Source organism: Nycticebus coucang, chromosome 12, assembly GCF_027406575.1.
Source record: "Nycticebus coucang isolate mNycCou1 chromosome 12, mNycCou1.pri, whole genome shotgun sequence".
In the NCBI taxonomy this organism is placed as follows: Eukaryota; Metazoa; Chordata; class Mammalia; order Primates; family Lorisidae; genus Nycticebus; species Nycticebus coucang.
The window spans coordinates 105,611,282-105,732,591 of record NC_069791.1 but is presented as its reverse complement, the minus strand read 5'-3'; the positions used below and the strand labels follow the sequence as shown (position 1 = coordinate 105,732,591).

The following is a 121,310-nucleotide window of genomic DNA, read 5'->3' as shown; positions in this document are numbered from 1 at the left end:
TCTTCTGGGTATAAACCTAGTAAAGGAATTATAGGATCGAATGGCAGGTCTATTTTTAGATCTCTAAGTATTCTCCAAACATCCTTCCAGAAGGAACATATTAGTGTGCCTTCCCACCAGCAGTGTAGAAGTGTGCCCTTTTCTTCACATCCACACCAACATCTCTGGTTTTGGGATTTTGTTATGTGGGCTACTCTTACTGGGATTAGGTGATACCTCAAAGTAGTTTTGATTTGCATTTCTCTGATGATTAAGGATGATGAGTTTTTTTTCACGTGTTTGTAGATCGTGCGTCTGTCTTCTTTAGAGAAGTTTCTCTTCAAGTCCCTTGCCCACCCTGAGATGGGGTCACGTGTTCTTTTCTTGCTAATACGTTTGAGTTCTCTGTGGATTCTGGTTATTAGACCTTTATCGGAGGTATAACCTGCAAATATTTTCTCCCATTCTGAGAAGAAATATCTGCTTTCTTTATTTACCATGTTCTTGGCTGTGCAGAAGCTTTTTAGTTTGATCAGGTCCCAGTAGTGTATTTTTGATACTGCTTCAATTGCCTGGGGAGTCCTCCTCATAAAATACTCACCCAGGCCGATGCCTTCAAGAGTTTTCCCTGCACTTTCTTCAAGTATTTTTATAGTTTCATGTCTTAAGTTTAGATCTTTTATCCAGTGAGAGTCTATCTTAGTTAATAGTGAAAGGTGTGGGTCCAGTTTCAATCTTCTACAGGTTGCCAGCCAGTTCACCCAGCTCCATTTGTTAAATAGGGAATCTTTTCCCCACTGAATGTTTTTAGTTGGCTTGTCAAAGATCAAATAAGGGTAAGTAGCTGGATTCATCTCTTGGTTCTCTATTCTGTTCCAGACATCTACTTCTCTGTTTTTGTACCAATACCATGCTGTTTTGATCACTATCAATTTATAGTACAGTCTCAGGTCTGGTAACGTGATTCCTCCTGCTGTGTTTTTATTGCTGAGTAGTGTTTTGGCTATTCGAGGTTATTTCTGATTCCATATAAAACGAAGTATTATTTTTTCAAGATCTTTAAAATATGACAATGGAGCTTTAATAGGAATTGCATTAAAATGATATATTGCTTTGGGTAGTATAGACATTTTAACAATGTTGATTCTTCCCAGCCATGAGCATGGTGTGTTTTTCCATTTGTTAACATCTTCAGCTGTTTCTTTTCTTAAAGTTTTATAGTTCTCTTTGTAGAGAACTTTGTTAGGTATACTCCCAAATATTTCCTTTTCTTTGGCACTACTGTGAAAGGAATAGAGTCCTTGACTTTTTCGGCTTGGTTATTGTTGGTATATATAAAGGCTACAGATTTATGGGTGTTGATTTTGTAGCCTGAGACATTGCTGTATTCCTTGATCACTTCTAAAAGTTTTGTAGTAGAATCCCTAGTGTTTTCCAGATAAACGATCATATCATCTGCAAAGAGTGAAAGTTTAATCTCTTCTGGCCCTATGTGGATACCCCTGATCGCCTTTTCTTCCCTAATTGCAATGGCTAAAACTTTCATTACAATGTTAAAGAGCAATGGAGACAATGGGCAACCTTGCCTGGTTCCTGATCTAAGTGGAAATGATTTCAATTTAACTCCATTCAATATGATATTGGCTGTGGGTTTGCTGTAGAGGACCTCCATTAGTTTAAGAAATGTCCCTTCTGTACGAATTTTCTTAAGTGTTCTGATCATGAAGGGTTGCTGGATATTATCAAAAGCTTTTCTGCATCAATTGAAAGAATCATATGGTCCTTATTTTTTAGTTTGTTTATAAGATTTGTCTTTGTGGAGCTTACAGTGGAGGTCTTGGGTCAGCACAGGGAGGAAGAACAAACATTAAAGAAATAAATGCATATAATTATAGATGGTGACAAGCAGGAGGATGATCTGAAGCTGAGTGTTGGAAGAGACATGAAAGACCCTGAGGGACACATTTCAGCAGAGACCCGAGGTATAAGTAGGAGGGAGGCCAGAGCATATCTTAGGTGGGGGAAACTGTAAGCGTCTGCTTCTGTGCTGGACAAGAGCTTCATGCATTTGCTAAGAGGAGTGTGAATGTTATCCTGATCACTATGGGAAGCCTTTTAATTTTTTTTTTTTTTTTGTAGAGACAGAGTCTCACTGTACCGCCCTCGGGTAGAGTCCCGTGGCGTCCCACAGCTCACAGCAACCTCTAACGCTTTGGGCTTACGCGATTCTCCTGCCTCAGCCTCCCGAGCAGCTGGGACTACAGGCGCCCGCCACAATGCCCGGCTATTTTTTGGTTGCAGTTTGGCCGGGGCTGGGTTTGAACCCGCCACCCTCGGCATATGGGGCCAGCGCCCTACTCACTGAGCCACAGGCGCCGCCCTATGGGAAGCCTTTTAAAGTAGGAGAAAGAAAAGAGAGGTGAAAGAAAGTTTGGGAGTTTTTATGTTTTGTGGGGTTTTTGTTTTGTTTTGTTTTTTTGGCCAGGGCTGGGTTTGAACCCGCCACCTCCAGCATATGGGGCCAGCGCCCTACTCCTTGAGCCATAGGGTGCTGCCAGTTTGGGAGTTTTAAAGAGCAGGATGAAACAGCTCTTTTTACATGGTATTCTTTTTCTGTGGAAGATGTAAAGGAAAGGGCATAGGTGTACAGATTTGTTTTATCCATTTAATTGGTTAAATTCTCACTACATATTAATTCCTGCCAGCTGGAGAAGGTGGTCTAGTGAGTGCGTGTGATTGGGGCCCTCAGTTGTTTGGTCTAGCTAGGAGGTCTGTGTGTGCAGGAGCACCCTCTAGGCCTGCATTGATGGTGTAGGTGTGGCCCACAGCTTGGGGGTGGGCCTATACATGGGCCATGCCCTTTGCCTGGAAGGCTTTCTTCCTGGATATCTGCATAGAGGACTGATTCACCACCCTGTTTTAGTTTCCCCTCTGTGTCACAGTACTATGCTCAAGAAGCTGTGGTGAAGGTTCACTTATGTAGATGGGCAATTGTTGGGGCCAGGTGCAGTGTGTGGCTCATGCCTCTAATCCTAGCACTCTGAAAGGCTGAGGTGGGTGGATTGCCTGAGCTCAGGAGTTTGAGACCAGCCTGGGCAAGAGCAAGACCCTGTCTCAAAAAAAAAAAAAAAAAAGATTAGCCAGGCATTGTGGTAGGTGCCTGTAGTCTCAGCTACTCAGGCGGCTGAGGCAAGAGAATTGCTTGAGCCCAAGAGGTTGCTGTGAGCTATGATGCCAGGGCAGGGTGACTGAGTGAGACTCTATCTTAAAAAAAAAAAAATTGGGAAAGGAAGAAAAGGCACTTGTGAAGCAATTACATATGGCTGTTGGTTCCCTTCTGTACCTTTCTGGTTATCAAGGTAGACTCCCTTCCTCCCAAAGATACATGATCTATGCCTTAAAAATAAATACCTTAAGAGGTAGTAATGGGCAGCACCTGTGGCTCAAAGGAGTAGGGCGCTAGCCCCATATGCCAGAGGTGGTGGGTTCAAACCCAGCCCCGGCCAAAAACTGCAAAAAAAAAAAAAAAAAAAGAGGTAGTAATGAGGCTGGCACAGTGGCTCAGTATTGGCACATTAATCCCAATACTGTGGGAGACCAGTGAAGGAGGATCACTTGAAGCCAAGGGTTTGAGACCAACCTGGGTATAGCAAGAGCCTGTCTCTACCAAAAAGTTCACTCAAGTAGCTGCCTGTATTAGGCTAGTTATAAGCGATGACCTGAACAAGCTTCACCTCTGGCAATTCTGATTGAGCACATTTGGAGTAGGTTTCTAGAATCTGTCTTTTTGACATGCTCAAAGCTAATTTTGAGATGCAGGCAGGCTGAGAATTTCTGAAATACATTCTGAAAGACAGCAGAATAACACATGCTTCTGTGGACTTTGTATTTCTAGGCCAATCTTCTGCTTGAGGAATAGGTTCCTGGCTTCATGTCTAGAATCACCTAACGGGCATTTTAAAAGTCCGATTGCCCAGGCCCATGACCTGGGATTGGTATTTTCAGGTCTTCCCAAGTGATCTAACATACAGTCAGGGTTGGCCTGAAGTATCATCACACAGTTAAGCCTGCAAGGGGCTTGCCCTGTGTGGTGAGGGTCTGGTTCTCAGCAGTGTAGGCAGACAATGTGTGGTCTGTTCCCACAGTACCAGCAGAGGGCTCACAGAGCAGGTGCGTTTTTCCAGCCCTTTATTCAAGAGGTAAAATCCCAGGTCTCTACCATACAGGAAATGGTTAGGTGTTCTGCAAGGCACCACTAAGGCAGTACCTGGGAGCTATTGCAAAAATCTAAAATCAACCAGTCACTTGTAGTAACTAGGTATCTGTGTATTTATGCTTCCAAGGTAATTCCAAAGGACCCCATGTTTTGTGAAAAAGAAAGCTGTTTTAAGCAACTTAGAAAAATGAAAGTGGTCTTTAGATTTGGGTGGTAGATATATTGGCAATTCCCACCTTTAACAACAGTTGCAAGGTAATAATTATCTTGGTTTATTCAGGCTTATGTAACAAAAATACCATAGACTGGCTGGGCACCATAGCTTATGCCTGTAATCCTAGCATGCTGAGGCAAGGGTGATCCCTTGAGCTCAGGAGTTTGAGACCAGTCTGAGCAAGAGCAAAACCCCATCTTTACTAAAAATAGAAAAATTAGCTGGATGTTGTGGTACTCCCAGTTACTCAGGAGGCTGAGGCAGGGAGATTGCTTGAACCAAAGAGTTTGAAGTTGCTGTGAACTAGGATGATGCCATAGCACTTTAGCCTGGGCAACAGAGTAAAGACTCTGTCTCAAGAAAAACAAAACAAAAAACCCAGAACCATAGAGTGATGGCTCAAACGACAGATGTTTGTTCTTACAGTTCTGGAGGCTGGAAAGTCCAAGATCAAGATGCTGGCAGATTTGGTGTTTGATGAGAGCCCATTTCCTGGTTCACAGACTGCCATCTCCTTGCTGTGCTCTCACACTGCAGAAGGGGTGAGGGAGCTTTCTAGGATCTCTTGTAAGGGAAGTAATCCCACTCTTAAAGGGATCCCATCCTCCAGACCTCATCATCTCCCAAAGGTCCCATTTCCAAATACCATCATATTGGGAATTAGATTTTAATATATGAAATAAATCCCAGTGCTTTGGGTGGCTGAAGTGGGAAGATCACTTGAGGCCAACAGTTCAAGACCAGCCTGGGCAAAAGCAAGACCCTGCCTCTATAACAAAATTACAAAGAAAAACATCTGCAGTATAACCACATTTATCTCTTGTAGAGTGGCTTCCCTTCCTATCTGCTGAGAACTCACTGGACTTGCCTCCCCCATGCCCAGCTGTACTATGGCTCCTTATAATTTAGATGTAGGGGACACGGTGGTCTGTAGCATTTCAGCTTTCAAATGTGGTGGGGTCTGCTCTACATGGTTATGCTGTTCCTGGTGTGCATGGCATATAGCACATGGAAAGCACAGTCCAATGGGACCTGCAGTTCTTTCCACACTGGTCACCAAAAAGGAGGCTTACCCAAATAACTAGGGGTAGAGGCTTTCGTTTTGTTGCTGCTTTAAGACTCCAGGACTCATGAGTTCCTAAATGGAAAGCAACAGGGTCCCTTTGAACGTTGGCAGAGTCCAACTTTTATGGCCTTGTTTTGATCCTGTGGCATTCAACTGTATAATCTTGCTTGATTAGAGTTAATCAGGTGGGGCCAATGCCATCTGGCCATATTTGTACCAACTCAAAGAAGAAAACGTTAATTTTACTGATTAGCAGTAAAGTATACTGCTAATATACTCCCAGTTCAGTTGGGATTGTACCTGAACTGGGAAATAGATGTAATATTTACAAGTGGGAACTTAATGGTAACTTAATATAATGTTTGGAAGCTTATATAAGATACACTCACTTTTATTCATGGAGAAGAAGGGGCAAAAGAAACTACCGTATGTTAATCACTTACTACATGCCTGGCAATTGCTGCATGATTTTTTTTAATCCTGCCATCAACACTTTCTCGTTGGAGAACCCCAGGAGGCAGTAGAGCATTGAGGTGAAGCATGCAGCTTCTGAAGCAAGACTTAGCCTGCTTGAAATCCCAGCCCTGCAACTTCCTAGTTCTGACTTTGGGTTTGTTATGCAACCTCTCTCTGCCTTGGTTTCTTCATCTACGCCCATCCAGTAAATGACTTACTGCATGAAAAGCACTTAAAACAGTGCTTGGTTCTAGGCAAGCACTCAGTAAATGTTAACTAACATTACCATAGTCATCCTCATTTTGCAGAATGGGGTTCAGAGAGGTGAAGTGACTGGCCCCAGGTTACCCAGCTAGAAAGCAGCAGAGGTGGCTCATCCCATTGCCACTTCCTTCCTAGAGGGAAGAGGGACAAAATATAGGAAACAATGACTCTTTAACAAAGAGTTAATTGACCTTGAAGTTCTAGGGCCTTCAACCCATCCACCTTCAGAATGTGTGTTTCGGGACTCACACTTAGCTGACAAGTTCAAGTTAGCCTTTCAAGGCTGGAGGCCAGGCTGGCAGGGAGAAAGTTTCTTGAGTATTTGATAGCCCTGTCATCAAGCCAGTCCTGAGTTGTGCCAGGCACTCTCATCTGTCAGTGCACTACTGTCATTTTCCATCTCTGTGTATCAAATCCTGGCTTCCAGGCTGGGTGATTTTGAGCAAGTTCCCTTAACCTCTGAGCACCTCTCATATCCCTTCCAGTGTCGATCCTGCCTCCAGTTATATCTATTTTGTCATCAACTCACCACCTCAACTAGTGGGTCAGAGGGGCTGATTTGATGGTTTGGGCTGGGGCCCAAGGACTAGGATTTTTAAAAAGCTCTTTGAGATGATCCATTTGTTCACCTACTGCTGAGAATCACTGTCCTGCATGTTTTGGATTCTAGGATTTTCTTTCCCTCTCCATCTCTGTTACCTTTGCCCTAGTCCAGGCCAATAGGCCACCACAACTGCAGTAGATTCCTAACTGGCTGCCCTGCCTCTCTGATCTTCGCAGGTGAAAGCTTAGGACAGTCTTCTGCCCGTCTAAGTGGCATAGAAGGCTCTGGAGGATCTGAGACCTGCCTATTTCTTTGGCCTCAAATTCAGGCTACTTTGGTCTCCCTTTCTTTTTTTTTTGTGGTTTTTTTGGCCGGGGCTGGGTTTGAACCCGCCACCTCTGGCATATGGGACTGGCGCCCTACTCCTTGAGCCACAGGCACCGCCCTGGTCTCCCTTTCTTTGTGTTCTAGTAATACTGAACTTCTCCAAGATGCCCCCCTGCCTTGGTGTTCGTGTTTTGCTCTTTTCCAGTTCTAGAATGCCCTCCATCCTACCAGAGCAGTTCCTGTTTAGCCTTGAAGATGCATCTCAAGGGCCTAATTTGTACCCTGAAGGACTCAGGGCCTGGCCTTTGTGCGTCTAGATCCTTACATTGGGTTCCTGTGAACTTGACCTCTCTAGAATGAGTTGAGGGTAAGGATCATACCTTGTCCATCCGTGTGTCCCTGTCACATGGTATGTTCTATTTTTTTTTTGAGACAGAGACTCAAGTCTGTCGCCCAGACTAGAATGCTGTATCAACATAGCTCATAGCAACCTTAAACTGTTGGGCTTAAGTGATCCCCTTGCCTCAGCCTCCAGAGTAGCTGGGACTACAGGCCCTGCTAGTTTTTCTGTTTTTAGTAGAGACGGGTCTCACTCTTGCCCAGGCTGGTCTTGAATTTCTGAGCTCAAGCCAATCCACCCACCTCGGCCTCCCAGAGTGCTGGGATTACAGGCATGAGCCATGCGCCCACGTGACGTGTTCTTGATGAACTTAGTGAGATGAGAGGCGTCATCATCATGCTTCCACAGGCTGACTTATGCAGATGGTGTTCCCACAAGACATCTCTAAGAACTGCATGAGGTGCTTCATAAGGACTTGTCAAATAATTATCCATTTCAAACCCCAAAAAGTCCACATCCACTCTGATGTTTCCATTATAAATTTTCTTTCAGAGTACTGATTAACACAGGAAACAGATTTAATTCATGGAATTGTGCATATGGTCAGTTAGATTGTGGCATGTTCGTTTGTTTCCTTATCATATATTGGCACTATCAACAGAATACCACAAACAGGATCACTTTGTAATGCTCCCTAGCTAGGGTTCTCTACCATGAGCAGATATATAGAGATACAGTTACAGATACATAGACATGTTAATGCTGTGCACAATTTTGCATGGTTACTGAGCATCAGTAAAAATCATAAAAAACCCATTTATAATAAAAGTGAGGATGTGCTAAGACTTGCTATTATTGGACTTTGTTTTCTGTAAAAGTGACAAGACTTGCTAGTCATTTACTAAACTCTATGGCACGGATATATAATGGATTCATTTCCAAACCTTTGGCCACAGAAGTGTCCTGGGCTCTGCCCTAGACAGCAGCCTGTTCACTGAGCTCCCTATGTTTTTAACCAACTTCTGAGTTTCTACAGTCCTGAGCTCTGCTGAGAATTCTGTTCTTGAAATTCTTCCGGCTAAACTCCCACCCCCGAAAAGAGGATGTTTCAGGAACACATTATGCCCTGAATCAACAAGAATTTGATAAATGGCTTAACATTTTTTTTTTTACAAGAAGTAACTTCTGGCAGCGCCTGTGGCTCAAGGAGTAGGGCGCCGGTCCCATATGCCGGAGTTGGTGGGTTCAAACCTAGTCCCAGCCAAAAACCACAAAAAAAAAAAAAAAAGAAGAAGAAGTAACTTCCCTTGGTAAGGAGTGAATGATAAATCCAGATCAAATGATCTCATTCATCTGTCAGTGCCCCACAGGGAGAGAACAAAATAGTGAGCCACTCTCTCCACTGAAGAAAGCCAACTTCCTGGCTGTGCCCTGCCTTAAAGTCTTGTGGACTCCAAGAACCTTATTGAATATTTGGACCCAATGCTAAAGTTCTCAGAAGAAAGCATACTCAAGCCAATGAATGACTTGTGGTTTGGTTTACACTTTGTGCATTTGTGAAGTAAGACCTGGAACCTTAGGCTGTCTGTGGCATCTGGTATGAGACTGAGCTGACGTGCCTTTGCACGTACTGTCCCCTTTCTGCAGCACTCGTCTTGTCAGCTTGGTGAACTCTTGGGCGTGCTACAAAACCTTATTCCAATCCATTAACACTTTCTCAGAAGCCTCCTCTGGCGCTCAGGTGGGTTCCAGTACTCCCTTTGGTTTCCCAGGGCTCCTGTACACACCTCTGATAGTTTAGCACTTGCCGCTCCACTTTGTCAGCTTAAAAGTCTATTTTCAATCACATGCAAGTCCCCAGGAGCAGGGACTGCGTTTTATCTCATCTTTGTGTTCCTAGTGCTTCGCACAGAGCCTGGGATGGTGCAGGTACTTAAGAAAGTTTGATGAATGACTGAATGATGAACAAATGAATATGTAAATGTGTGGAACCTTGCAGAGAGGAAGTCATCCATCTCTACTTGTTAGTGGAAATGACCTTGAGATTTTTTTTTTTTTTGAGACAGAGTCTCACTCTGTCACCTGGGTAGAGTGCCTTGGCATCATAGCTCACAGCAACCCCAAACTCTTGGGCTCAAGTGATCCTTTTGCCTCCCAAGTAGCTGGGACTGCAGGCACCTGCCACAATGCTCAGGTTATTTTTAGAGATGGGGTCTCACTCTTGCTCAAGCTGAAGTCCTGAGCTCAAGCAATCCACCCGCCTTGGCCTCCCAGAGTGCTAGGATTATATGTGTGAGCCACCGGGCCTGGCCTTCTTAAACTCCTTTTTAAAACCAACAGATTAGCACTAATTGAAGGAATGCAAAGTGAACCGGAATTCATGGATCTGCCTGTGACTGTTAAACATGCCATTTCCCTTCATTCTTCAACAAAAATAGGTGGATGACCAAGTCTGCTGAAAAGTGAAAGCTAAAAAAAACCTCCCACTTTGAGATCTTTGGCTGATTGGTAACTAAAAGACCAAAGTGCTGAGTTAGGAACCTTATTATGCTCATCTTCTAAAACAGCCAACCAAGGCACCAAGGAGATGAAGTGACTTCCTTTGGGGCAGAGAATACAGCCTGACTTTCTCACTCTATCCACTGAATAATACTTAATGGCTCTCAGATTATCAAGTGCTCTTTTTAGGAACATTTGAGGTCAAATCATTTCCACCAGTGTCTTGCCTCCAGCAAAGATACTGTAGCCTCAGCCACAAGCCCCATCTAAACATTTAAAGTTCCATCTGCTGGGTAATCTCTATACTCAGTCATCTCAGGAAAAGCTCTAATTTCAGGAGGGCAAGTACAAGGAAACTGCCTTACACCAGCGTGCCCCACACACGGAGCTCTGGCACTTTTAATTCATGCTGCTTCCCTTAAGAGAAGAAATCCAGTCCAGCAGGGAGTCCCTCTAACAGCCAAGCCGCTCATGTGTCTGCTCAGTGGTGAAGGGAACATGGATGAGCAAGAGCGAGGAGTCTCCCAGGACATGGGGTCCACAAGTCAGACCTCCAGATGCCCTAGGAGACAGGGTGTGTGGCTCTGGTGTCCTGGCCCTGGGTTTGTGCTCCTGGGGCAACAGCCATGTTCTCTGACACTTCAGCTTAAGCATATCCCCATGGACTCTTTAAGTTTCCTCCAACTCAGGTCTAGGCTAACATTTACCAGGGAGGATAGAGTTCGGGGCATGAAGGATGTCGAGTGAGAACCAACAGTGATAACCACCCGGAGATCCTCTGAGAGTAAGCCCCACCAAGGACAGAATTGACAGATCGAGGAACTCCCAAGTGCTCTGAGAGGAGTGGTCCTAGTCTTCAGGAGACCAGGTGGTCCTTGCCCTACTCTCATGTCCCCACTTTTCTGCCTTCTAGGATCTGTCCAGTCCCTTGCTGAAGTGTGCTGAGGGTGTGCTTAGAGCTGTGGAGTTTGGGGGTGCAGGTGAGGAGGTGTTCACTTGCATAGGGCATCCTGATTACTGAATATGGCACTTGAGATGGGCTGGAATGTGGAAGTTCCAGCCACCAGTCCCAGGAGCAGATGTAACTCCCTTGACTGGCTTTCAAAAACATTATTGGGTCAGTCAAGGGTGGGCAGAAATATGGCCACAATCCCCATGGGCCTTCCCAAGAACTATGTCCAGGGCTCAGGCAGAATTTCTGGGCATAAACCAATGTGCACCGTTAGTTCTGCAGGGAGGAAAATCAAAACTAGCCCTCCCGTCCCCTCTTCTTTCCCAAACCACCAAAAACATTCCCTTCTCACAAATAACCCTTCAGCTTATATAGTCACCTCTGACTCAATTTTAAGTGAAAACATGAATTAGGCAAACTAATCAATTTGACAACTGTTGAGATCAGGGCTTTCTCAGAGTGCAGCGGAAATGGCTTCTTTACTTGAAGTCTGCTAAGATGTCACTGAAAATATTGAGGAACAGGTGAGCATGGTGATCCCTGAAGACCAATGTGGGTCGGAAACGAATGGATTTGTCGCCGCAGCCCCCCAACACCACACCTGAAAGAAGAGACAGGAGGGAGGTTAGACTGGGCTCTCGGGCAGTGATGCCCACCGGTACACTCATCCATCCTACACCCCCCCCTTTCCCTCTGCCCTTCTAGCCTTCATTTCCTTCCCACCTACATTCTGTCAATCTCTTCCTTTTCTTTTTTTTTTTTTTTTTGTTTTGTAGAGACAGAGTCTCACTTTATGGCCCTCGGTAGAGTGCTGTGGCCTCACACAGCTCACAGCAACCTCCAACTCCTGGGCTTAAGCGATTCTCTTGCCTCAGCCTCCCGAGTAGCTGGGACTACAGGCGCCCGCCACAACACCCGGCTATTTTTTGGTTGCAGTTTGGCCGGGGCTGGGTTTGAACCTGCCACCCTCGGTATATGGGGCCAGTGCCTTACCGACTGAGCCACAGGCGCCGCCCAATCTCTTCCTTTTCTCTTCCCCTCCCTAACTTTGTCTGCTCTGATTCCCCTGAGCTAGGTGTGGTGGTAGAAAAATCCTGAGATAAATTCCTTGCCTTGCAGAAACTCATGGCAGCAGGGGGGTAAGAAAATGGGTAAACAAATCACAAAAGCACAGATTAAGTCAGAAGCAAGTGGGAGGGGCCGAGCTGTCACTGAAGAGGGTCAGTCCCTGCTTGTTTTAAAGGGTGACTTCCCCCCTTTACAGTGGGGCATTGTCCTTCTCTAGTTTATCTGGATCTCTGAGTCTAATTATCCTGTCCTTCCAGGGGCACCCCAAGGGTTCTGTAAGGTGGTACAAGAAAGAAAAAGACCTGACGCGATGCTTGACACATAATAGGTTCTGTGATCTCACAGCAGTGTCCCTCCCACTCATGATCCTTCAGTGGCTGTCCATACCTCCTAGGTATGTCTAGAGTATGGGGCACGACTCACAGCCCACCATGATGTGAGCCAGGCCTTCCCTCCCCCACCTTCAATCCCTCCCATCGGTTTGCCCCCCCCACCCTCCATTCTCTCCTTCCCTCCACCTCCATAAGCTCTACCCTGCCTCAGGTAATTGCATAAGCCCTTCCCTCTGCCCGGAATGTTCTTCACCTTTACCTGGCCAATCTCTGTTCCTTTACTTAAGCTAAAACACCACCTCCAGGCCTGGCAAGGTGGCTCACACCCATAATCCCAGCACTTGGGAGGTGGAGGCGGGAGGATTGCCTGAGCTCACAGGTTCAAGACCAGCATGAGCTAGAGCAAGGCCTTGTTTCTAAAAAATAGCCGGATGTTGTGGCAAGCACCTGAAGTCCCAGCTACTCGGGAGGCTGAGGCAAGAGAATCACTTGAGCCCAAGAGTTGGAGGTTGCTGTGAGCTGTGATGCCACAGCACTCTATCAAGGGTGACAAAGTGAGAATCTGTCTCCAAAAAAAATAAATAAATAATAAATAAATAAATAAAATAAAACGCTACTTCCCCAAGGAAGCCTTCTGTGATTTCCTGGCCTCCGAACTCTCCCCAGCTATTTGCTCTGTCTCTTCTCCTTCCTGGGACTCATGATCACAATGGATTATGGAATTCTGGACTTAATGGTGCCTCTTCCCACTAGAATTCAGACTTTCTGGAGGAAGGGGCCCATTGATCTTTTCAGCACTGTGACTCTCCCAGTGTACTTAAAACTCCGTGAATGCTTGTTGAATCATCATGGTTAAAGACATTACATGAACTTTTTCTTCTTTTGAGAAAAACCATTCAGGCTATTTTTAGGCCCATGTGCTACCTGCCCCCGACCCTGCAGGACCTGGCACTATTTTTCATGCACAGCAGGTGATGTTGGATGATAATGCGGGTCAGCATCCATTCCCAGCCCCTCACCTTTGTTTCTGGCCATTAAGATGAGCTTATTACGTATGGACTCATCTGGAGTGTCGAAGGAGCAAAAGGTGCCTCTGCCTCTCACTCTGCTGATGAACTGGGGGTACCGGGCCTGCAATGGGGGAGACAAGCTAACTGACGCACTAGGAAGAGGAAAAGGGAGAGGGTTTGGGGGGCTTCTCAAAGGAGGAATGTCTGAACTTGACACCAAAAGATAAGCAGCAGTTCAGGAACTGGGAATGAAATTGGGGTGGAGGGAGGGGAAGGCATTCTCTATAGAGGGCACAGCACATCCAGAATTGCTGGAATACCAAGTGCGATGCCACCCTGAAGGGCACAAAGCTTGCCCTGGGGGCTGTGGGGAGCCATTGTGAGGTGGGAGCCCCTGGGGTGCTGGGCCGGGGTGGTACCTGGAGGTCCAGCAGCCCTGTGAGCAGGGCCTTCCCGGGGGGAGTACCTGGAGGTCCAGCAGCCCTGTGAGCAGGGCCTTCCCAGGTGGGGAGGATACCTGGAGGTCCAGCAGCCCTGTGAGCAGGGCCTTCCCAGGTGGGGGGGTACCTGGAGGTCCAGCAGCCCTGTGAGCAGGGCCTTCCCGGCATGCGCCGCGTTACTCAGCAGGTCTTCCCTCTTGATGACATTGATGACCTCGGCCAGCAGTAGGTTCTTGGATGGGTCCCCCAGCCAGGTGTTGAAGATCCGGTATGGCTAGAATGAGGAAGGGGTGTTGGGAGGGTTCACAGGAAGGCATACCCTGAAGGGACCGCTCTTCTTGGACAGGCCTTCTCCTCTTGAAGAGGAGAGACACTAACCCAGTGAGCAGCCACCAAGGGCTAGGTAGGAGGAGGACACATCTCATGGTATTCTTCTAACAGCAACAGCCCTGTAGGAGGCATTGCTATTAGGGAGACCAAATGGTCCTGTGCTCTGTCTGGGAAATCCCTCAGTCCTGGGGAAGCTGAGACAGCTGGCCCTCTAACTACGATCTTCATTTGACACAGGATGAAGCTACCTGATCACCCGAGGGCAGACAGAGCTCTTTGGTGTTGGGACTGAATCCCTAGCAGTCTGACCATCAAAGCTCACCCACTCTGCCCTCTATGAATGATTCAGGATGGCAAGTGTGGCCAACTAAAACACCCTGCCTAGCTTCCCTCATGGGTAGGAATGGCCATGTGACGAGCGCTTAGTATTGAAAATGGAAGTGTCATGTAAGATTTGTTAGAAAGGCTGCTAATGATGAGAAGGGGTCCACTTGTCCTTTCTACAGGTAAGAAATCCTCCAGGATAAAATTGAGATGTGATAGCTGGAGCTCCAATAGCCATTTTGGACCATGGGGCCACCTTGAGGGTAGAAACTACCTGTAGAAAAGGTGGGAAGAGGGATCTTTGGCCCTTGATGGCTGTGTGTACCTGTGTATTTGTGGATCTGTGTGTAAGCAGGGCAGTTGACAGTGTAGTGGTTAAGGGCATGGGCTTGGCTTTGTCACTTGAAGGCTTCATGACCTTGAACAACTTATTTAATCTGATTCCTCATTAGTAAAATAGAGTTTGTTTTCTTTTTCCCCCCCAGTTAAGACTGTTGGGAGGATTATGAGTACTTAGAGAAGTACTTAGGCCTGGGTGAGGCAGAAAGCAAATGCCCAGTCCTTGGCACCCACAATGTTACTGTGTGTGCACAGAGACAGGAAAGGGCTGGCTGCTGCAGAGCTGGCCTTGTGGAGGGAGCTGGGGTACTTACCATGGGCTGATTAAATTGATAAGAACACGCCTTAGGAAACCTCAGTGACACATTAGGTGTGCACCCACTTCCTCATTTGTGAGAAAGGGACATGCCCTTCATGCCTTGGATGTGGAGGAAAGCCCCACAACTTACGGCGTTGGGCCTTAACTCTTCCTTGTGGAAGAAGCCGCCGGTCATCATCTTCTTGCTGAAGGTCATCACATCTGCTGGGTCGTCCAAGCCCCAGTGCTCATGAGCCCAGAACTTGCCAGTACAGCCCCCCCCAGTCTGGACCTCATCCACCAAGAAGGCACAGCCATGCTGCAGATGGAGAGAGGGGAGAAATAAACACCCGCAGGAGGCTGGCAAGCCCCATGAACCCCCAGCCCCAGCCCACCAACTGCCAAACCCCGAGTCCAGCCACATCCTGCTTGGTTTCTGAACTGCAAGCCAGCCCCAAGTTTTTGGGTTATGGCAAAACAAAACAAAACCCTTAAGCAGAGCACCTCCAGTCAGAGCTCTGAGTGTTTCCAAAAACTGGTAAGCTGGAAAAAAAAAAACCCAGAACATCAACTACTCCCTGCACTAGAGCAGAGCAGTACTTCATCTGGCCCCAGTCCTGGGTCTTGACCTTGTCAGAAAGAAATGTGCCCAACAGTGGGGCCCAGACGGTTTCCCACTTCAGCTGCCACTACCTGCTCATCACCTGGGCTAGTCCTGGCTCTGTGTTTGCAGTTAAGTCAACTCATGTTCTGCACGTTTTATCTGCAAACTTAACTAGTTTGATGTGCTAGTTATATATGCAAAATACATTAAAATAAACACATAAGATTAACATAAAATTTATTCATTTTTGTATCCCAGTTTAGTTGACTATGGATAACACTGGGCTGAAGGATGACATGGAGTTTCTATTTTTTGTGTGTGTGTGTGTGGTTTTTGGCCAGGGCTAGGTTTGAACCTGCCACCTCTGGCATATGGGACTGGCGCTCTACTCCTTGAGCCACAGGCGCCACCCGACATGGAGTTTCTAGAAAGACAAAGAGGGTGGCAGAAGGCTTCCCAAGAATCTCCCGATTGGGAAAATGCCACACTAACATGGGAGTTGGAGGATGATTTTGCCATAAGATTATATCCAAAATAATGGAAATCAGTATGTCAGAGAGAAAGCTGTACCCCGATATTTATTGCAGGGCTATTCACAATAGGCAAGATATGGCATCAACCTAAGCCCATCAACAGATGAATGAATAAAGAAAATAAAATGTATATATACATAACAGAATACTGTTTGGCTATAAAAAAGAAGAATGAAATCCTGTCATTTGCAACAATGTGGGTGGCACTGGAGGACATTATGTTAAGTGAAATAAGCCAGGCACATAAAGACAAATGTCACATGTTCTCACGCATATATAGGAGCTAAAAAAAATTGATCTTATGGAGATAGAGATTAGAATGGTGGTTACCAGAAACTGGGGACAGAAGGGGCAGAGGAGGATAGAAAGGGGTTGGTTAATGTATACAAAAATACAGCTAGATGAAAAGAATAAGATCTGATGTTTAGTAGCACAATCAGGTGACTATAGGTCCCCAAAATATATATTTCAAAATAGCTAGAAGAGTAGATTTGGAAAGTTCTCCATCACAAAGAAATGATGACTGTTTGAGGCGATGGACATCCCAGCTACCATGGCTGGATCATCACACACTGTGTGCTTGTGTCACAACACCACACGCACCCCATAAACTCGTACAGTTATTATGTACCAATAAAGGGTGGAGGAAAAAATATCGTAGGGAAGAATCCCCAACCTCCCCGCCTGTGATGCTGCGAGCCTCTGTACATCTGCAAGTGAACAAGGGCTCCAGAGCAGAAGTGGAGCTAACCCTTTGCTCAGGGACCAACCCTGAGCCCCCGTGGCCCTGTATGCCCTTGGCCCAGACCACTGACCTTCCTGGCAATGTCTCGCAGCTTGTGGAAGAAGTCGTCCGATGCGTGGTTGTCTCCTCCCTCTGACTGGATGGGCTCCACGATGATCCCGGCCACCGTCTTTTTCTTCTTCCGATACTTCACAATTAGATCTTCCACCTGCATTCCAAAGGGGAAGAGGAGATAATTGCTTGCAGATGCTCTTGACCTCTTGAAGTATCTGTAGGTGGGCATCTTGAAGTGTTACTGAAACTGTGGGGTTTTTTGTCATTTCATTTTTTTTTTTAAAGATGCTCATGCTTAATTGCCCAGGATGGAGTGCAGTGGTACAATTGTAGCTCACTGCAGCCGCAAACCCATGGGCCTGCTTAGTTTTTTAAGACTTTTTGTAGAGACCGAGCTCACCATGTTATCCAGACTGGTCTCAAACCCCTGGCCTCAAGTGATCCTCCCACCTCAGCTTCCCCAAGTGGTGATGCTGAGGTGGGCATCACTTCTGTGATGAGTGAGGCATCTGTTGGAAGCCACATGTGGATGGAAATGTATCCTAATGGCATGGACGCTAGCATCTGTGGGGATACAAACAATTCATAAAGCAGGTTATTTGGCCTCCAGAAGCCTCACTCCTCACTTTGCTGATCTGTAACATGGGCACACTGACAGATTCAACCTTACAGGGTCACAGAAGCCTCACTCCTCACTTTGCTGATCTATAACACGGGCACACTGACGGATTCTACCTTATAGGGTTGTGGAGAGGGCTGAATGAGATAATAGGCTTATAGCATAGTGTCCAGCATACGCAAGATGGTGGCTGCTACTATTACTGTTACCAGTACTGTATTATTATTATTGCTATTGTTATATGTTATTATTGGCATCAGAGTCCCTATTGGACAGAATCTTGAGATATATCCTCATCTAAAAAACAGTTAGAGGTAGGCGCAGTGGCTCGCGCCTGTAATCCCAGCCTCCTGGAAGGCTGAGGCTCAAGATTGCTTGAGCTCAGGAGATTGAGACCAGCCTGAGCAAGAGTGAGAGACCCATCTCTATAAAAAAGAGAAAAACTAGCCAGGTTTGGTGGCAGGCACCTGTAGTCTCAGCTACCGTAATCCTCCTGAGGCAGGAGGATTGCTTGAGCCCAGGAGTTTGAAGTTGCTGTGAGCAACAGGTGCGGTGGCTCCTGCCTGTAATCTTAGCCATGACACTTTACCCGGAACGACAGAGTAAGACTCTGCCTCCAAAACATAAAAACAACTGTTACAAAACTCACCTGTCGTGACAGAAATCCAATAAGTGGTGTTGCATAGAGTGGGGCTGGGGTAGGGTAGGGGTGCACTGACACCTCAGATTAGCCAGAGGCAAATTTCTGAGGTGATAAGACAACCTTGGCAGGTATGGTGTACTTATTTTTCAAAACTTACTGAACTGGATACTTAAATAGCTGCATTTGAGGGTACGTAAATTATACACTGAAGTTGATTTTTAAAGATTCAGCTATTAACAGTGACAAGGTAGTAAATTTACAAGGCATCTGGTTGTGCCTAAGTTGTTATAGTTCTTGAACTCTTGTTTTAAAGTAGGTTCCATTTTTTAGATAATGAAAGGGTAGTAATTACTATAATAGTTTACTAATTATTCATCATTAGTAATTGTGATATATCATTATTATAATAGTTTACTAATTATTCATCATTAGTAATTGTGATATATCATTATTATAAAAGTTTACTAATTATTCATTCATCTCCAGAGCATACTCCTAGGTAGCCTAACAAGTGAAATCTTTCCTTATTATGCACAACTAAGAAAAGGTCTTCTGTTTGGATGATGGTGTTTTGGCCTTGGTCTCTACCAGTCACCTCACCGCAGCTCTAAGACACATTTCTTTCAGAGCATCCTTGGTACTTAGTGGTTACTTTCTCCCCTATTTGTTCAAAGCTGTCTCTCCTAATGCCCTGTACTCCCTAATACTGCTGCCGTGAACCACACATGGCTCTGAGCACTTGGAATGCAGTGGGTCCCAATTGAGCCATGCTGGTAGTGTGAAACGCACACAGTAGTTCGGAGACTGAATACAAAAATAAAGATGTAAAAGATCTCATCAATAATTTAGAAATAGGCCAGGTGCAGTGGCTCCTGCCTGTAATCTTAGAATTCTGAGAGGTCAAGGCGGGAGGATCCCTTGAGTTCAGAAATTTGATACCAGCCAACCAAGAGTGAGACCCCCATCTCTATTAAAAACAGAAAAATTAGTAATTGTGAGTGTGCCTGTAGTCCCAGCTACTTGGGAGGCTGAGGCAGGAGAATCATTTGAGCCCAGGAGTTTGAGCTATGATGCCATGGCACTCTAAACAGGGCAACAGAGTAAGACTCTGCCTGAAAAAGAAAAAAAAATTAAAAAACAGTAATTTCGTATTTATGGAGATCATATTTTGGATATATTGGGTTCAATAAAAATGCTACTTAAATTAATTTCAGGTATTTCTTTTTATTTTTTAAAAAATTTGACTACTTGGCCAGGCACAGTGGGTCACGCCTGTAATCCTAGCGCTCTGGGAGGCTGAGGCAGGTGGACTGCCTGAGCTCATAGGTTCAAGACCAGCCTGAGCCAGAGCAAGACCTTGTCTCTAAAAATAGCTGGGCGTTCCATCTTCCATGGAACCCCAATACATGGAAAGGTGAAGGAGGGGTTGTGTGGTTGAAGTGGAACCCTGGAGTGACAGGAAGCTGCATGTCCTTAATTTTTTCCAGCACAACCCTCAGGGCAACCCAGAGAAGCCTTAGGACTTGGGAAAAGACAAAACCAGTGTGCCGGAGAATCCCGGGAACTATTTTTTTTCCTATGAGATATCTTATGTTCTTTCAATAAATCTATTTTCTCTTATTTTAGAGTTACTGAAGCTTGCCCCCAAAGGAATGTGAGTGATAGAGAAATTGATACCCGAGTGGGGTGATGAATGCTAGGTGCCAGTAACAATGTGTCTTACTACCTTTCCCAATATGGGGACTATTTGGGACACTTGTTTTCCTGTCCCTATCTCCCCCCACAGGGAGCACCACACAGGCCCTCAGATAAACCCTTCATCTGGTCCTCTTTTCCTGGGCTAAGTCTTGGGGTGGCAAGAGAAAGGGGAGGCTGTGTGTGGAGGACCTGGAAGGTCTGGTGTTACCTCTTCCAGGCAGCGGGCTTCTTCCTGTTGGTTTTCTTTCACAAACTCTTCCAGAGGATATTTCAGCCGTGGGAAGGGTGCAATGGGCCAGTCGAAGGAAGGGATGTCGATCTTGTGAATGGCTTTGGAGTGCGTGGTCGCTAGGCAACCTGAGTCCAGCAAAACAAAAAAGCAGATGCTTGGCTTGGAGGAGCAGGCTGGGCAGTGTTTGGAAAGGAGATGAAGGCATTTCAGCTCAAGGCTTACAAAGCCCAGAGAGGCCCGGAGCCTGCGGAATGCCAGTTCTTAATACCATCCTGAAGCTGAAGGGGAACCCGTGAACCCTTAATTTTCATGTGTGCTTGTATATGTGTTCGCTTGCGAGTTGTCACAGATGTAGCGTGGGCTTTGAAGACTGAGTCAAGAGCTCAAATCCCAACTCCGGCACTGAATGGCCCTAGGAAGTTCTTTTCCTTCCTGAGCCTTGACTTCCACATCTACAACGTGGGAATAATAATCTACACTCTGCCAACGCCAGATCAAAGACAGCTGTGGCTATGACGGCTGCTGTTATTATCCCTCTAAATGCCTCGGTCCCTCCTTACCCATGGTCCTGCCGTGGAATCCGCCCATGAAGGAGAGGATGCTGTAGTCAGGGCACCCAGGGGCCTGGAACCAAGAAGTACGAGTCATCAGTCACAGTGGTAGGGATGGCGGAGCCGTACTGTTGCCCTGCAAACCTAGCGGACAGAGGAGTCTGCCAGAGGAACCAGGAGTTCTTCTCAGGCAGGTGCTATGACTTGGACCCCTGTGGTTTATATTCATCTCACAAATGTTTTATTTTGCCCAATTCTTAAAAAAAAAATTTAAATAAATTGTTGGCAAACTTAAAATCAAGAGATCTGGGGCATTGCCTGTGGCTCAGTGAGTATGGCGCTGGCCCCATATACTGAGGGTGGCAGGTTCAAACCCAGCCCCAGCCAAACTACAACAAAAAAATAGCCATGCATTGTAGTGGGCACCTGTAGTCCCAGCTACTTGGGAGGCTGAGGCAAGAAAATCACCTAAACCCAAGAGCTGGAGTTTGCTGTGAGCTGTGATGCCACAGCACTCTACCAAGGGCAATAGAGTGAAACTCTGTCTCAAAAAAAAAAAAACAACAAGAGATCTCACATAAATATCTGAACTTCTGGCACTGCCTGCCTTTCTTCTTCCTGTCCTTGCCCAGCTGGCTGGGAGCTTCTGAGTTTTCTTTCCTTTTTTTTGAGACAGAGTTTCACAATTTTGCCCTGGGTAGAGTGCCGTGGGTATCACAGCTCACAACCTCAAATTCTTGGGCTTAAGCGACTTTCTTGCTTCAGCCTCCCAAGTAGCTGGGACTACAGGGCACCCGCCACAACGCCCGGCTATTTTTTTGTTGTAGTTGTCATTGTTGGTTAGACTGCCCCGGGCCAGGTTCGAACCCCGCCAACTTCAGTGTATGTGACTGGCGCCGTTCAGTGTATGTGGCTGGTGCTGTAACCACTGTGCTACAGGTGCCGAGCCAAGGCTTCTGAGTTTTCTACCCCTGTTCTATAAGCTCTTCAAGCTCCTCCCCACCCAGCTGGCTACAGTCTTGGGTGGGCCAGATACCTCCCAGGGATACCCTGAGACAAGCAAGGGGCTAAGCTGAGCAGACACCTCATAGGAAATGCCCCGGCCTTTAGAGAGGTCTGCTGTGTCAGAGAGGATGGCAGGGAAGGGCCCCATGCTGCCACTCCTTGCATTGTTTTCTGATGCTCACTCAGTAAGAGAATCCAAGTGTGTTCCTGGAATACATGTGTTCTTCACATGTTGAATAAATTTGCCATAACTAAACCAGCTCTCTAGGATATTCTCAGACCTGTCCTCCATAAAGACCAGTGTAATCCTCCACCACAAAAGTAAACTCACCCAGAAAATTTTGATCAAATTTCAACTTCCACAGTTGCAAAAGGATTAAAAATGTCCACTGGACTCTCAAAAGGCTTATCAATATTCTCAATTAATGTGAATGGTTTAAATTGTCCTCTAAAGAGGCACAGGTTGGCTGACTGGATACAAAAACTCAAGCCAGATATCTGCTGCATACAAGAATCACATCTTACATTAAAAGACAAATATAGACTCAAGGTGAAGGGATGGTCATCTATACTCCAGGCAAATGGAAAGCAGAAAAAAGCAGATGTTACAATTCTATTCACAGACGCAATAGGCTTTAAACCAACTGAAATAAGGAAGGATAAGGATGGACACTTCATATTTGTTAAAGGTAATACTCAATATGATGAGATTTCAATTATTAATATTCATTCACCCAATCAGAACGCACCTCAATTTATAAGAGAAACTCTAACAGACATGAGCAACTTGATTTCCTCCAGTTCCATAGTAGTTGGAGATTTTAATACCCCTTTAGCAGTGCTGGATAGATCCTCCAAAAAGAAGCTCAGCAAAGAAATTTTAGATTTAAACTTAACTATTCAACGTCTGGACTTAACAGACATCTACAGGACATTTCATCCCAACAAAACTGAATACACATTCTTCTCATCAGCCCACGGAACATACTCCAAAATCGACCACATCCTAGGCCACAAATTTAACCTCAGCAAATTCAAAAAAATAGATATTATTCCTTGCATCTTCTCAGACCATCATGGAATAAAAGTCGAACTCAATAACAACAGGAACCTGCATACCCGTACAAGAACATGGAAGCTAAACAACCTTATGCTGAAGGATAGATGGGTTATAGATGAGATTAAGAAGGAAATCACCAAATTTTTGGAACAAAACAACAATCAAGACATGAATTACCAGAACCTCTGGGATAATGCAAAGGCAGTCCTAAGAGGGAAATTTATAGCACTGCAAGCTTTCCTCAAGAAAACGGAAAGAGAGGAAGTTGATAACTTAATGGGACATCTCAAGCAACTGGAGAAGGAAGAACACTCCAACCCCAAACCCCGCAGAAGAAAAGAAATAACCAAAATCAGAGCAGAATTAAATGAAATTGAAAACAAAAGAATTATACAACAAATCAATAAATCCAAAAGTTGGTTTTTTTAAAAGATAAATAAAATAGATAAACCTTTGGCCAACCTAACCAGGAAAAAAAGAGTAAAATTTCTAATTTCATCAATCAGAAATGGTAACGATGAAATAACAACAGACCCCTCAGAAATCCAAAAAATCCTTAACGAATACTACAAGAAACTTTACTCTCAGAAATATGAAAATCTGAAAGAAATCGACCAATACCTGGAAGTACGCCACCTACCAAGACTTAGCCAGAACGAAGTAGAAATGTTGAACAGGCCTATATCAAGTTCTGAAATAGCATCAACTATACAAAATCTCCCTAAAAAGAAAAGCCCAGGACCAGATGGCTTTACATCAGAATTCTACCAAACCTTTAAAGAAGAACTAGTACCTATATTACTAAACCTCTTCCAATATAGAAAAAGAAGCGGGTGGCGCCTGTGGCTCAAGCAGTAGGGCGCCGGTCCCATATGCCGGAGGTGGCGGGTTCAAACCCTGCCCCGGCCAAAAAAAAAAAAAAAGAAAAAGAAGGAATATTACCCAACACATTCTATGAAGCAAACATCACCTTGATCCCCAAACCAGGGAAAGACCCAACAAGAAAAGAAAATTATAGACCAGTATCACTAGTGAATATTGATGCTGAAATACTCAATAAGATCCTAACAACAGAATCCAACAACACATCAAAAAAATTATACACCACGACCAAGTGGGATTTATCCCAGGGTCTCAAGGCTGGTTCAATATATGTAAATCTATAAATGTAATTCAGCACATAAACAAACTAAAAAATAAGGACCATATGATTCTTTCAATTGATGCAGAAAAAGCTTTTGATAATATCCAGCATCCCTTCATGATCAGAACACTTAAGAAAATTGGTATAGAAAGGACATTTCTTAAACCAATAGACTCCATCTACAGCAAACCCACAGCCAATATTGTATTGAATGGAGTTAAATTGAAATCATTTCCACTTAGATTAGGAACCAGGCAAGGTTGCCCATTGTCTCCATTGCTCTTTAACATTGTAATGGAAGTTTTAGCCATTGCAATCAGGGAAGAAAAGGTGATCAAGGGTATCCACATAGGGTCAGAAGAGATCAAACTTTCACTCTTTGCAGATGATATGATTGTATATCTGGAAAACACTAGGGATTCTATACTACAAAACTTTTAGAAGTGATCAAGGAATACAGCAATGTCTCAGGCTACAAAATCAACACCCATAAATCTGTAGCCTTTATATATACCAATAATAACCAAGCTGAAAAACAGTCAAGGATTCTATTCCTTTCACAGTAGTGCCAAAGAAAAGGAAATATTTGGGAGTATACCTAACAAAGGACGTGAAAGATTGCTACAAAGAGAACTATGAAACTTTAAGTAAAGAAATAGCTGAAGATGTTAACAAATGGAAAAACATACCATGCTCATGGCTGGGAAGAATCAACATTGTTAAAATGTCTATGCTACCCAAAGCAATATATAATTTTAAAGCAATTCCTATTAAAGCTCCATTGTCATATTTTAAAGATCTTGAAAAAATAATACTTCGTTTTATATGGAATCAGAAATAACCTCGAATAGCCAAAACACTACTCAGCAATAAAAACACAGCAGGAGGAATCACGCTACCAGACCTGAGACTGTACTATAAATCGATAGTGATCAAAACAGCATGGTATTAGCACAAACACAGAGAAGTAGATGTCTGGAACAGAATAGAGAACCAAGAGATGAATCCAGCTACTTACCGTTATTTGATCTTTGACAAGCCAATTAAAAACATTCAGTGGGGAAAAGATTCCCTATTTAACAAATGGTGCTGGGTGAACTGGCTGGCGACCTGTAGAAGATTGAAACTGGACCCACACCTTTCACCGTTAACTAAGATAGACTCTCACTGGATAAAAGATTTAAACTTAAGTTTCAAAACTATAAAAATACTTGAAGAAAGTGCAGAGAAAACTCTTGAAGGAATCAGACTGGGTGAATATTTTATGAGGAGGACTCCCCAGGCAATTGAAGCAGTATCAAAAATACACTATTGGGACCTGATCAAACTAAAAAGCTTCTGCACAGTCAAGAACATAGTAAATAAAACAAGCAGACAGCCTCAGAATGAGAGAAAATATTTGCGGGTTATACCTCTGATAAAGGTGTAATAACCAGAATCCACAGAGAACTCAAACGTATTAGCAAGAAAAGAACACATTACTCCATCTCAGGGTGGACAAGGGACTTAAAGAGAAACTTCTCTAAAGAAGACAGATGCACGATCTACAAACACATGAAAAAAAGCTCATCATCCTTAATCATCAGAGAAATGCAAATCAAAACTACTTTGAGATACCACCTAACCCCAGTAAGAGTAGACCACATAACAAAATCCCAAAACCAGAGATGTTGGTGTGGATGTGGAGAAAAGGGCACACTTCTACACTGCTGGTGGGAATGCGCACTAATACGTTCCTTCCGGAAGGATGTTTGGAGAATACACAGAGACCTAAAAATAGACCTGCCATTCGATCCTATAATTTCTTTACTAGGTTTATACCCAGAAGACCAAAAATCACAATATAACAAAGACATCTGTACCAGAATGTTTATTGTGGCCCAATTCATAATTGCTAAGTCATGGAAGAAGCCCAAGTGCCCATCAACCCACGAATGGACTAGCAAATTGTGGTACATGTATACCATGGAATATTATGCAGCCTTAAGGAAAGATGGAGACTTTACCTCTTTCGTGTTTACATGGATGGAACTGGAACATATTCTTCTTAGCAAAGTATCTCAGGAATGGAAGAAAAATTATCCAATGTACTCAGCCCTACTATGACGCTAAATTATAGCTTTCACATGAAGACTATAACCCAACTATAGCACAAGACTATGAGGAAAGGGCCAAGGAAGGGGAAAGGAGCGGGGAGGTTAGCGTGGAGGAAGGGTAATGGGTGAGGCCACACCTACGGTGCATCTTAGAATGGGGTACAGGCTAAACTTACTAAATGCAGAATACAAATATCTACATACAATAACTAAGAAAATGCCATGAAGGCTACATTGAACAGTTTGATGAGAATATTTCAGATTGTATATGAAACCAGCACATTGTACCCTTGATTGCAGTAATGTACACAGCTATGATTTAACAATAAAAGAAAAAGCCAAAAAAACAAATGTGTTCCTGGCTGACTCAGACAGAACAGAGGCAAGTGAGGCGGCCCTGAGTCTCTGCGGTGTTGGTACAGTGTTTTCTCAGACTGGCTGCTCTCCAACAAGTCCGTAAGACCCCTGCAAAAACTCCAAGACCCTCTCCCACCAACTCCTGAACACCTTTTGTCATTTTAACCTTGTTTCCTGTTTGTACATGTAATATATACACATCTTTTCATATATTTGAATTCAGACGGCAATGATGGGGAATGAAATTTTAAAATGTTGGTGGAACAGGATGTCCAGGGACATCAAGTCAGAAAAGCAATGTCAGAGAAAGAAGCGGAGTAAGATCCAGTAAAAAAAAAAAAACAGAAAGGAAAAAGGTTGGATTTAGAAAAGAAAGTGCTCTCAGTGTAAGTTTATGTAGGTTAATATAAAAACATGTTATAGTAGGCGTCCATCTATTACAATCTGAATATTTATTTAAATGGTTGAGGGCAGAGTGACCACACACTTTTTTTTTTTTTTTTTTGAGACAGAGTCTTACTTTGTCACCTTTAGTAGAGTGCCATGGCATCACAGCTCAGAGCAACCTCAAACTCTTGGGCTCTAGCAATTCTCTTGCCTCAGCCTCCCAAGTAGCTGGGACCACAGGCGCCCACCACAGCATCTGGCTATTTTTTTGTGCAGCCTTGGTGTATGTGGCTGATGCCATAACCACTGTGCTACATGTGCCGAGCCAACACACACTTTACATGCCACGGTTTTTACTAAATTATAGCACTGGCTTGGTGCTACAGTGGTTAGGCCACATATACCAGGGCTGGCAGGTTTGAACCTGGCCTGGGCCTGCTAAACAACAATGACAACAACAATAACAAAAAATAGCCAGAATCGCTTAAGCCCAAGAGTTTGAGGTTGCTGTGAGCTATGACACCATGGCACTCTACTGAGGGTGATACAGTCAGATTCTGTGTCAAAAAAAAAATTATAGCACATGTCCAGGCCAAGAGAGACCCTCTGTAATGACAGTAAAACCTCCATAGTTGACCACCTCCCTGCATTGACCACTTCCTTACATTGAGCTAATTTTCATAGACCAGACACGTACCACATTTACGTATCAGTACAGTAGGCCTACTTCCTACTGTTGACCACCTCTGTATGTGGACTTTTTTTTTTTGTTTTGAGGCAGAGTCTCATTTTGTCGCCCTTGGTAGAGTGCCGTGGCATCACACAGCTCACAGCAACCTCCAGCTCTTGGACTCAAGCGATTCTCTTGCCTCAGCCTCCCAAGTAGCTGTGACTATAGGCGCCTGCCACAATGCCTAGTTATTTTCTTTTCTTTTTTTTTTTTTAGAGACAGAGTCTCATTTTATCACCCTCGGTAGAGTGCCGTAGCGTCACAGCTCACAGCAACCTCCAGCTCTTGGGCTTAGGCGATTCTCTTGCCTCAGCCTCCCAAGTAGCTGGGACTACAAGAGCCCACCACAATACCCGGCTACCGGCTATTTTTTTGTTTCAGTTTGGCCAGGGCCGGGTTCGAACCTGCCACCTTCGGTATATGGGGCCAGCGCCTTACTCACTGAGCCATAGGTGCTGCACAGGCCTGGTTATTTTCAAAGACAAGTCTTGCTCTCACTGAGGCTGGTCTAGAACCTATGAGCTCAGGAAATCCACCCACCTAAACCTTCCAGAGTGCTAGGATTACAGGTGTGAGCCACTGTACCCAGCTGTTGACCACTTTATTATAGTCCCTGGGTGGTCAACTTATAGGAGTTCTATTGTATTTGGAACTTGTCAATAAGTGGCAGATAAATTTTGGGAATTGGATAAAACAATGAATGAAACTGGTAGTTAATTAAGTTCAGCGGCTTTTCATTATTATTTTTTTTTAAGCAGTAGACACTTCTAAATCTTTTTTTTTTTGTGGTTTTTGGCTGGGGTTGGGTTTGAACCTGCCACCTGCAGCATATGGGACCGGGCGCCCTACTCCTTGAGCCACAGGTGCCGCCCAGGCACTTCTAAATCTTAATGAATGTCACATAAAAAACAAAGAAGGACAAGCCTGCTCTGGTTGAATCTGGGAGGGGAGCTTGGAACCCCCCACCCCCCACTGTCTTTTCCCTGCTACCTCTCACCCCCAACAGCCGCCCCCTGGAGCTGCTGTGAACTGCTAGGGTGCCACATGGAGCCCTAGCTTAATCTTCCCCAACCACTGGACGTACAGGTGGCTTGCCATCTTCTCAGGTTGTGGATCTTACAAACACCCGTGGGGTGTCCCTGTGCACACATTCCTGTTGGTATCTTGGATTATTAACTGCCTCTTTAGACCTGTCAAATTGAGGCAGTTGTCCTGGGAAACCAGTGAAAGCCCATGAGGACCACTCCACTCAGCCTTGATACCCAGGGGAAAGATTCACGAGTGGGGCTGTGTGGGGACCTCTCCTAATTGAGAGGGACAGCGTCAGCGCCCCCCAAACACATACGATAGAAGCCCGGCTGCACTCACCTGGTTAATCATGCAGGTCTCCAGCTCCTCTTTGGAGAAGCCCCTTTGCCCCCTTTCCTTGCTCTGACAAAACAGAACAGAATGAAATGTCAGGGTCGCTCTAAGGTGGACAGGGCTTTGACTTCCCACCCCAGCTGACATTCCGTCTGGATGAGAGAACACTTTCTCAGGAGTCGGTATCAGGTACTGGGCATTACAAGTCTGGACTGAGGCATAGGACTGAACTGTGCTTGCAACAAAGCAAATAGTTGAATACATAGGATGAAATAATATTCTATTACCAACAACTCTGATCTTTTGGGATGGCCTACCTTATGCCAGGAAAAATAGAGTGTTCGCACTGAATAAGTTTGAGGATAACGCCTCAGCCCTCTGCCCTGTACACTACTGGGCTGTTTGGGAAGCCCCAGCTAGGAGTGGCCCTCCTTGGACTTTAACCCTGGTTACATTGAAGTCTAAAACTCCAGCCAGGGGGAAAAGAGGGTGTGTGTGTGTACATGTGTGTGTTCATGCCCCAAACCTCACCCGGTACCACATGAAGATGGTCTTGAAGGCATTTTCATTGGAGCAGGAGCCGCAGGCCATGGTGATGAGCTGGGACATCCCTTTGGGAGCCACCTACAAGGAGGGAAGCAGCTGTGAGTCCAGGCTCATCTAGATTCCTGCTTCCCCAGGAGGAGGATGTGTCTCCATGAGGGGTAAGCCCTGGGCCCTGGAGGCGGGGGATGCAGAGGAAGGGTGGGAGGTAGCCAGGAATGTCCCAGAAACATTACACAGGGAGGGTGGACTCAGGCTTTTCCAGAGGTTGAGACTCTCGGGAAGGCCCAGCTGCTGAGGCTGGCAGAGAGGAAAGAAGGGCCAGAAAGCCCCCTCTGTCCCTTGTGATACAATTCCTGCTCCCTAAGACACCCACTTTTTCCAAGCTGAGGTTCCCAGTGACTTTCATCACGGCCAAAAACTGAAACCAAAAAGCCAGTGGGGGTCAGGAAAGGAGGAATGAATAACATATACAAAGCCCCCATGATGGGACACATTAATTTCCCTTGAGTTCCCTTTGTCCTATATCCAAAGTATTGCTTCTTCAAAAGGAAAATAAAAAACACTCTTCATGGCTGGGCATGGTGGCTCATGCTTGTAATCCTAGCACTCTGGGTGGATCCATCCAAGACGGGTGGATCACTTGATCACAACCAGCCTTAGCAAGAGCGAGACCCCGTCTCTACTAAAAATAGAAAATCTAGCCAGGTGTTGTGGCAGGACCTGTGGTCCCAACTACTTGGGAGGCTGAGACAAGAGCAATTGCCTGAGCTCAAGAGTTTGAGGTATGATGCCATCACAGCATTCAACCCAAGGCAAAAGAGTGGGATTGTCTCAAAAAAGGAACATACTTTTCATGAAAGGGTAAGCACAAAGTGCAAGGTTCCTGTAGCAACACTGTGTCCTTCATCATCCTGGAACTGGGTCTTTTTCTTTCTTAGCTGGTGGTGCCCACCCCCGAGGACAGTGGCACTGCCCCAGCAGCTGGATTGTTCCCTCTGAACTCACCGATAGCAAGGACTCCCGGAGCTTCTCCACAAAGTTCTCGGGAGGCAGGATTCCGAGGGCAGGTCTGTTGATGAATGTGCTCTGCAAAAGGCCAAGAGGCAAACCATGACTTCTCAGGCTGACAGGCTCCCTGCACACCAGTGAGTCTTTGCGCAGCCCATGTATTCAAGTGGGCTCTGAGCGGCCTGCAAGCTGATGGTGTTCTGTGAGTGTGGAGAATGACAGGTTTCCCGGAATTTTAGAGAATTCCACTAGGATTACACTGGACTTTTAAGACAGTGTCAATTTTGTAGCTGTGATATTGCATTACAGTTATACAAGATGTTGTTGCCATTGGGGGAAACTGAGTGAAAAATTCACATGGGACATCTCTGTGCTATTTTGGGCAACTTCCTGTGAATCTGTAATTTTTCTTTAAAAAAATCATCAGAATGCTGGGCACAGTAGCTCACACTCTGGGAGGTCAAGTTGGGTGGATTGCTTGAGCTCAGGAATTCGAGACCAGCCTGAGCCAGAGCAAGACCCCCACCTCTAAAAACTAGCCAGGCATTGTAGCGGGCACCTGTAGTCCCAGCTACTCAGGAGGCTGAGGTGAGAGGGTCGCTTGAGCCCAAGAATTTGAGTTTGCTGTGAGCTATGATTCCTCAGCATTCTACCAACGGCGACAAAGTGAGACTGTCTCAAAAAAAAGAAAAGAAAAAAAAGCTGGGCACTTGTAGCTCAGTGGCTAGGGCGCCAGCCACATACATCAGAGCTGGTGGGTTCATAGCCTGGACCTGCCAAACTATAATGACAACTACAACCAAATAAAAAATAAAAAAATAGCTGGGGGTTGTGCTGAGTGCCTGTAGTCCCAGCTACTTGGGAGACTGAGGCAAGGGAATCGCTTAAGCCCAAGAGTTAGAGGTTGCTGTGAGCTGTGACACCACAACACTCTACCCAGGGCGACATAGTGAGACTCTGTCTCAAAAAAAAAAAAAAATCAGAATAGCTAAAAAACAAACAAAAAATGGGCAATAACATGTGTCCTCTATATTAAGAATGTGGAGCCACTAGAACTCCCTGCTGGTGAGAGGGCCCAGTGGTGCATCTCCTTTGGGAAGCAGCATGGAGACTCCTTACAGTGTTAAACGTGCCCGCTGGGTCACCCAGCGTCCACCCCTTGGCCTTTATCCAGGCGAATGAAAGCTCACGTCCATACAGACATGCACCGAAAGTCCATACTTGGTGGCTTTCGGTCTCATTTGCCAAAAAACTGGAAACAGCCCGAATATCCCGCCACCGAGGGAAGGAGAGACAAACTAGTTCATTCTGCAGTGGAGCCAACTCTCCAGAAAAGGGAACCACCCACCCACCCACGAGCCCCTGTGGAAGAATCTCACAGCGACCATTCTGAGTCAAAGGGGAATCAGTGGTTTTTGGGACTGGCTTATTTCACCTAGCATAATGCCCTCAATGTTCATCCGAGTTTGGGTATATGACAGAATTTCATTTCTCTTTAAGGCTAAATAATATTCCTCCGGACGGCTAGACCGCACCTGTATAGCCATCCATTGTCCAAGGACAAGTGGGTTGCTGCCACCTGTTGGTCCCCGTGAGTAACACTACTATGCAAATGTGTCTGGATTTCGACAGTGATCACAGGACTATGTGTTTGTGGAAACCCACAGAATTGTACACTAAAAAAGGTGACTTTGGGCAGCACCTGTGGCTCAAAGGGGTAGGGCACCAGCCCCATATGCCAGAGGTGGCGGGTTCAAACCCAGCCCTGGCCAAAAACTGCAAAAAAAAAAAAAAGTGACTTTTATTGCATGTAAACTGTACCTTAATTTTTTTCCTTTAGAAATAACATAGAAAAAAAGGCTTTATGAGGCACTGGCAGCTCTGGAATTTCTAATTAGATTGGAGGTCTGATGGGAGAGACAGCTAAATACTCAATGCAGACTAAGTAAGCAATAACCATGTTAGAAAATTACAAGATTCTCTATGTGTCAATCTTTTTTTCTTTCAAATTTTGATGGATGGAGGTCCAGAGAAATAATTCCCTCTGCAAGGAAATCAAAAGTGTGAGCGAGGGCGGCGCCTGTGGCTCAGTGAGTAGGGTGCCGGCTCCATATGCCGAGGGTGGTGGGTTCAAACCCAGCCCCGGCCAAACTGCAACATAAAATAGCCGGGCGTTGTGGCGGGCGCCTGTAGTCCCAGCTAATTGGGAGGCTGAGGCAAGAGAATCACCTAAGCCCAGAAGCTGGAGGTTGCTGCGAGCTGTGTGACGCCATAGCACTCTACTGAGGGCGATAAAGTGAGACTGTCTCAAAAAAAACCCAAAAAAACAAAAGTGTGCGCAAATGCGAAACGGACTCTCCTGTTTGACACTCAGGAAATGGGGGTGCCTGATGGTGCCAGAGATGAAGTGGCTTGTCTGAGTGTGGGCTAGTTCTGCTTTGTGGCTGCTGGGCAGGAACCCAGGCCAGAGGAGCCTGTGCCTCCAAATTTCAAAAGAAAAGAATGCATATTTTAATGAGCTTTCTTTTTTGTTTTTTTGAGACAGCACCTCAAGCTGTCGCCCTGGGTAGATTGCCTGCCGCCCTGAGTAGATTGCTATGGCATCACAGCTCACAGCAACTTCCAACTCCTGGGCTCAAGCGATTCTCCTGCCTCCACCTCCCAGGTAGCTGGGACTACAGGCGCCCGCCACAACACCCAGCTATTTTTTGGTTGCAGCCATCATTATTGTTTAGCAGGCATGGGCTGGATTCGAACCCACCAGCTCAGGTGTATGTGGCTGGCACCTTAGATGCTTGAGCCACAGGCGCTGAGCCTTTAATGAGCTTTCAAGTGTTGGCCAAAATACCCTAAAACAGCTCCTGGCCTAGGGACAGTCCCACATCCTTATAAGCTAAACCTTTCCCCTCCTAGCTCTGAAACACTGGGATGGTTGTTAGCCACTCACACAGCAGGGCTCCCCTGACAGGCTCGCTGCCATGTCCTCAAACACTTTCCCTAAAGCAAAGACAGGCAAGGAAAACAAACCACAAACATCTAACCTTGGGAGGAAAACTACCAAAACTACCAAGCGGTTGTTGATGGATGTTAAGAGCCCCACCATATTCTCACCATATTTCATACTCTGATCTGCCTATCACATCTCTTGACCTTCTCTAAATAAACTATTTTAAATGTGGACAAAGGCTATCAACTTAATTATGTAGCCGTCTTTATAACAACAAAAAGGAGCAATACTCTCAGCGCCTAATATTGATTGAACGTTAACTCAAGGTAATGTTACGCACCTAGTAAGATGGTCCTTTAAAAGTTCCAATAACAGAGAAAGGCTTAGATTATAATGGACATCTTTTTTCTTTGTATGAATAACCAGTCAGGAAGGAAGGTTTGTACTCCCACCTCCGTACTTTAACTGATTCACTGAGCGCTACTATAAAAACCATTGCACTTGGGCGGCATCTGTGGCTCAGTGGGAAGGTGTTGGCCCCATATACCGAGGGTGGCGGGTTCAAACCCCGCCCAGGTCAAACTGCAACAAAAAATAGCTGGGTGTTGTGGTAGGCGCCTGTAGTCCCACCTACTTGGGAGGCTGAAGCAAGAGAATTGCCTAAGCCCAAGAACTGGAGGTTGCTGTGAGCTGTGATGCCACAGCACTCTACCGAGGGTGAAGTGAGACTCTGTCTCAAAAGACAAAACAAACAAACAAACACCAAAAAAAAAACAAACCCCGACTGCACTCTATCTCTGCACAGGAAAGTCCATTTGCTCGTGTCAGAGTCATGTGCACCACGTAAGGACATTTTGGTGAAGTATGGACCACACACATGACGATGGTCCCATAAGATCATAATGATGGTCGTGTAATCGGATTGCCCACCGAGAACATATCCTTGTGGTTAAGCAAGGTATGACTGTATTTCATTCCAGAGACCATTTAGGAGAGTACAGAGGTGCTAGATTAGGACTTCGAACTACTATGGTTAAGTCACTTACTGTTAATAAGCCTCAACTATTTAATCTTTAAAAGGAGTAACTATGGCACTGCACTCTAGCCTGGGGGACAGAAACTGATAGAGCAAGATGCCGTCTCCAAAAAAACAAAACAATAAATAACATAACATTTCCTGCCTTTCCTAGCTCATGGGATGCTGGCCAAGAAGACCCCAGGAAGTAATGACTTTCTGTGGAGTGGCACCAGGCCTGGTCGTGGGCACACAGCTTCCTGGCCCCACAGGAGGAGGAGGTGTGCCCAGAGAGGGTGGAGCAGCGAGGCCCCAGGACGGAAAGCTTCCGTGCATCTCGGGTACCTCAGCGCAGGAACTTGACTTAGCCTCATAACCTGGTCACCTGTTACTGATCAGAAAAACAAGTTACCGTACTAGAGAAGAGAGATTCATTAGATTTAGTGGCAAAACATGTCAAGCCAGTGAATTAAGAAAAGTTCAGCTCTGCAAGAAATATAGGTGGAAGCTGAGGGGAGTTACTCTTCAGACCATAGAGAGACATGAGCCACAGGCACAGTACAGTCTGCCCAGGAGCCTAAGGCCCCGTGGGACCAGATCCACTTGGTGGTGGGTGCTCCCTGGCATACAGGCGTCTGGAGTAGAGATAAGCATTGGGATCATGAGGAAATGAATCTGGGCTACAAAAGAGATATTGCACTGAGCGCAGCATGCGTCCTGAATTATATTCTGCAATGCCAACAAATGGCATTAGTGGGCAAGCTGGTGACAGCCAAATAAAGCCTGCAGTTCGCCAGTTCCCAGCGCTAACCTGTGCTGATGGTATTGGCAGATGCACCTGGGGAAAGGTGGATGTGAACCGTCTTTACAATTCATCTGTGTATCTAAAAATTAGTCCAGAAAGGGGGAGGATAGGACTGAGATTTGGGGACATCTTGGGCACCTCTCTGTTTTAGACATAATCGCTGTAATACACTCAGTATAAATTCAAATGGTGATATCACCTTGGAAACCCAAGGACAGACATGACTCAGAGATCATTTTTCTAGTAGCTTGAGGACTTGGCTTTGGGCCACTAGAGATTGTGGCAGATTCATTCCTTTGTTATTTTTTCTGCTTAGTTATTACCCAGGTGGGTTTAGGATAAGTAGTGGGAAAATTAAACTTCCTCTTTGTAGGGTTGGGGAAACTGAGGACCAGAGAGGTCAAGCAACTTGCCCCAAGTTGCACAGCCAGGAAGGAACAGAACCACGCCTCACTGACTTCAGATGCCATTATCTGCCAGACACTCCAGGCAGCCTCCACCTGACAATATTAATGTGTGGCACCACCCGGAGACCTTGGCTTTGGCTGTAGGGGCCTGTAGGGAGTGTTTCCTTCTGTCTCTGAGCTGTTAGTGGGGCTCCTAACAGATCAGGCACATCCTGAGAATGGGGTGGAAGTAAGCTTCCATCACTGGCAGCAGGGAAGTGGCTCCCAGAGGGGGACGGCTGGGCTCACTGGCAGCTTGACTGCCTAACTGGGCCCAGGAAAGATGTGGAGGCGGTGTTCTAGCTCAACAAACCGTGACATTAAGAACAGAAGATATCTGGGACGTGGAGTCGTGGAATTAAATGAGGACAGGTTTCTAGAATCCTTGCCATGGGCTTGGCAGTCTTAAAGGGCAGTGTGTTTTGATTTAAATGGCTGGAATGCGAAAGGAATGCGTTTTGATTTAAATGGCTGTGCAACCTTGGGCAAGTCACTTCACCTCTTTGAGCTTTGGGGTCCTCATCTGCCAGGTGCTTGTTAGGAAGCAGTGAGATGGCAAAGCCTACAGAGGACACAGGAGCTAGAGAGGCCTGAGGTCGCGGACGGCACGCATCTCATCTTGCTATACTATGGGCGCGCGCTGCACTGTGGCCCTGCAGACGCAGTGCCCAGTAACCACGGTGTAGCTTGCACTCGGTGTAGTGAGCGAGAAGGCCATGGAGACATACCAATTGGAACTGGAATCCACATACCCTGTTTCCCCGAAAATAAGACAGTGTCATATTTTAAGGTGTGTTCCCAAAGATGCGCTAGGTCTTATTTTCAGGGGACGTCTTATCTTTCCTGTAAGTAGGTCTTATTTTCGGAGGATGCCGTATTTTCGGGGAAACAGGGTATTAGATCCAGGGGACATGATTTCATTACTTGCAGTCACATGAATTATGTTGGAGTTTCAAGGTGGTGCAAAATGGCTGAAGCCTTTTACCCTGAAAAGCAACAGGCCCCGCTTCAGGAGCCCCACCACCTGGCAGGAACCCACCCGACAGGTGAAATATCATAACCACCACCCGAGTGCATCTCCAGCAAGGAATTCAGACGACTCACGATGCCAGCCAATAGTTGTGGTCCCCAGCCTGCTGCCCCAGGTGTACCGTACTGAAAAGTTCCCCTTTGGTCCGTAGCAGTAGGCTGCCATCTCTCTAAGATTGTGAGGGGGCATTCCTTCACCAGGCCTCAATCCCAAGGCCTCTGCAGAACGTCTCAGCATAGACAGAGGCCGACCCCAGCCCCGAGAGCAGCCTGTCCACGTGGTGGGCATTCAGTCAGGAATCAGTGAGTGAACAAATCTATAGAAATAAGGCTGAAGAAAGCAGGAGGGCTTTGCATTTGAAGCGGAGGAGTTCAGGGTGCACCCTGAGTGCAGTGGTGCCAGGGAAGGGTCTACACAGCACAGGCAGAGAAAGTGAGAGCAGAGGTTGGAGGGATGGCTGGAGAGAGGCAGCCAGCAAGACCTCCACTGGGAGATGTAGGGGTAGGGCCATTCCCGATGTGAGAGGTAAAAGGTGAGAGCTGGGCTGGTTCCCCAGCAGGGATAGGTTGGTGCCATCACCCAAACTCAGAATCCCTGGGCTTGACGTCTCCTGCTGTTGGGGACCGTTCTGCCTCCGGGGGCGGCTGACACTGCAAATGTGTCTGACATGTTTGTTGACAGATTTTTTTCAGCACCAACTGCCAAGGCATCTGGGATCTGCATAAGGTTTTGAAACAAAGCCGTGCTTGGAATGTAAACATATCTGTGGAGCCTCCGGGCCCCATCAAACATCTTTGGGGGGGATGCCAGTTTCCTCTCCAGCAGCCCCAGAACCCATCTGCTACTTGGAGGCAACAATGTCCCCCGAGTCGCTCCCAGGCTGAGCACTCCTATTTACAAAGAGGGAAATTTGTTTTTTCCCTAATTATCTTTGACTCCATTGGTTAAATGGGAAGGAAATTTTAAAGCTACGGATTCAATTTCTGACCTGCCTTTCTTACATTTCTTTTAGAAGTCATACCTGGAGGCAATGGACAGCCTGCCAATGACAGTGTTGGTGAGGCTGTGGAGCGACTGGAACTCCCGCACACAGCAGGTGGGAGTGTCAATTAGTACAACCCATGTGGAAAACTACCTGGGGGGATCCGGGAGAGCTGACAGGGCATACACACGATGGCCAGCAAGTCCACTCCTGGCTTTGCATCCAATGGCAAAGCACAGATGTGTTCACCAAAAGACACCAGCTGAATCCTTCACGGTGGCTGCATTCATGGGAGGCCCACCCTGGAAACCACCCAACTGCTTGCTCATCAGCGGTCGAACGCACAGGCTGACAGCGGTGCATTCACACCGTGGGATACGATAAAGCCGTGACAATAGATGGTCTACAGATACATACAAAAAGGATGAATCTCACAGACAGAATTTTGAGTTAAATACACAAAAAAGATAAATGATACCCATATCTCTCTGTATTCTAACAGGGAGTAGGGTCTACCTAATTTGGTTGGGGGGAATAGTAAGAGTGTGGGGACATGTTCTGAGTGCCTGTTATAAGTCACGCATCCTCCATTGGGGGATCTTATCCCCCAATAAAGCGCAGACTTTAATGCGGTGCAGCCCTCAAGAAGATGCCGCACCCTCACCCCATCCTCGGGACTGTGAAGGGGTCGCATGGCAATAGAGACTTTGCTGATGTAATTAAGGGCCCTACTCAGTTAAGACTGGGAGATTACTCTGGATTCCCAGAGCAACCACATGAGCCATTAGCAGTGGATGTAGAAGAGGAAGGCAGAGAGATGGACTTGGACTATGAGCTTGAGGACGGAGGGGCCACAGAGACACTGAGAATGCATTTGCCAACTACCTGAATGAGCACAAAGCCCCCACCAGAGAGCCCAGGCTGGTCAACTCCTTGATTTTAGCTTTGAGAGATTCTAAGTGGAATACTTGTGTAGGCCCACCAGGCTCCCAGCCCACTAAAACTGCAAGACAATATGTGCGTGTTGTTCTAAACCAATTAAGTTGTGGCCGTTTGCTGCAGTAGCAACAGGAAGCTAATATAAGGTGGATGGAATTAAAATTTCATCATGAGCAGTACTGGGTCACAAGGGAAAATTCACCAAGTGGTGCACCCAGGATGAACGTGTGTGTGGGTCTGTATGCTCCTGTACCTTGGTGCAACTGTGCAATGGCTTCCCGCCACCCTCAGCCTGGAAACTGAAGTCTTCTAACAAAAGGGTTCTCCACTGCCGTGACCGTACCCACCAGGAGACAAGGGACCATGTCTGCAGGTGATTTTGGTTGTTATTACTGAGGAAGGGGTCCTGCTGGCATCTAGTGGGTAAAGGATGCTGCTAAAAGTCCTACAACACTTTTAAAAGGACGGGCCTTTTCAGTAAAGAATTATCTGGCCTCAAATGTCAAGGGTACCGAGACAGAATTGTAGCCTAGGTGGCATCTAAAAACCATGTCAGTCAGCTAAGCACACAGAAGGTAAAACCAACCAAACAAACCCCATGTCCCTCGGTGCTGCCCCAGGTCTCCTCAGATCCTTCCCTGCTCTCTGCTCTAGCCACGGTGCTGACCCTCCAGCTGCCCTCTCTTCTCCTATCTGGGACCACTCCTCCTGGGTCACCACTTGTTTGACCTTCCCCTCCTTTGGATCTCAGCTCAAACATCACTTCCCTGGGAAGCTTTCCTGACGCTCCATCCCCAAACAGCTCAGCTCCTATGAGTTTATTCCCAGCACCCCCACGGGGTATGCAGCCTTGGGCAAATACCCTCTGTGGCCCACTGTCCACACCTGTAAAATGGGGATAATAAGAGTACCTGCTTCGGGACTTGTCAACATTACAGCTGTGAAGTGCCGAACACAGTGTTTGGTACATATTATACTCTGCATAAATGCTAACCGCTCTTACTCTCGTTATTGGGCACCCACAAAGCAGAGCCTGCCTTGCTTTGTACAGTTTGATATGATTCCAATGCCCTATTCATGTATGTGGTTAACTGACTGCCTCCAGGGGAATGGGACCACTGTGTTTTTGCCCACCAAGGCATTCCAAGTGTCTGTCTTATAGTATGGGCTCAATAAATATGTATGGAATAAAAGAATAATTGACTAGAGTATTTCCAAAGGCTGCCCAGTGATTCTGTATGGCCGTGAACACATTTGGTCCTTGTCTGCGTGACCCTGAGACGTACCGCATTCTGAGGCTGTTGGAGGAGTTTCACCAGGGCAGGGTGGCTGTAACCTGGGGAGAGGAGGGCAGGGTTAGAGATCAGCATCACATCCAGGGGTTCCCATGCTGCTGCCCTTCCCCACTTCCTAACTCCGCAATTCTGCACCCAGCAAACAGAGAAAAAAGAGATTCCTGGGGTCTCCTCCCAAGACCTCAGACTCAGAATCTCTCAGGGTGTAGCCCAGAAATCATCAACAAGTTCTTTAGGAGATTCTGATGCTTGCTCAGATTTTAGACCTACTAGATTAGATAAATGTAAAAGGAGGTAAATGCAAGGTCAAAGCAACGTCAAGACTAGGGCCGGAAAGTGGACCAGGAGGACAGCATGAAGAGTTGCAAAGATGGTCCTTGCTTTCTCCTCCAGAGCTCCCTGGCTGAGTCAGATCTCAATAAGTGTTTGCTCAGGGAGTGGGTGATGCCACCAGCAATCTGTGGCAGCAGGCCACATCCTGCCTTTGTGCATTTGCTGTTCCCCAGGCCCATGGCATTCACTGTCGGGACTGGTCTTGACATTACAAGACGAGGCGTAGAACGCTCTGATTTGGCAATTACTCTCCTTCGAGGGTGTGTAAAGACCTTTGTACACAGGTCTGAGCTGACACCTTGCTCACACCATACTGCCTACCTCAGGTGCCTCTTCTTTGCCTTTCTTCTCCTGCCTCAAAGCCAGAGTAGGTCTACCCACTTCCAGCAAGCTTTATGCTGAGAGCTGCAGCCGACATCCCTCTCCTTGCCACTAACCCCGTGTTTCTGCCTCTTCCATGGTCCAGTGTTTACCAGGTACTGCCTGAATGCAATACATCATGGTTGGGTGCAGGGGCTCATACCTATAATTGTAGCACACTCCCGTGAGCTCAGGAGTTCAAGACCAGTATGAGTGAGAATGAGACCCTGTCTCTATTAAAAATAGAAAAATTAAGCCAGGTGAGGTGGCTCATGCCTCCTAGCACTCTGGGAGGCCGAGGTAGGTGGATTGCCTGAGCTCACGAGTTCCAGACCAGCCTGAGCAACACACCCTATCTCTAAAAATAGCCGGGCATTGAGGCAGGCGCCTATAGTCCCTGCTACTCGGGAGGCTGAGGCAAGAGAATTGCTTGAGCTCAAGAGTTGGAGGTTGCTGTGAGCTGTGACGCCATGGCAATCTACCGAGGGAGACAAAGTGAAACTCTGACTCAAAAAAAAAGAAAGAAAGAAAAATTAGCTGGGTGTTATAGTGGGCACCTATTTTCCCAGAGACTTGGGAGGCTGAGGCAGGAGGATCCCTTCAGCCCAAGACTTTGAGGTGAGACTATGATGATGCCACCAACAGAATGAAAGTCTGTCTAAAAAAGGGAAAAAAAGGCCAGGAGCTTGAGACCAACCTGAGCAAGAGCAAGACCCACCTCTAAAAAAAAATAGCTGGGTGTTATGGCTGGTGCCTGTAGTCCCAGCTACCAGGAAGGCTGAGACAAGAGGATTACTTGAGCCCACCACTTTGAGGTTGCTATGAGCTATGATACCACAGCAGTTTACCCATGGTGACAGAGTGAGACTCTCTCAAGAAAACAAAAAAACTAAAAGAAAAAAAAAGAAAAAGGCCAGGCACAATGGCTCACACCTGTAATCCTAGCACTCTGGGAGGCTGAGGCAGGTGGATTGCTTGAGCTCATGAGTTTGAGACCAGCCTGAGCAAGAGTGAGACCCCATCTCTACTAAAATGAAAAACTGAGGCAAGAGGTTAGTTTGAGCCCAAGAGTTTGAGGTTGCTGTGAGCTATGACAGCTTGAGACTCTGTCTCAAAAGAAAAAAATAAATAAAAAAGAAAGAAAGAAAAGAAAAGACCCAGTAGCACCCAGATGTCTCCTCAACACAGTCAAAATGAGTGACTGTGATATGAAAAGCATCCATGATGGGTGGGGGTGCCGAAGGGGGGTTCCAGGGGAGAGAACTATCAGCTTTCTCTCCCTGCCCCATCAGCCTCCCCCACCCACCGTGGGGCCCTGGCAGAGCTGTTAAGGGCTTTCCAGCCGATGTTTGGCCAGAGGTGTTTAAGCTCTGGCCGTTCATCACACTGCCTGTGTGTTCTTCACTGTCTAGGGAGATAAGCCCGTTCTGGGTAAATATTATTAGGCCACAGGGAGAGATGAAAGCAGAAGTGCTCCCTCTAATCAGGGGAATCCTGCCCTGGGCTTTTGATGCTGTAGGACCCCCACTTGGCCGGGCAGGACCTGGTGTCTGTGAGGCTGCTGCCATAGCAATGAGCCTGGGAGGCAGAGTCAGAGTTCACATCCTGTTTAGCCTCGGATGTCCTGCACACACCAGGCAGACCCTGGTCCCATCAGTAAACTGGAGGTGATGTTAAAAAGACCCTGCGGGCGGCACCTGTGGCTCAGTCGGTAGGGCGCTGGCCCCATATACCGAGGGTGGCGGGTTCAAACCCGGCCCCGGCTGAACTGCAACCAAAAAAATAGCCGGGCGTTGTGGCGGGCGCCTGTAGTCCCAGCTACTCGGGAGGCTGAGGCAAGAGAGTCGCTTAAGCCCAGGAGTTGGAGGTTGCTGTGAGCTGTATGATGCCACGGCACTCTACCAAGGGCCATAAAGTGAAACTCTGTCTCTACAAAAAAAAAAAAAAAAAGACCCTGCTATAGGATAGTTGTAGCCATTTAATGAGCTCAATGAGATGCTTAGCAATATGCCAGGCATATAATAAATTCTCATTAAGTATTAACTTAGAAAAAAACATGTTGGGGGTGGCACCCGTAGCTCAGTGGGTAGGGCACCGGCCACATACACCCAGGCTGGTGGGTTTGAACCCAGCCTGGGCCAGCTAAACAACAATGACAATTGCAACAACAACAACAACAAAAATAGCTGGGCATTGTGGTGGGCGCCTGTAGTCCCAGCTATTTGGGAGGCTGAGGCAAGATCATCACTGGAGCCCAAGAGTTTGAGGTTGCTGTGAGCTGTGATCCCAGGGCACTCTACTGAGGGTGACATAGTGAGACTCTGTCTCAAAAAAAAAAAAAGAAAAGAAAAAAACGTGTTGGGTGTGGTGGTTCACACCTATAATCCCAGAACTTTGGGGGGCTGAGGCAGGAGGATCGCTTGATTGTCAAGACCAGCCTGACCAAGAATCACACCTTATCTCACAAAAAACAGAAAAATTAGCCGGGCATGATGATTTTATGCCTGGAGTCCCATCTACTCAGGAGGTTAAGACTGGGGGTTCTCCCAAGCCCTGGACTTTGAGGTTGCTGTGAGCTATGATGATGCCACTGCACTCTACCTGGGATGACAGAGCAAGACTCTACCTCAAAACAAAACAAAACAAAAAACAAATAAACCCACTTTCACAATAACTACAAATAGGAGAGAAAAAGTGGACAGAGAGAACTTTCAGAACTTCGGTCTTTTAACAAATGAGATAGAGTTTTAAATGCAAAGGGAAAATACAGTTTTATTGAACCGTATTTATCTTTGAACCTAAAATGCCCTCAAAGGCAGAGGCATCCCTGAGTGATGGACTTCCCCAAAAGCATGAGTCATCTGCTAGCTGTCTGATTATACCTTCGTGGGAAATAAACAGGTTTGAGGACACGTGCTGGGGGAAGCAGAGGAGGTGTAGACACCCCGGGCTGGGTCAGGGGAAGGCCAGTGGCCGCGAGGGCGGGGGTAGGGTGAGCGTGAGGGGAGCAAGGACACCTGGTCTCCTCTGTGACAGATCTAGCCTCATCTGCAAAGGGACAGGCTACAGGCCGCTGAATGCAGTCAGGAATCTGTCAGCCAAAGAAGCATTAACCATTCAAGCTGCAAATAACAGCTCCCTGCATTTCCAAGCTAGCACTGTCTGCAGCTCTGGGCCTGTGCCCATCCACACAGCGAGTCCCGCTCTGTGTGGCTGGGAGGTGAGCCCGGGCAGGCAGATGCTGCTGGTATCCCACTGAGGTCACTTTTACAGGGTGGGTCACCCGTCTCCCAGCTGCTGTGTATGTTGGCTTGATAATGGCTCCAGCTGCCTCCTTATGGAGAAAATTGCCCTTGGTGGGCGGCGCCTGTGGCTCAGTAGGTAAGGCGCCGGCCCCATATACCGAGGGTGGCGGGTTCAAACCCGGCCCCTGCTGAACCGCAACCAAAAAATAGCCGGGCGTTGTGGCGGGCGCCTGTAGTCCCAGCTACTCAGGAGGCTGAGGCAAGAGAATCGCTTAAGCCCAGGAGTTGGAGGTTGCTGTGAGCTGTGTGAGGCCACAGCACTCTACCGAGGGCCATAAAGTGAGACCCTGTCTCTACAAAAAAAAAGAAAATTGCCTTTGGTGAATGGAAGCCGCTCTGCCTAGGAGATAACACACATCCTCCCCCCTGGAAGCTGATGGGTAATGGCTGCCTGGCACGGGGGCACAAAAAGGCTGGGCTCTTTCCCTCACTCTGTGACAAACTCTGGGTGCAATTCATACTGCAGGCCCCTGTGTGGCCAGGCTGTGCAGTCTCTGCAGACTTCATCCCTTTAATCTTCTTCCCCCTGCCCTAGACTCTTTCCTCCCTTTTCTCCTGACAGCTCTCCCCTAATAAATAACTTTCACGCATCCCTGCCTTGGGCTCTTCTTCCAGGAATGCCCACCTGAGACATCTAAATTGTTCATCCCATGGTCACACAGACCACCGTGGGTTCACATCCTAGCTGTGACTCCTCTGTAAGTTACTTAACCTCCCTAAGCACTGTTTACCTATGTGTAAAATGGGCATACTAACGCACACTATCTCTTAAGGTTTTGGGGAGGAATAAGCAAGAGAAGACATGTAATATGTATGCATCGTAATACCCCCTCCTTGCATTATGTGTTTTCTTCCTTATCCTTGAGGGAAGCGTCTGGGAGGAGCATCTAATCCTAGACAGCCACACCAGGAGGAGAGAGAGGGAGAGGGGCTATATTCAAGGGCTGAGTGTCCAGCTCTCACCTATGGGGACAGAGGAGATCTGAGAATACAGGTCCAGCATCCGGTTGCCATCCACATCAACCAGGTAGTTGCCTCTGCTCTCTTCGTAATTGCAGAAGAAATGCACAGCCTCTGCATTCTGCGGAGAGAAGAGACTGACTCAGGCTTGCTTGCTACCAATCCCTCCATTCTTAGTCTTCCAGAATTAAGCCTCAATTGGTGCTGTAAACCAGGCCCTGCCCACTCCATGGACATGTGGGGGCCCCTGTGGGTGCTGGCAATATTGTGTTTCTTGCTCTGGGGTAATTTCATGGCTGGTTTGCTTCATAACAGCCCATCAAACTGCGATTTTTGTATATTGTAAATTTTTCTGTATATGTTTAATATATCAGAACGAAAAGGGTTGAGATACAGATCTGAAGTAGACTCTGATAAGCTATATATGGTTATTAGCAACAGGGTACAATGGACACTACTTGGATGATGGGTACACCAAAAACCCAGATTCTACCACTGTATAATATATACATGTAACTGAATTCAACTTGTACCCCTTAGACCTGTTCTTTTTTTTTTTTTTTGTTAATGTAAATGTCTGGGCATGGTGGCTCATACCTGTAATCCTAGCACTCTGGGAGGCCCAGGTGGGAGAATTACCTGAGCTCAGGAGTTCAAGACCAGCCAGAGCAAGAGCAAGACCCCATCTCTACTAAAAATAGAAAAATTAGCTGGGTATTGTGATAGGCACCTGTACTCCCAGTTACTCAGGAGGCTGAGGCAGGATAATCGCCTAAGCCCAGGAGTTGGAGGTTGTTGTGAGCTGTGTGATGCCACAGCACTCTACTGAGGGCGATAAAGTGAGACTCTGTGTCTACAAAAAAAAAAAGAGGGACAAAGACACAGAAAACAATCAGATCAAAAAGTAAAATGGCAGGCTTGGTACCCGTAGCACAGTGGTTAGGGTGCTAGTCATATACACCGAGGTTGGTGGGTTCCAACCCGGCCTGGGCCAGCTAAATAACGATGACAACGGCAACAAAAAATAGCCGGGCATGGTGGCAGGTGCCTGTAGTCCCAGCTACTTGGAAGGCTGAGGCAAGAGAATCATTTAAGCCCAAGAGTTTGAGGTTGCTGTGAGCTGTGTTGTCATGGTGCTCTACCGGGGCAACATAGTGAGACTCTGTCTCAAAGAAAAAAAAGTAAAGTGGCAGATGTAAATACAACTGTATGAATAATATTAACCGTGAATAGATTCCACCCAATAGTCAGAGATGCCGGCCTGGATAAAAAGAACCAAGTACGTGCTATTTACAGCTGACATACTTTAGATTCAAGAATATAAACAGGTTGAAAGTAAAATGATGGAAAAATGTGTCTGATGCACACAGCAAGCATAGGAAAGCTGGAAGAATTATACTAATGTCAGACAAAACAGACTATAAAACAAAAACTAGAGATGAGAGATATTATATACTACAAGGGACAATCCAGCAAGGAGGTATGGCAATTATAAACATATTTGCAATGTTGCTCTCTAACAACAGAACCCCAAATCCAGCAGAATCTCCACTGTTGACCACGTCCCAACACTGACCACCTCCGTACGCTGAGCTAATTTTCACAGACTGGACACGAACCACATGTACATATCAATACAGTAGGCCCAGCTCCTTATGCTGACCACCTCTGTATGTTGACCAGTTTGTTACAGACCTTTGGGTGGTCAACTTACAGAGGTTATAGTATATAAGAAACAAAAAGGGAATAAGCGTTTAAGAGAAAAATAGTTCTGCGGTAATGGTTGGTGACTTCAAAACCTGGCATTCAATAATAGATTGGAAAACGAGGCAGCAGATTGCAAGGAAATAGAAGATTTGAACAACACTGTAAAAGCAAGTAGACTAACGAGCATCAGTCCATACACTCAACTCGCCGGCAGCAGAATCTACACCCTTCAACTGCATGTGAAACATTCTCTAGGGAAGACCATATGCCAGGCCATAAAAAGGCTCAGTACATCCAGCAGGGCTGAAATCGCACAAAATGTGTTTTCTAACCACGATGGAATGAAATCAGAAATCAATAACAGAAAGAAATTTTGGAAATGTACAAAAATGTGAAAATTAAACAACACACAAATCACCAAGGGGTCGAAGAAAAAATATTGTATGGGAGATTAGTAAACAGGTTTAGAACGGAAGTCAGCTACATTTTTTTTTTAAAGAGCCAGAAGAGATGAAGCATCTATCCCTCGGTTAAATTGTAATAAAGAAACACTAGAAGGAATGTTACCTCATCCTCACTCACCTGAATCATGTTCAGCTGCTTCATTAACTCCTGCAGGCGAGAAGAACAAAACCATTATAGCAAGTGCACGCTCTTGCCAAAATAGCTTAAAATCATTCACATATTCCAATGTCTTGGCCCTTTTTTTTTTTTTGTCTCTTGCCAATATCTTAAAAATTACTTAATATAACTGGTTGGCAGAAAACGGTTCCATTACATAGCTAAATTACCAGTACACAGACAGCCTGGAGATTTCAACACCTAGAATAGGAAACATTTAGCAAAAACAAAAATTAAGCTGATGAGGTTTCATGTCCATAAAAACATAGCTTTTCTTTGCTATTTAGAAAAATAAAAAGGATTTTAACACCCCACTAGGACTATAAAACACTGAAAATATTAATTTGCACATTGAAGGACCATTTATAATTACAATCCAAATACTCCATAAACTACTTATAAGATTCTATACAGAAAACGGGAATTAGAAAGCAGATGTTTTGATATTACAAAGATTTCAGCTCCCAAAATAAGTCAATGTAAAATAAGTGTTAGCAATTATGTTTCCACATAAAAAAGCAGGATAATATTAATGACAAATATGAAAATTTATTCCACAATTTTAGTACGATCAAATTAAAACAACAGAAATTTGCATGAACAAAGTCCTCCCTTTTGTTAGCAAAACACTATCCAAAATAATTATAATCATTTACAATAGTATAAAGATTTTTGGATTAACAAAATAGTTGCAATGACAAAAGAAGTTTCTTCTGAAAAAACAAAAAAAAAACCTGTGGATCAAATCTGCAAAACATGTGAAGAAAAAAGACAAATTTGCATTAGACCAGGTTAGATTATACTGTTTCTCCCCTGCCTAGAACAAAATGCCTTCCTTCCTGAAATTCCCCCTCCTCACCCTCCAAGGTCAATTTCAGGGGCATTTGCTATCCATTACTATGCCATATAACACCACCAAGTTCTTTCATTGTTTTATGTTCTAGCCTCACCCTTGACACTAGGCTCAAAGCAAGCTATGTAACTCACTTTGGCCAGCAGAATGGGGTGGAAGTGATGGCGGGCCAGTGTGAGCCTCAGGCCTTAGTAGTCCTAGAGCAGGCATCCTCAAACTTTTTAAACAGGGGGCCAATTCACTGTCCCTCAGACCGTTTTTTAAACCCCTCAGTTTAAAAAAAAAAAAACTATGAACAAATTCCTATGCACACTGCACATATCTTATTTTTTTTATTATTTTTTATTATTTTTTTTTGTAGAGACAGAGTCTCACTTTACTGCCCTCAGGTAGAGTGCCGTGGCGTCACACGGCTCACAGCAACCTCTAACTCTTGGGCTTACGCGATTCTCTTGCCTCAGCCTCCCGAGCAGCTGGGACTACAGGCGCCCGCCACAACGCTGGGCTATTTTTCTGTTGCAGTTTGGCTGGGGCTGGGTTTGAACCCGCCACCTCGGCATATGGGGCCGGCGCCCTACTCACTGAGCCACAGGCGCCACCCCCACATATCTTATTTTGAAGTAAAAAAACAAAACGGGAACAAATGCAATCACACCGCCTCATGTGGCCCGCGGGCCGCAGTTTGAGGACCCCTGTCCTATAGCCTATTGTCCTCTTGCTTTTGTGCACATCTGCCACTGCCATGAGAACAAGCCAGTCTAGACCTCTGGAGGATGAGGACTGCATGGCACAGAACCAAGTCACTGCAGTGACCCAAGACAAGCCTAATACAGATCAGCCAACAGCCAGCCATCTCCCAGGCACGTGGGTGAGTCCCCCAGAGCTGCCACCCAACTCCCAGTTAGCCCTAGATACATAAGCAGTCAGTATGCCATCTGCTACTGAGGTTTTGTGGGTGTTTGTTATGCAACATGATTGTGGCAACAGAAAACTGATACCTCTCTTCTGTGAAGACGTTTTGACACCTCTGACTTCTTAACGTGACCCAGTTGTTAGTACCCCAGATCTCTAGCAGTGAACTCTCGGAAGGCAGCTAGCAACACACGCTGTGTTCTTGTGTCTAAACCCATTTATCTCTTTTCCAAAACACACCACCCAGGTATCCTCCACTCACTGACCTGAGATCTAGGCCCTGGGACTTCCGTCTTCATCAGAGGACCATCATAATCAAACTCAATATCGACTTTGGCTGCAGCTTGACTGATGTGTCTGGATCCTGCAGGAAAACAGGACAATAAGAACCCCAGGTATGCGGATTCTGTCCATTGCTCCTAAGAGAGGTAGTGCCAGGACCTCGCCGAATCTGGCCAGACCACCCCAGAACACTGGTCTGGAAACACCTGGGAACTACAAGGACAAGGCAGATTTAAAAAATGGGAAAACTTGGCTCAGGGCCCATAGCTCAGTGGTTAGGGTGCCAGCCACATACACTGGGGCTGGTGGGTTCAGACCGGGCCTTGCTAAACAACAATGACAACAACAATAAAACAATAGCCAGGCATTGAGGTGGGTGCCTATAGTCATAGCTATTTGGGAGACATAGGCAAGAGAATCATTTCAGCCCAAGATTTTGAGGTTGCTGTGAGCTGTGATGCCATAGCACTCTACTGAGGGCGACATACTGAGACTCGGTCTCAAAAAAAAAAACGGGAAAATTCAGTGTCAGCAAAGTTGTAGGCAAGTATGTGTGCTCCTTTTTTACTTGTGTAAGTAAAGCTGATGCCAACTTCCTACTCCTTTTTACTGAGCAGTTTTGTTTTTCAGGATTCATACTAAGATAATAATGGATCTGGGCATGGTGGTGGGCACATGTTGTCCCATCTACTTGGGAGGCTGAGGCAGGAGAATCACTTGAGCCCAAGAGTTTGAGATTGCTGGGAGCTGTGACACCACAGCACTCTACCCAGGGCAACAGAGCGAGACTCTGTTTAAAAAAAAAAACAACAACACCGAAAGAATGGGAGCAGTGCACAAATATATAGGTCAAAAATGTTCATTGTCTAGCTCGGCGCCTGTGGCTCAAGTGGCTGAGGTGTCAGCATATACACCTGAGCTGGTGGGTTCGAATCCAGCCTGGGCCTGCCAAACAACAATGACGGCTGCAACCAAAAAAAAATAGCTGGGCATTGTGGCAGGTGCCTGTAGTCCCATCTACTTGGGAGGCAAAGGCAGGAGAATCACTTGAGCCCAGGAGTTGGAGGTTGCTGTGAGCTGTGATATCACAGCACTCTACCCAGGGCAACAGCTTGAGGCTCTGTCTAAAAAAAAAAAAAAATGTTCATTGTCATATTGCCTTTATAAGAACAAAGAGGAAACGACGTGAATGTCTGACACTGGAGGGCAGCTAGGTGCACTGCAATATAGTCAGCCATGGCACAGAGTGTCACGCAACTGTTGTTTGGAGGTTGAAATTTTGAACATTTATGGATATGAGAAGATGCCCCTGGTATTTTTTTTTAACTTCATAGTATATTTATTAGAATAAGAGATTAGATTTGTTAAATATCTGGATTAAAATGGTTAAAAGGATTTTCATACAATTTTTAGGCACTATACACATTCACAGTAGCATTGGTATTTGGATATGGGTAGCCCCTGGTATTATCATGTGAAAGACCAGATTATAAAAATTATCCCCATTTTGAAAAGATTTAATCCACATCCAGATGTGTATATAGATCCCAGCTTCTCAACCTCTACACTATTGGCACTGTGGGCTGGATGATCCTTTTCAGGGAGTGGGGGGCGGAACACGCTGTCCTATGTCTCGTGGGATGTTTAGCAGCACCTTGGCCTCTACCCACTTTTAGTGCTGCCAGGAGCATCACCCCCACCCCAGAGAGAATCAGATGCCTAAACTCAGGCCATCCCCATTTGATGGAAGTTTTCTACTTTAAAAAAAGTTTCTGTCATAAGTCATTTGTTTGGAACACCATTCACATTTTTTGCATAGGAAAAAATTTATAGAGAGAGTGTTTGAGTTTCCAGGTGAACCCCACTAGGCTTTTTAGATCAAAATGTGGCTGAACCACAAAACAAAGTGTCAAGCCCAAGCCGTGTTGATCCCCGAGTGAATCTGAGGCAAGTGTGTACCATCGGTTACCCTGAGAGAGCCCTTCAATGTCTCTGTTGGTCTCATACAAAACTTCCTGGTACCATTACTGGTTGGGAAATGTTAGTTCCTCTTATTGAGGTTGCCATAATTATATCAAACCAGGGAATCAGTATATACTTTACATAAATCTGTGGTCCCCAACCCCTGGGCCGTGACAAGCACTGCTCTGTGGCCGCACAGCAGGAGGTGAGTGGTGGGCCAGTGAACACCGCTTCCTCCGTGCACTTTACAGCCACTCCCGTCTCTCACGGCATTCTGGTGAGTTGTGTCCTTATTTCATTATATATTACAATGTAATATATAACAATAGAAATAGCCCCCTCCCCTCCCCTCTCTTCCTGTCTCTCTCGGTCTCTCCTCTCTCCCCTCTCCCTTTCCTCTCTCTTCTCCCCCCCCATTTTCTCTCTTCCTTGGTGCTGCTCTGCAGCATTCCTCCCTCGCCAATAAAAACCTTTCTTACAAAAAATAATAATAATAATAGAAATAAAGTACACAATCAATGTAATGGGCTAGCATCAGCCCGAAACAATCTGTCCACCCAACCTGGGTCCATGAAAAACTGTTTTCCAGGAAATTGGTCCCTGGTGCCAAAAAGGTTGGGTATGACTGATACAAGAATCACATGTAGGACGGAATCACGCGCAGGACGCATTTCATCTAGAATGTATCTAGAATGTTGTCTCCATTACATAAGAAAGGAAACAGGCTCAGAAGGCCATGCCAAGATCTCTCCCTCACGCGCACACACACACACACACACACACACACACACATAGCTTGTCAAATTCTACAAAGCTGAGGTATCAGGAAAACATTTAAATTCACTCTTAATTCTCCATAATTTCATTACATCAAAGAAGGTTTCTGAATTAATTTTGTAACATGATGTAGCCTTTGAACTTATGTTAAAATATAGCGCTACCCTTACTTAAGACACGAAGAAAGGCTTGGCCCCCATAGCACAGTGGTTACAGTGCCAGCCACATACGCCGAGGCTGGTGGGTTCCAACCCAGCCCGGGCCAGCTGGATAGCAATGACAACTCCAGCAAAAAATAGCCAAGTGTTGTGGTGCATGTCTGTGGTCCTAGCTAGTTGGGAGGCTGAGGCAAGAGAATCGCTTAAGCCCAAGAGTTTGAGGCTGCTGTGAGCTGTGACACCACAGCGCTCTACTGAGGGCAACATAGTAAGACTCTGTCTCCAAAAAAAAGACATGAAGAAAACAGGTTTTTATCTTTTGACCTTAAAAAGGGAATTCCTAAAGAGTTTATTTCACGAGAAGAAAGTTAAAGGTCAAAGAACATATTGATGACTTTTTTACTAAATTCTTCTTTGGACAGAACTCAGGGTTACTGAGCAACAGTGATTCCAACTACATCTGCGTAAGACAGGGATGCACATTGTGATAAAAAATACCTCTTCACTGGTGCATATCTTGCTTTGTTTCCAGCAAAGGGGGGAAAATGCAATTTTTTGAAATTAGCAAGCTGTCCCTAGGTGAGGATGCACAAATCCTCCCTTCTTTTCTCTAGAAAATTTCTTGGCATCATATTGTAGCAATCAGATTTCTTAGGAAGTGGGAAGCACCAACATGGGGAAAGCAGGCCGTTCATACGGGCACTGTGGCTGAAGGCACCTAAGAGAAGTGACTGGGAGCATGTGGAGTCGGGCGGCACTGCAGTTACGAGGCTGTTGAGACCACAAGTGAACAGCAGCAGGGGTGTAGGGAGGGAGAGCCGGCCAACTGGGAGCCAGGACCCAGCTGGCAGGAGAGGAATGCCGAGGGCCTGGTACAAGGCAGAGGGGTCTGTTCCCAGAAATGCCACAGCTTCCATCCTGTGACACATCTCTGAGTGATGGATGGAGGGGGCAAAGGACTGCTGGGCAGAGGTCCTGAGATTAGAGCCCTGAGTTTGCTGGCAACTGCATGATCAGAAAGAGGAAAATGGGGAGACTAACACATATTCAGCCTTCAATATGTGCTAGTCCGGCCCCACCTAGATAAACTCTCATCTGTTCTTTTACTTAATTTACAACCTCTCTGGCCGGGTGTGGTGGCTCATGCCTGCTATCCTAGCATTGCTGGAGTCCATGGAAGGAGAATGAGTTGAGCTCAGGAGTCCAAGACCAGTCTGAGCAAGAGGGAGACCCCATCTCTACTAAAAATTGGAATATCAGGGCAGTGCCTGTGGCTCAAGGAGAAGGGCACTGGCCCCATATACCAGAGGTGGTGGGTTCAAACCCAGCACCAGCCAAAAATTGCAAAATAAATAAATAAATAAACAAATACAAAATTGGAGTATCAGCCCTGCACTGTGGTGGACACCTGTAGTCCCAACTACTTGGGAGGCTCAGGCAGGGGGAATCACTTGAACCCGAGTTCGGGGTTACTATGAGCCAGGCTAACACCACAGCAGTCTACCCAGGGCAACAGAGTGAGACTCTGTTTCAAAAAGATAATAATAATAAAATAATTTACAACCTCCCTGTGAAATAGGTAGCGTTGTTCCCATTTTACAGATTAGGATCAGAGAGGTTAAGTGACTTTGCTAAGGTCACACAGCTTGTGAGTTGCCAAGCTAGGACTGGAACCAGGCCCATGCAACACCGATACTTCTGCTTCCTCCCCTACCAGCCGTTCTCACCTGTGGGTCGAGAAACACAGGAACTTGTCAAAGGGCTGCAGCATTAGGAAGGTTGCTCTATATCTTGGTTTTGGCTTTTTTAAAAAAGAGGAAAATAACCAAATCCCATTACAATGAATATTTTCTTGATGATGACATGCCATACGTCACATGAGAATGGACCAAAATTTACTTCCACCATGTGCCACTATGCCTGGCTCATTTTTTCTGTTTCCTTTTTTTTTTTTTTTTTTCTTTTTTGTAGAGATAGGGGTCTTACTATGTTGCTCAGTTGGATCTCAAACTCCTGGGCTCAAGCAATCCTGCCTACGGAGCCTTCCAAAGCACTGCAATTTCGGCATTAGCCATGTGCCTGGCTGATTTTCTCGGATCCCTCATATTGAGTCACACAAGATGCAAGACGTCCAGTGTGTCCAGTGTGTGTTGCACACTTAGGGTCAACATGCCAGAAATTATCTTTAAAAATTTAAATGGCTGATCTCATTTAATTCTTATTGCCTCCTCTGGGGTAAATGCTATAGGATTCTCTTGTTACAGAATGAAGACGAGGAGGCTCAGAAAGATTAATCAGTTTTCCCAAAATCACCCAGCTAGCAAGTGGTTAAAGTGGAAATTTCCCCTCTGACCTTTTTCCTAGATACTGTGAATATAACTGATGCTATCTTTGATCTCATCTAGTGTTTTTCAGCAAAACAACTTGCTTCTCCCAAAGGCAAATTATTATCGGAAGCGCATAGAGGCAAAAAAAAAAAAAAAATTGAATGATCTAGCACTTTCATTCATGAATAAAATAGCACACTCAGAGGGCTCTGGTTTCTTGATCCCTAGAAACTGTGAGATAACAAATGTATTACCTTAAGCTGCTTGGGGGCATTTGTTCTGTAGTAACACAGCTCTACAGGTGTGGGACCCACACTGTCTTCCCTCGGGCTCAGCAACTTGTTGCCTGTAGGCGAAGCTGGCAAGTCACTTAATTCCTCTGGGTCTCAGTTTTACCTACCTTAGGGTACAGACAGTGGTGAGGACTAATTGGGTTAAAATTAAGCTTTTAACCATCACTTCTAAGCCATTCCCCTATTGCTACTTATACCAAATATGCCAAATCAATGAGCGAAGAGAAAAGAAAGAAAGCTCCCTGAATTGTTGTCTAAATCTGGCAAAAGTGGGCCCAAAATGATCCAACTCCAACCAACGAAACAGAGAGGAAAGGAACTGTGGTTTAGCCATTCCTTTTTTCTTTTTGTGGGAGGTGGGGGGCATCATGCCTCCATTTCCATGCTTGTAAATAAATGAGTTAGGATACTTCCTGCCTTAGTGTAAACACATAGACTGAGTGTTTTCACATGAACCACTTCTGATGTGAGACTGTGTGAAATAGGAAGGGTACTATTAGTATCTCCATTTTCCTGCTGAGAAAACTGAGGCTGGAAACGGTGTCTGACTGCTCACGTGGCTATTAATCCAGTGCTCTTTCCTTCTTTCCTTGGGAGGGCGCAGGTGTCCTTGAGAATGACCTTTAAAGGTGGTGCCACATGTGCTACCGGGGCTCCACAAGAGCCACGTCTTTTTCCACTGGCCCATCCTCAGCACCCAGCACAACACTTGGTGTAGGGCAGGTGCTCAACATGCTATGTTATGGAATGAATGAGTCTTCCGTGCCAGGAACTCTCTCTCCTGCAGGGAACACACCATTCTTGCATCTTTCTGGTTCTAGTTTATTTTAACCTAATTAGAGTTAACCACTGATAGGCTTCTCTTGTAAACAAAACCTCCAAACTTGTTGATAACTTCTCAAAACCATCACAGTCAAGAAGAAAAGCCTGGGGCAGCGCCTGGGGCTCAGTGGGTAGGGCGCCAGCCCCATACGCAGAGGGTGGCGGGTTCAAACCCTGCCTCGGCTGAACTGCAACCAAAAAATAGCTGGGCGTTGTGGCGGGCGCCTGTAGTCCCAGCTACTCCGTAGGCTGAGGCAAGGGAATCACCTACGCCCAGGAGCTGGAGGTTGCTGTGAGCTGTGACACCACTGCACTCTACTGAGGGTAATAAAGTAAGACTCTGTCTCTTAATAAAAGAAAAAAGAAAAAAAGAATAAGAAGAGACTGAGAAACCATCACAGATCAGAGGAGAAGAGGGAAAGGTGACGACTAAAGGCAGTGAATCCTGGGACTGAAGAAGACATTAAGGGGAAAAACTAGTAAAATCTAAGCAGGAGCTAGAAGGCCAGGCCTGGTGGCTCACGCCTGTAATCCCAGCACTCGAGAGGCTGAGGCGGGAGGATTGATTGGAAGGAGTTTGAAACCAGCCTGAGCAAGAGTGAGACCTTGTTTCTACAAAACAGAGAAAAATTAGCCAGGCACAGTGCCAGGAGCCTGTAGTCCCAGCTACTCGGGAGGCTGAGGCCAGAGGATGGCTTCAGCCCAGAAGTCTGAGGTTGCCGTGATCTGTGAGGATCCCACTGCACTCTAGTATGGACAACAGAGTTTTTATCTCGGAAAAAAAAAAAAAAAATTGAAGCCAGGAGTTTGGTTAATAGTAGCACTAAACCAAGGCCAGTTTCTTAGTTGTGACAAATGCCTGCTGTAGAAGTTGAAATGGCAACAGTGACGAACACAGGTGATTGCCATGTGGGGTCTCTCTGTACCATCTTTGCAACTTCTCAACAAATCTAAAATTATTGCAAAATAAAATATTTTAAAATAAACTCTGGGAAATGGAAAACGCTCCTTCTCTTCATCCCACTCAGGACATCAACACCAGCATTCAACATGCAAACCCAGGACACGGCTAGCAGTGTACCATCAGAAGGCAGATGTTTCTGACAGCACGAAGCACTTAGGGAGCTGGGGACAGACTGGAGGCTCATTGGTCTTTCTGAGCTTATTTCACGGCCAGGCCAGAGCCAGGGATGCTTATGTCTGTGCAAGAGGCCAATCTCTGGTATCCACAGGCAGGTCCTGTCCTGCTCGCCACTCTATCCCAGAGCTGTTCAGCGGTGCACAGAGTGGGGCTAATAACTCAGCATGAGGAGCCAGGCAGGCCTGCTTTCATGGGGCTGTGTGACCTGGGGCAGATAACTTGGCTTCTCCAAGAGTCAGTTTTCTCATCTGTAAAATGGGATTCATTCAAGCCTGTCTCATGGGACCAAGACAGGGAGGTCTCACCCTAGTCATGCAATGGGAGCTCGCTTGGCTAAGCTGCCTGAGGGGGATCCTGGGAGAAAAGGGGCCAGTGGCTGTGGGGGTGAGGGAGAGAGCATTGCTGGGATGGGGACAACTCTCCAGTGGCCACAAAGCACCATTGGCCTTAGGTCAATTAGAGACTTTCTTTTCTCCTTGGCAGCAGCAACCCCCAGCTGTGTTTTTTCTCCAACAGTTCCTGTCAAGGTGACCTGCACCTTTCTGGCTGTACAGGCCACCACCTATCTTCCCTCTGCAAATCTGCTCGCCGGGGACAGGGTGTACACAGAAGGGATGGACGCTGGGAAGAGGAGCGCAATGCTGACAGTTTTATGCCGACAGTGGTACAGCCCCAGAGACACTCCTGGCTGGCTCCTTTATCCCAAGAACTCTTCCAGCCCAGGAATCTCCAGTCTGGGCTGTGTCTTCTTTCAGGATCTGTTCTTGCCAGGACCTCCCCAGGGCTTACCTGGCACCAGAAGGTGGAAGCTGTGCTGGCAGCTGCGGGCCAGCTGCCGCGCGAGCAGCATGGAGGCCATGGCCCCAACCTCCAGGAGCAGAGACCCTCCCCTCGCTGCCACCCTGAAAGAGACCAGAAACACAGACTCAGGTCCATGAAGACCATGTGGCCCTCCCCACACCACTTCCCCACCCATTGGAGAATGTTCCTTGACATTAAATCCTTGGCTTTTATGCTGAATATAAAAAGAGTATATTCAACCACAGAGCATATCGTTAACAAACTCATACTTTAAATCACAGTGCATTTTCATGTAACCTTTACCACATCCCAGGAAGGACTGTCACACCCATTTAATGGAAAAACAGAGAAGGGGACAGAGTTGGCTTGAGATGCCCCTAGAAGAGACTGGGCTCTCTAACATAGAAGGACTCAGGCGAAGCTTCAAGGCAAATTCATGGTGGCACTCAATGTGGGAAAGTGGGGCTCCCTCTGGTCTGTCCCCACATGGAATACAGTCATTAGGCTGCTTAGGACACTCAGTGGAATGTGGGTGGCCCATTCTGAGCCCGTGGAGTCCAGGTACAACCTGCATGCTCAGGACTGGGAGATTCCTGGAATATGAGACTTTCCATTTTGAAAACAGGGCAGTTCTCAGGCAAATTGGGATGGCCGCTTACACAAGCCCAGGGAGACAGGGTCCTCAGCTCCCATTTCACAGGGTGTTCATTCTCTCAAGCCTCCTCCAAATCTTACCCTCAGCTCCCTGGTCCCTGGCTCCTGGCTGCTGGCTGAAGTTTGCTTATAGGCCTGGAGCGCCCCCTGCCCGACAGTTCATTTCTTTCCACAGCCTTTCCCTGGCCCCTCTCCCCAGGGGACCATCCAGATGCTTTCTCTGTGGATCTTTCTTACCTGTGAAACTTTCTGCCAAATACCTAGTTTGTTATATGGCGCGTGTGTGTGTGTTTAGTTTAAATAAATGGCACTGTTTACACATGGACAATGACAGAATCATTCATGTCGGCAAGGTGCCTATAAAATAATGGCTCAGCACCTGTAGTCAGTGACTAGGGCGCCGGCCACATACACTGGGGCTGGCAGGTTTGAACCTAGCCCAGGCCTGCCAAACAACAGTGACAACTACAACCAAAAAACAGCCAGGCATTGTGGCGGGCACCTGTAGTCCCAGCTACTTGGGAGGCTGAGGCAAGAGAATCGCTTAAGCCCAAGAGTTTGAAGTTGCTGTGAGCTGTGATGCCACAGCACTCTACCAAGGGCAACAAAGTGAGACTCTGACAAAAAATAAAAAAAGAACTATTCATGAGTGGTGTCTGTGGCTCAAAGGAGTAGGGCGCCAGCCCCATATGCTGGGGGTGGTGGGTTCAAACCCAGCCCCGGCCAAAAACTGCAAAAAAAAAAAGAACCATTCATGTGTCACTCCCCTTTGTGGAGCCTGCCTCCGAGTCCTTTCCGTTGGCCACACGCTGTACACACAGTGCTTTTTATACTTATTACTCTCACTGTGAACACACACAACAATGCTATGTGGTCTCCTTTTTCACAGATGAGGAAACTGTAACGCAAAGGGAGATAAAGTGGTGCATCTGAAAACACAGATCTGTGGGACCCCTGGAGTCAGCCGAGTCCTCCATGATACAATTTATTCTATGAAGGTGCACCTATTATGTGCTGTACCCCTCACTGGGCACTGGAGTACACAGATAAATAAGACGCCATCCTTGCTTCCAGATCATTATCCAACACCCAGTGCTTGCTGTCTTCAGGCTCTCAGCCAGTGCAGCAGAACCATCCATTTCATCCCCAGGGTCCTAGGAATTTAGCTCCCAGGAGATGGAGACAGGTTCTCTGTACCTGCCCACCTTTTTTTACTTTTTCACTCGTGTGTGCTACCTTGAGTGGGTTTCTGTTACCTACAAACAGAAGTCTGTGCTAATAACAGAGTTGGAGCTGGAAAAATCAGCCCTAAATCTTGGGAGCACACCAGGAGTAACAATGTCTTTTCTGCTCAGCTCTGCAGATAGGTGGAAGGCCCTGTGGGGTAGCTAAGGATAAACACCTCTGGGCTGAAAAATCTTTGTGCAACCAAGTCTCCTCCGTCCTGGCAGGGGATCTAGACCCCAGGAACTGCTGAGCTATACTCTAGAGAGATGCCCTAGCGTGTTCCCCTTGAGTAGAAGTGGCTGTAGTATTAGGTTGTTGGAGCAGGCGCTCTGAGAGGTACCTTGTCCCCTCACAGTCTGCTCAACCATCTGTAGAAGTAGGGTAACTCCCTGATCAGAGGTGAGGTGGAAGCTCAGTGAGGTCATGGGATTTGGCCTCAGTCACAGGCTTGCTTGGGACTGCTGATCTCAATACCCCTGCCTTCACTCACTGCAATGAGTCAATTAAGTGGGCTAATAGCAAAACACCTCGCTGTAATAGATACGAGGCGTGGTGAATAAAAATGACATAGCTCGGAGAATAAACTGCATTGCTTTTTACTGGGAGAAATTTTTTTGACAAAGTGTCTGCTCAGAAAGTATGACCATAAGTTAACTGAGAAACCGAACTCTTTTCTAGATAACTGAATGGATTCTTTGATCTATTCCAGCATATTCCACTCAATGCAAGCCTGTTAACTTAGCAACACAATAACTAAATAGAAACCAGTTGTTGTCTCTCCCATAACAACATTTGTCTCAAGCTCAAGCACTAAGATTTCACACAATTCAATTTCCATTAACATGTTTTTGAAATGTGAGTGGGAGAACTCAATCAGTAATATTTGAATACTCTGTAAGAATGAGATCCACACCCCTGCACTTTCAATTACAAATGTCACATTGGAATGTATAGTGAGCTGGCATTTGGGTGGCCTGCAGTTACAATTGACCTTATGACAAAACCTGATCTCTTTCAAACATTAATTCTTAACACAATGTATTTCAAACAATCAGAAGAGGGAATGTCATTCATCTACTCCCTCTTGCTCTCTAATTCAATCAACAAACGTTGATTAGGTGTCGTTGGAGGCCAGGCTCTGTATCATTTAGGTATCAGTTCCCCTGAGAGAAACCAGGATGAAACACTGATCTCTTTCTGCAGCTCAGAATTTGGTGGGCGAGGACAATAAAGGGACTGGACTGCCTTCCTCACCATGTGAATAACTTCATAAAATAACCCAGCAAGATACATGTGTAGAAATACTGTGAAAAAAAAAATCATCGTTCATTGTCAACAATGAATTTTGTATAAGACAGAATGCAATTATTTCTGGAACTAGATAGTGGTGGCGGCTGCACAACATCAGTAATGTACTGAAAATTCTCCTATTTCTTTTCTTTTCTTCCTTTTTTTTTTTTTTGAGACAGAGTTTTACTTTGTTGCCCTGTGTGTCATGGTGTCACAGCTCACAGCAACCTCATACTCTTGGGCTTAAGCGATTCTCTTGCCTCACCCTCCCGAGTAGCTGGGACTACAGGCACCCGCCACAATGCCCAGCTATTTTTAGAGCTGAGGTCTCGCTTGAGCTCAGGTCATCCACCGGCCTCAGCCTCCCAGAGAATTCTCCCATTTCTTGAAATCAACTTGCCTTTTATGTTAAAAATTTTTTTTTCCTAGAATCCTTTCCAATTTTTATCCTCCCTTAATGTCTCATTTGCTACAAATAAAGGTAACTGGAAAAAGGATAGAATAAAACCAGAGCAGGTTATTCAATTAAAAGCCAGACAGAAGTGACTGCCCAATATGCAGGCCTCTGTGCGGGCCTCAAGCTGGCCTCTTCTTTTGCCAAGGAACAGGCAGCTGTCAGACAGGTGTCAAAGACAAGCTACCATCACATGGTAACTTTTTTTTTGACATGATCAAAACTGAAAGAGAAATTTATTTATTTTATTTTATTTTTTTTTTGTAGAGACAGAGTCTCACTTTATGGCCCTCAGTAGAGTGCCGTGGCATCACACAGCTCACAGCAACCTCCAACTCCTGGGCTTAAGCGATTCTCTTGCCTCAGCTTCCTGAGTAGCTGGGACTACAGGCGCCCGCCACAACGCCCGGCTATTTTTTGGTTGCAGTTCAGCCGGGGCAGGGTTTGAACCTGCCACCCTCGGTATATGGGGCCGGCGCCTTACCGACTGAGTCACAGGCACCGCCCAAAAGAGAAATTTAAATCAATCATTTAAACATAATAAGGTCAGGGTGGTGCCTGTGGCTCAGTGAGTAGAGCACTGGCCCCATATACCAGGGGTGGCGGGTTCAAACCCAGCCCTGGCCAAACGGCAACAAAAAATAGCCAGGCGTTGTGGTGGGCACCTGTAGTCCCAGCTACTCGGGAGGCTGAGGCAAGAGAACTGCTTAAGCCCAAGAGTTTGAGGTTGCTGTGAGCTGTGACCCCACAGCACTCTACTGAGGGCAACATAGTGAGACTCTGTCTCTAAAATAAAATAACATAAGGCCAGGCACAGTGGCTCATGCCCGTAATCCTAACACTCTGGTGGGCTGGGGTGGGTGTACTGCCTGGGCTCAGGAGTTCCAGACCAGCCTGAGTGAGAGTGAGACCCTGTATCTACTAAAAATTAAAAAATAAGTTGGGCGTTGTGGCGGGCACCTGTAGTCCTAGCTACTCGGGAGGCTGAGTCAAGAGAGTCGCTTGAGCCCAAGATTTTGAGGTTATGTGAGCTGTGATGATGCCATGGCACTCTACCCAGTGTGACAGAGTGAGACTCTGTCTCAAATAAGTAAATAAATAAATAAATGATAATTTAAACACAATCAAGACTGTCAGAGTGTGTGGCAAACAGGAGTAATTTTTGTTTCAGCCCAGGGGTGGAACTGCATGCAACAAGTTCTCTCCTACTATATGTCTTGGTCAAAATAAGTTGAAATCCTGGTCTTGCAAGATAGGAAACTCTTAATTAAAACGCCAGTTAATTCTCTCTCCTTGCTCTTATCTGCCTTGTGCATTGGGAAGGTGGGCTGGAATAGGCAAAGACGCTGAGTTCAATGTTTACATCAAGGTGAGGGGAATTCAGGTGAAAGGAGGAAAAATTCTTCCACTTTGCGGGGGAAGGAGAGTAAAAGTAGTGAAAGGATTGGCTGCTATTTAGTAACTGTTCACCTACTACCTGCAATGGACTTTCCCTTTGTAATTTCAGGCATTTGCCGAATTGGCCTTGTATGACTGAGTTAGCTTAATGGGCTTGTCCAAGGTTTTAGGGCTTAGAAGCTGGAGCTTCGTAGACTGGCTGTAGCTGACGCCCACCTAGAGCTTTACAGTCACACCGGGGCCCTACCCAAACCTGTAGCATCTGAGTCTAACAGGTGTGACCAGGGCATTGGGAGAGCCCAGGGGTTGGGCTGAGAGCTACCGTTAAGTTCCATAAGGGGAGGACAGTAGACCTTGCATTTGAAGTGTCGGGTTGAACTTCCCACAGATACAGAGAGAAAGAAGCCTGTGGCCTGTGGGGACCATGTGCTTCTACTCAGCATCTCCTCAGTTTTTGAATCTCCAAAAGGATCAACCCCCTGTACTAGCCATTCCTGGCTCCACACTTAATTGCTACGTGATCCCAGGCACATTAACCAACCTTTCTGGGCCTCAGTTTCCTCATCGGTAAAGTGGGAATAATATTAATTGAAACCACTTCATGGGTTAGCAGAAGGCTTGGGTCCCTGCTATATTCCCAGCTCCAGAGCAGAGCCTGGCTGTAAACAATCATTGAATAAAAAACAAACGCTCAGCAAACGTTCTGTGAAGGTGCTTTCTACCATACTGCTTCCCAGGCTCTGTGGACACATTATTGCCTAGAAATGGATCCCCAAGACCTCTCTGGGACCCCAAAGATGCTCCCTCTTATTCTCCTATCTGTCCTTGAGACCAAGACAAAAGTGCTAGCAGGAGCTCGGGACATTCCTTTCCCTTCTGCAGCCCCTGCAGTTGCCCTTTCTGTAGACTCAGTGAGACACAATGACACTCAGCCAAGTGCACCTCCATTGTCAAGGCCAGAGGCTGCCATGGCAACCCATAAAGCCAGAGCCCTGGGCCTTTGCAGATGGGGCTAACAGGGCCCCATTTATGGGATGAGAGCACAGGGACAGAGGGCTTCATCTCACATCAGCTTCCCTCTGCCAGCTCCAGGGCCTCTCTTGGCTCCCCGTTGCCCTCCCTTCCTCACTGCAGGCCATCTGTCCCATAACCTGCCTCTCAGAGGGTCATACAATCACCAGTGACTTGTATAAGGGGACAGGAATGCTGTCCTTGGAAACATGGGACTGTCAATTCCTAAAAAAGACTGGAGGGTGAAGTTGACAAAGCAACCTGTAATCCTAGCACTCTAGGAGGCCAGGGCAGTTGGATTGCCTGAGCTCAGGAGTTTGAGATGGGCCTGAACAAGAGTGAGACTCCATCTCTACTAAAAATAGAAAAAAATAGCTGAGTGTTGTGGCAAGCACCTGTAGTCTCAGCTACTCCGGAGGCTGAGGCAGGAGGATCACTTGAACTCAGGAGTTTGAGGTTGCTGTGCGCTAGGATGCCCTGGCATTCTACTGAAAGGGACAGAGTCTCAAAGAGAGAGAGAGACATGGGCCAGCAATTGGATCTAAATCATGGCTAGGCCAAAGAGTTTGATGACTCTGGGCAAACTGCTTGACTTGTGAGGGTCTCAGCTTCCTCAGCTGTAGAATGGTAAGCATGAATCCTAGCCATGAGGTCACGCTACACTAATTTAGCTTAGGGCCAACTGAAGGACGTATGCAGAATACAGAAGAGATGGCTTGTTGCAGGCCATTTTCTGTTTTGGAAGAACCCTCCAACTGTAGAGAAGGCATTTCTTCTACAGCCGGACAAGTGGGCATGGGGGCTCTTTGCCCCTGCAGTGGGTATGAGCTGGAACATCCAGGTTCCATGAGAGAGAAGTTGGTCTGCTTCAGCTTCTTCCATTCTCCTGCCCGTCTCAGAGTCCTCCCCGCCCAGGTCCCCATCAGCAAGAATTAGGCAAAGACGAATCAGGAACGCAACAAGCTTGTGTGCATCCCTGCTAGCAGACAGTCGCCCAGCCTGCACAAAAATATAGAGAGAAAAACGAACAGAGAACAATTCAAATCCAAACCCTCGGATGTGAGAGACAGAGGGCCTTTGTTTCTGGGGCAAGAAATGTTAGGAAAGAAATATCTGCAAAAGAACGAGCTAGCTTGGGATTTTTGACCCTGCAAGGAAGGAGTGACAGAATGGAATCCGGTGTAGGAAGGATGCTTGTGCCCACCTGGAAGAAGGTACCCAGGCCAAAGCCCACAGGTGCAGGCCCATGAGCACTCAGGACCATAAATGGGTGCTGAGCACCTGTGCGAAGGCCTGGAGACGCCTCAGCCACCAAGGGCATGTGCTGCTCTAGCCCGTGGGACTTTGCGCTGCAGTGCGGAGGACGAGGCAGAAACAAGCAGATAAGGTCAGCCTGACTTGAGGAGACACGCGTCCCCTTCAGAGAAAAGAAACCACTTGTAAGGACTCCAGGAACTGCTACATAGGCAACTATTTCAGATATTTCAGGGTCTGACAAATGAAACATTTAAATCTCCTTCAAGGCCTGCTCAGCTTGTGACCTGGAAACACGTTCTTGGTGACTGGAGTTGCCACGTGTGCCTGACAGAATTCCTATGTTCCCTTGCAAATATCCTTTTTTTTTTTTTTTTAAAAAGTATTCATTGTTTTCCTTTTTTTCAATTTCAGATTAATGTGAGGGTGCAAATGTTTAGGTTACATTGTTTTCAATTCTAAGGTAAAGTTCAAGTTGTAGTTGAGCCCTTCTCCCATGTTTGCACGTTAGGTGAGATCCCGCCAATCACCCTCCCTCTCCTTCCCTCTCGCCTCTCTCTTCCCCCTAGACTAGTTGTGTTTTTTCTTTCATATGGGCATGCGGTTGTTTGTATACTAGTTACATATTAGTATTGAGTACATTGGATACTTGTTTTTCCATTCTTGTGATACTTTACTAAGAAGAATGTGTTTCGGCTCCGTCCAGGTAAACATCTTTATCTTTTCTTATGGCTGAATAGTACTCCCTGGTATACACAGACCAGAGTCTGTCAACCCATTCCTGGGTTGATGGGCACTTGGGTTGCTTCTATGTCTTGGAAATTATGAATTTGAGCTCTTTGCAAATCTTTTTTTTTTTTTTTGAGAGAGAGAGTCTTTCTTTGTCACCCTAAGTAGACTGCCACAGCAGTCATCACTCACAGCAACCTCAAACCCTAGGGCTCAAGCGATCCTCTTGCCTCAGTCTCTGAAGTAGCTAGAACTACAGGTACCTGCCACAATGCCCAGCTATTTTTTTGTTTTTGCAGTTTTTGGCTGGGGCTGGGTTTGAACCCGCCACCTCCGGCATATGAAGCCAGCGCCCTACTCCTTTGAGCCACAAGCACTGCCCCATGCCCAGCTATTTTTAGAGACAGGGTCTCACTCTTGCTCAGACTGGTCTGAAACTCCTGAGCTCAGGCAATTCACTTGCCTCGGCCTCCCAAGGTGCTAGGATTATAGGTCTAAGCCACTATACCCAGCCTCCAGTAGCTCAACTCTTCTGTCAATCAAAGATCTTTCGTGTGTGTGTGTGTGTGTGTGTATTAATATTGCACTGATTTAATGAATGAATGCCCACTGTTCCATCAACTGGCCAACGCACTGGAGTGGTCACCACAAGGAACTAGGCCTCCTGTAGTGATACGTACATGTGGTGCACATCGGTCTATGAAAATTAGGTCAGTGTAAGGAGGTGATCAGTGGAGGAAGGTGGTCAGCTATGCCGGTTCTATTGTACTACTATTCCCATTTTTATTTTTTTTACATGAGGAAACAGGCTTAGCACAGCTTTGCTACGTGCACAAGTACATGCAAATGAGGCGCTGACCACTTTGTCCAGGACATGCTCTTCTACTAGTCTGAGAAACAGTTCTTTGAATGTGAAAATGAATGTCTTTATAGCTCTAGGTAATGGAGAATGTTTAGGGGATGTTTCAAAAACTAACCGTGGCATGATGAAGAGGTTGCCTCACTTTTCTAGCTTTCTATTCTTCTAGCCAATCCCCGTTTAAACATTTTGGGGCAGAAGAACTAGTGATGGGGAGGTCCAGGAATACAAGATGTCCCCAAAGTCTGCCATATACAGGGAAAATGGGAAATTGTAGCTAAATATACCTTGATTTACAAAATATTCATTACAAAATTTAACCAAGAGGTGGCCAACACAAAGAGGCAGCCAAAATATTTTGTACTTACTTTGTAAAATTCTGTAATTAATATTTTATAAATAAAGGTACATTTAGCTACCATTTCTCATTTCCATTTTCCCTGTGTATGGGACTTCCCAGGAGACTTTTGGGATACCCTGTAATGAAAGAGTCTTGATACATCATGTATTGTCTTCTGTGGAAAAATTTCAGCCAAGCAGGCAGACTCGGTCCTTGCTTCTGATGTGGCCATATGCCATCAATCATGTGACCCTGGCCAAAGGTTCAGACCTTCTGGGTGGTACTTGGGTGTTGATTTTGAAGAGCCCCACCTCCCTGGCTGGTTTTTAGGCATTATAGCCCAAGCATTTAGGGAGATCTTGGAGTCTTCCCAGGGAACCTGAGTGTGGATGGGTGGGTGGGGGGCAGTACAGCCAACAATGCGGGTGTTTTTTATTGTTTTTTAGACAGAGTCTCACTCTGTGGCCCAGGCTAGAGTGTTGTGGCCTCAGCTTCCAGAGTAGCTGGGACTACAGGCACACATCACAATGCCTGGCTAATTTTTTCTATTTTTAGTAGAGACAGGGTCTCACTCCTGCTCAGGCTAGTTTGGAACTCCTGAGCTCAAGCAAACCACCCACCTTGGCCTCCCAGAGTGCTGAGATTACAAGTGTGAGCCACCAGGCCCAGCTCCAACAATGCCTTTTCAGTAACCTCAAACTCTTGGGTTTAAGCGATTCTCTTGCCTCAGCCTCCCAAGTAGCTGGGACTACCGGTGCCCGCCACAATGCCAGGCTATTTTGGTTGTAGTTGTCATTGTTGTTTGACAGGTCTGGACTGGGTTCAAACCAGTCAGCTCTGGTGTATGTGGCTGGCACCGTAACCACTGTGCTACAGGTGCAGAGCCAACAACAATGCCTTTTCAACTTGCTTAGCTTGGGCTGGGTTCTCAAAAGGGAGTGGGCCCAGAGGACAAAATGTGGCACCAAAGAGAGGACAGGGCTATGGAGCTCTCCCTGGAGACAGGGGCTGGTCACAGCACACTCCCAAGGACTGATGTGTCTCCTCAACCCAAGAATCAATTGCCCTCCCCGACCATGTTTTGTCCACACAGTGCCAAATAGCCACAGTAAACACATCTGATGGGGTCTATCCTAGGGGGCACCCTCCATGGAGGGTGGCATCCTACCAAGGATCGACCTGGTTCCTTCCTCTCACCAGGGGGCATCCTCCACCTTCACTTTGAGGAGAAGTCTTTATTGCATGACTTCTTGGTACTCAGGGAAAAACGAACTTACTAAGTAAAAAAAGCAAATGTCCAAAATATCATTCCTTGGGAAATGTATAAAAGGCCCAGCCAATCCTCCAGGCCAAAAGAGCAGGTTGAAGGAATAGTTCAAGATCTTTAACCGAACCATTTCATTTTTTTCCAAATAGTATAACAGACATAGCCACTCTCTCTCTTGAACACTCCCTGGCTCCTAACTACCCCCAATATGAAGTCCAGCAGCCTGGTGGGACACACAGCACCCCCACCCTCTTCAGCTGCATCTGCTCTGCCCTCTCGTCATTCTCGTAGAACCAGCTGTTGGATCGTCTTTTCTGCCTTGGCCTCCAGTTGACACCCCGGGAACTCTTGCACATGTTCTCATGGTAGACCTCCAGTTACCTCCTCCGGGAAGCCTTCCTGACCCTCATTTCCTGACTTCTCTAGTCACCTATCTTTTTTTTTTTTTTTATCTTTTGTGTTTTATTTATTTATTATTTTTCTTGTGTGTGTGTGATTTTTGGCCGGGGCTGGGTTTGAACCTGCCACCTCCGGCATATGGGACTGGCGCCCTACTCCTTGAGCCACAGGCGCCGCCCTCTTTTTTTTAATTATGTTAATTTCAAACACGTAGGATAGCTGCATGAACTTGACTAGCCCTCCATCCAGTTTCAGCTGTCGTCAACATTTGCTCCCCTGTCTCCCCTTTTAGCGTGTGAACGATATCAATTCATTCATTCACTCATTGTTAGACTCTAGTATTTGCTGGTCACCTGTTGCCTGAAGACACAATCAAAATCCTATGGACCCAGGGGAGGACAGCAAATGAGAAAACATAGAAGGTAATTTCACAGCCTGATCCATCTCGGCACTCCCAGGACCATGCCACACCCAGAAAGAGCCTGACAAATGTTTGCTGACCTCCACGGAACTGAGCGCTCCAACCACGAGTCCCACTGCCCCTGCCTGGGTCGCAGGGTTACTCTGGTAACAATCCTGTCCTTCCTGCGCCCTCAGAAGGGAAATGGGGTCAGGTGACCAGATGAGTGATGAGGTCCCACCCCACCTGCCCACCTGCCCACCTGCCGGGGACCGAGGATGCCCCTCCTTTTGCCTTCTCCTCTGGGATGGCTTTGCATGTGTGAACGTCTGGCTGAGGGAACTGAACAGCTAGGAGCGAATTTATAAACACTCCCTATCTGGGTTCTTTTTTGATGGCTCTAAGGAACTATAATGTCAAGGAAGGGAAACAACACAACACAAAGGAAGAGAGGCTCCTTCCAGCCCTTGGGGGTGAACTTTCAGAAGCTCTGGTGAGCTTGTGTTTGTGTGACTTCTACTGCACAGGTGTGGGCTTCCTGTCCACACAGCACACCTGGGAGGGCAGGTTCGCTGCTAGAGGCTGGGACCTGGAAGCTGAGTGGCTCCTTTTCAAGGAAGTCACACAGGGCAGCCCTGTGCTGGACAGAGTGTGGGATAAGGAGCCTCTGACACCCTGCCCCCAAACTGAGATCTTGGAGGGTAAGGTTTAGGGGTCACCTGCCCAGGGGACCTCAGAGGCCAGCTCTAGAAAGCATTCTCCTGGAGAGCAGTGTCTGCTTACCCCTATGTCCCCAGGGTCCAGAATAGTGCCTGGCAATAAACCCTTGTCAGTTCCAGCCCCTTAATCCAATAACCACAGAAGCTGGAAGTGAAAACCTCTCTCTGAACCTTGTCCATCAGATTAATATGATGTATGTTTCTCAACCTTTCTTCATTCTCATTCATCTAGGATTTTTTATTCCTAAGAGCCAGTCTCATTCTGTAGTCCTTGGTAGAGTGTCATTGTTTCATCATAGCTCACAGCAACAAACTCCTGGGCTCAAGTGAACCTCTTCTCTCAGCCTCCCAAGTACCTGGGACTACAAGCTCCTGCCACAATGTCTGGCTATTTTTTCTATTTTTAGTAGTGATGGGGTCTCACTTTTGCTCAGGCTCAAGGGATTCCCCCCACCTCAGTCTCCCAGAGTGCTAGGATTACAGGTGGGAGCCACCAGGCCCAGCCCACCTAAGTATTGTTTATTAGACAAATCCCCTATGAAATTCCACAGATAAACTGTATTATCTATTTATGTGAGCTGTCCCAAAAGTCATCCCTAAAGTTGCCATACTTAGGGAAAATGGGAAGTTGTAGCTAAATGTACTTAAATTTCATTTATTAAATATTTGTTACAAAAGTTTACAAAATATTCTGTACATGTTGGCCACCTCTTTATAAAATTTTGTACTGAATATTTTATAAATAAAGGTATGTATGGAGACTTTAGGGACACCTGTGTATATTGCACTGTATATCTGTATATACTTTACGAGTAAAGAGCAAGATTGTTTTTTGCTTCCCCATAAATCAGTATTTGCCCTTTTGGGCAGATGTCGATCAGGTTGGGAATGTGGGGATTGAGGGCACATGAGCAAGTTGCTGGGTTGGGCATTTGCTCTGCTCATTTTTATTCCATCTTTGTGCGACAGTCTTAGACAGTAGGCATCACCTACCCCACTGCACAAATGAGACTGAAGTTCAGAAAGGGTAAGGGAGTTGTCCTGTGTCACACAGCATGTCAATGGCACAGCCAGGCTTTAAGCTCTGTTCTGTGAGACTCCAAAGCTGGTGCTGTTCAGCTTCCTTGCACGGAAAAGTTAAGTAACACGCCCAAGCTCACCCCATGGATAAAGTGTGATTTGAGATTTTTGATTTAATTCCTAAGTTAACTTTTCAAATTCCAACTACAATTTCTTTTTTTTTTTGTAGAGACAGAGTCTCACTTTATGGCCCTCGGTAGAGTGCCGTGGCCTCACACAGCTCACAGCAACCTCCAGTTCCTGGGCTTAAGCGATTCTCTTGCCTCAGCCTCCCAAGTAGCTGGGACTACAGGCGCCCGCCACAACGCCCGGCTATTTTTTGGTTGCAGTTTGGCTGGGGCCGGGTTTGAACCCGTCACCCTCGGTATGTGGGGCCGGCGCCTTACCAACTGAGCCACAGGCGCTGCGCCAAGATATCCTTCTTCTTATGAACTAGAGAAAACTAGAGAAATAGGAGAGGTTACTGGTTGCTTCTACTTCAAAGCACGGATTCTCCATTATTTTCTTATTTCTCTGCTTCCTTCTTTCTTCTTCCTCTTCCAAGCCACGTGGCTCAGTGAGTAAGGCGCCAGCCCCATATACCAAGGGTGGCGGGTTCAAACCCAGCCCCGGCTGAACTGCAACCAAGAAATAGCCGGGCGTTGTGGCGGGCGCCTGTAGTCCCAGCTGCTTGGGAGGCTGAGGCAGGAGAATCGCGGAAGCCCAGGAGCTAGAGGTTGCTGTGAGTCCTGTGTACATCATGGCACTCTACTGAAGGCGGTAAGGTGAGACTCTGTCTCTACAAAAAAAAAAAAAAAAGATATGTGAAGGCCCCAGTCAAAAAATGATTAATAATTGCAAGCCAGTGCCAGCAGGGCAACAAACCAAGTGTTGGGCGCTCCTGAATGCAGGTAGCAAACCTGGGAAGGCAGCCCTGGGCAGGAAGAGAGAGGCCCTCCAGGTTTACCAGTCACCAGGGAGGGCAGGGAGTGCTGCGTTTACAGCAACCACATCCATAGGATCTTAGCAGTAACAGCAACAGCAATAGCAGCGACGAGAAACACCGATCACTCACTTGGTGTCAAGCCCTGTTCGCAGGGCTTTACACGTAACAACACCCTTAATTTTCAGAACATCCCTCTGAAGTAGATACTATTATTATCCACTCAGGAAGGAAGGAGGGAAGGAAAGGGACCAAGGAAGGAAGGGAGGGAGGGAGGGAGGGAAGGGAAGGAATCCCAGAGAGGTTAGGTGACTTGCCCACAATTGCACAGCCGTTTAGCAGCTGAGCCTGGGTCTAGAGCGCGGTCTGTACATCCAGTGCTCCTATCTACCCCACGGTAGATTCAGTCACCCAGGTTCAAATCAGAAGGGCTTCTTGTAGAGGAACAAGATTGTTGCTTTATCTTTACTAATTTCACCATAGTAGAAAGTGGTGGTGTACAGTGGGCTTTGAGTCTTGCTCTGCTTGTTTTATGAATGGGCAAGTGAGTATGACAGGGCAGTGCGACCCCCAGCCGGCCTGAGACTACCTGACATAACCATGTACAAAGCTAGAGAGAGTGCCCAACAGGTAGTGGGCACTCAAAAATTTTTCAAACCGATCGGACCTGGCGGGTTCGAATCCAGCCCGGGACCCGCCAGACAACAATGCTGACTACAACCAAAAATAGCCGGGTGTTGTGGCGGGCGCCCGTAGTAGGCCCAGTTACTCGGGAAGCTGAGTGAGCCACAGGCGCCACCCCATTGTCCGCTGTGATGATGAAGCATGGTTACATTGGTGAATTTGAAATCCTCGATGATTGAAGAGCTGGGAAAATTGTTGAGAACCTCACAGACAGGTTAAACGAGTATGGAGCGATCAGCCCCAGGTTTGTTGTGCAACTCTAGAAAGATGGCAGAATTGTCTGCTCCCATCCCGCCGGTTTGGTTTTACTGTACTGACAACTTCAGCTGGCATCATGGACCACGAAGAAGCAAGAAGAAAACACACAGGAGGGAAAATCCTGCGATTCTTTTTCTAGGGATGTAATACATACTGAACAAATGAAATGCCTCAATGAAAACAAAACAAAAGAAAACAAAAACAAACAAGATGATCAGTCCTGTACTCTACCTAACTCAAAAAAAAAAAAATTTTTTTTTCAAACCGCCAAAAAAGTTATGAACAGTTTAGCAACCACCTGTCATCTTAAAACTACCACGTGTTAACATTTGCCACTTTATACCCACTTTCTTTTTTTTTTTTTTTTTTGTAGAGACAGAGTCTCACTTTATGGCCCTTGGTAGAGTGCCATGGCCTCACACAGCTCACAGCAACCTCCAGCTCCTGGGATTAAGTGATTCTCTTGCCTCAGCCTCCCGAGTAGCTGGGACTACAGGCGCCCACCACAACGCCCGGCTGTTTTTTGGTTGCAGTTTGGCCGGGGCCGGGTTTGAACCCGCCACCCTCGGTATATGGGGCCGGTGCCTTACCGACTGAGCCACAGGCGCTGCCCCATACCCACTTTCTTTACCCATCAATCTGTCCATCTATCGTCATCCATCTTCTGAACTATTTCGTAGTCACAGACACTGTGAAGTTCAGCCCTAAATCCTTCAAACCGTGTCTTCCACGAACAAGGACATTCTCCTACCCGGCCTCAGTACAAACTATCTGAGGTACAAAGTGTTTCCCTCTCAGCAAATGTATCGTTGATACCATTACCTTATATACAATCTATGTCCAAATTTCCCCACTTGTCCCCAAAATATCTTCTGTGGCTGTTTTCTGTTTCCCTGAAGCAGTGCTGTGCTGAGCTCCCCCAGCGCATGTGGGCCCATGGCTCTTAAATCTCCATTTAGCCTGGAAACATTTCTCAGCCTTTAAGACACTGACATTTTAAGAATTCTGGCCAGTTAGGTTGCATACATTCACAACAATCTTTTTATTTATGTACTTGCAAAATAAAGGGCAGCTCTCAGGCAAATGTGGGAAAAGAGTTGGGTAGGATACAGGATACCAGAGGCCCGAGGTGCTTGGGGCAGGTAGAAGAGGGCGGACACCCTTAGCTGTACTTGGATGGAAGTTAAAGATTTCCTGGAAGCAGTGGCAGAAGATGTTTAGAGATGACGAGAGCTTTGGCAAGCGGACAAGGGTGGCTGTGGCAGGCAGAAGCCACGGCAGGGAAGAAAAGAGGACAGCGTGTTGGAAGCGCGGTGGCTGCGCCGCCTCTGAGTGCGAAGGAGCTGTGTGCTGGAAACGTCCTGCTCACATCTCTGGCTTTCCTGTCAACCCACAGGAGTGCATTCCCTACAGTCCAAGTTCTCCTAGAGTAACTGTTAGACACGTTTTCCCAAATATCTGTGCAAGACCAAGCACAAAGAGCTCCCTTCCAGAGGTGAGGTGGCGGCCAGCTCCCAAACACCGACCGAGGGACCCCTGGTGACAAGCCAGTAGGATGCCCCACTTCTTGCCCTGCAAATGAAATTTTGTTTTCTAAAATCACTTCCTTATGGCTGTCTCTTGGGGCTTGGGCTGCGTCTATGAAAAAATTCAAAATGAACTTCTAATCAGCCACAGGTGTGAAGGGAGGGCTTATCCAAAGCTTCCTCACACCAATCTGGGCATGAGCCATACCGTTGTCCGCTGAGATGCTACCTGAAAACTCTTCCTGGAAGGAGCCCTCCCTCCCGCCTTCCCCTCCTCTGGTTTTCAATGAGAAAGCGGTAGTGCATGCTGTTCTAGCCCTTAGAATGAAAGGGTTTATTCTGGGGATTGAGCAAAAAAGCCTTTTCGAGGTGATCCTCGCTTCCTTTCCTAGGACCGGACATGCCAATAGGGCACTGGAAGCTTCTGGACAGCGAGATCCTTACCTATTGTTTCCATGTCCATCTTTTGTTATTTTGCTCCTGCCTTCAAGGGGCTCCTCCTGCCATGTTCTCTTCGCAGAGCATCCTTGATAAATCTGGTGTGTATGTTTGTGTGTGTGTGTTCTTCACATAGAAAGCCATACCTGGGCACACTTGCACTCATGTTTAGGACATGGGTGTGTGTGCACACACTTGCATGCCCAAGCACCACAGATAACTGTCACTGATACACACTGACGCACACCTCCACGTGACCCCTCACACACACACACACACACACTGCTGCACTCACGGTGCCTGGCAGGGCAGTCAGGGTCCTGCAGGAAGCACAGCTCGCCTGCAGAAAATGCCTCCTCTCTGTCATTCTGTACATTCCCAGGACTGCGGCTGTCTGGGCTCATCCTATGCCGCTGGGTACCAGCTGCCCCCTCTGGAGGGTGCCCCAGACTTCCAGGCAATGCCTAGAACATGGCTACAGGCACAGGGGAGAGGACAGGGTCCCCCAAGCTCAGCTGGCACCCAGCCAGTGCGGGAGAGAGAGCAAGAGGAACTGAAAGATGGATTCAGACAGAGGAGGGTTTCCAGATGGAAACAGAAAGGAAAAGATTCACAAGGAGAAACAGAGGGAGGAGAAAAGATAGAAACAGAGAGGGAAAAAATAAGACATTTATAAAAAAAAAGATGTTTTAAGTCTGGTTCAGTTTAAGCCAGAAAGGTAAATCACATCATCCCAGGCGTTCTGAAAGAGGCTATTTCCCTCCCCTTTACCCTTGCAGGGGCCTCTGCTTACATTTTTCTTTAACAGGCTCAGTAGCCCCTGAAGGGACACGGCAGAAATCTGAGGCCTTAGATCCCTAAACAGCTTTTCCAGGACCCTGTTGCCACAGTGGGTCCAGCCACAGTCAGGAAGGGAGTCTGAGGGGGTCTCCCAAGGCCTCCAGGGCAGAGGAGCTGCTCCGACCCCTTCTAGAGGGTGGGATGGGAATCTCAGGAGACCAGTTACTTTAAACCCCCCATTACAGCCCAAGCTGGGGTGCACACGGATCACCCCCAGAAGAGGAAGTGGGGATGATCACCAGATGGGGGAGGGGGCACAGAGCTTTTTGGTCATGTGCAGCTCATCAGTTGCCATGACGATAGCAAGGGGGTGGGGGCACCCAGATGGGAGGCTGCCAGAGAGACACGTTGGTTCTAAATCACCGGGACAGCGCTTCAGTCGAGCCATTACGCCGTTGCCGGGCAACCAATGGGATCAAATCGCTGAGGAAATCTATAATTATTACAAGCCAGATACCGGTGTCCTGGGCACAGTGATCAGCATGTTAAGGCTATTCAACCTGAACTCCAGAAAGAAGAAACCCCTTGGCCCCCAGCCCCCAAAAAGGCGGTTCTGCAAAGCTGGTATGTTGATGCCACAAATTGGAAAGCTGGAAAGCTCTCCTGGCCAAATGAGAAATAATTCTTAGGGGAAAGTACATGAAATTGTCACTATTTACCAATGAAAACCATTTTCATGGATTTATAATGGAAATTTCCAGTGCATAGCAAAGTTAAAGGATTTTACAGTGGTGAATACCTGTACACCCACTACCTAATTTCCAAAATGAACATTGTTACCGAGCTTGCTTTGTCTTCTACCCGTCTATTAATCCTCTCTATTCTGTGATGCCTTTCTAAGTAAACTGCAGACACCAGTACTCTTCGCCCTAAAAGAGGTACACTTCAATTTGCATAAAATGGAGCATTCAATCATTTTTGTAGAGCAAAAACAGCTATTTCCTATAGTTCAATACTTTCCTATTTTTTATGTACTATTTATTTATTGAGACAGAGTCTCAAGCTGTCACCCTGGGTAGAGTGCCGCAGCATCATAGCTCACAGCAACCTCCAACTCTTGGCCTCAAGCGATCCTCTTTCCTCAGTTTCTCTATTTTTAGTAGAGACGGGGGTCTCGCTTTTGCTCAGGCTGGTCTCAAACTTGTAAGCTCAAGCAGCCCACCCACTCAAGCAACCCACCTCCCGGAGTGCTAGGATTACAGGCATGAGCCACTGAACCCGGCCTTCAATCTAAATAGAATAAAATCCAGGATTCTGTTTTTCTGTCATTCTGTCTGTCCGTTTATTCATCCATCTCTCCATCTGCTTACTCATGTACTCCACTAATTTTCCTATCCACTCATCAACTCATCCTACCCACTCAATCTGTCCACCTTTCCACCCCGTCGTTCGCCTTTCCACCCCATCCGTCCACCTTTCCACCCTGTCCGTCCGCCTTTCCACCCCGTCCGTCCGCCTTTCCATCCCATCTACCTTCCCATCTATACATGCAGCCACCCACCCATCTGCGGGAGAACTCATGCCCCTCATGGCTGCACACGTGATTCACTATCTGCAATGCTCCTCCCTGGCCCAGCAGATACCTCAAACAGAATGTCTGACACGTCAGTATCCGTGTCTCCTTATGTTCTCTTTACTTCACATGCCGCCTTTTCTGTGTTCAGCGTCTTGGTAAACAGAGGCACCATTTCCATTTATTTAAGCCATTAATTTAGCGAACCCCTGATTCCTCCCTCCATTACCATCCTTACCGCTGCACCCTAAGACTTGTCTCTGACATCAGTTCTGGGCTCCATCCCTCCTCTCTTTCTCCCATCCTCATTATTTCCTAGCTGGACAGCTGGCCCAGCCTCCTGCTGGCCTCCCCTAAGGCCATCCCTCCTTTCCTCTGCTTTCTCTGCACTGACTTGTTATTGTGAAATATCTGGCTCTGTTGGTGGTGGTGGGGAACTGGTTATTCATACACTGCTGGCAGGGAGGGGAAATTTATACAAATGTCTTTAAGAGCAATTTATCAAAATCTACAAAATTTTAAATGGGCAAACCATTTATCCTAGCATAATTCTACTTGATGGAATTTGTCTCATTGATGTAAACTGACAATAACCTAAATGTCCATCATTAAGAGCTGGTTAAATAAATTTTGGTACGTACATCATATAGAATAGCATGCCTCCAATAAAAAGAATGAGATAGTGATTTATGTACTGAGGTGGAAAGTGTTTAAGATACTAAGTGAAAACAAGTTGCAAATGGGCGTTTTAATATCTCCTGTGTCCCTGGCAATGCCTTTTTACACTTGTGTATCTCACCGTTTTGAGACATAGGTAGGTGCTAGTGTGCCCAGGGAATGTGGCTTTGTGAGCTGTTTCCTCCTTGTCATGGGTGTTAACACTAGCTCGCCACCAGGTGGGGGGACAGGAACTGAAGCCCAGGCACAGCATTCCCGCTCTTCAACTCTCACCGTGAGGCAAGGTGGGAGCAAAGAGTTTGTTGGGTTACAGGAAACATTGGTTGTCTCCCTTGTTCTGGGACCACGGTGGAAACTACCCAACAAGAAGATGAAGTAAACACACCAAGGGGACTTGGAAAGTTTCCAGTGACTCCACCAGGCCGAGTTCTAGTTCCTGCTCAGACCTGGAAGTGCTCCTGAGCCTGCCCCCAGTCTCTGAGGGGCTGCCAGACCTCCCAAGGTCATTCTGAAGACCAAAGGTAGACATGGAGGTGAAAACAACACACAAGATTCTATCTTGCTAAACAAATGAGTTATTGTGATTCATTTATCTTCAGAACTTACTTAGCCCACTTCTGAATACTTGGCAGGCCTAACAGATATAGCAAAAGCTATAACCTCTGTTTGAGCACCTATTTTGTGCCTAGGACTGAGCTAAGCATTTTGCATGTATGATCTCAGGTAAACCTTGTCAGTGGAAGCACACAGAGGGTAGATGACTCCTCTAATAGCACATGGGGAGGGGGTGATGCCACACAGATAACCTCTAAGATAGGGATTTTCAACCAGTGAGCTGTAGCACCCTGTGTGCCAGAGAGGATCTTAGGTATGCCGTGCACATTTTAAAAGACCATTAATTAAATAATTTTCAAAGAATATTGAAAGCACAGTAAGTATTTTCTTTTTTTACTCTTTTTTGGGATCAACACAATTTAAATGTGCCACAGAAATTTTTTTTTTTTTTTTTTTTTGTAGAGACAGAGTCTTACTTTATGGCCCTCGGTAGAGTGCTGTGGCCTCACCCAGCTCACAGCAACCTCCAACTCCTGGGCTTAAGCGATTCTCTTGCCTCAGCCTCCCAAGTAGCTGGGACTACAGGCGCCAGCCACAACACCCGGCTATTTTTTGGTTGCAGTTTGGCTGGGGCCGGGTTTGAACCTGCCACCCTCGGTATATGGGGCTGGCACCCTACCGACTGAGCCACAGGCGCCACCCTGTGCCGCAGAAATTTAACTATAGTTTCACATGTGCCATGAGCTAAAAAAGGTTGAAAAACATTGCCCTATGTCTTTCTGACTGTCAAGCCCAGGCTTTTGCCATTTCTTAATCATTCTTATTTCTTAAATCATGTCCTTAGATCCAAGCGGTTGAAAAGAAATACAAATACAAATCACATATGCAATTAAATTTTTTTTTTTGTTTGCTGTTTTTGGCCGGGGATGGGTTTGAACCCACCACCTCTGGTATATGGGGCTGGTGCCCTACTCCTTTGAGCCACAGGAGCCACCCTGCAATTTAAATTTTCAAGTGGCCACATTAAAGAAGAAAAGAGCACTCTGGGAGGCTGAGGCAGGTGGATTGTCTGAGCTCACAGGTTCAAGAGCAGCCTGAGTCAGAGCAAGACCCTGTCTCTAAAAACAGCCAGGCGTTGTGGCAGGTGCCTGGAGTCCCAGCTACTTGGGAGGCTGAGGCAAGAGGATCACTTGAGCCCAAGAGTTTGAGGTTGCTGTGATCTATGATACCATGGCAATATACCAAGGGTGGCAAAGTGAGACTCTGTCTCAAAAAAAAGAAAGAAAAAGAAAAAAGAATTGATAGGAAATAAAGTAGAAAGTGAATCACTGAATACCCACTCCCACCCCCTCAGCAAGGCTTCTTTTGTCTCCATAGGATGAGAATTAAGAGGGACAGAGTTCAGGATTCCACCACCTCAGAGCACCCAAGGCTGGCTTCATTCTTCCATGGTGTAATCTGGGGTCACACCATGGGAAGGCCAGCAGCTCCCAGTCCCTACTCCTACGCAGGCCACATCTGACCACTGATCTTAATTACGACATCAAGAGTACTGGAGATACTCTTACGGATGGGGATGGTGGTGATGACTTTATGACAGGTACTGGGATGATCCTGGGCCAGTGCGAGGCCAGACAGTTCATAACCCGCAGCTGCCGACATGGCTCAGTCCTGGCTAGGATGCCCTGGGGTTGAGTCCAGCCAGCCTTTGGTTCCGTGGTGCTGCTGCCACTTTACAAATATAGGCTTTGCTCTTACCTCTTGCAAACTGACAAAAAAGTAAACCACGCGTTAGCCTTGGCTTCTAGAGGATAGATTGGAGGATGAAAGCAGAGAAGAGAGTAGGAAAGGGGACTTTAATTTGCATCTAAAATGTCTCTAATTCATCTCCTTTCCCCCCTCATTTCCATGACCTCCTTCAGAGCACCACAGTCATCGCTCACCAGCACCACTGCAGGGATAGAGTCACTTCCTGAACCAACAGCTCTAGCTTGTCATTCCAGCTCCACGTTGGCTCCCAGTCTTTCGTGAGGCCTCTGAGATGTTGTATAAGCTACCTCTGCCTGCTTCTCTTCCTGACCCATGGCACCCATTCCAGCCTCTGATTCTGGGAAGGCACAGAACTCTGTGACCCCAGGGCCTTTGCACCAGCCATTCTTGCAGCCTGGACTGATTCCCTCCCTCCTCGGTGGCCAGATTCTATGAAGCATTCAGGTCTCAAACAGAGAAGCCTTTTTAACCTCCTTATAGCTCCTTGAGAAATACTTTCTACTTATCATAGTTTGTACTTATACTGTATTTGTGTATCTTTTCAATCCATGCCTTTTGTACAAACCAGTCTATTCCACAGAGAAAGGCTGCACAGTGCCTGGCACATGATGGGCACATTGAATTATTTGTCAAATGGAATTTCACTATTCCCATTTCACGGGTACGGGAGCTGAGGGCTCAGAAGAAAGTAACTTCTCCAAATGACACAATTATAAAGCAAAATTATCATAATCCTATTGTGTGCAAAGTCCTTATAGAGGCTCCTCGAAGAAACACGGGCAAATAGCTAAAACACTTACACTCAAGCAGTAGCATCATTTGGCGTTTGAAATCTGATTTCTCTCTTAATTGCTTTGTGAACTTGAGGATGTGTTGAGTTGGAGTCAGTCTTCTCTGTTTGAAGAGAGACCAAAAAGCAGAAGTCCAACCAACCAAATGAACAGTTGCCCCCCTGGGATTGATACTCCCTGATGGTCTGATCTCAGGTCTGGCCCTCCCTCCAAACAGGCACTGATGGAGAATATCTGAGCCCAGCCCTTCTGGACAGAGAAATATTCAATCTTTTGACTTCAAATAATCCCAACTGTAAAAATCTAGCTAATGCCAGTAATCCCAAATGAAGGAATCGTTCTACGTCCAGAGATGTTCAGAGGAGGGTGATTAAGAAACAGTGTACAGCCGACCAAGAGTGAGAACTACTCAGTAATTTGGAACAACAACTTGATTATATGACATTTACAGAAAACTATTTAGAAAATGACTTTTGAAGCCATGGAACGAGAGATAAAAGGACCATAAAATTTTATATGCAATCTGTTTATATTGCATTCGTAGAGGCACAAAAACAAAACCATAAACCACTAAAGGAAGGCTAGAAAGAAATCATGCCACCATTCCATCTAGAAAGCCCCTCATTTTCTGTGACTTCTTGGACGTGAAGCTAGGAGATGGCAGCCTCCTTGTTTCTACCTTTTCGTGGTTTCTGGTTTGTCATTAATACCTTGTGTTATTAATTTTATCAAATGTTTAGAGACAAGAAGCCTCTCTGTCTTTCTCAAATAATATGCACAGAGGAACTTTAACAGCGCATGAGAGTAACTTCACCTGTGTCTAGGCATTTAATTATAGGAAAACAACTATTGAATAACTTGACATGGCATTAACAGAGAGCCCTAGAGGCGCTTGAAAAATTGATCGGTGTTCAGTTTGGTTTCTGAAGGTGTGGAAAGAGGAGATGAGCTTCCGAATGGATTATAACAAGGACATTAGTTTTCTGGCATTGAACCAGGTCAAATTGGATTCCAATCCCCAGGTGGAAATACTTCAAGCTGAAAGTAGGTCGGCACAATCAGGCAGTCAGTGCCTTTGTAGTTGACACGAAGTGAAATTTCTCTGCTCATCTCAAGATAGTGAAGGAAAAGAGAAGCTCGTTGTTTAAGAAGTCTAGAATTTCTGGAAGGTCAGGAAAGAGGATGTTCTTGGAGTGATGCTGCTCTGGGAATCAAATTCTAGGCTAGGGGTCTGCAATGGCCTGGTTTTGCAAATAAGGTTTGATTAAGACAAAGCTGCACACGTCCATTTATTCAGTCATGGTGGCTTTTGTGCTGCCACTACAGGATCGAGTATTTGCAAGAGAACCCACATGGCCCACAGACTGAATATTTTTACCATCTGGCCCTCTGCAAGAAAAGAAAAGGTTGTTGACCTCTGATCTAGGCATTCCAAGCCTTCAAACCACAGGTCTGCCCTATCTTTCTAGCAACTAACTGGGGAGCCATTTCACTCAATTTCAAGAAGAGTTCAATGTCCAGAAAACAATGAAGCCACAGAGTATAAAGAGATACTAAATATTTTGACTGCTGCACTAGGAAAAAAAAATCCATTTCCTTGGGGCCGTGGTGTTTTATTAGGTCAAGATAAGCCAAGAGACATGTGAGTTATATATGCTTCATGAGGCCCCGGGCTGAAAACTAGCATGAGTTAAATAGCTCACATGACAGTTAATGTGTGAGAGAGAAGACACAGACTCGGTTTGGTGGGGTCTTCCGGCCTCCTCTGGCTGCAAACATGTCACCAACACACAGAGCGCACTGTTTCTCCAGTCAGCATTTGCAGCCTCCCTGAATTTTCTGTATTTACCAACATTTCTGAGAAGTTTGCTTGAAATTCTCTTGCTTTTCAACAGCAGCGAATTCAAGTGGAAACTTTTATATCACTATCGTATCTAGAAAGCCAGTTATTTCCTGTAAATAGAAGGTACTCATAAAAAGGACACTCTGACACGTGTGTTCTTCAACTGTGCCCAAATTCTGGTGCCTGCACGAGGCTCCCTAACCCAGTGTGCCTTCCAGACGCCCTCTTGTGCATCACCCCTAACCCACCATAAATCCTGTTGGCTCCACCTTAAAAGCAGATCCAGAATCAGCCACTTCTCCCACCTCCACCACTCGCCTCATATCTAAGCTGCAGGTTCCCTGCTGTGGTCTCCTCTGCAGTCTGCATGCAATCAGCACAGAGCTGGGGTGGTCCTTTGCAAAAGCCAGGCTAGGCCCGGTGAGGTGACTGAGTCTGTAATCCCAGCACTCTGAGAGGTCAAGACAGGCGGATTACCTGAGCTCAGGAGACCAGCTCAGTAAAATCGAGACCTCATCACTACTAAAAATAGAAAATTAGCCAGGTGTTACGGTGGGCGCCTATAGTCTCGGCTACTCAGGAGGCTGAGGCAGGAGGACTGTTTGAGCTCAAGAGTTTGAGATTGCTGTGAGCTATGATGCCACAGTGCTCTACTCTAGGTGATAGAGTGAGAAGAGAAAAGGAAGGAGGGAAAGAGGGAAGGAAGGGAAGAGAGGGTCACTGAGAGAACGAATCAGCTGAGTCATCAGCTCTCAGTGGCGGGTTGCACATTCCAAAGGTGGCAGCACCAGTATCATCGCCACACCTCCTCCCTCTGTGAGGCTGTCACCTCCATTGTAGGTGGCATCTGCCCTGTTGGATCTAGGAAGGCCCTGTGACTTCTTTGATCAAAATTATATAGTGCGCAGTGGAAAACAGTCTGGCAATTCCTCAAAGTTAAACATAGAATTCCCGTGTGACCCAGGAATTCCACTCCTGGGTACAAAAGAATTGGAATCAGGGACATGAATAGGTACTTTCTGCTATTGATCTTTACAGCACTACTCATAAAAGCAAGACGTTGGAAACAAGCCAAGAGCCCATCAACAAATGAGTGAGTGAACAAAATGTGGTCCTGCCCACACCAGAACGCTGAGTTCTCATTCCCCCTCTGCAGCAGACGTGGGGGGAGGCCTCCAGAACTGCGAGAGGAGTTTCTGCTGTGTGCATTCATCCAGGTTGTGGTAAGTGGTTACTGTAGCCCTAGAAATCTATCTCAAGGAATACCTGCAACAATAACGTTATCACCAGCTCCAAAAGAAAAATGATCACCACCTGCAACTTAGAATTCCCGGGAGGAAAGGGAGGCTCAACTCCTGTGTCCTTCACCTAGGCACTGCCTACACTTGACATTTTCGAGTCATCCTCCCTTTCGTCTCCACATGAATCGAAGTCATCTGTACTTGGAGCCTCTTAAGCGGTCTCCTTGCTTCCACCACGGCCTTGTTCAATCCACTTTGCACTGGGCAGCTAGAGAAATTATTTTATTTATTTATTTACATACGTATTTATTTTTGAGACTGACTCTTACTCCGTCGCCCTGGGTAGAGTGCCGGGACATCATAACTCACAGCAACCTCAAACTCTTGGGCTGCGTGATCCTCTTGCCTCAGCCTCCCAGGTAGCTGGAACTATAAGGCACCTGCCACAATGCCCAACTACCCTGTTTCCCTGAAAATAAGACATCCTCCGAAAATAAGACCTACTTACAGGAAAGATAAGACGTCCCCTGAAAATAAGACCTAGCGCATCTTTGGGAGCACACCTTAAAATAAGACACTGTCTTATTTTCAGGGAAACAGGGTAGTTTTTCTATTTTTAGTAAAGATGGAGTCTCACTCTTGTTCAGTCTCGTCTTTAGCTCCTGAGCTCAAGCAATCCACCGGCCTTCGCCTCTCAGAGTGCTAAGATTACAGGCGTGCAGAAGAATTACTTTAAAGTGGAACATACCATGTTACTCCCAGTTAATAACTCATCAAAGGCCCCTGATTGCAAAGAGTATAAAACCCAGCCTTCTAACTATAACCTCTAGACCTCCTGACATGGCTGTATGGAGCTCCACCCAGGTTCTGAATGGAACATGGCAACGAGGTCCTGGATTACAGAGATGACAGGGACTAGGGGTTACAGGAATGAGCTGGGCACTCAGACCTGAGTTCAAGTTCCAGCTCTGCCTTGTACCAAGCCAGATATGGGTTCAATAACTAAGAAAATTCCTTGCTTTAGAGCAAGTTTGGCTCTAGAGGCTGGATACCTTCAAGTGTAGGAGGCAGGACAGGCATCAGGTGAAAGACCCCGTGGTTGCAGGTCCTAAGATTCTGTGCACTGTTGATGGTCCACTAGCTTGGGCCACCTCCCTGTCCTGAGGAACGGCAGGTCATTGAGCTGGTGTTGCAGGAGCAACCACTCTGTTTAGTCACCACCGATAACTGCTGTGGGTCTTTCTACTGACCACTTGTTTTGAGACATAGCATCACTCCGTTATAGGGATGAGTTCTCCCCACTCAACAGATGAGAACACTGAGGCAAGGAAAGCTAAAGGGCTCTCGGGTGGTTCATCTTCTACCTATTTCTCATCCTATACTGACTGATTTCCAGACACCACCGGCAGACTTAAACATCTTGTGATGTAATGGTGGTGCCATTTTGCAGGTGGGGAAACTGAGGCTCAGAGAAGATTAAGCAGAAGTGATCCTTTTCTTGCAGCAAGCAAGCAAGTGGCGGTTGGGATTTGAACCAGGCTTGCCTGGCTGCCTAGTTTTTCTGCAGTCATGAGCACAGAGTGTAGGGGTAGTTCTGGACAGGTGGAGAAATACAATCTTTACAATCATTTGGCTTTTTCAGAAAATTACCACTATAGCAAGGCACCACCAGCCTCTTATCACGATCAGTATGAATGATTGCTGCTTATTCCAGTCTTTCCAGGAGTCACCCTCTCCCCGACAATGCCAAGTCAACTGGGGAGATGACGTAGCAACATGCCCCCCAAACCATGTAGTTTTGACATCCCCAACCAAAGCTGTGACTCTCTCTCTCCACTTCACAGACTCAGAGCAAAGAGCTGAGCCCATAGAGACACAGACACTGGACAGATAAGGACAAATGTCACTGTTGACAGGGTGTGGTGGCTCACGCCTATAATCGTAGCATTCTGGGAGGCTGAGGTGGGTGGATTGCTTTGAGCTTAGGAGTTCAAGACCAGCCTGAAAGAGAGTGAGACCCCCATCTGTATCAAAAACAAACAAACAAACAAAAAAAATTAGTTGGGTGGAGTGGTGCATGCCTGTAGTCCCAGCTACTTGGGAGGCTGAGGCAAGAGAATCTCTTGAGCCCAAGAGTTTGAGGTTGCTGTGAGCTATGATGCTCTAGCACTCTACCCTGGGATGAGAGAGTGACACTGTCTCAAAAACAAAAACAAAAACAAATGCCACTGTCCCCAGGGACCTGTGGTGCACCAACTCTTGGGCTCCTTGGGTCAGTGGGGCCAGCAGAATGCTGCCTTCTGGGCCTGGTGCTCAAATGAAACAAATCAGGAGGGCGGTGCCTGTGGCTCAGTAGGTAGGGCACTGACCCCATATACCAAGGGTGGCGGGTTCAAACCCGGCCCCAGCTGAAATGCAACTGAAAAAAATAAAAAAATAGCCGGGTGTTGTGGTGGGCACATGTAGTCCCAGCTACTCAGGAGACTGAGGCAAGAGGATCGCCTAAGCCCAGGAGTTGGAGGTTGCTGTGAGCTGTGATGCCACAGCACTCTACCAAGGGCAACAAAGTGAGACTTTGTCTCTAAAAAAAAAAACAAGAAACATGGCATGAATGGGGTGCAACAATGTGTGGGCGGACGTGGGAACACAGTCTCTGGTCCCCAAACTGGAACACAGGTGTCAGGAGGTGGCGGCACACTTCCCTTTCCCTATGCCTCCTCCTCTGCCTGGACAGAGCCCAGGAGTGAGATGTGAGGCTGCTCCAGGGCCATGTCAGCCTTGCACGCCCACCCACAGCGCCAGCTCCATCACTGCACTGGGAGCACAAGCCCCACTTTTAGCAAAGTGCCGGTGGCAACTGGGATCCTCAAATCAGAAACTTTCAGAGCTGGAACAGGATGTTGCCCAACTTTCCCATTTACCAGAGTTGAAACACAAAGCTCAGAGAAGACAACAAGCCTGATGCCTCATAGGAGGCTCTTGGCTGGGAACAGGACCACATTTCCTGAGAGCCCACTGTATGCCTTGACAACCAACATTCACATCACTTTCTATGAGTTCCATTATGGGCACCAACTCTTCATTGGAGGAAAGTAAGGCTCAGAGTCACATGACTTGCACAGTACTCGTGTGCATGGAGAAGGCATCTGCCAAGGCACTTGGATCCAAGAGCCTTCAAATGCACTTCCCAAGACAAGAGGCCAGGTGCAGTGGCTCATGCCTGTAATCCTAGCACACTGGGTGGATTGGCCACGCTTAGGAGTTGGAGACCAGCTTGAGCAAGAGCGAGACCCCATCTCTACTAAAAATAGAAAAACTAGCCAGGCATTGTGGTAGGCACCTGTTGTCCCAGCCACTTGAGAGGCTGAGGCAAGAGGATTGCTTGAACCCAAGAGTTTGATATTGCTATTAGATATGATGACACCACAGCACTCCACCCAGGTGACAGAGTAAGACTCTGTCTCAAAAAAAAAAGTGCAAGATGAATGTATGTAAAACTGGGAAATCTGAATAAGATGAGTGGATTGCGTCAATGTCAATTTCCTGGTTGCGATTCTGTACCATCCACAGGTTAGCCAGAGGGTGCCATTAGGGAAGGGAGACTGGATGAGGTGCACACGGGAGCTCTTGGCATTATTTCTTACAATTGCCTGTGAATCTACAATAACCCCAGAATAAAGAGTTTACTTAAGGCTAGGCGCAGTGGCTCACACCTGTAATCCTAGTACTCTGGGAGGCCAAGGCAGGTAGATTGCCTGAGTTCAGAAGTTTGAGACCATCCTGAGCCTGAATGAGACCCTGTCTCTAAAAATGGCCGGCATTGTGACAGGTACCTGTAGTCCCAGCTACTCATGAGGCTGAGGTAAGAGGATCACTTAAGCCCAAGAGTTTGAGGCTGCTGTGAGCTATGACGTCATATCACTCTACTGAGGGCAACAAAGTGAGACTCTGTCTCAAAGAAAAAAAAAAGAGTTTACTTACAGGAATGAAATAGAACAAAAACCTCCAAACAAATTCAAGACCTAAATATATACCAAACCTTCTCAAATATATCTCTGCAAAATTTAACCCAAGTAACATATTCATATATTCATTCAATAAACACTGACCACATGTTTCCCTGATACCAGATCCTGGGACAGTGTAGGGACGCAGGAAGGACAGACAGTATCCTGAAGAGAGTCATGGTCTAGTGCCCAAGCACAAGAAGGAACGGAGAGTTATAACAGAAAGTGGTAAGCCCATTGGAGGAGGGTCAGGCAATAACTTCTTCAAAGAACCCTTCAAACCAGAGGGGGCTGCCTCTCTGGACCAGATGCCCTTGAACAATTCTAATTAAATTTCTCTGATGTGAAATTTCTGCTGCATATAACCTTGAGCAAGTGACTTAGCCTCTCTGTGCCTCAGTTTCCTCATTTATAAGAGGTTAATGACAACCTACATTGAGTGTTGTTTTGAGGGTTACAAGATAATACATGCCAAATGCTCACACAGTTGGGGGTGTATCTTGTGCCTTCTGGTTCCCTATTAAAGTAGAGCCCTGAGTAGCCTTCATCCTACCAGCTTTGAGCACTGGGTGTGCCTGGGTGTGCAAAGCGCCACATGCAGGGATTCCTGCAGCCAGCCTTGTTCACTGGGGGAGAGGACACAGAAGGGGCCTAGCTCCCAGCCGAGCCTTTAAAGAAACTTTCCCAGCAACCCTGGAAGAGGAGCAAGCCCCGTTTTACAAGCTTTACCAGGTTAAAGATTACCTGCTTTGGTGAAATTCAGTTACAATCTAACTATCTCCTATACAGTACCTTTGGATCCTTCAAAGGTCTGAGCCAAGCAAATCTCTCCTTAAACATACTGGGGAAAGTGCTCATTCAATTGATCAAGGTAGCAAAACCCAAAGGGCGAGGGGTGTGCGTGTTTGCTCGTGCCTTCAGAGTTAACCTGCAGATAGCCGGCCTGGACAACTGCAGGGGCCTTTATCATGCTCAGCAGCAAAGTTGTGAACGGCTGAATATGCTCCATCCTGTGGGAAGGGAAAGAATATGATGTGGCAAGCGCTGAGCCCTTCAGGCCCCTGTTGGGAGGGTGCATTTTCCTCTAAATGCCCCTAGTAACAAAGGTGTGAATCTTCAGTATTGGTATGTAGAACCCTCCTCCCCTGTAGGCATTTTTTTTTTTTTTTTTTGGTAGAGTCTCACTTTGTGGCCCTAGCTAGAGTGCTCTGGCATCATAGCTCACAGCAATCTCAAACTCTTGGGCTCAGGCAATCCTCTTGCCTCAGCCTCCTGAGTAGCTGAGACTACAGTTGCTTGCCAACACCCCCCACCCCGGGCTATTTTTAGAGACGGGGTCTCACTCTTGCTCAGGCTGGTCTCCAACTCCTGAGCTCAGGCAATCTACCTGCCTTGGCCTCCCAGAGTGCTAGGATTACAGGTGTGAGCCACCACACCCGGCCAGATGTGTATGAAAACCTCAGGTACTCTTCTTGGTACAGAAAGAACTCGAATCTCTTGCTGGCTGCTAAACTTAAAAGGCAATGCCAAGAACAGGGTGAAGGGTCTTAAGGCTAGGTAATTATGGCATCAGCTCAGGTATGCAGATTGGGAATATTTTAGAATCCTGACCAAAAAAACAACAAAAGAATTTTTAATTTGCAAGTAAAATTCCTGATCAGTCCAGCTTACTATTTTGAAAAGGAAAAAAGTATCCCTCAAGTGTACAAAATAAAATTTGTAGAGCTGGAAACTTTTACATTTACTTTTGGAAGTGGTGTGGTCTTAGGCTCCCTGAGCTCCTATTTTCACGTCCGTGGAATGAGAATAATGTCTCCATGGGTGAGGAGTGGAGATGATGATGAAGATGATGGTAAGGAAGAACAGTTCAGGTTCACTGGGGCTGGTACCAGGCCCATCCTGGGGACACTCCAGGAGGCAACACACTCAGCAGGCTGGACAGCAAGTACAGCAGACCCTGCCCAGCTGACCACTTCCCTACATCGACCATCTCCTTAAATTGACCAATTCTCGCAGACCAGACATGCAGGCAGGACCACGCCACCTTTAAATAAGATAGTCCAAGTAATAAAGCCCAGCATCAGGTAGGTAGAAAGCATTCAACTCTTACTATCCAGGCTAATAGTCACCAATATAATGTTTCAAAAGGTAGTTTCGCTGGCTTGGTGCCCGTAGCACAGTGGGGTGTGTGTGGCCCGTACCACATACACCAAGGCTGGCGGGTTTGAACACAGCCCGGGCCAGCTAAACAACAATGACAACTGCAACAACAACAACAAAAAGGAGTTTTTTTGCCATCTCACAGATGAGGAAACTGAGGTTCAGAGAGAAGTCACTGGCACCAGGGCACTCAGGGCACTCAGGGCACCCAGCATCACAGCTCTTTTCAGGTCCAGGACTTTTCCTTGACCCTGCAGGTCTAAGAAACAAACCCTACTCCACGCCCACAGCAGCCTTCCGAGAATGCCCAGCTCCGAGTTGGTGGTAGACAGCTGCTGCCAGAAGGGACCGCTCAGCCCAAACACACAGCAGGCTGCTTCTGAAGAAGCTGGAATAGTGAGTCCCAAGGCTCGAGCCCTGCCCCACGGCTAGGCAGATGGCCAAGAGCTCTCTGTAAACACTTTGCTTCCCTCTGCCTGTCCCCACCTTTTCCCACACTCTCCTGGGGCACTCATCATCGTGTCCTCGTAGGACCCAACCCGGCTCACCTATGAGTGGGGAATGGGTGGGCCAGCTAACTGTGGGATCCCACCCCATTCGCCCTTCCACAGCCATGCTGCACTCCCAAACTCCGGGCAAGAAGCAAACACCCGTGTCCCTGAAAGGTCCGAAGAGTGTGAATAACGTACACTGTCTCTCTGGGGGCAAAGAGAAGCCCTTTCAGATTCTCTACGTATACCACTGGTTTTATCCGGCACTTTTTTTACTTTTTAACCCTACTTTCCCATTGACTGTACTTGGTCCTTGTCAAATACTGCCGTGGTCATCAAACGAAAAGACATTATTGCTCCCATTGACAGAAGAACAGAGTGACGCTGAGGCTTAACCCTCAGCACCAGGGCTCTGGAGTCTTTAAGCCCCGCTTTCTCACTGGAAATGCTCCTTTTACTTACTATGAGACCCCGGGCAAGTCGGTCTTCCTTTCTGAGCTGCCATTTCCTGCCCCTGAAACCTGACCAGCCTTCCCCACTGGGTTGTGGTGAACAAATACACATAAAGAAAGAAAATACATGTAAAGTCCTCCCAACAGCCAGCAAACGTGAGCTGCCACTATTTGTGGGTCATTGTCATTACGATGGGCAGAGCATGAACCAAAATTCAGTTCAGCGTCCTCTGAGTGTTTCTCTTGTCCCTCTACTTAGCTGTGCCCTGCAGCCGGCTCTGCATCCCTCTCGGAACCTGTCTGCAGCTCAGAATGTCCACGCTCTTCTGTGGGTAGGTCTTCTTTGAGCCCTGCTTTCAGCCTCTGGCAGGACTGTGCACTGAGGGCTGGGGCAGGGTGCCAGGCATGTGAATCTGCATGCAGACAGTCATTTGCACAAATGCTCCTTGGTGTGCTCATTTCCAGCCTGTCCCCAGAAGTGAAGATCAGCCTGCAAAGCCAGCAGAGAGCTATTTACAGCTCTGGGCAAGAAGAGGGCAGGGGGTGGCGGGCTTTGTTTCCTCACAAGAACAGCCCTGCCTAGGTGAGGCCTTGCTCTTTTTGTCTGGTGTTTGGCCAACCTTGCCTTGAAGGAGCTTCAGGGTCCTAAAAGCTTTTGTTGAAAGGCCAGCAATCTGCAACCCAGGATTGGCTAGTAACCCTCACAGTTCCTGGGCTCAAAGGAGGTGGGAGAAAGCACATGTCCACTCTCCACTGAGCTTCTAGAAGATTCTTTTTCAAGTGCTAAGAAAATCACATAACTGCTTTGCTTGAAACCTCTTCATGGGGCTTGGTGCTCATAGCACAGAGGTTACAGCGACAGCCACATACACCGAGGGCGGTGGGTTTGAACCTGGCCTGGGCCAACTAAACAACTGCAACAAAAAAATTAGCCGGACGTTGTGGCGGGCGCCTGTAGTCCCAGCTACTTGGGAGGCTGAGGCAAGAGAATCGCTTAAGCCCAAGAGTTTGAGGTTGCTGTGAGCTGTGGCCACAGTACTCTACCCAGGGCGACGCTTGAGACTCTGTCTCCAAAAACAAACAAAACAAAAAAACCCCAACCCCTCCATGGTTCCCTGTGAATCTCTGAGTCCATTTCAAACTCACCATTTGGGGCTTCTTGTAGCTTCTCCTCTGCACCCCTCACCCGCCTCATGCCCCCTGAAGAGGGCTCTACATCATCTGAACATAGATTTTATAAGGAAAAATGTGTGCAAATGGAAAATCATACATTGTCTACATAAAACACAAACTCTGGAGTTATCTGATTCTACAGGATGTCCCTGAAGGTTGCCATATGCAGGAAAAATTAACTCATACTTAATGTTTTATATCAACATGTAGAGAAATATTTTGTAAATAGAGGTACATTTAGCTACAATTTCCCATTTTCCCTGTGGATGTATGGCAACCTTTAGAACTCCCTGTGATCTGAATCACTGTATTCAAACTATTTTTTGAACTCTTTTGTAAGTTGTAGGAAACAAGCACATTCTGTTTTGTCCAACCGTTTTTGCCTCTGATTGTAATTCACGCTAACGTTCCTTTACTCCATACATATTTGTCCTTTGACTTTTTCTTTGAACTGGTTCTAACACCCGCCTGGTTCCCTCATTGAATGGGCTTAATAAAATCTTTTTTTTTTTTTTTTTTTGGCCGGGGCTGGGTTTGAACCCACCACCTTTGGCATATGGGGCTGGCGCCTTACTCCGTTGAGCCACAGGCACTGCCCGGGCTTAATAAAATCTTTAACAAGTGCTTGTTTTTGTATTCTGTGAGTCTGGATTTTACCCACTCCTTTCCCCGATAAAGATTTCAACAGTTTTCTATGAACTCTCTGGGCCTGTTCACGATGTTCTCTCTGCCCCGAATATCCTTCTTTTTCTGCCGTTCCTTCCCCAGAATCTCCAGGAACAGAGAGAGATGGGTAACCTCTTTCTGCTTTGACCTTGAATGTCTATTCACTCCCACCCTTTCCCTCCACTTTCCTCACTGTGTGGTCCCCAGGGCTAGCCTAGAAGAGGCTCTGGTGCTGGTCTTTCTCCCCCCCCCCCCGCCACGCTCCTAATACTGTGCATGGCACAGTACCATGGCAATCGTGCTATAAATGAACACATTCATTAACAAAGGAATGTCGGTAGCCTGGCATTGTGGCGGGTACTGTGGTCCCAGCTACTTGGGAGGCTGAGGTAGGAGGATTGCCAAGCACAAGAGTTTGAGTTTGAGGTAGAGTTCAAGGCACTCTACCCAGGGTGACAGTGAAACTATTTAAAAAAAAAAAAAAAGGCAAGATCAACAAAGGAATATCAGGTGGCTACCTCTGCCCACCACAGATAAGCCACCCAGAGGGAGGCTCTGCTTTCCCTGCTGAAGGCCATATACTAGATAACTATGTCTGGCATCTAGTAAGTAACCACTTGAATCCTTCCCACTTCTCCACCCTGGGAAGACATATCCAGCAGCTTGGGAGTGCTATTCTCCCACCTCATGAACTCATGGATTGCTGCTACAGCATTTCCTCACCCCTGTAAAGAATGAATGATAGTCATTCATTGAGCCGGGCACTGGCCCCAAGCCTGTTTCCCCAAGGTCAGTTTAGACAATCCAAGGGGGATAAAGAACATCGGGCAAAGGTATGAACAGACAGTTGGCCCTGGCAGCGCCACTCCTGGGCATATATTCAAAAGAACTGACAATAGGTCTTCAAACCAAAACTAGTATAACAAACATATCTGTAATAACCAAAAGGTGGAAACAACTCAAGTGTGCTGAAGAATGGAGAAACAAACTGTGGTCTATCCATATAACAGATTATCATCCAGCCATAACAAGGAATGTCATATTGATTCATGCTACCCCACGGAGAAGGCCGATGTGATTCTATTTATGTGAAATATTCGGAATAGGCACGGCTCAGCACCCATAGCACAGCAGTTACGGCTGGCGGGTTCGAACCAAGGCTGGTGCGTTCAAACCCAGCCTGGGCCAGCTAAAGAACAACGACAACTGCAACAAAAAATAGCTGGGTGTTGTGGAGGGCGCGTGCAGTCCCAGCTATTTGGGGGGCTGAGGAAAGAAATGGCTTAAGCCCAGGAGTTTGAGGTTGCTTGAGCTGTGACACTACCGAGGGCAACAAAATGAGACTCTGTCTCAAAAAAAGAAAAAAAAGACAAAGAAAAAAGAAATATTCAGAACAGTCAAACCCCTAGGGACAGAAAGTCAATGGATCGCCAAGTGCTAAGGGAACCAAAGGGAAATGGGCAGTGTGATAAAAATGTTCCGGAACTTGGTAGTGGTGACTGTTGGACATGCTGCAGAACGCACTTACCATCACTGGACTGTATGTTGTAAAATGATTAAATGGTCCATTTTGCATTATGTATGTTTTACCACACACACACACAAATGCCCCACATTTCTGCAGTCAATAAATTCTCCTTGAGTATCTAGTGGGTGCCAGGAACTGAGCCTGTATCTGGGACTTGGGAATAGAGGAGGCAGGTGAGATGTCTACTGCCAGGGAATTATAGCAGCAGAGGACACCCAGCAAACACTGGTGGACTAGAGGAAGCCTGGGAGGGGGGGTGGCAGGAGTTGGGAGGAGAAATGGTTTTCCTGTAAAAGATGGAATGTGAGGTTTTTTTTTTTTTTTTGGAAACAAAATCTCACTGTGTTGCCCCAGACTAGAGTGACTTCCATCAGTATAGCTCGCAGCAACCTCAGACTCCTGGGCTAGAGTGATCCTCCTGCCTCAGCCTCCTGAATAGCTAGGAATACAGGCACCCACCACAATGTTCCACTAGTTTTTATATTTTTAGGAGAGACAGGGTCTCACTCTTGCTCAGGCTGGTCTCAAACTCTTGCACTCAGGCAATCCAACCCCTCCACTTGCCAAAGTGCTAGGATTACAGGCACGAGCCATTTATCTTATTTTTTTGACATGGGATCATACTGTGCGTATTGACTCTGTGGGTTTATCTTTTTCACTAAATAATATGTCTTGAAGAACTTTCCAGGTCAGGAATGTAGATCTTCCTCATTCTTCCAAAGTCTGCTTGCTCCCCGTGAGTCCTGAACGCATGGTGCTGTAACCCTTCCCAAGTAGGTGTCCCCAAGCCCTGCAGCGATCACTCTCACCTTATCTGTGAGCACCGCCCAAGGAGATTCTTTTTCTAATCGAGGTTGCAGGGCCAAAGGGCGTGCAATTTAAATTTTGAAACAGACTGCCAAATAATCTGAAGAAGCCTCCAGAACTAGGTTGTTCCTAAAACTATTTCTGGTGCTAACGTTTCTGTGACCTCTAGTGGGGTGGTGATCTTAGACAAAGCTTTTAAACTTTTCTGTGAGCCTCAGTTTACTTATCTGTAAAATGGGAAAGTGTGATAGACATAACACTTTGGAGATGATCACGTCTTGTATAACTGTGAGGAATTACAATCGTCATTAATATTGAAAGACCATAGTTGGACATATCCCCCCCTATGCCCCATCATGTAGAAACTAGAAAAAAAAGCTTGTGCAAGCAGAAGGGAGCTATTTTATATCAACCATCGACTATGTTTAAGGCCATTCATTGGACCAGTTGTTCTCAATGGGGAGGAAGGAGGAGGATTTTGTCCCCCGGGGACATTTGGCATCGTTCAGAGATATTTGTGATGGACACAACTCAGTGTGGGGGTGCTCCTGGCCTCCAGTGAGTAGAGACCAGGAATGCTGTTAACTATCCTATAATACACAAGATCCCCACAACAAGGAATGATCAGGCTCCGATGTTAACAGTGCCAAGGATGAGAACCCCTGATTTCGACCTGTCTCTGATGCTCACCTTCAACAAATGCCACTCAGAGACGAGCAACTGAGGCTCAGAGAGGCAAATGACTTCCCTGAGGCTCCCCAGGCAGCCATGCTCAGTGGTCAACTCTTGGCTCCATCTGACTTCAATGTCTGTGGTCCCTTTGGTATATGGCCCTGTCTCTCCGGGAAGACACCACCCTGTTTCCAAGCCCTGTTTCCTTAGCCCTGGCAGACTGTCCACAGCACAGGTTGCAAGTTTTGCCCAAAAGCCTAAGCCCTCCTCCCCTCAGTTCTGGAGCTTTTATGACTTTGCCTCTGTAACACCAATCATTGCTTCCACTCATTTGCCGTGTGCAACCCACTTCCTCAGGATCAACTAATTTTACCCTGAAAACAAGTTGTAGAGAGGTTAAGAATTTCCCCATGATCACACACTAAGTGGCAGATTTGCAGTTCTAGACCCAGATAAGGAGCCTCAAGGACCGACCTCTCAACACCCTTACTATGCTGCAGTTTGGCCAGGGCTGGGTTTGATCCCGCCACCCTTGGTATATGGGGCCGGCACCTTACTCGCTGAGCCACAGGCACCGCCCCCCTCCCCCTTACTATGTTATTGCTCTGAAATTTACACTTTGACACCTGGACTGGGCTCTGGGCTTTAAGCTGGAGCGCACCTGCCAATCCTTTAGCTGGGAACTGGCCAGGGGCTAGAGAGGGGAGAGCTCCTTTCTCAGATTATCCCATTCATAGGGACCTGGTCTCTGGTGCTCAGCTGGGTGACCCTGGATAACCTGCCAGAGTTCAGTACCTTTCCTCACACAATCTCCCGGGAAAAGATGCAGGGCAGGAAAAGAGAATGCTGCAGGGATCTGAGAGCCTGAGGGAATGGGCAGAGATCCAGAGAGAAGGGACCCTGGAAGGAAGGGTTGTGACTGCCTCACTGCCCCTCCAAAGCTCTGGGAGCAAACCCAGCTACGCCACCGAGGTCCCTGCAGCACTCTCCATCCAGCTTATTGCAACTGATCTTATTAGCTCCCATGGGTCAATCTGAATTTTGGCAAGCCTACGTTTGGCAATGAGCTCAACACCAAGATCGCACAGGGTAAGCGGCATAGTGTAGACACCCAGGAATGGATTCCATGAAGCAGCCTGGTGGGGACAGCACTGAGTTCCAGCTCTGCCCCTTCGTAGATACATGACCTTCGCAGAGTCTCGGTGCTTCCTCTGACAAGTACGGACTTGGGGCCCAACAGTTCCTATTGTAAATTTGAGGGCTGGAGCTCAAATGCCTGGGATCCTGGAACCCTGGGCTGGCCCTGGAGGAGCTGTGGCCAGCTTTTGTCTCCCACAGGCTGGGTGACCTTGAGCAAGTCTCTTCCCCTGTTTGTGCCCCTGTGTGTTAACTGTTAAAAGAAGAAACGGGGTCTTTAATCTAGAAGCCCTTTTAGGTGTGAGGACTTTAGACCGGGCCATTTCCCTGCCCTAGGGGCTGACCTCTTTGGACATCCAGGAAACATATTTCTCCATCCTCCATGCTGCAGCACCCAGCTTCTAAAACAAGGCAAAATTCACTGCCTCCCTCTCCCTCACCCCCTCACCCCAAACCTGGCCCACTAGAGAAGAGATGCCCCCAGCCCTCCTCAGATCACACATCCTGTCCTTTAGTACATTTAGCTTCATCAAAGCAGCAAAGCCAACACTGTCCCCAGCTTAAGGCATGGACCCAGCAGAACCTATCTCTCGGCTGAGCACCAAGGGGGTTCCACAAGGCAATGCCCACAGGAGCTTGGGGGTGGGGCAGTGACCCAGGGAGCAAATGGGGGCCCTCCTGGAAGAGTCCCTCAGACGGCCTCAGGGGAGGAGGCACTGAGCACTTGGTGTACGTGTTGAGGGAGGAGGATCCCCACTGGTCCTGCTGCCCCAGAAGTCAAATCTGCTGCCAGACTTTGGAGGAACCTAGAAGGGTCTCCAGGCCTGGGAATCACAGTACTAAGTGCTTCAGTCTTACTAAATCTTTCTAAATCTCTGGTCTTATTTCTGGCCGGGGTGAGTGAGGAAAGGTGATATTGAATTAGACAGGTGGGGTGGCCAGGTGTGGGAGTAGAGTTGGGCAGAAGTGGTAAAGGGTGGGATTGGAAGAATTGGGAGTAGTGGGCATGGGGTGTTAGTAGGGTGGAATTTCAGAGAAAGGATTAAAGAGGGGTGTAGGGAGGTGGATGACTTGGATAGGTGGCCAGACCCTTGCCCTGTTCCTGAGTATGAAGAGATCAGATCCCCCAACCTTTAGGAGGTTGTGTCAGAGGCAATCTTGTTTTATAGGTAGGGAGGAGTGGGTCTCTGGCAGAGGGAGGGGGAACCATCTATTTCCAGAGCCCGGTTTCTGACATCTACATGGGGCTAGAGAGGGACTTGCAGAGTCTCTACCCTGGATTTCCTTGGCTTATTGGGGGGCTACCTTCTCATGGAGGGCAGCTATTTATGAGCTGAGAAGACCCCCATCATTCTGAAGGGAGACAGGGGAAAAGAAAAAGATTCAAACTTAGTTTTCCAGGGATGGGGAAGGGGCATCAGTCTCCAAAAGGATGAGAAGGTTCTTAAGGACCACTTTGAGGGGGGCACAATCTATTTCAAAGGGTAAATCAAGGAGCAGAATCCTAGCTCTAGAGCAGGGGCCAGGAGGAAGGCCCATTTCTGAAAGGAAAACAGCTATTTTGCTCCCAAGGGGGTGGGAGACCCTTTCTTTCCCGGGAGGGAACCCGCGTCTTGGGAGGATGAGGGCTTCCCTTCTGGGAGATGATGCTCGGCTTTTGCTCCCTGGGGGCAGGGCAGAAGGATCCCAGATCCGCTCTGATCAGAAAGGCCTGCCCCTACGCGACCCGGCGCCTCGCTCTTACCCTCCACGCCCTGGCTCCGATCTACGTCTCGGATCTGTGGCTCCGATCCGTCAGGCTCGGATCTACTGGATCCCAGCGCCGAGCTCTGGCTGCGCGCGGTGTCTGCTCCGCTCCCCCAGCGACTCGCCGGACTCCCTGGCTCCGCCGAGCCTCCCTGGCCAATCAGCGCCGCCAGCCCCCGCCCTCACTCCCACCGCAGCCAATAAGCGCAGCCGCCACGGGCCACCGCCCCCGGGAGGGAGGCGGGAGGCGGGGCGGGGGCAGAGTCCGCCCTCGAGGGGCGGTGGAGACCCGGGCCCCGCGCGCTTGTCCGGGGGCGGGGAGAAGGGGGGGCAGGGCCGAGAGAGAGGCCGGGGCTTTGGAATCGTCGGTCGAGGACCCCGGCCAAGTTTGATGGGGGAGGGGTGGGATCCCGTCCCTAAAGCGGGTGGGGGCAACCTCTAGAGGTTGCTTTAACCTCGATCTTAATGAACCCCCCCGCCCCTTTTTTAGACCCTCGGTGCTGCAGGCAAGTGTAGCCGTCCCACCCCCGCCCTGCGCCTCAGATCCGGTCTCTGGAACCCTAGAGACAGAGTCAGAAAGGTTCCGTTCGAAAGAGAGGGAAATAGCATCGTACCCTCCCCCAAAGCCGGCGGCATTCAGGGCCTCTGTCTCAGCCCTCCCAGCTGCCATTCGATGACCACCGCCGGTCTCCCCCCCCCACCACCACCCCCAAAGACAAACAGCCCTGGACTGGCTGTCAGACCTTGGGTCCTTCTGCATGACCTCCCTGATCCTGATTCCCTCAATAGCAGATAGGGACAGTATTGTGCCTCCTTCGTGGGAGTAAAGGAGACCGCAGGTGTGATAAAGAGCGTTTATACAACTGTGTAAAATGCTGCGTGAAAACGAGTTGATAGAAAGGCGTGGCCGATTGACAGCCCTGTAGCGTTCTAAAGGTACAGTGGAAAGAGGGTGAAGTTACTCCGAGATAAAAATCAAACACTCAAAAAGCTGCCCATCGGGACATCATGGGACCAGCAAGTGTTTGTTATGAATGAATGAACAAAGATTCCTTAAAAAGCCAAGAAAAAAATACAAGTTAGTTCTTGCCACTCAGCCTAATCACTAGTAACTATTTCCTTGGTCAGCTGGACTCTTGTAGAACCCTGCTGCCCTGCCTCAGATTAGACAGGAAGATTGTAGTCCCAGGAATTAAAGAACCAAGGTAAATACAAAGTAAACAAGCAGATAAATTTTAAAACTGCCAAACAAATACCACCGCCTAGTGTGGTATAGGCCCTCACCCTCCGTCCTCAAACAACAACAATTAGAATAATTCTGGCTCAGCGCCTGTGGCTCAAGCGGCTAAGGTGCCAGCCACATACACCTGAGTTGGTGGGTTGGCATACAGCTCGGGCCTGCCCAACAACAATGACAGCTGCAACCAAAAAATAGCCGGCGTTGTGGCACGCGCCTGTAGTGCTAGCTCCTTGGAAGGTGGAGACAGGAGAATCGCTTGAGCCCAGGAGTTGGAGGTTGCTGTGAGCTGACTCTACCCAGGGTGACAGCTTGAGGCTCTGTCTTAAAAAAAAAGAAAAAAAGAAGAAGAGGAAAAAGAATTTAAAAGAACAGACAGAAAGAGTAATTGATTCACAGAGCTGCAGAAACTGAGTTTTGCCAGTCTCTCTGGTATGTTAATCCTGTCATTTTGCTTGAAGAACTTTATGGGGCCTGTCTTGAAAATCTAGCAATTTTTCCTTAAAACCTAAGTCATAAAGATAATCCTTTTAATGCCCTTGACCTGACCAAAGAAATAAAATGGCCGATAAACAGGAGAGATGATTGCTTTGTCAAGGAAAGACAAGTTAAAACAAAGATGGAAAAATTACACCTACCAAAATGTCCTCATTTTTATTGCTGTATTTACTATTATTCGCAGAGGTTTTAAGGAAGTGCACAATTTCATGTACTGCTGATGGGGAGTATGATCATGGCCTTTCTGGAGAGCAGCTATACATTCCCATAAAAAAAATCTCAAAACTGAGCCTGTAGCTCAGCAGCTAGGGCACCAGCCACATACACCGGAGCTGATGGATTCAAACCCAGCCCTGGTCTGCCAAACAACAATGATAACTACAACAAAAATAGCCAGGCATTGTGGCGGGCACCTGTGGTCCCAGCTGCTGGGAGGCTGAGGCAAGAGAATCACTTAAGCCCAAGAATTTGAGGTTGCTGTGAGCTGTGACATCACAGCACTCTACTGAGGGTGACATGGTGAGACTCTGTCTTAAAAAAAAAAATAAATAAATCTTAAAACCAAAGTTATCCTTGGATCTAGCAATCCAACCTCTGTTAATTTATCTTTAAACAATGAAGGGTACAAAGGTTTAATAATAAAATGGTTTATTGCAGTTTTGCTTATCATAGTGAAAAAAATAAATGTGCAACAGAGATTCAGAAGGGAAATTGTTGAATGGAATTGAACAATATGTTCAAGTAGTGATTGAACTGAAAACAAGTTGAACAATAAATATAAATAAGGTGGGTGGGGTGGCTCATGCTTGTAATCCCATCATTCTGGGAGGCTGAGGCAGGAGGATTGGTTGAGGTCAGGAGTTCAAGACCAACTTGAGCAAGAGTAAGATCTTACTTCAATTAAAAAATAGAAAAATTGGGCGGCGGCGGCAGAAGCAGCAGCAGCGGTTCCCGAGTCCAGCGAGAGCAGCAGCGGCAACAGCTGAACAGATGCGTCTCGCTCAAGTGATCTTTGAAAAAAATGATTCAGATTTTGAAACTAAAGTTAAACAGCTCATGGAAGTGATGGGGAAAAATCAGGACGAATGCATAGTGGCCCTACATGACTGTAATGGAGACGTGAATAAAGCCATCAATATATTGCTGGAAGGGAATTCAGACACAACTTCATGGGAGACAGTAGGAGGAAAGAAGAGGAATTTTGGAAAAGAAAATTCAGAAAACAAAGAGAATAGAGAGAAGAGGAGTGAGAGAGAAGCAAGTCGTGCCGGTGGAAATAGCAACCGCAAAGGAAGAGGTGGCAATCGTGGCAGAGAGTTTAGAGGTGAAGAAAATGGAATTGATAGCAATCAAGGAGACAAACCTTCAGACCATGGCGAGTGAGTCCGAGGTAGAGGATTTGGACGTGGCAGAGGGACAGGGGCAGGAAGGTTCTCAACCCATGGCATAGGTACATTTAATCCCGCCGACTATTCAGATCCTCCATCTACAGATGGGTATGGGACAACACTAGTAGTTTGGGAACCTGTGCAGAATGGTGCAGATGAAGGAACTGGGGCTTGGAAAAATGCGGTAGAAGAGTGGATAGCAGAAGACTGGACTGAAGATGTAAGTGTTTGTTGTCAGGCCAGATTCATTGTTCTTTTGGTGTAGGTGGGGTCATCTGTGCTTAGAAGAAAGCCTGAGATGTCTTATCTCATGTGACTCCTTTTCTGGCATATATCCTAGCCAGATTCTAAGAGTGGCTTTTTTTTTAGACAAAGTCTTACTCTGTCACCCTTGGTAGAGTAATGTGGCATCTTAGCTCACAACAACCTTAAACACTGGTGTTCAGAGGTTACAATAAGCCTGTATGACGCAATTTATTGTATGTTATTCTTCAAATAAAATTAATTTGTACTAAAAAAAAATAGAAAAATTAGCTGGATATCATTGTGGGTGTCTGTAGTCTCAGCTACTTGGGAGGCTGAGGCAGGAATATCACTTGAGCCCAGGAGTTTGAAGTTGCTGTGAGCAAGGCTGATGCCACTGCACTCTAGCTTGGGCAACAGAGTGAGATTCTGTCTCAAAAAAGAAAAAATGTCAATTATTGAGTGGTACAGAAATGTCATCTCAAAATTTTGTATGAACAAAAATATTCTCAAAAACTGTATATTTGGTATTGTCTTATTTATTTATTTTTGAGACAGAATCTCACTCTGTCACCCTGGGTAGAGTGCCTTGGTGTCATCAAAGCTCACAGCAATCTCAAACTCTTGAGGAGTCTCCAGGAATCATCTTGCCTCATCCTCCTATTACAGATGGCCTCCTATTACAGATAGCTACAACTGGCTAGTTTTTCTATTTTTAGTACAGACAGGATCTCACTTTTTCTCAGGCTGGTCTCAAACTCCTGGGCTCAAGCAATTCACCCATCTTGGTCTCCCAGAGTGCTAGGATTACAGGTCTGAGCCACTGTGCCTGACTGATTATCCTATTTTTTGTTAAATTCATATAAATTAAGTATACATAGATCAGTACTGCCTAATAGAACCTTCTGTGATGGTGGTCATGTTCTGTATCTGTGCTGTTCAATATGGTAGCCACTGCCACATGTAGGTATTGAACACTTGAAATGACTAGTCAACCAAATAATTGAATGTTTAATTGTATCTAGTTTTAATTTTAAGTTTAATAGTCAGATGTAGCTAGTGGCTCTCATATTGAACAGCAGTGACATAAATAGATCGAGTTAAAAAAGTACGTGTCCATTAGTAGAAATAGTTATCTCTATGTATTGGAATTACAGACAGTCCCTGGGTTACCAATGAGATAGGTTCTGTAGGTCTGTGTTCATAAATTGAATTTGTATGTAAATTGGAATAGATACATTTACCTCCTACCTGTAATAGCCTCCATCAGTCGGATGATTGTAACTCTGGGACGCCTATATGGGTGATTTTAATTTACTTTTATTTGCATGTCAATCATTTCTCATTATTCTATAATGAATGTTTATTACTCCTATACTAAGAAAAAATATTCAAAATAGCTAGGCCTGTGGCCAGCGTCTGTAGTCCCAGCTGCTTGGGAGGCTGAGGTAAGAGGATGGCTTAAGCCCAGGAGTTTGAGGTTGCTGTGAGCTGTGATGCCACAGCCCTCTACCGAGGGCAACAGAGTGAGACTCTGGCTCAAAAAAAAAAAAAAAAAAAAAAAAATTCAAAATGAAACACAAAAAGGCACAGTCTAAGCCAAAGGTAGGCAAACTATAGCCCAGGGGCTAAATGCAGACCACCACCTGCTTTACTAAGACTTGGAGCTGTAAGAATGAGTTTTACATTTTAAATGGTTGAAAATGATCAAAAGAAGATTAATATTTTGTGACATATGAAAATTATATGAAATTCAAATTTCAGTGTGCATAAATAAAGTTTTATTGGAACACAGCCAGGCCCATTTATTTATGTATTATATGACCTATCGCTGTCTTTGCACAACAGTGGCAGAGTTAAGACAGAGACTATGTGACCCACAAAGCCAAAAATGATTTTAGATATTTGCTGTATCCTGGTCTAAGGCAATCAAGGAAATAAGAAGTGTGCAGAGCCATCTTCCTCCATCTGTTCATTCATTCATTCAACCAGGTATTGAGCGTCCAGCGAAGGTCAGGCCCTGGTCCTGGGCACTCCCAGGGGAGGGGAGGCACGGCTTTGTTTCTGGTTAAGGAGGGTGAGAGAGGGATATTTAGAGCCAGGTACTTTGCAAGCTGATTCTCAAATAGCTTCACTGTGACACTTGTGAAGAAAACTGTCAGAGGGTGAAGAAAGCCCTTTCCACCTCGGTCTCCCTTGTGTTTTCTACAGCTTTATGGTTTTCCTGTGGGGTTGCTTGGGGCTGCAGGTGTCTCCAGGGGATGCGGACAGTGCTTTCCAGAGGCTGATTGAGGCCTGGCATCAGGCCTTGCCCATGCTCTGTGCCTATCATGGAGCTCATTGCAGAAGAGCAGATCCAGCTGGGAGGGGCCCCCACTACGCCCCTGAGAGGAGAAATGAAAATGAGGGCAGTGGAGCATAAGGCTTGGGTGGTCCCCAAACAGCAAAGACTCTTAGACACTGGCAGCCCATTATGCAGAAGAGGAGACTGAGGCCCAGAGATGAGGAACTTCTCCAGAACCAGGTTGGAACCCATGTCTTCTTCTTATTATTATTATTTTGAGACAGAGTTTCACTTTGTCACCCCTGGTAGAGTGCCCTGGCGTCATAGCTCACAGCAATCTCAGACTCTTGGGCTCAAGCCATTCTCTTGCCTCAGCCTCCCAAGTAGCTACAGGCGCCTACCACAATGCCTGGCTGTTTTTAGAGGTGAGGTTTCGCTCTGGCTCAGGCTGGTCTCGAACCTGTGAGCTCAGGTTATCCACCTGCCTCAGCCTCCCAGAGTGCTGGGATTATAGGCGTGAGCCCCCACACCCGGCCTCTTATGTCTTATTTCCTAGGCCTGTGTTTTCTATGTTCTCTGCTCATAAAATAATAAAGTATCTTTAGGTATGGTGGGAAGGGGATGAACTTGGGAGTCAGACCTGATACTGAATGTCAGTGCCAGCTCCCAGTGGCCATGTGATGTTATTCCTCTCCTTCCTCACCCCTGCTGTGCTCTAATCTGTAATCTCCATCATTAGAGTACCTGTCAAAATTTCCACATGTAAAAGAATGAGGTTGGACTCTTAATCTCATTCTGTATGCAAACATTAACTCACAATGGATCAAAACCCCAAATATAATACCTAAAACTGTAAAATTCTTAAAATAAAGCCTAGGGATAAATATTCATGACTTGGAGTTTGGCAATGGCTTCTTAAGGATGATGTCGAAAACACAAGTAACAGAAGAAAACATAGATACATTAGAATTTATCAAAATTAAAAACTTATCGTATGTGAAAGGACACTATGAAGGGACTGAAAGGACAACCCACCAAAGGGGGAATAAATTGCAAATTGTATCTGATAAGACTTTAGCATCCAGAAGATAAAAAACTCTTCCAGCTGAACAACAAAAAGAAAACCCAGGCCGGGTGTGGGGGTTCATGCTTATAATCCTAGCACTCTAGGAAGCTGAGGTGGAAGGATCCCTTGAGCTCAGGAGTTTGAGATCAGCCTGAGCAAAAGAGAGACCCCATCTCTACTGAAAATAGAAAAATTGGGCGGCACCTGTGGCTCAGTGAGTAGGGCGCCGGCCCCATATACGGAGGGTGGTGGGTTCAAACCCGGCCCAGGCCAAATTACAACAAAAAATAGCCGGGCGTTGTGGCGGGTGCCTGTAGTCCCAGCTACTCGGGAGGCTGAGGCAAGAGAATAGCCTAAGCCCAAGGATTTGGAGGTTGCTGTGAGCTGTGACAGCCCGGCACTCTACCAAGGGTTAATAAGTGAAACTCTGTCTCAAAAAATAAAAAAATAAATAAATAAATGAATAAAAATAGAAAAATTAGCCGGGCGTTGTGGTGGGCACCTGTAGTCTTAGCTTTTTGAGGGGCTGAGATAGGAGGATAGCTTGAACCCAGGAGTTTGAGGTTGGTGTGAGCTAGACTGACACCAGAGCACTCTAACCTGGATAAAAAGAGAGAGGGTCTGTCTAAAAAAACAAACAAAAAAGCCTCAATTGCAAAAATGGGCAAAGGACTAGAATAGACATTTCCCCAAAGACATACAAATAGCCAGTAAGCACATGAAAATATGCTCAGCATCATTAGTCATTAGGGAAATGCAAATCAAAACCACAGTAAAGACCTGGCCCCTGTAGCTCAGCAACTAGGGCACCAGCCACATACACCAGAGCTGGCGGGTTCGAATCTAGCCCGGGCCTGCCATGCAATGACAACTACAACAAAAATAGCCAGGCGTTGTTCCAGGCGCCTGCAGTCCCAGCTACTTGGGAGACTGAGGCAAGAGAATTGCTTAAGCCCAAGAGTTAGAAGTTGCTGTGAGCTATGATGCCACAAGCACTCTACTGAGGGTGACATAGTGAGACCCTGTCTCAAAAACAAAACAAAAAAACACAGTAAAATACTTCTGCATAATTTCTAGGATGATCATATTCAAAAAATGGAAAATAACACATGTGGGTGAGGATTCAGAGATACTGGAATCCTCAGAAGTTGCGTGGGGTGAGGAATGGGATGTAAAATTGTGCCACCACTGTGGAAAACAGTGTGGCAGTTCCCTCGTAAGTTTAACCTAAGAATGACCCTAAGATCCAGCAATTCCACTCTTCGGCACTTACCTAAAAGAATAAAAAACAGATGTTCAGACAAAACTTACATACAAGCATTCATGGCAACATCATTCATAATAACCAAAAGGTGAGAATAGCCCGAATGTCCAAATGATGACTAGATTAGATAAGTAAATGATGGTCTCTCCATACAAGAGAATATTATTCAGCCACAAAAAGAAATGAAGTGCTGATATACACTGCAACATGAATGAATCTCAGAAACGAAAGACCACACACTGTACTCATGTGAAATGTTCAGAGTAGGCAAATCTGTAGAGACAGAAATCAGATTAATGATTGGGGGGTGCTGGGATTGGTGGGGCATGGGGAGTGAATAGTGAATGCTTAACGATACAAGTTTCATTTAGGGGTAATGAAAAATTTCTAAAACAGGGCTGGACATGTGCTTCACGCCTGTAATCCCAGCACTCTGGGAGGCTGAGGCAAGAGGATCACTTCAGCCCGAGAGTTTGAGGTTGCTGTGAGCTATGATGCTACAGCCCTCCACTGAAGGCAACAAAGTGAGACACTGTCTCAAACAAAAAAAAAAAAAAAAGAAGAAAAATACCTGAAATGAGATAGTGGTATGGTTGTATGATGGTGTGACTGTACTTAACGCCACTGAATTGTACACTTTAAAATGGTTAAAATGGCTGATTTTGTGTTATGTGTATTTTTTCCCAACAAAGAAAGAAAAAAGTATCTACCACAGTGGGTCATTGGCAAGGTAAATGGGAGAATCTGTTCCTGGTCCCTGGTGGGCATCTACACATTGAGGAGTTGTGCTAGTTTCACCATGTTACCTGCTTGATTGTGAGAGGTTGCCTAGAGGTCATTCATTCATCTATTTATTGATTTTCCATTCACTTATTCATCAAGTCAACTAATATGCACGTAGCACCTGCCGTGAGCACCTGCCGTTCTTGCCCTGGCCCCCTAGCAGCTCCCACTCTGGCACTGGAGACAGTAATATGACAAGGCAAACAGGTAAATAAGGAAGCTAAATTCTGATGAAATACAGTTTAAGCGCATGAAAGATAAGATAATATGCCAGGACCAGGGTGGGTTCCAAAGCCATGAAGATCAGGAGATCATCTGGAAGGGTGTGACATTTAATCCAATGCCTGAATCCTGGGAGGGACCCAGGTATGGAATTAGCTTGTGTCTGTTGCTGTGCGTGTTGCCCCTTGTGCTGGGCTCCCAGAATACACGGGGGCTGCCTCTGGCTTTCCTTATGTGAGTGACCCAGTAAGAAGGGGAAGACGTGAGGAAGTTAGCCGTGCCCAGCAGAGGCAGCTGCTGAATCTGACATGTCGCACATACATCTTGGCTTTGTTCCACTGTCACTGTGATGACTGGGACCTTCAGAGCTGCCAGCCCCTAAGAGACAGGACAGTGAAGTTTCCCCTCTAGCTCAGGACACACTGAAATGATGGGGCAACTGTGTTATCCCCTACTGCCAACCCCTGCCCTGGAGGACTTTTCAGGGGCAGCCGCAGAATAGCGTAGCTCTGACAATAAACAGTTACTACCCTCAAAATGTCGGTAGTACCAAGGCCGAGAAACTCTGTGTTAGTTAATGTGGCTGTAACTACAAGAGTACAGAAGGAGCTTAATACATACTAGGTCCCCCCTCCTGTGGCTGGAGATGCCCTAGATATTCACCCCAACTTTTTTTGCCAATATATGCTGAGGGCATCTCTGGGGCACAGGTGGAGCGTGGTTCCCTCCCTCATTTTCAATACTGGAGAAAATAGCTAAACACGTATGTCCTTTCTGAGACCTTGGATGACTTTATTTTTGACAGCACTTGGCATGCAGTATGTGCTCTGTTAATACCTCGGGGCGGCGCCTATGGCTCAGTGAGTAGGGCGCCGGCCCTATATACCAAGGGTAGCAGGTTCAAACCCAGCCCCGACCAAACTGCAACAAAAAAATAGCCGGGCGTTGTGGCGGGCGCCTGTAGTCCCAGCTGCTCCGGAGGCTGAGGCGGGAGAATCACGTAAGCCCAGGAGTTGGAGGTTGCTGTGAGTCCTATGACGTCATGGCACTCTACCGAGGGCGGTAAAGTGAGACTCTGTCTCTACAAAAAAAAAACAAAAACAAAAAAACAACAAAACTTATCAGCCTCAGTGCATGGAAAGCACAGCAGAATGAACTGACTCACCTCGCCCTTCCCTTGGTCCCAAGGAGCTGTCCAGGAACTCCTGCTGAAAATTCACAGAGGAGAAAACCCAACGGATACTGAGCTCCCCCACCCTGCCCCCCAGGCCTGCAAACCCAACTGTTCTTTCTGCCCTTCATCCTCATCTCTCTTCCTACAGAACGGAAGAGGAAAACCAGGAGACAGTGTGGCAAAACAGTTATGTCCTCAAACCCTGGAGTGCAAGAAATCTGGTATCTTATTCTGGCTGTGACAACTGAGATTAGTGTGGCTTTACACAGATTAAGCTCCCTGAGCCTCATCTATAAAATGGGGATGGTGATCATAACACCTGCACCTCAGGGCTCTCATGAGTGTTACATGGGACTACAGGCGCCTACCACAACGCACGGCTATTTTTGAACGTGGGGGATCTCACTCTGGCTCAGGCTGGTCTCAAACCCGTGAACTCAGGCAATCCACCCGCCTTGGCCTCCTAGAGTGCTAGGATTACAGGCATGAGCCACTGCACCCAGCAGACTCATCTTCTTGTGGCTGGTGGTTAGCACAGCACCAGGTACACACGGGGCTCCTGTTGTGTTTGTTTAAGTTGAACCAAATTAGAGGAGAGAAGGGGGCTTTTTCTCTTTTCTCACATGAGCACACCATGCAGATCCAGGTTCTGTGGCAACTAGACACTTGTGTGACTGATGGTAAACGGACCTTTCCTATGGGAAGACTGTGACAATGAATGCTGTGGACCGTGGAAGTTTTCAGATGTGAAGTGTGTCGCTCTACCGCTGTGCTCAGAGGCAGCCGAGGGAGGAGCTTAGTTGGGGAGGTATCACAGCCAGCTCCTGAGCTGGAGTCACTGGGGCTCCAGGCCCACAGTTGCTTCCCCGCTGTGTGGCTCTTTTTAAATGGAGGTGGCCGTTTCTCCTTTCTGGCTGCTGAGAGGATGAAGCTTGGTAGCTTGTGCATGTAACTTAGCAAATTAATTCTCCCTCCATGAGAGGCCCCTGCCATCCTTAGGAAGATGAGGATCAGCACAGCAAAGCTGCTTCCCTCCATTAAAGCATCTCTCACACTCCTCTCCACCCATGCCTGATGCCTGCCACCCTGGGTGCAGAGCGGGGTGCCCTGACTCTAGGCTGTGTCTTGGCCTCTACTCAAGTCCGAGATAGCGCACAGTCAGCTGGCCTGGGCCAGGCCCTGGGAGCTGCTTTGGGATGAGAGTCTCTGTCTACACTGTGGAAACCCCTGCCTAGAGCCAGGCCCATCTGGGTTCCTGTGCAACTTTCTGGCTCTGAGGCTGTAGGACCCTGGGGGGGTCTCTCCTCCTCAGGAACCCTCAGCTTCCTTGCCCTTAATACCAGTAATAGTGTGAGACATGTTGGCCGAATAAGCAGGTCGAGTGGTTGAGTTTCATTCTGATTTCCTGAGTACCTGACTTAGGTGTTTGGCCGCCCCAGGGCCCTGGATGAGGAACCCTGGCAGAAAGGACCTTGATGTCACACAGCCACACACAGAGCACACAACACAGGTCCTGGGAAAGAGCTTTACAAACACAGAGAGCTGTGCACACATAAGGAAGGAGAGGAGAGATTATTACCCAGCCTAGTGGTTAGTAATTGGGGACATCTGGCTGTGCCTGGGAACAGCTTTGCTTGTAACTGCGGGAAGGGGTGTTGGGAAGATGCTCCTGGAATCTAGTGCGTACAGCTGAGGGTGCTGCCAGACACAGACCCTGTAATGCAGAATCATTCTAGTCCAACGCATCCACAGTGCTGAGGTGGGGAAAACCTGGTGCAGCATAACTCTGTAGTCTGACCCATGAAACCCAGAATGGCCCCAAAATAGATAATGTGTGGTCAGCAGGCTGGGCTTGGGCAAGTTTTAGCTCCTCTGAGCCTCAATTGCCTCATCTATAACGCTGGAGTGAGAATAATAGTACTTACCCTAAAGGGCTGAGTTGAGGTTTAAAAGCATCTTGCCCAGATCTGGGGTAGAGTAGGGGCTGTCCATACAGGTAGAAAAATAGGAAGAGTGGGAGGAACCCCTGCCCCCCACCTCTTCATTTTTGTTCTGAACCGTTTCCCCACTAGCCTGCCCTCCCCTGCATCACCAGGTGTGTGTTGTCATGGAAACATTTCAGGAATGGGGCACTCGAGAACTTGAATGATTTTTTTTCTCCCCAAAATAACCGACCTTGTCAGTCAAGTAACACTTAGATAAAGTGGCGAGGTGAGCAGGATTGTTTCACCATCATTAACAACTGAGCAAAAGCGCCTACTTGGAGGCGTCTTTGTTCCCCTGAGACAGGGAGTTGATAGGAACACAGCGGTGGTTGATTACACGGAGGATGAGGATGACTACTATTTATTGAACCTTTCTCCTGTCCCAGGTTAGATCCAGACTGGCTAGAGAGTTTACATGCCTTGTTGAGAGCAATTTTCACCAGTACCAGTAATGAGCCCATTTTACAGCCCAGTATTCTGAGGCTCAGAGAGGGAGTGTTGGGGCTGGTTTGGGGTCAGATGCTAGGTGCCGTGTTTTAAGCACCAAGCTTTGTTGCCGCTGAGAAAACTCCAAGGAAGAGGGTGTGAAGAGAAGGCTCAGCTCTTTTGGTCCATAGCCCCAGAATCCAAACCACCAGCTCCAGGCTCTTTCCTTGGTGGGCTCTGGAGGTGGAAATTCCCTCACATGCCCGTGGAACCCATTTTGACGTCTGGCTCCTTCCTGGTCTTAGACTTTTTTGCCCCAAAGAAACAACTCTCATGTTGGCTGCTGGTTCCTGGAGCCTGAGGAAGGCAGAAGGAGGCCACCATCATGTCTCAGCCCTGCCAAGCCAAACCCTTCGACTCCAGGACAACAGCACAGCTCTGTCTCCAATGCACAAGGCTGCCAGAGCTCCTTCAGGCAAGCAATAAATCCCCATCCTGAGAAGGGATGGGGGAAGAACACTGGGTCTCCAAGGAAAAGATAGACCTTGGTTTAGACCCATCTTTGCTACCTCTGAGCCCTGTGATCTTGGACAACCTCCATAAGCTAGACTTAGTTTACCTGCCCCAAAGGAGTGGAGGCTTGTTGTGCAGGCAAATGAGATGGATGGTTATGTCCTTAGCAAAGGTGGGTTTGATCTGATTAGGGTATGGAACTACTCGATGCCGGTGGCTCTCAGAACTAATGTTGTGCCCTTGTATAATGAACGGCAGGTTTGTTATTTTCCCCCAAGACTCACCAGGGACCCACAGGACCATGCCCTGGATTCCTTTTGGGCACATCTGGCTGTCAATTCATGAGGCTGGGGCGCCATCTCGTGGTGAGAGCCCTCTCCGGAGCCAGCAGCGAGGCGCCATGCCCTGCAAACTTGGGGGGAGAGCATGACCTCAGGTTGACTGGGAGACATGAAGTCAAGAACAACCTCTGCACCTGTCCTCACCCTTGGTGGGGCCAGAGTAAGGAGCCCTGGTAGCTCTGGCTTCTGTTCACTCCTCCACTCACTCCTCTATTTGTTAACTGTGCACAGCTGGCACCCCCTAATTCTTCAGGACTCACCCCTCTGCCCTGCCCCAGCACCTCACCTGAAGTAGCTACTGCCCTGATTTACGCTCTTCCAGCCCCTAGACAGCTTTACTGTTCTTCTTGGCACTTCTTGTCAACGCTGCCAAGGTTGTAATTCTTGAAGCATTAAGACATGAATTCTCTTAAAGTCAATAGCTAGCAAGTGTCCAAAGTCTTATTAACCTTATTACTAGTGAAAGACTTGGCAGGATGACTAATCCGGCCCATATGAGAAAAGGTAAATAAGGGAGTTTTATAGGAACAGGGAAAAATGATGAGATAAAATTGCTATGTTAGACATAAATTTGGTTAATGTCCTACAGGGTAAATTCACTGTACCCCTTGGGGTTATCTTCCTATTGAACTGAAAAGAAAATCAGTGCATTGTGTCAGCTGACAGACTGTAAAATTGTTTGCACCCTACTGAGCCTTGTACGCGGGTACTGTAGTCTCACAGGGCTCTTGCATACACTACCCTTTTTGCTTTACTTTGGGCTTCTGGATTTTTGTTCTTGGTCCTACCTGTCATCATGGCAGGTATGATGTGTTTATCTGCTTATTGCCTGTTGCTTGCTCTAGAATGTAGGCTCCAGGAGGGCTGAGCTGTGCAATGCCTGGCTCCCCGCTGCCTCCCCAGCACCATAAATAGTTGCAGAATGACTGGGAATGTCAGGCCAGGTGATGAATATGAGGACAGTCTAACATCATGGAATTTACTGTCTGGTGACAGGGACAATAATTAGTTTTGAATGGGCTGTGTCACACACAACTCAGTGGCTGTGGACACTGGGGAGACTTTGTGGAGAAAGGCAGAGGAGAGGGGTTGGGGACTGGTTTCCAGGACAGTGCATCAAGGCACATGGCTAACAGGTGGAGCAGGGGTGAGGACAGGAGTTCAATATGGTGGGTGAGATGGGGCTGGGGAGGGAGGCCCAGCTGTCTCTACCTGTTGGCCTCAAAGTTCCCTTCCCTGTCCTTTCATTTTTCTTCTGAGACAGGGTCTTGCTTTGTCACCCAGGCTGGAGGGCATGATTGTAGCTCAGTGCCAGGACAGCAGTTATTGGATTGAGGACCCGTACTCAATCCAGGATGACTTTATATCAAGATCCTTAACTTAATTACATCTGCAAAACCCCTTTCCCCAAATAAGGCCCCATTCATGGGTTCTGGGGGTTAGGATGTGGATGTACCTTTTTGGGGATTTCAAAATTTGTCTTCTGTTTGAAGACAGAAATGATTGGCATTGCTTTCAGCTCCAAAGAGGACAAGAAAAGGAACCCAGGTTTTATCTGTGACATGTCTTCTCACCTTTAGTTAAAGAGAGAGAGGAGAGATGGGCATGGTTGCATGCACCCACAGTCCCAGCTGCTCTAGGGACTGAGGTTTGAGTATCACCTGAGTCCAGGATTTTGAGGTTGCGGTGAGCTATGATGATGCCACAGCACTCCAGCCTGGGTGAAGAATGAGAACTCTGCCTCAAGAAAAATAAAATAAAATAAAATAAAAAAGAAAAGAAAAAAAGAGGGACAGGAGAAAGGCTGAGACCACAAGCAAGGCTCCCCCTTTAGCCTCTGATATCACCGCCTTCATGACTTTTGCTTCACCTGCTTCCCACTGACATTATTCATTTAATCTTATTTATTTATTTATTTTGAGACAGAGCCTCAAGCTGTCACCCTGGCTAGAGTGCTGTGGCATCACAGCTCACAGCAACCTCCAACTCCTGGGCTCAAGCGATTCTCTTGCCTCCGCCTCCCAAGTAGCTGGGACTATAGGTGCCCATCACAAGGCCCGGCTACTTTTTGGTTGCAGCCATCATTGTTGTTTGGCCAGCCCGGGCTAGATTCGAACCTGCCAGCTCAGGTGTATGTGGCTGGCACCTTAGCTACTTGAGCCACAGGCGCCCAGCCTCTTTTTATTTTTTTTTTAATGTTTGGGATTCATTGAGGGTATAAAGAATTAGTTTGCATTGAATGCATTTTTTGCTAAAGTTCCTCTTATAATCGTGTCCCACTCCCAAGAGCTGTGCCATACGCTGTGACTCCCATCACCATTTGACCTTTCCACCATTCTCTTAATCTTATATATAAATATTCAAAAGCTTTGAACTTAGCTTCAACCAAGCAATAATATCCATCATGTCTCTGGTTTGCAGTTATTAGATGCATCCTCCTCAGCCTCCCACAAATACACAAATCAGGGCCTGATGACATGTTCAATTGCTGGACCAGCCTAGAGGGTGGCCTCAAACAGGTCTTGTGGAGTTTTGTAACGATGCCCATCCTTCTCGAGTAGCTGGGGCTATGGCAGCTGAGGCCTTGCCCCCTTGTCTTGCTGTGGGAAGGGCTCTGCTACAGTTTGAGATTTACCCCCTCCAAAACTCATATTGAAATTTAATTGCCATTGTAATAGTATTAAGAGGTAGGACATTTAAGAGGTCATAAGGGTTCTGCTCTTGTGAATCCCTTAATGCATTCTCTTCTAAGTGGATTTCTGATAAAAGAATAAGTTTAGTATCTCTCTCTCTTTCCCCCTCTATCTTTCTCTTTCTTTCTGCAGTTGGTGCCTGGGGTTTACCTTTGTTGGTATTGCGGGAGGGGGAGATAGGCCCTCAGGGTACAAGTAAAAGAATTTAGGGAGGGCTTGGAGCCCATAGCTCAGTGAGTAGGGCTCTGGCCATATACACCCAGGCTGGTGGGTTGGAACCCGGCCTGGGCCTGCTAAACAACATGACAACTGCAACCCCAAAATAGCCGGGCGTTGTGGTGGGTGCCTGTAGTCCCAGCTACATGGGAGGCTGAAGCAAGAGAATCGCTTAAGCCCAAGAGTTTGAGGTTACTGTGAGATGTGATGCCATGGCACTCTACCGAGGGCAATAGCTTAAGGCTCTGTCTCAAAAAAAAAAAAAAAAAAAAAAAGAATTTAGGGAGGTAGAATGGAGAGGGTTAATACTTGGAAATAGCATCCCACTACATACATTTCAAGAGGATTAACTTTAAACTTTTTTCACTTTAAATTTCATTTAAACTTCCCAGAACCACTGGCTGCCATATTGGACAGCATGGCTCTATAGAGTTTTAATTTTCTTTTACTCCTTATGGATGACTTCTGCAAGATGGAGAGGAGGAATGCCTCCAGGAGAATGAAAAAAGTCTGTAGTTAGCAGCCAGGGAGGAATTGAGGCCCTCAGATGACAGCTGGTGAATAAATGAGTCCTGCCAACCACTGCAAGAGGAAGCTTGAAGGGGAGACACCCTCAGTTGAATCCTCAGATGAGAACACAGCCCCAACAGACATCCTGATAGCATTATGAGAGATCTTGAGACAGAGGCACCTAGTTAAGATAAGCCTAGATTCCTGATCCATAGAAATGGGGAGGTAATAAATGTGCTGCTTTAAGCCTCTATGTTTTGGGGTTTTTTGTCATACAGCAAACAGAAAATGCAGTTCCTGGGTGGCACCTGTGGCTCAGTGAGCAGGGCGCTGGCCCCATATGCCGAGGGTGGCGGGTTCAAAACCAGCCCCGGCCAAACTGCAACAAAAAAATAGCCGGGTGCTGTGGCAGGCACCTGTAGTCCCAGCTACTCGGGAGGCTGAGGCAAGAGAATCGCTTAAGCCCAGGAGCTGGAGGTTGCTGTGAGCTGTGTGATGCCACGGCACTCTACCAAGGGGCATAAAGTGAGACTCTGTCTCTACAAAAAAAAATTAAAAAAAAAGAAAAAAAGAAAATACAGTTCCTTTCCCACATGGGGCTTGGCTTATATTAGAATTCTCTAAGTATTGGGAAGAGATTCAACAGATTTGGGTCACTCTCCTCTTTCTCTTCTGCTCCGGTGGCTGGATTTTGTCCATTTTCAGTTTGCTGCTATATCCAGTATTTCTGTAAAGAAGTAATGGGCTAGACCAGGGGATAAATTTCTGGTGGAACTTCAGCCTTTGGTACAGACTGTGGTCTCACTCCCTGGGGCTGGACGTGCTAAATTTCCAACTAGGAAGCAGACGACACGGAGCTCATGTGGGGCTGGCAGAGTCTCATGATAAGAGCGCCATGCACACGGTCTTGTAGGGCAGACCCACCAAAGGAAGGATTTGCACTCCAAATGTTTCTCTAGGTCCTTCTAGAACATTTGGACTAAAAATTAATATTTCTTTTTAACTTTTTATTAAATCATAACTGTATACATTTATGGGGTACAATGTGATGATTTGATATACAATGTGGAATGCTTAAATCAAATCGATTAACATAACCATCACCCCACTTATTTTTGTGGTAAGACATTTATGATATATTCTTAGTTGTTTTGAAATGTACCCTTGCACTGTGCACATTAGGTGAGATCCCACCAAATACCTTCCCTCCACTTGTCCTCTCCCGCCTCTCCCCTCTCCTCCCCTCCCATCCCCTCTTTCTTTCTTTCTTTCTCTGTTTTTTGAAAATCTCCAGCTTGAGGCTGTCGCCCTGGGTAGAGTGCTGTGGCATCGCCGCTCACAGCAACCTTCAACTCCTGGGCTCAAGTGATTCTCCTGCCTCTGCCTCCTAAGTAGCTGGGACTACAGGTACCCACTACAATGCCGGCTATTTTTTTATTGTGGCTGTCATTGTTGTTTGGCAGGCCTGGGTTGGATTCGAACCCACCAGCTCAGGTGTATGTGGCTGGCGCCTTAGCCACTTGAGCCACAGGTGCCGAGCCTTTCTTTCTGGACTATCTTTGTATTTTATTATTTGTATGAATGTGTAAGTGTTTATATATTGGTTTCATAATAGTATTGAGTGCACTGAATGCTTTTTTCCTGATTCTTGAGATACTTTACTAAGATGAATGTGTTCTGGCTCAGCGCTCGTAGCTCATCAGTTAGGGCACAGGCCACATACACCGAGGCAGGCAGGTTCGAACCCTGCCTGGAGCCTGCTAAACAACAATGACAACTGCAACAAAAAAAATAGCCAGGTGTTGTGGCAGGCGCCTGTAGTCCTAGCTACTTGGGAGGTTGAGGCAAGAGAATCACTTAAGTCCAAGAGTTTGAAGTTGCTGTGAGCTGTGACGTCATGGCACTCTACTGAGGGTGACATAGTGAGACTCTGTCTCAAAAAAAGAATGTGTTCCACCTCCATCCAGGTAAACATATGTATACCATGGAATACTATAAAAATGTATTTTATTTCCCTAAAGCTTGGCTTCACTCATATGCTTTTAAATGTGTCTCTTGTTGGGGGTGATGGCTCACACCTGTAATCCCAGCACCCTGGGAAGGGCTGAGGTAGGGATTGCATGAGCTGTGGAGTTTAAGAACAGACTGAACAAGAGCAATACCCCCAATAGAGTAATCTGTATTAAAAAAAAAAATATATATATATATATAGCTGGGTGTTGTGGCGGGCTCCTGTAGTCCCAGCTGCTTGGGAGGCTGAGGCAGGAGAATTGCAGAAGCCCAAGAGCTAGAGGTTGCTGTGAGTCCTGTGACATCATGGCACTCTACTGAAGGCGGTTAAAGTGAGACTCTGTCTCTACCAAAAAAAAAAAAAAAAAAAAATATATATATATATATAACATATATATATAAACTAGCTGGGTGTTGTGGCAGGCGTCTATAATCTCAGCTACTCAGGAAGCTGAGGCTGCTTGAGATCAAGAATTTGAGGTTGCTGTGAGCTATGACACGCTGGCACTCTACCCGGGGTGACAGAGTGAGACTCTATCTCAAAAAATGTGTCTCTTGGCAGGAGGTAGCATTTGGGAGGAGAAGTGTGTCAGAACTCAATTTCTTTTATCTTTATTTTAAGTAAAAAAGAAAAAAAAAACACAAAAATACCCATGCTGGTTGTAAAAACAAAATACACGTACATAAAGGGCAAAAGTCTTTTCAATTCCTTTCCCCTAATCCTGTGTCCTCTGACTAATCCAAGATTAAGTGTGTGGTATGAGACAAGTCCCTTGGAGTGTGGTGGGTAGCCTGGGGTGTAAGTGCTTAGGCTCTAGACCTTCTGGATTCAAATCTTGGCTCCATCCCTCATCACTTAAATGACTTTGGGAGAGTCGCCTAGCCCACTCTCCCACCTCAGGCTCCTCATCTACAAAATGGGCCAATACCATCTCCCTCATGGGGGTGGAAGGACACGTATTCAGCTAAGGCATCTAAATGTTAAGAACAGTGGGCTTTTGCCATCTGGATTCTCTGAGATCTCCCTCAGCTGAATTTTCTTTGGCCTCATTTTGAAGTCAAGTCTTCCCTCAGATTCCCCTGTGATTGTCTTTCTTCCTGGGTCCTCCCTGCTCAGGTGTTTCAGTACAGGAGACGGGGCCAATGTGATAGTCTTGGTCCCACATTAACTTTCCAGTGGCTTGAGTCTTGGAAGTGATGGGGAAGCAGGTTTATTTATTTTATTTCTTTCTTTCTTTGTACAGACAGAGTCTCACTTTGTTGCCCTTGGTAGAGTCCCATGGCGTCACACAGCTCACAGCAACCTCCAACTCCTGGGCTTAGGTGATTCTCTTGCCTCAGCTTCCCAAGTAGCTGGGACTACAGGCACCCGCCACAACGCCTGGCTATTTTTTTGTTGCAGTTTGGCTGGGGCTGGGTTTGAACCCGCCACCCTCAGTATATGGGGCCAGGGCCCTACCCACTGAGCCACAGATGCTGCCCGAAGCAGGTTTATTTATTTAATTTTTTAGACACTCTTACTATGTCACCCTTGGTAGAGTGTGGAGGCATCACCGCTCACAGCAACCTCAAACTCTTGGGCTTAAGCGATTCTCTTGCCTCAGCCTCCCAAGTAGCTGGGACTACAGGGGCCCGCCACAATGCCCGGCTATTTTTTGTTGTAGTTGTCATTGTTGTTTAGCAGGCCCAGGCTGGGTTTGAATCTGCCAGCCTCAGTGCATGTGGCCAGTGCTGTAACCACTGTGCTATAGGTGCCAAGCCAAGGGAAGCAGGTTTAATCATCCAAGCTCTAGATAATGAAGGCTTTACGACACAGGGTAGCTTAAGAATAAAGCTGGGTTTTAATCATTGCAATTCTACCGCTCAAAATCTCCAAGTTCTTCCTATGGGAAACCAATGGAAGACCCACTTTGAGCAGACATCTGTCAATCAAGATCAATTTCTGCATTATTTATCCACTGCACTGCACTTCACTTAGTTTTCTTTACTTCCTTTCGCATTTAATCATTGATGGTCATTTTGTTTCTTCCTCAACTTTTTATACTCTTTCTATTCATCTCAGCGGTATTTTTCCATCAATGCAGAAGTAATTCGCTGAATGCCACCTTGGTCTGACAGTAGTGGGTACCCAGGTGTGGACAGAGATTAGAGAATCTGGGCAGCTGTCAGCACCCATGGGTCTCTTTTCAGTCTGAGAGGCTGAGCCTGCCCTCCAAATTCCAGTTTAGATCTTAAAACTTAGCATAGCCTTTTGTGGTTTTAACAGGGGGTTAAAATTAACAACATCAGATTGATTTACTAGTATGTTTGTAGAGAGACAAATGAGGCCTGACAATTAATTTAGTGAACTTGCCACTGTGTGATTATGTTGGCAGGACTGTACAAACAACTTGGTGAGGTTTTATAACCTTGGTTTTTCTTTTCGTTTTTTTTGAGACAGAGTCTCACTCTGTCACCTTGGGTACAGTGCCGTGGTAACATAGCTCACAGCAACCTCAAATTCATGGGTTTGAACAAACCTTTTGCCCCAGCCCAGCCAGGGTTACAGAGGCTTACCACCAAACCCATCTAATTTTTCTTTTCTTTTCTTTCTTTCTTTTTTTTTTTTTTTAAGAGACAGAGTCTCACTTTATTGCCCTCAGTAGAGTGTGTGGTGTCACAGCTCACAGCAATCTCCAACTCCTGGGCTTATGGGATTCTCTTGCCTCAGCCTCTCGAGTAGCTGGGACTACAGGTGCCCACCAGAAGGCCTGGCTATTTTTTTTTTTTGTTGTTGTTGTTGTTGTTGCTGTTTGGCCAGGGCTGCCTTCGAACCTGCCACCCCTCAGTATATGGGGCCAGTGCCCTATCCCCTGGTCAGGTGCCGCCCCACCCATACAGTTTTTATATGTGTATATTTTTTAGCAGCATTGGGGTCTCACTCTTGTTCAGGCTGGTCTCAAACTCCTGAGCTCAAGCAATCCACCCGCTTCGGCCTCCCAGAGTGTTAGGATCACAGGCATGAGCCACCGTGCCTGGCCAGGTTTAGTGACCTTGGTATACCTGTGTCTCCCAGCTGTGTTTGTGCTGATGGGTGGAGGGGTCTTGCTGAGTGGTGTTCTTTGTTGTTGTATGTTTTCATGTGCCATCATTACAATGTTGGAGCTTGAATTAGACCAATGGACAAACATTAAACTTCTTGTTAAACATTTGGCAAGAGTGGAAGTGAAATGGCAAGAGTGGAAGTGAAATCAGGGACATGTTTGTTCAAGTTTATGGGGATGATGCTATGCAGAAAACAGTGGTGTACAAATGGATTAAACGTGTTTCTGAGGGGAGTGAAGCATCACTGATGAAGAGAGGTCAGGGCAGAATTGATGAAAACATCACAAAATATCATTGAATTGGGTGTCAAAATCATCAGCTGACTGTAAGAAGCGTAGAAGACCAAGCAAACATTGATAGAGAAACAGGAAAATCTTAACTGAAAATCTTGGTATGCTACACAACAATGCACCGGCTTACACAGCACTGTCTGTGAAGGAGTTTGTGGCCAGTAAACCAATAACTGTACTGGAACATCCTCCCTCCTTACTAGGTCTTTTGAGACAGAGTCTTGGTCTGCCACTCTGGGTAGAGTGCCATGGTGTCATCAGAGTTCACAGAAATCTCAAACTCTTGGACTTAAGTGATCCTCCTGCCTCAGTTTCCCAAGTAGCTAGACCACAGGTGCCTACCACAGTGCCTGGCTAGTTTTTCTATTTTTAGTAGAGACAGGGTCTCACTCTTGCTCAGGCTTCAAACTCCTGAGCTCACGCAATCCACCTGCTTTGGCCTCCCAGAGTGCTAGGATTACAGGCACGAGCCACTGTGCCAACCAGATAAAGGAAATATTGAAAGGAAGACATTTTGATGACCTTCAGGATATCAAGGGTACTACTAGGACAGCTCTGATGGCCATTCCAGGAAAAGAGTTCCAAAATCGCTTTGAAGGATGGATTAGGTGCTGGCATTGGTGCATGGCTTCCCAAGGAGAGGACTTCAAGGGTGACTA

At 46.7% G+C, this 121,310-nt stretch overlaps 1 protein-coding gene across 1 annotated transcript; it reads right to left on the bottom strand.

The window, feature by feature from the left end:
- Nucleotides 1-11,232: 11,232 nt before the first annotated feature.
- Nucleotides 11,233-98,561, bottom strand: ABAT (4-aminobutyrate aminotransferase). The gene is made up of 16 exons (XM_053557339.1): nucleotides 98,423-98,561; nucleotides 57,434-57,546; nucleotides 49,149-49,246; nucleotides 47,079-47,108; nucleotides 44,793-44,910; nucleotides 39,823-39,872; nucleotides 30,370-30,450; nucleotides 29,350-29,442; nucleotides 28,825-28,887; nucleotides 20,687-20,750; nucleotides 20,103-20,251; nucleotides 16,951-17,088; nucleotides 15,150-15,317; nucleotides 13,835-13,981; nucleotides 13,277-13,388; nucleotides 11,233-11,458 (listed from the first exon to the last, which is right to left on the bottom strand). The coding sequence occupies exons 2-16, from the start codon at nucleotides 57,501-57,503 to the stop codon at nucleotides 11,337-11,339; spliced, it is 1,503 nt and encodes a 500-aa protein (XP_053413314.1). The 5' UTR covers nucleotides 57,504-57,546; nucleotides 98,423-98,561; the 3' UTR covers nucleotides 11,233-11,336.
- Nucleotides 98,562-121,310: the final 22,749 nt, after the last annotated feature.

Coding starts and splice junctions, on each gene's coding strand:
- ABAT (XM_053557339.1), bottom strand. CDS start 57,503: ATGGCCTCCATGCTGCTCGCGCGGCAGCTGGCCCGCAGCTGCCAGCAC. Junction 49,247..57,433: donor CTTCCACCTTCTGGTGCCAG/GTAAGCCCTGGG, acceptor GTTTTCCTGCAG/GATCCAGACACATCAGTCAA. Junction 20,252..20,686: donor ATTCCACGGCAGGACCATGG/GTAAGGAGGGAC, acceptor TGCTGGACTCAG/GTTGCCTAGCGACCACGCAC.